The sequence below is a fragment of the Homo sapiens genome, chromosome 2 (assembly GCF_000001405.40).
Source record: "Homo sapiens chromosome 2, GRCh38.p14 Primary Assembly".
NCBI classification, from domain to species: Eukaryota; Metazoa; Chordata; class Mammalia; order Primates; family Hominidae; genus Homo; species Homo sapiens.
The window spans coordinates 8482931-8590395 of NC_000002.12; the positions used below are offsets into that span (position 1 = coordinate 8482931).

Genomic DNA, 107465 nt, shown 5'->3' on the forward strand with positions numbered 1-107465 from the left:
TCTTCCTCAGAACCAAGAAACTCCCATGTACTCTACCCGGCATAGGTCCAGTAGGAATACTACACATAAATTAATCCAAAGCTCTAAGAAGTGAGTGCTGAAAATGACTTTGGATGACATTTATCAGATGGGAAAGCGCACAGAGAGACACACACAACACATGCATACACAAGGTATGCACACACACCAATGACAGGGCATTTACTATATATATGGTACAACACCAAGCTCTTTTCATATGTCATCTCGCTTATAATCCTGTGGGTGGTATTATTATCCCCATTTTACAGGTGAGGAGACCTGCCTCCCAGGTCATTTATGTAGTGGAGCTGGGGCGCCAGTGCAGACTGAGTCTTCTTTCTGCTGTCCACTACCCCCTAGGACACTGGACTAGTCCAGGAAATAAGGCACAGTCCTGAGACAAAGTCAGAGCCTTGGAAGCAGTCAGGGCATCTCACTTTAGGGCCCCAGAGTATGGGGGATGGTGGCTGTCTGGGGCACCAGGCTCCAGACATGGTGTATTAGTCCATTTTTACACTGCTGTAAAGAAATAGCCAAGACTGGGTAATTTGTAAAGGAAAGAGGTGTAATTGACTCACAGTCCCACATGGCTAGGGAGGCCTCAGGAAACTTACAATCGTGGTGGAAGGTGAAGGGAAAGCAATGCACATCTTACATGGCAGCAGGAGTCAGGAGTGGTAACTGCCAAACACTTTTAAACCATCAGATCTCATGAGAACTCATTCACTATCACAAGAGCAGCATAGGGGAAACCACCCCCATGATCCAATCACCTCCCACCACGTCCCTCCCCTGAAACGTGGGGATTAAAATTGGAGATGAGACTTGGGTGGGGACACAGAGTCAAACCATATCACACAGGTCCATCCCATCTCTGCTCTTGGTCTCCAGCTCTTTTTCACCTTGGCAAAGTCTGTGGCACCAAAGAGGGAGAGCAGGCTTGGGAGGTCCCCACACAGGAGGCCTGGAATAGCATACCCTGCTTTCTCAGTTGCAGAATTGTGTACTTGAGATTCTGGTAACTTCTGTTGCATGAATCATTGTAAAGCATTGTTTTAGGTCATACATGGTCATTATAGAGACTTAAGGGAAAACAGAAAGAATATTCTGAAAAAGAAAAAGTAAATTAACTCTAATTGTTCCATTCCCCAGATATAGCCACTCTTCATATCTCAGGGCATTCTTTCTGGTATATGTACGCATACACGCATGCACACATATGTATATACACATGCATATACATAAATATATGCTATGTATAATACATGTTTTATATGTATTATAAATACAAGTATTTTAAATACATATAAAACATGTATTATACATAGCATATGATACATGATGGCACTACACTGTATCTACAATTTTATATCTAATAGTTTAAACCTAACATTACAACATTATCATCTTCCTGGATTATTAACTACTCTTCAATGTGATTTTAATGGCTTTAAAATATTTTATTACATATATGTAAACACCAGATTTATTTATTCCTCTATTATGGACATTAAAGTTGTGAATTTCTAATTTTACATGTGTATTAGTGAGATAAATTTTAAAATAAAAATCCTTGAACATAGATCTTGATGAACCTACCTGAATATTTCCTGAGAATAAATTCCTAAGAGTTAAAACGCTGAGTAAAAGGCTGTGAACATTTTTAAGGCTCTTGATCAACATTGCCAAATTGCTCTCGAGGAAGGCATTACCAAGTTAGGCTATCTTTGGTGGTTGCTTAATGAGCTTGGTTTGAATTATGCGTATGTAACAGGGAGTTTTAGCTGGCAGAGCTAAGGTCTAGACTGCCACACCCTCCCCCAAACACAAACATCAGTACCTGTCTGCACCCAGAGGTGCACAAGGGAGTTATTATTTTGTACTCAGGAGAGTAGAAGGGGTCGTCAGTAAAGGAGAGTCCAGCGGACAACAGAGGGGGCTTATGGTGTGTCTTCCCCAGCTGGTCCCAGGCTTCTCTCCCCAAGTGGAAGAAGAGACAGGGGAGGCCTCTGGAGAGCAGATCTGCTTCAGATCTAGAATCACTGGGAAAAGCTCACTCATTCTGTGTCTGCAGCAAGCCTAGCACCCCTCTGGCCCCCTGAGGTTTGGAAATTTGGGGAACCCTTGAAGGTAACATCATGCCTGGGACGGTGGCCTTCTTGAAGCAGACTGAGACAGCAACAAGATACCTGCTAGTTTATTCACAAGCACCAGTCTTGGATAGAGAGAACGATCCCAATGACCCCAAGTGACCTGGTTTAGGGGGTCTGGGAAGATGCCAGAAATAACTGGGAGTACTTGGGGAGGAAGTTCAGATTATCCCTCTGATGGCAGCTCTGAGCCAACCCATCCTGAGCCAACAGACAAATGAATTAGATATTCATAATTTTCTCCATAATTTTTCAGCATTTGATTGTTTTATCATGGCTAGAATCCACTCATCCATCCGTCCTCGTACTGGAAGGCTGAACAGCCCACATGTGGATCGTGGCCTCCTCAACTCCATCAACCTCGGTTGGGGAGAAAGTGCATGGGCTGCAGCGGCTCAACTACCAGACCTCAAACTCTGACTCCCAGTCCACAGCCCTAGATCCCAAACCAAAGCTCTATCACATTCATATGCGTCTAACAGCTCAAACTGAGGGCTGGCTAAGAGCTTCATAATTTAGCAGTTACAAGAACAGGGAGAGCATCAGAGTAAATTACACAGTTTAGAAGGAGGACAAGTTTAGCAAAATTAAGAATAGTGCTTTAATTTACACTTCCCTAAAAATATAATTGTTTATTTAAGAAAGCTTTTTGCCTTGTTAACAGAAATTACCAAATGAAAATGTATTTTGACTCCATAAATGTACTGGGAGTTCACCAATCTAACGTTACATAATAAAGACAAGGTCTAATCAATATTTTGATTTATGAAGGTCAAAAATCAAGGTGTGAGGTGTTTCCTTGAAGTTCAAGGCTTCAAGAGATATGCTTTAGAAGGGAAGTCCAAATAACCACAAGTCATATATCATCATCTAACTGTTTTTGCCCCTATAAACATCAGTTGGCATTTACCCTATGTTCTTCACCCACTTGGCCAGCAGTCTAATAATAACAATAACAATAAATAACTACCGGTTATCAAATACTTATTACTTGAATGTCTTGGCTCATTGAATGCTTACATGTCTATGATGTGGATCATATTCTTTTTACCATGCAATTAATTTTGTTATTGTGGTAAGAACATTAAACATGAGATTTACCCTCCTGATAAATATTTAAGTGCACGATGCTTTATTGTTGACTATAGGTACAATGCGGTACGGTAGATCTCCAGACCTTATTTATCTCGCTTGACTGAAACTTTATGCCCATTGATTAGTAACTCCCCACTTCCTGCCTCTCCAACCCCTGGTAACCAACTACCATTCACACTCTGCTTCTGTGAATTTCACTATTTTAGAGACCTCATATAAGTGTAATCATGCAGTATTTGTCTTTCTATTACTGGCTTATTTCACTTGCAATAATTGTCCTCAAGTTTCATTCATGTCATTGCATATTGCAGGATTTCCTCCTCTTTAAAGACTGAATAATATTCCATTGTATGGATGGACCACATTTTCTGTATGTACTCATCTATCCACAGACATTGTCTTAGTTGTTTCCACATCTTGGATATGTGGGCAATCTTATCAAGCCCTTTTCACAAATGAGATAACTGAGACTCAGAAAAGGCAACCCACCCACATTCAAATATTTGGTAACTTGCTCAAACCAGATCTTGCCTACCACCGACTCCATATGCCTGATGTCCACCAAGCATTTGCAACCACAGGAATAAAAGTCACTGGGTGCACATTCTACTCCAGGTGCTTTATACATCCTATCTAGAACCGAGCAACCTCACCTGGCAGACAGCTCCCTGACATGAACCTTTATGAAGAAAGCCAAGTTAGTCAAGAGGGAAGCCCCGATCCCAGCCCAAGCAGTCAGATTCCAAAGGCCCGTTTCTGCTGTTCCAAGTTGTTCTTCTCCCCGCCTGCAAATAAAAACACCTAAGGGATTTTTTTTTTTTTTTTTTTTGAGACAGAGCCTCGCTTTGTCGCCCAGGCTGGAGTGCAGTGGCGCGATCTCGGCTCACTGCAAGCTCCGCGTCCTGGGTTCACGCCATTCTCCTGCCTCAGCCTCCTGAGTAGCTGGGACTACAGGCACCCGCCACCGCGCCCGGCTAATTTTTTTGTATTTTTCAGTAGAGACGGGGTTTCACTGTGTTAGCCAGGATAGTCTCTATCTCCTCGGCCTCCCAAAGTGCTGGGATTACAGGCGTGAGCCACCTCGCCCGGCCGGATATTTTTTTTAATGTTGGTTCCCAGGTCTTTTCCTAAGAGTTTCTGATTCCATTGGTCCAGTGTGGGGCCCCAGCTTCTGCGTTTTATTTTAAAACCCCTCAGAAGATTCTAACAGTTCACTGGGCAGCCGGGGCCGACAACGGCTGCATGGCTCCCCTTATTCCTTACAGATCCCAGGCACTCCACGGGGCACATTCTGCCCTCCAGGGGCTGCCAGGTTGCTGAGCAGTGACCAGGAAACCTCACCCAATAAGAGAATTTGTCGGACGGGGGCTTTGGAGAGAGCCAAGTGAGGCCGCGGGAGGGAAGCCTGGGCCAATGCGGTTTGGGAAGAGATGGGAATTGGCAGGAAAGGATTCCTTAGGGGAGGGGACGTTTGTGCTGAGTAAGGTTCACCAAGAGAAAAAGGGGGAGAAAAGTAAACCTGCCATGCTAGCGTCTCCACTTCCCTTTCCTGCTAAACGGCTGTATGGACGTGATCCCCCAGAGGCACGGCGGGCTCCAGCCTGCCCGCTCAGCCCTTCTCTGACTGGAGAGGAAAGCACGTGTGCCCATCAGCCCACGAGCTGCAGCCACCAGCCCCACGGCCTCCTGGATGAACTCCATTAAGCCAACTCAGAGAGTTCAATTTTTGCTTCAGTTCTAAAAAGACAAATGAGGATCTGGGTGAAGAATTGTTAGAGATTTTTCATTCTAATTGAGAAACTCACCCAGAGAGGCTGCCAGAGCCCAGGTAATCAATCTCTTGGGCCGTGTGTGACAGGGCAGCCTTCGCGCCCCTATTCCACGGGGAGAAATCAGAACTTCCGGTGGACCCGCAGGGGTCACAGGAAGTCCCCTTTGCACAGACCGGTCCCCATTGTCGGGAAGAACAGGGTGACATCCAATCAGCTTCTCCAGGTCCAAATCAATCACCTACATTTCAATTCCCTTTTCTCATCAAATGCCAGCTGCGAAAGAGCCCAGCCTCATCAGAATTCTGCTGTGATGAGTGTTGAAACTACAGGAATTAAGAACTAGGTCACCGCAGGGGAAGGCTGCTCTGTGGTTTCATTATCTAGGTTGCTGGAAAGCCCCCATCTCACAGGGATCCCCCTAGTCACCAGAGCACCGTGAGGCGTGGATATTCAGCATCCGAAATGCATTTTTTGTGGGGACAGCAGCACACGTGGGGAAGGAACACAGAATCGGCTGTGGCCAGCGGGTCTATTCATGCCGTGAAGATCCTCCCAGACCCCTCCCGATGCCTACTGGGCTTCAGGCCCCAGGAAACAAAGCTAAGTCATGCTAGCCCCTGCTCTGGAGAAACCGCTTCCCGGTGGCTGGGATGGAAACAAGCACCAGGCCCCGAGGATGCAGAATCAGAGGATTCCCAGGAGCTTCGTGTGAGGCTGGAGGGCCCAGCTGGGATGTGCAGGGAGGGACCCCTCAGGGCTGTGCGCTTTAGCTGAGCTGAGTGCAAAGGATGACAAGGAGGAGAAAAAGAAAAGAGAGCAAGATGGAGCTGGGGCGAGAGCAGAGAGATGCATCAAGGGGAGAAAGCAATGTGTCCAAAGACATGAGACAGAGAGGCCCATTCCCTCTGTGGGAGGTGGAAGAGGGGCGGTGGGCCCTCTTTGAGCCCACCTGCTGTGCTAGGGAGGCAGAACTGTGCCCTAAGACACAAGAGACTTGTTGGATGACTTTCTGGCAAAGACAGAACCTGATCAGATGCATGCGTCTGAAAGGATGGTGCAGGCAGCCTGCAGCCCGGGAGCAGGGTGAGAGGCTGCAGGATCACAGTGGGCAGCTGGGCCACCCTAGGGAAGGCACTGACTGATTGGAGGTTTGCAGGCTAACCAAGCTGGAGGCTGCATGTGAGAAGGAGGGAGGAGAGCTCCAGGACAATCACAGATGATCATGATGGGCTGGGCGCGTGCCGCCTACGCTGTACCCACTAAGCACTTAACTTGCATTATTTTATCATCTTCAAAATCCCTTGCCGCAGGAGCTGTTATAGTCCCCATTTTTCAGAAGAGAAAACAGAGACAAAAAGCAGTTGAGACCACAGAGCCATGACATGCAGTACAAGGCCGTCGGCTTCCAGGGTCCCCTGTTAACCACAGCCTAGCGTGCCCATCCAAGGCCGGCCCATGGTGGCCAGCTTGCACAGCAGGGTGGATGGCAGGGCCAGTCATGGGGAAGGAGGGCACTAACAGAGAAGGTCTAAGCTGAGACACCAGTGGAAGATCTAGGGCAACAGGCAACACTGCCCCGTGGGAATTCTTCTGTGCTATGTTCTAGAATGTTCTGTAATTCTGCCCTGTCTGATACAATAGCCGTGAGTCACATATGTGAAATACAGCTACTGCAAGTGAGGAGCTGAATTTTAAACTTCATTTCATTTTAATTAACGTTCATCACCACATGTGCAACTGGCTACCATGCCAGTTATGGTAGATCTAGGGTTTGCAGACAGCAAGCAATGTACTTTTTGCATCTAAAGCTCAGGAAGGCACCTGGGCTGGTGATGTATGAACAATGGTTTCCGCTTAGCAGCTCCAGGTACTTCTGGCTGGTATCATGCATTCCTATTTGGTAAGAAAACTAAGGCTTACGGATGTTAAGCAAGGCCCCACATTCGTGCATGGATGACCCAGACACAGCACAGGGGAATCCAATTCCGAAGCCCCTTTGTTTATCTACCACGGCCCCTAATACCACCCCCAAGTTTTCCGTAGAGCAGGATAAGAACACAGGCCTCTGGGTTTGGGGACCGCCACTTATAGGTGAAATCACAGGGGTGCATGCGACCACCCAAGGTGTGTGCAGAATCTAAGAAAAGGTGCTAAGGAAAGAGTCCAAGGGGACATGGAGAAGAGAAAAGGCCCCTGAGGGACCTCAGAAAAAATACCCAGAAAAATAGGAGGAAGATCATGCTTTCATTCATTTTACCAAGCACCAAGCATCCACTCTCTCATTTCTAGCAAATGAAAGAGTGATTGCCTGGTCCTCAGTGAGTCCTGTTCACTGAGGGCCACACTACAAGGCAGAAGTCAAACCACCACCTGGGACAGAGGCCCATGCAGGGCCAGTGCCAGGGCAGGAAAGTGAGAGCTCGCCCCTGGCTGATCTGACCCAGGAAGGCTTCCTGGAGGCAAGCAGTATTCTTAGAAGCTAATATCCTGTGCACCAGAGAACTCCCTTGGAATGGAGTGGAATTATTCCCCTGAATAACTTAAGCGAATTCCTAGTGGAGCACAAAGTCAATGTAAATGTAAGCTTCTGGAGGTTGCCTCAGTAAGGCCAATGCACTACTGAGGAATGATAAGAAAAATGCCAGTAAGTGGTTTCCATGAGGTCATTATTTTTATTGAATCATAAAATATTGAGCAGTTCTGTTTTATTTTTAAAAACAGAAACTCAAGAGATGAAGTAGAAACAAGCCAAGTGAAGTTTGTTAGTTCCATTAAAATATTACCTGCCAGAGGAAAGAATGTACTATAATTGTCATCTATGCTCAATGCATACTAAATACCACCTACATGTGACCAGCGGTTTATATTCTTTTCAACTTCTCTGCTGCCATCTTAACCATTTCAGGGAAATAAGCTGTAGAAAGTCAAATTAGGGCTTAAAGAAACGAGACTTGGCCTCAAAGATAAATAGTATCATTGCCCTGATTTCATTGTTTCAAATATAAGATTTTATTTTGAGACGAAAGTTTAATTAGGCAGAGGTGGATCACTAAATTCTTTGACTTCAGAATCATACTTTCTGCAAGATTTCACCTGTGAAATTCACTGCCTTTAATTACTGCCTCACGTTAAAAGAGAGAATCTTTCTTCTGAATGGCTAATAATGTTATTATAAGAGGTAATTACAGAGCAGTTATCTGTGGTCAGTAACACCAACGTATGTAGATGGCAATATTCTGGTTTTTGAACTTTGAAGGCAATTTGTTAGGGAAACACTTTCTTCCCCAAACAATGTTGATGTTTTGGATTTGTTGGTCTTTTCTGATCTTCTTTTTTTTTTCTTTTTAAGAAGGAAAAAAAGAAGCATTTAGAAATCAGTCCTTTACTGGATGAATTTCTTCACTTCCCAGAAAGCAAGAAAACAATTGTTTCCTGTAATTGGACAGTTTGATTGGAGGCAGGTGGTGCTGAGCTGAGGAAACTGGAGCCACAAAGCCAATTTTGGCTTCAAGCACATTCCCTTTAGTTCTAAGTTCCAGCAGTACAACATGTAAATTGGCTTCACAAAAGCCGATTATAAATTTAGTTCCCGTTTCTCTAACAAGCACCTTATCGGCGATGAAGAGTTTTGGCAAATGGGGACAGCGTACAGATCAGACGCGGTTAGAAAGCTGCCCTGAGATACCCCAGCACTAATTCCTTGAACATGTTCTTGCTACCACAAAGCAGAAATTTATGAGCGATCCCGGGAGCCATCGTGTGTCATCGTTTTAAACTATGGTGATTTCTTCTTTTTTCAGGTTAACTGGCCTTTGCGTTGCTCGTGCTGCATTATCTTGAGTTAATATTTGCCCTCCATATTTTCAAGTAACAGGCCAAGTCAACTTGGCGTTGCGGATTGCAAACATCAGCCCTGAGTATGGCCCAAACTTCAAGGTCTGGGAAATAAATGGGAGCCGTTTATTATTCCCTGCTGCCTTCACCCCGTCTCTGAGCCCTCTCCTTTCTCTTCCCATGTGCTGGTTCATGCATTTTTACCCCTTGCAGGGCAGCTGAGAAGCAATATTCCTCTTTTACAGATGGAGAAGCTGAGCCCCACAGAGGTTAACTGCTTTGGCCAATGTCACACAGTCAGTCAGGAGCAGAGAAGTAATGGGCCCAAGTGCCAGCTTCCCAGTCGTGTTCCAACTTCGTGTTGGAACTGCTCCAACTTCGTGTTAATTAATTTCCTCCCTACTGTAAATCCATAAATTAAAATAGCCATTTATAAGAGACATGGGGGTTTCTAATAAATGGAGGCACATTCTTGGAGGAAAGGCAGGGGGAAATTTATCTGGTAATTTCTATCCAGTTATTGTCTTTATATACTCTCTATATTAAATCAGTGACTGTAAAGGTCCAGCATGTTTTATAATTAACTTCTGACCATGCTTAAATTTTTAGAAATGTTAATCTAATGTCTAGGTGAGATTTGAGCTTCTTATTATTGTTAGAACTTGGAAATAACCTTTTCTGATCCCAAATAGATTAATGGCTGAAATGATAACTTTGTTCTCAGATAAATTTCACCGGTCAGTCTGCCTTTCTGTACAGAATTATTTTACAAAAACACATTGCAGAGTTCGCTGAGTGCCTCGGAACTGCAACACTCTTGTTTTTCAAGGCGATTACATCCAAGGAAATGCCACTACATTTTCCTCTCCAAGCCAGTGGATACCTGCAGTTCAAAACGTTGACTTTGCTGAGAGTCCCAGAATCTAAACACTGGAGGTCAGGTGAATTGAGGTCTTCTAGAGTGACGAGGACACTTTTGCTTTTAATCGTTGGCTAAAGATATTCTCTACAGACATGCGAGTCTGAAAGGGAGATGATTTCCTTTTTTTTTTTTTTTGGGGGGACGGAGTCTCACTCTGCCGCCCAGGCTGGAGTGCAGTGGCGCGATCTCGGCTCACTGCAAGCTCCGCCTTCCGGGTTCATGCCATTCTCCTGCCTCAGCCTCCCAAGTAGCTGGGACCACAGGCACCCGCCACCACGCCCAGCTAATTTTTTTGTATTTTTAGTAGAGATGGGGTTTCACCGTGTTAGCCAGGATGGTCTCGATCTCCTGACCTCGTGCCCCTCCTGCCCCTGCCTCCCAAAGTGCTGGGACTGCAGGTGTGAGCCACTGCGCCTGGCCCGAAAGGGAGATGATTTCTCTCCCAACCTGTTGGAGAGAGAATTCTCCTGCCCATCTTCATGTTGTAATTACCCTGTCCTGCCCCAGATGAACAGCTTCACGCAGCTGCCACCCCAGGACTGCTGGGGCACACAGGGAGGAAGAGAAGACAAGCTCGCAAATACTGTGAACGTTTTCTAAAAAGGAATGTGTGCTGATTAAACCTGTCAGAAAGCAGACTGAGTTTGCACAAGGAGTTCTGGTTGATAGATAACTCAGAAATCTTGGCAACAATACAGAACCAATATTTTTATAGAGGTGGCACCATCTTAAACAATGTCCTTAGTGTGCAAGACACAGGCAGCCCTTCTATCAATATCCAGCAAGGGTGACTTTTTCCTCCACCTCCTCTGAACAAACAGGCTGATGAAGGAGCCGGAATGGAGGTGGGAGGGAGACGGGTTGGGCAGGACACAGTGGGAAACAGGAAAGTGATTTTAATGATCTCTTTCAATAACGCAGCCACCTCCCTCAACTAGATGTGACTCTGGCCAAGCTAGGTTAAAACAGGTCGCCATGCTAAGCTGGAACCAGCCCCCCAATTCTGTTTGTTTATCCTAACATGTAGAAGTAGCTACACAAACTTTGGTTTAACTACATGCAGTCAGCAGCACATTGCGTTTCTCCTCAATCAGGCACAAGACTGTCAGAGTCACCACACTGCTATCGACAAGTGCAACGTTAGCAGCATCAATGTCCCTGCCTCCTTCCTCCTCTCTGACCTGAGCACCTCCTCTGGAATATTCCCCCTGTTCACCCACAAGGACTTTCACACTCTGTCCCTTAAAGAAAAAAAAAGAAAAAGAAAGAAACCTCTTTGTATAACAGCATGTCTTCCCAAACCTGTATCTCTTCCCAGAAAAATAAAAAAAGAATTGAAGCTTTTGTCAACCTAATCCACAGGTTATCAGAGGTGGGGGCGTCCATCTGGGCTAAGGTGAAAACAGCAGCCCCCTGATGGTGCAAACATTGGCAGGGGGCAGTGAGCTGAGATGTGGCCCATGCCCACCACTGGGGGCTCGAGGCCAAGCAGAGCACCAGGGGAGAGGGTCATCAGACAGTGGCATCCGTGCGCCCCACCCCCGGGGGATTCACTTCCAGGGGCTGCCATGACAAGGCACCACCAGCTGGGCAGCTTAAAACAAGAGAAACGCATCCTCTCACAGTTCTGGAGGCCAGAAGTGCAACACCAAGCTGTTGGCAGGGCCCTGCCCCCTTTGATCCCTGTGGAAGAGAATCCTGCCTCCCTCTCTGGCCACCACTGTGGCCGACAGGCCCTGCCTTCCCTGGCCTGCAGCTGCGGTGCCTCTGTCCCGGCCTCTGTCCTCACATGGCGTCTCCCTGTTTCTCTATGCCTTCCCCTCCTCTTACAGGGACACTTTACTCCAGTACCTCATCTTAACTAATTACCCCCCAGTCCTATTTCTAAATGAGGCCACATTCTGAGGCCCTGGGGGTTGGGACTGCCACACAGCTTTTGCAGTGGGGTTGGGGAGCATGATTCAGCCCATGACGTCCACTGCCACCTTCCAGTGGCTCCTCTCCTCAGAGAATAAAATCCACATCCCATGGTCTTGCCTTCCATGAGCTGGCGACTTTCCAGGCTCACCTCCTGACATCCTCCTTGTGTTCCAACCCAGGGCCCTCCCTCCCTTTCAAGGCTGCCCCTGCACTTCCTGTTGCTGTTCCTTCCTCCAGGAATGTCCTTCCCTATCCAGCTTCAGTGCCCTCCTCTCCCTGGAGTTTCCTTACGTGTCCTCAGCAACAAAGGAACAGAGCTCCATGTCCCTTGCCTTGATTTTCTCTTAAGGGATTTACCATGTTCTACTTCTTGTCCCAATAGTAAATGATGTGATTTTTCTTTGACCCCTGTGGGCACCTTAGAGCTGAAACTTGCCCTTGCAGTGCCTGTCAAGCAACAGATACTCAATGAGTGTTTCACGCAGCTGGTACATCTGACACAATTGACCTGGCATGGGTGCTGACATTAGGACGTCTGGCCCTTGGAAGGAGGAAGACAGGAGGAGGGATAGGCACGAGGCAAAGGAGGATGATGACTCTGCAACAATCTTACTTTCCTCACGTCTGCATTTACTACTTAGAACCTTGGGCTCCAACAGCACTGGCCGGCGGTGGTGACTGACGGGTGGTGAATTGAGCCATGGAGAGATGGCCCTGAGTGCCAGTGAACAATGCTCCCCTTCTGAATCCTGAGGCCCTGGAGAATTTCTGCAAGCATGAGTCACCACCTTCCAGAAAGAACCCATGGCCACTGAAGAGCTGCTTCCGACCCAGCCCCAGGTACCGTCTTGTGGTGAACTGGCCTCTGAGCTCCCCAAGAGGAGTGGAGGCTGGATGCTAAGCTGCAGAGGGAATGGCTGGAGGAGACCAGCTGCAGCTGCTCCTCGACCCGCCACACGTGAGGAAGAGGATGCTGCTGTGTTAGATGGAGGATAGGCTGGGACATCGCAGTGCTTGGGGTCCACCCCAGAGCTCCTCACTGCCCAGAGACACCAAGCTGTCCACTCAGTTGTTTCCTGTCAGCTTCCTTGGGGGTGGTGGGTGATCACCTGCCTGCCAACGGCTGGCATTACAGCAGGTGGTGTGTGTGAAGTCCCCACACACTTCTTGCTGCACAGCAGGTGCTCAGGGGACAGTCAGTATTGTGGCCTATCTCATTTCTTCCAACAGTCAAATTGTTGGCATCCCCAACCAGCTGAATGTGCCTTCCTGGGCTTCTGAAAAGTGTCAGAAGTAAGGAACTCTCAGTAGGGACTGGCAGGTCCATCCTGCAGCTACCACTCTCCCAGAATCCACCCACTCCCCACACTGAGAAAAGTCAGCCTCCTCTCCAATTTCCCCTTCCTCATCTTCACAGACACACAGTCCCCCCTTGCAATGTCTTTGCATCCTTCCATCCCATTCTTTCCCCCCCAACATAGTAACCTTCCCCGAATGCCTGACCAGCAAACCTTCCAGCATGCCAGTCAATTCACGTTCTCAACTTGTACTGAGCCCCTCCCAGTCTGGTTAGCTTCAGGAGTAAGGAAGCCACACCAGCCCTGCTGTTTGGAGATCACTGTCCAGCTGGGGAGGAGAGCCCGGCAGCCAAGGCCCTGCACAGCCCGGGCCTGACACCACTCTTCTGCCTCTTGTCAATCTCTCTCCCCACCACAGCAAAGAGAGCTGCTGCTAGCCCTGAAATAGACCTGGCAGAGCTTTCCAGCCCCTGGGTTTTCTTCCCATCAGGTTTTCTGCCTGGATTTCTGGCCTTACACCTTTCTAGGTATCCAAATCCCACCCATAATCAAAGCCCTTTGAGCTCATTCATTTTCCAACATTTCCCGGCAACTCTAATGCCAAGTAATCATGCCTCCTTCAACCTCCTCCCTCAGTGCAGCTCAGATTGTTAAGTTGGCTCCTATAGTTATTAACCTTTTGATGTAAATGTCTCTTCCTCTCCAACTAGAATGCAAGGGTGCTGGCCATGGGGCTGCAGCTGAGTCTTGTCCTCTGGTGTCAGCGGTGACTGAAAGACATACCAGGGCTCCCCAGGGCACAATCCCTCCCCTGACCAGGGATCATAACCAAGGACACACCTCCGCAGGAAACAGTCCTACTCCAACCACTGCACTCTTCAGCCCTCTGTTTAGTTTGGATGGATTTCTACCTATGTCCTTCCTTATCAGGCAGGAGGCAGCTGGCCGGGAGGGCTGCTCCTTCCTGCTCCCTGTGAAAGGCCTGGCGAATCCACCAGACCCCTGGGCTCCATCAGATTTGGAAATTCCCAGTGTCAGAATCTCCTCCTTCCACTTTATCCCATCAAGAGGTCATCTAACGTTTTCTTAAATTTTGCCAGTGTTGGACTGTTCCCCAACCATGAAGACAGGTCATTCCCTTCAAAGACAGCCCTAATACAGCCCTAATTGTTGCAGAGGAAATCTCGTTTGTGGAGCTCTTGGTGCACAACGGCTAGTCCAGGTGTCTCTTTAATCCATACAACTACCTTGTGAATTATACACTATGTTACCATCTCCATTAAATAAGAGGAATCCAGGGCTCAGAAAAATTCAGGCAACCTGAGTCTCACATGCATAATGATACAGTTCAAAGTACAGCTGCTCTCAAGACCATTAGTCTTTTCTTAACTTCAAGTTTATTATTGATCTTCTTATTAATAGTAAAGTGCCTCATTTTCATGGTGCCAAATTTTACCATGGTATATTTTCCACCCTCTGACTTGTGTTCTACATCTTGGCCCACGAATGACTATTTTATCCCTTTTTTGTGATCATCCTTCAGACATTGAGAAGTCATCAGTCTGTCCCTCTGACCCATCTGTGTGTTTCTGGAGCAGAAGCAAGCAGTCACCTGCAGGAACAGTGCATGTATAATGGGGACCCTTCTAAGCCTGGCCTCAACAACCCAGCTCCTTGAGAGCATAACTGCCTTTTTTATTTTTTATTTTCTTTTAATTTTAACTTTTATTTTAGATCCGGGGGCACACGTGCAGCTTTCTTACATTGGTATATTGCGTGATACTGAGGTTCCGGGTATGATTGATGCTGTCACCCAGCTGGTGAGCATAGTACCTGGCAGTTTTTCGATCCTGGCCTCCCTCCCTGTCCCCTCTAGTAGTCCCCAGCATCTACTGTTGCCATCTTTATGTACCTGAGTACCCATGGCCCAGCTCCCCCTTATAAGTGAGAACAAGCAGGATTTGGTTTTCTGTTCCTGCATCAATTCGCATACAATAATGGCCTCCAGCTGCATCCGTGTTGCAGCAGAGGACATGACTTCATTCTCTTTTATGGCTGTGTAGTATTCCATGGTGTATATGTACCACATTTTCTTTATCCAGTCTACTGTTGATGGGCACCTGGGTTGATTCCATGTCTTTGCTATTGTGAACAGCACAGCATAATTTCTTGAAAGCCATGGCTAATGTCAGTCTTTCCAGAGGACAGAATAAACAAGTGCATATCAGTGCCCTTAAGATTGGTTTCAGGAAAGAGAAGGTGCTGATTTGATGTCATTTCAGGGCCTCCCTCCCTGCAAGCAACCACAACCCCTGCTGCCACGTGACTCTCTCTTCTCTTATCCCTAAAAAGGAAGAATGAAGTCTTCTACGGGGGAGAAGATCAGAGCACAAAGTCCAGGGAGGGAAATCACAGAGGCCGAGAGCCTCCCAAAGAAGTGAATGTTGATCCGTGTTTCCTTGAGCAGAGCATGTTGGGAGAGGAACCCCATCTGGGCTTGGAGGTGGCAGCCCGGCAGTAAGAAGGGAGAACTGGGGCAGGGGGACATCTGCACGTGTCCCTGAGAGTCTCACTGCTGACACTGTCAGCGACCTGGGATTCTCCAGGCCTGTCCACTGGGATCTGGTTGTCAACCCGAAGCTTCCTTTCTGTATGACTCCAGAGCAGCTCACAGCACATAGACATTGCTGCAAATTCTGGCTCCACCAAACCAGGCCAAGATCATCCAATACACCCAGTCATTCATCAAGACATACATGTCTGTCAAGCTATTGCTTTTTGCCTGTCACTGTGTGAGAACAGTGAGGTGGGTCCGCTACAGGTTAACATAACAGAATGAGCTCGCCCTGGCTTTGCAGCCAGACCTGGTTCCTGTCCAGATTCACTGACTTGCTGCATGACTTTAGGCACCCCCTATAGCCTCATCTGCAAAATGAGGATGAGGATGGAGGCCACATCCCAGAGTGAGGTAAAGGTTAAATGAAGAGGTTGCTCATCCCTGCCACATAGGAAATATTCCAATGCTAGTTCTTTTCCCTCTGATCTCACGCACCTCAGAGACCAGCCAATTACTGGCTGTTCATGACAATCTTTTATTTTCAGTTAATAGTCCTGATACATCATTCAACAGATATTAGGAATCTTGAGGCACGTATATGGTATCCTTGTGAGAGAGCACTTTATCTTTTTAAAGTATTTCCTTTCTTCTGTATGATTGTCACCCCACTTCTATTTAGTTTACTTCCACTTTTAACTTCCTGGTTTTCTTAAATTCCACAATATTTACCATAATTTTATCTACTGACATGTAGAGTGTCAGCCCCACCCAGAGACATACTGGGGCCTCATTCACCTCACCATAGGATGTCCATGTTTTCAACAAGGTTGCTTGGCCCGTTTGACAAATTATATATCACCGTGCCTTCTCCTTCCACTGAGAGGAGTATAGAGAAGTGGTTGATAGTGTGTGTCCTAGAATTGGATCACCTGAAGCAGATTCCAGCTCTGCATTTTGCCAGCTGTGTGCAAGTCACCTAATACCTTCAGGCTTGGGATCCTCATCTGTAAAATGGCAAGTCATGATCGCTAATTTGTGGGCTGCTCCTAGGAACTAAATGTCATCCTGCAAGCCCAGTGCATGGCACATAGTAAGTGATCAATATACTGTAGCTATTGATGCTCTTTTCTGTTGATACTCGTGCGATCTCTGCTGCCTACACATTTGTGTGGAGTGTGAAGTGGAAAGCCAAAAGAACAGGAGAGAGGAAAGCCAACTGGCGTCCTGCGCTTGACAGCACAGACCCCAGTGAGGCAGCCCTTCTTATGCTGGAAGGGGCCCCGGTCACATCACACGCTGCCTTGGGAAAGCATTGTTCCTATCACATGAGCCAGGTGAGAGGGGAGGAGAACACACAGGAGCAGCCACGCAGTTTCCTTCGGGAAATTAACAAGCGCTTCACAGTCTCTGCATAGCCATAAAAGAACCTCTGCAATCCCCTTCGGACCTGTGAGCTGCCAGAGGGGTCTTCTTGAGCCTCGGGGCTCATGGCTGGCCTCAGCCTCCAGAAGTAGAACTTGATGCCCTTGGGCCAGCTGGCTTCTGGTTTCCCCAAGGCACCAGCCCTCTGTACTCCTCAGATCCCGCTGCTGCCATGTGACAGCTTCAGGAGCCAGGCCTCACCTCCCTCCCAATTAGTTCATTGTGGGAAGGCCCCTGACACAAACAGGGATCCCATGCTACTGTCCTTTGCTCAGCACATCCCTTAAATGTGGCCCCCATGTGCCCCGAACCTTTAAGAGAAGCTGGGGCTGGCTGTCTCTGTGCTCCCTAGCGCCCAGCACCCTCTGTCCCAGCCCTCACACAACTACATCATCACCACTCCCTCACTCTGATGTCCCCTCCTAGGCCTAGAAGGCCCTAAGAGCAGGAGTTGCATTTTCTAATCCACGTATTCTAACCAATGTAGATGCTGGATAAATGAGTGAAAGAACACAGGGAGGGAAGGCAAGGAGGGAAGGAGGGAGGGTGAAATGAAATAGAGGTTCCTAGAAGGTGGATCGCCTTTCTGCCTGTGATCTCTGCTCGTCTTGTTCCTGTCTGTTGCTGAGTCCTTGCCAACCAAGCGCTGCAATTCACCACCTGCGTACCCTTCTTTTCCTCTACAACTGAGGGAAGAGACTTGTTAGGATAGTTCTGACCTAGTGTATTTAACCAGAGAAAGAAATTACCTCTCACTTCCAAGTGTTTCTTGACATAATCCTTTGGCAAACAGTTTGTTAGAAGCCACGAGTAACAGAACAGCGAGCCTGTGTACTCAGGCTGTTGAGCAAACCTTGACCTGAGTCACTAGAACTGGAAGACAGTTCCAGTTTTTTGAATGTGAGCAGCTGTAGCTCAAATTTCAGCAGGCTAGAGGAGGTGGGCAGGAACATCAAAACATGGGATTCTTAGGACTAAACTCCTAAGTCCCAGGTACTGAGAACCTGAGCCGCAGGTAGTACACACCTGAGTGCCAGGTAATGCAGGTGACGCACACCTGAGCCCCAGGTAATGCAGGTGACGCACACCTGAGCCCCAGGTAGTACAGATGATAATGCACACTTCAGCCACGGGTAGCAAAGGCAGTTCACAACTGAACCCCAGGATACTGTACACCTGAGTCCCAAGTGTTGTAACCCTGAGTCTCTGGGTGCTGTGCCCCTGGCTGCCAGGGGTCTATACCTCTTGAGTCCTGGGGTGCTGCAGGCTTGATGCCTACCGGATAGTAAGTCATTTCACCAGAGAACCCACACTTCAGAGTCTGACAGTCCGAGACGCACTGTCACAACTCTTGCTCATGTGATTCTCACCACAGTCCTGTGAGCTATTGCCATCACTTCCACTTTACATAAGGGGAAACGGAGGCCCAGGGAACTTAAGCAGCTTACCCAACAGCACCTGTAAGGGGCTGACAGCGCCAGGACATCAGTCCAGGCCTTTGGATTCCAGACCTCACATTCTGCCTGCCTGAGCCACTCACTCATCCTGCTGATGAGAATATAAGTCGGCACACACTTTGAAAAGGCGCTTATAGCCATGTATAGCCAAAGGACTTGAAGTAAATATGTTCAGTACTTTGACCTGTTAAGTACCTTCTGGGAAGCCATCCAAATGAAATACCCCAGAATATGGGGAAAAAAACCTTTCTACACAAAGATGTTCATTGCTTTATTACTTATTGAGAATATACTATATTCTAAAAACTTGCAAATTGTCTAAAATATTCAACAACAGGAAAGTGGCAAGTACATTAAAATATGTACATTAAACTATGCATTTATTTAAAAGACGCTATTTAGAAAAATACAGTAAAAATGTGGGAAAATAGATTAAAACTTTAAATGAGGACAGGAGGCTGCAAACCTGGATGTATACTATTATTCAAATATATATTATTATTCTACAAATTTATTTAAAACCATTTATTGAGCACCATCTGCATACCAAATGCACTCTACAGGTATTAAGGATAAAATGGAAAATGAAAAAAAAAAACTTAGACTCTATCTACTGAAGCCTACAATCAATGGGTAATTACAACTCTGTGAGAAAACTAATCAGTAGGGAAAAACAGACCAAAACAAAATCTACCAAAAAGTAACGGTAGTTAATTTCTGGTTGTGAAAATACAGGTGGTTGCTTTTTCTTCTCTTTTTGTTCTTTTGCATTTTTAACCTTTCAGCAATGAACAAGTGTTGCTTTTTAAAAATAAGACTTTATTTTCATTCATTCTTCTTTTTTTTAGATGGAGTTTCACTCTTGTTGCCCAGGCTGGAATGCAATGGCTTGATCTCAGCTCACTGCAACCTCCATCTCCCGGGTTCAAGCGATTCTCCTCCCTTAGCCTCCGGAGTATCTGGGATTACAGGCATGCACCACCATGCCCAGCTAATTTTGTATTTTTAGTAGAGACAGGGTTTCTACTGTCCACACCCAAGGCTCTTGGACAGATTCCAGATGCCAGGCTGAGAATCTTTGCAAGTCCCTGTTAGCTGGCCCAGTGCCCGCCAGGTCATGGGAATTCAGCAAACGACCCCAGTGGGGGCAGTGTGGCCATCTGAAGAGGCCTCAGCTTTGCACGACACAGAGTGAATGATCCCAGCTCAGCCCCTTCCTGGCTGCAAAACCGTGGGCCCTCCAGTCCTCAAGCCCCTCTGCATTCATCTTGTGGGATGAACTCCCCCACAGAGGGTATGGACAGACGTGGTGTGCACAGTGGGTGCCCTATTAGTGAAGGTTATTATTTGTTGAACTTGGTTGAACCCAGGCCACCTTCGGCAGCTGCCCTAGTCCAATCCTTCTTTTCTTACTTCCACTTGACAAGTGTCATTAAGCCCATGTATCAGACTGTCTCTGAAGAGTAATGCTGGGGTGTTTGATGGTGATGACAATGATGTCCAAGGATCTGTTAAGCCACATCCACATGGCCTGGCAGTGGCTGCGTCTCCCTTCCGAGAAAGACCCCAGAGCAAGTCCCTTAGGAACACTCCCTCTCTAGGAAGGCACTGCCATGGAAAGATCATGGCAGGGGCTGCCAGGTCTAGGAAGTTCTCAGCACACGTGGGCCGGGGAGGCAACTGACCTTCCACGCCCAGCATCTTGTGGAAGGCATGATGCACTGCCAGCCCTGCTTCCCCTCCTCTGCGCTCCTCACCTGGGCAACCTAAAGAAAGTGTGGGTGGAGTTGGCACTGCATCCATGGTGGAACATCAACAATGCCGGTGATGAGGGTAATTTTCAGATGAGTTGAGATAAGCCTGCTGCGTTACTCTCTGACCTTCGCCGTCATTTTCACACAATAGGTGGATGATAATGTTGAGCTGTGTCTAAGAGCTCCTCCAGACAGAGAGGAATGAGCAAAGGCAGCATGAACCCAAACAAACAGAAGCAATTTCAGCTGCAGAAGTCCTTCAGGGCTTAAAAGCATTGTTTGCTACGCATTAGGCATTTCTGAATCTGAAGAGAATCTTTTTTCTCTCCCTTTCCTATTTCTCAAATAAGGATGATCTAGGGAAAAATATCAGGGGAGTGGAGGTCAGGAGAGGAGTGTGTGGATTCAGCTCTGCCTGGGGCAAGGCGCTTTTTCTCTCTGCCCCCCTTCCCCCCATTTCCATCTGTAATAAGGCACAGGCTGGACCAGACATGCCTCCAGTGCCTGCTAGCTCCACCAATAAGGACCGTGAATAACACTTATTCCCATTCCCATTTTACTGGTTTCCGAATATGAGAAGATCATTGCCAATTTTTCTCTTTTCTCTTTCAACACTACTGTGATGGTTAATGGTGAGTGTCAACTTGATTGGATTGAAGGATGCAAAGCATTGGTCCTGGGTGTGTCTGTGTGGGTGCTGCCAAAGGAGATTAACATTTGAGTCAGTGGACTGGGAGAGGCAGACCCACCCTCAGTCTGGGCACCAGCTAATCAGCTGCCAGTGCGGCTAGGATAAAGCAGGCAGAGGAACATGGAAGGACGAGACTGGCTGAGTCTTCCAGCCTCCATCTTTCTCCTGTGCTGGATGCTTCCTGCCCTCGAACATTGGACTCCAAGTTCTTCAGTTTTTGGACTCTTGGACTTCCACCAGTGGCTTGCCAGGGGCTCTCGGGCCTTCGGACACAGACTGAAGGCTGCACTGTTGGCTTCCCTACTTTTGAGATGTTGGGACTCGGACTGCTTCCTTGCTCCTGGGCTAGCCGATGGCCTATTGTGGGACTTCACCTTCTAACCGTGTGAGTCGATTCTCCTTAATAAACTCCCTTTTATATATACATCTGTCCTATAAGTCCTGTCTCTCTAGAGAACCCTGACTAATGCAACTACTTCATAAGCCACTCTGCTCTCCTTCTACCACACTTACCTGCTCACAGGGCAAAACCTGTCAGGGATGTGGAGCTTTGTAGGGCAGACGAACCCACCAGCCTCCCATGCAAGGCACCCGAGAGGGGTTAGAGGTAGTAAGGAAAAGGGCTAACGGAGGTGGCTCCTGGATAGACAAACACCAGTTCCAAGTCCTCAGGCCCCAGAAACCTCTCAGGACCCAATCTCATTTGTTCAACTCCAAGTCAACCATGACCCATGGAAAGCTCATGAATCCGTGGTGGCCAGCAGGCAAGAAACAATGTTGCTATATACTGGTGTTTGCCATCGGTGGAAATTCATACTACGGAATGATCTCATCCGTGTGCATCTGCTCCAGCTGCCCTAACAAAGTAGCACACTGGGGCCTTAAACAACAGAGATGCAATTCCTCACAGTTCCGGAGGCGGGAAGTCCGAGATCACAGTGTTGGCAGGTCTGATTCCTCCCAAGGCCTCTCTCCCTGGACTGCAGAGGCTGATTCCTACCTTTGTCCACACATGGTCGTCCCTTTGTGTGTGTCTGTGTCCTAATCTCTATTCTTACAAGGACACCAGTCACAGCAGATTAGGGCCCACCCTGATGACCTCATTTTAATTTAATGAACCTCTTTTTTTTTAATCGGCATACATTACTTATTTTTATTAATGTAAAATAAAATATATTAACATTCTATTCGCTACATGTCAAAACACAATTTTAATGGCTTAATAATCTTCTATCATATACATGTATCATATTTTTTATCATACTTTAAGTTCTAGGGTGCATGTGCACAACGTGCAGGTTTATTACATATGTATACATTAACTCGGCATTTACATTAGGTATATCTCCTAATGCTATCCCTCCCCCCTCCCCCCACCCCATGACAGGCCCCGGTGTGTGATGTTCCCCTTCCTGTGTCCATGTGTTCTCATTGTTCAATTCCCACCTATGAGTGAGAACATGCGGTGTTTGGTTTTCTGTGCTTGCAATAGTTTGCTGAGAATGATGGTTTCCAGGTACTGAAAGTTAAGACTTCTCATGTGGTTTGAAGGGACACAGCTCAGCTTGTAACATCCAAACTGCCACTTTACAGATTTCAGAGTAAATTGGTGACACAGGCCAGAATGGAGTGCCCACCCCCGATCCCCACGCCTCTGCCTCTCCCGCATCGCTGTGCCCACCCCCGATCCCGCATCGCTCCAGCCATGCTGTGTCCCCCAGCAGCCCTGCAGTCCTAGTCCACCCTGAATGAAGTTTCTATGTGCTCTGTTGCTGAAGAGTGTTGGATTTAAAAATGAAAAGCTCACTTACCAGCTGGGAGGCCTCTGACCACTCCCTTAAAGCTCCCGAGGCCTGAATGTCCTTGTCCACAGAATGGGAAGGTTAATCCTACATTCCTAAAACTTGTAGTCTGAATAGAGTCTGCATGAGCCTGCACCTCGGGGTGAGGACAGGGAGGGAAGGCGCATCCAGTCAAACAAAAGTGTCAACAGCACTCCCAGGCAGTGTGGAAACTTGCTGAGAATACACTTTACACATCTCTGGAAGTTTAATTTTACAACAATAATTAAAATTAAATCATAGATAATCCACACCAGACTCAGCTGGCCTCTTTGGGTTTCTATGTGTGTGTGAGAGAAAATGCTGTGACTCTTCTAGAGGGTTCCAGACTGCAGACCCCCCCATGTGACAGATATACTCCTGAATAGGCCCAGCAGCCAGCTTTCCCTGTCCTCTCTGTGTGGGTCGCTCCCTAACATGGTTCGGATGTGTGTCCCTGCCCAAATCTCTGGTTGAAATGGAATCCCCATTGTTGGAGGTGGGGCCTGGGGGGAGGGCACTGGATCATGCCAGCAGATTTCTCATGAACATTTCAGCAGCACCCCCCTTAGTACGATCCTCACCATAGTGAGTGAGTTCTTGCAAGATCTGGTCATTTAAAAGTGTGTAGCCCCTCCCTCGTCACGCTCTTGCTCCTGTTCTGGCCATGTGAGATGCCTGCTTCCGCTTCACCTTCCTCCACAATTGGAAGCTTCCTGAGAGCTCTCCAGAAGCCAAGCAGATGCCAGCATCATGCTTCCTGTACAGCCTGCAGAACTGTGAGCCAGTTAACCCTCTTTTCTTTATAAATTGCCCAGTCTCAGGTATTTATTTGTATTTCAGAAATACAAGTACAGCCTAATACACTCGCCAAGGAGGGGGCCATGTGAGGCTCCCAGAATTCTAGAAGACGGAGAAGCCCGGAGCTTCCAGATCCTGGTGCCATGTTTGTTCATGGTGTGGAAACCTCCTCTCGGTATTCCTTGTTGCTCACCTACAAAATCAGAGAGAAGAAGGCAAATGTTTGCCATTCTCTGAGGCAGCAGGGAGAGGGAAAAAGGATGTAGCCTCATAGAGAGGTGGATCTGAGGTCTCAGGCTCCTCTGCATCTTAACTGGGTGATCAGGGGCAGGCACCGTAGCTGCTCCAAGCATTTGTGTCTTCACTTGATAAATGAAGATCACGCTGTGATTGTTCATCAGACTGCAATTGTTCAGCTCCTTATGTAAATGAGCATCACAGAGCGTTGAAAGTTCCTCCAAATATTTATGCAAAACTCTGGGAACAGGGTCTGGCACATGGTGAGCATTTAAAATATACATTAGTTTCCTCCACATGTCCTGACAAGCCGACTACATGTGCGAGCCGTCTCCACCCCAGCTGTGGCAGATATTCAAAAACTACCTGAAATGGGCAAAGTGCCTTGTAGTTTAGAAAGTGCTTCACGGTGCTCAATATTTAATAGGTGATCAGTAAGTGTTCTCTGGGTAATGCATCAACTTGCTTAATACTCTGACCTAGAGAGGTAAAGGGGCCTGCCTTCGCTACCCTTCACCTAGGTCTTCAAACTCCAGACCCAGGGCTTTTTCCAGAGCAAACAGATACAACTTTTCTTCTTCCCCTACATAAAGCCCAATGCCATGACCTTTATAAGAACTGCGATAAAATTTTGGAGCCAAGACACTGAATTTGCGGTTTGTGTTTGCCTTCTCACTACTTGGATAACTGGTCCTTCAGTTACCCTCAAAGCCTGGTTCTCTGCTATCACCAGAACGTACAGGCGCACAGCCTCTATAGGTCTTCTGCTCCATTGATGAGGCTTCTCATCAGGTGGAGGCCACCTCCAGCAGGTGCCATCGTTCTTCGCCCTTATTCACTGGGACCTCCCGCACTATGCCAGCCCTCCCCCACCCTCCTCAACCTGCAAGAACAGCCACGTTCAGCTCCCCCAGGCCAGGGACTCAGCATTTGGGCACTGCTGGTGTCTGCTCAAAGGTTCCGTATTTGAGACTCAATGGCTAAATTCAGTAATACCACCACAATTTCACCCAAAAGCATTATAGTAATTACTGAGTTATATTAGGAGCTTATTTAAGATAACATCTTATTTGCACAATGTAGTTCAAATAGAGGGTTAGTGCAGTCAGCGTGATTGTTCAATTCCTAATGTACATGAGCATAATCACTCCGCAAGTGCCGCACCGCTTTCACACATGTGAACAGCTAGAGCCGAAAGCATAAATATATGTCTTTTAAGGTGGTGGCACAGTTAGAATAAGAAGGTTTAGGTTGACATGTAAACAGGAATTTAGTTGTCTCTTTAGCACCGTATTGTAGGATGTAAAAATGCCTCCAAGACAGCTCTCTTAAGGAAGCCAAATCTGCTATCCCAAACCACTGCATGTTATTAGTAATCAGAGTTTCTGTTTATCAAATACCTTCTGTGTCCCAGGCACAGTGCTATGCCCTTTATGTAAATATTTCACGCAATTCTTTCCTCCCTGCACTTCTGTGAGGTCGACATTATTAGCCCCATTGGAGAGAAGAAAAAATGGAGGCTCTCGTGGGTTAAATAACAGGTGAAATGGCTTGGATATTTGTCCCCGCCCAAATCTCATGTTGAAATGTAAACCTTAGCGTTGGAGGCGGGCCTGGTGGGAGGTGTTTGGGTCACGGGGGGTGGATCCCTCAGGGCTTGGTGCTGTCCTCGAAATAGTGAGTGAGTTCTCTGAGATCTGGTTGTTTGAAAGTGTGTGGCACCTCCCCGCTCTCTCTCTTGCTCACACTCTCCCCATGTGATACCTCGGCTCCCCCTTTGCCTTCCACCATGATTGGAAGCTCCCTGAAGCCTCCCCAGAAGCTGACCAGATGTCAGCACCTCACTTCCTGTACAGTCTGCAGAACTGGGAGCCAATTAAACCCCTTTTCTGTACAAATTACCCAGCCTTGGGTATTTCTTTATAGTATGGCAAGACTGGCCGAACACAATGCGTCTGAGGCCACGCAGCCCCAGCTGGGGTTCCGCGTGTCAAACTCCCATATCTGGCCCTCTCCTGGGTCCCATACTCCCTGCCCCTGCAAATTGGGAGCTTAGCTTCGTTCCACACACCCAGGAACCCCGGGGTGGCCTCCAAGCACGCTAAGTGCTCGTCCACTGCTCCTACCAGCCAGACCTTCACCAGCCACCAAATGAGCCAGAAGGAAGCCAGAAGCCAGAGGCTGGGCCAGACAGGGAAGTGCCCATTCCTCGCCATGCCACCCCACAACCCCCACCACCAGATGCACAGAACTGATGTGGAAAGCTCTGGGCAGCAGGGACAGGTGCACAGGGGTCCTTGGCTAATGGAAGTCCCAGGGGTCTGGGTGCATCTTGGAACTTCTGGCGGGTCCCCAAAGTCCCACCCTGCCCATGGCCCACAGTCCCCCATGCATCAAAGCCCCCAAGCTGCTCTCCTCTGCCAAGAGCCGCCACTGCTCCCTGAGCCTCCTTGTGAACCTGGCAGAGGGCTTTCTGTGCTGGGTTATCTTCCTAACAAAGAAACTTGATTTTCCTCACTTTACAAGAAAACACACAACACACAAAACCCCAAGCTGCACGGAAGGCACAGGCAGCCATTTCTGCAAGGCCTCTCAAGCTCAGCACCTCTGCTGGATCTCAGGCTGTGGTGTCAAGACCTTCTCAGTCATTGCAACCCAGCCAGATGCTGATTCCCCCAAGATCAAGACTCACCTAGGACTCCTTCGGACAACTGTAGTTCAGACATCTCCCTTTCTGAACTTAAGAGAAATGCTAACCAGAAGCTACACCGACTAATTTGAGTTCAACCCTGCCCATCTGGTAAGAAAGCTGTAGGGCTGGAAATTAATCAAGAATTATACCATATATAATATAGCTGATTGTGTATTATATTTCACACATAATGTGAATTCATGTAAGGCAACACATTGAATTATATTGCAGAGCAGCAGTAAATCTGCTCAGGTGCTTTTAAAAGTATTTTCTTTTCAGTACACTGAACATGCCACGGTGAGGTCAATTCCACTTTATCTATCATGAGCACTGCCACCATGAGCCTCATGTGGGCTTCTAGAGCAGAGGTTCCCTGTCCTTCACACTGAGGGCTGAGGGCTGAAGCATGTGCCTGGCTGGGGACATACAGGGCGAATAGGGCACTGGAGTCCCTCTATACCACAGCTTCCTTGCCCTCAGTTGGGTAACTGGGGTGTGGTCCACACTGTTTTCCAGAAGTCCCCATGGGACTGAGCCACCCAAGCTGAGACAACACACCCTTTATTAGCTTCCTTCCCTTCTATTATGGGGTGAACTGTGTCCCACCCCAAAGTGGTACATTGGGGTGCTGTGTCCCCCCCAAAGTGGTACATTGGAGTATATTAGTGGTACCTCAGAAGATGATCTCATTTGGAAACAGGGTCTTTACAGAGGTAACCGAATGTATTAGTCTGTTCTCATGCTGCTGATAAAGACATGCCCAAGACTGGGCAATTTACAAAAGAAAGAGGTTTATTGGACTTATAGTTCCACGTGGCTGGGGAAGCCTCCCAATCATGGCGGAAGGCAAGGAGGAGCAAGTCACATCTTACATGGAAGGCAGCAGGCAAAGAGAGAGCTTGTGCAGGGAAACTCCCCCTTATAAAACCATCAGATCTCACAAGACTTATTCACTATCATGAGAACAGCATGGGAAAGACCTGCCCCCATAATTCAATTACCTCCCACTGGGTCCCTCCCACAACACATGGGAATTCAAGATGAGATTTGCGTGGGGACACAGCCAAACCATATCACTAAGTGAAGATGAGGCCATAGGGTAGGCCCTGATCCAATATGACCTGTGTCCTTATAAGAGGGAAATTTGAATCCGGAGACAAACACACAGAGGGAAGGCAGTGTAGGGAGATGTCATGTGGACATGAAAGATGGGAGGGAGGCTTCTATAAGCCAAGGAATGCCTGAGGGCACCAGAAGCCAGGAGAGGGGACAGAACACAGCCTTCCCCAGAGCCTTCAGAGGACGAGGCCCTGCTGACAGCTCTCTGTCAGGAGGCCCTGCTGACAGCTCCCCTCCAGGACCATAGGCCAGAACATTCCCCTGTTGGAAGCCATCCAGCTGGCGGCTTTGTCACAGCAGCCTCAGAAGCACACACTCCTTCCCTGCCTCACTTCACACCAGTGTTTCCACCTGGGGTTGCCTCCCAAACCAAAACCCCCACTAAAATCCTTGTCTCCATGTCTGCTCCCAGGGGAACCCAAACCAAACCAGCCCTGAAATCTCATTTCAGCTTCTAAATCAAAACCATGAAAACTCAATGTGGTTCTTTGGAAGACAGAAACCCCCGTAGGACTAGGATTGGTCTTCCCAGCCATCCAGTAGCTCACAGGTGAGCCAAGCAGGCCCAGTGGGTGCCTACCTGTCTCAAGGCAGGGATGTGGTGAATGGACTTCTTCCAGGGTGAAAAAGGGAGGGGAGCTAAAAGGGCAAGTCTGGGCATCCCTGCCCCCTGCAGCTGTGGGGAGACAGAACCCACACTGGGGCTTCCAGGAACAAGCAGGCACTGCCCAGGAACTGCAGGCACTGAACTCCATGCAGAGAGTGGCTGGCCTGGGCTGTCCTGCTCTGCTCCAGGGCCCAGTATGAGAACCCCTGGGCTACAGACCATGCCAGGTGTCAGAGTTTCTTTTTCCAGAATGGATTGCTAGCTCCTTCCTGCCTGATCAAGGAAACTAATTCCTATAGCCTTCACCCAGTGTTAGCTTGTCTCATATCAAAGCTGAAGAAATGACATGGAATTTGCTAGAAAAAGGAGTGACCCACAGGCACAGCCAGATCCTGTTCCCACCTCTGCCGTGACCTCTGACTTTAGGCTGGCCTCCCCTTCTGTCAGACAGGTGGGCAAGACCAGAAGACATCTAAGGTCCCTGCCAGCTCTTTCAGGCTGCAATCATGGCCCTGAAATACATATGGTTAAAGAACTCCCTAAACCTTCACTTCCCCCTCTGTATAATGAGCACACATCCCTCACAAGAATGGGGTTTGTGTGGAACCAATGAGCTAAAGTCCAAAAAGCCTCTAGCCAGGGTGACCAGCACCTAGTCGGTGTTCTAGCTCAGTTGGTTCCCCCACCTCCTTTTCCCCTGGGCCCCTTCTCTGCCAGGCCAGTCTCAAAGGCTGCACTCACAGGTATGAGTGTGAACTTCCAAAGCACCCCTCTTGCCTGGATGTCTGCACCTAATCTGCCCCCTTTGCTCAAAAGATGCCCCCAGAAGTCTCTGGTGGCTGCAGCAGGAATGAAGTGTTCACTCTTGGTGTCTCCTGGTCTCAGTCTGAGAAGCGGGTGGCCACAGTTGGGGTGGGAGACATGCTGGGCTCTGAGGCTTTCCACACCAGAAGTAGCTGCTACAGAAGCAACAGGCCCCTGTGGCTTCTTACCACTTGGCAGAAATACTGAAGATGGTTACCAAAGGTAGTGAGAAAGCCTTGTTCTTCAGGTATATCCCAGGAGAGTCCCACTCATGAGAGTGTGATGACCAGCAATAGGGCAGCATTCTTGTCCCTTCAGCAGCCTTCACCCACAGAGGAATTATTTTTAGTTTGTCTATCTCAGGATAGCCAATTGGGAGCAATTAGAAATGACCACAGCAGAATCACCACTCTCTGCCTTGGTGAGTCACAGTCAGGAAGGACTCACACAGAGTTGTCCATGGTAACTCCAAGCCACATGGTACTTAGAGAGATCTGCACCCAACACTGAAGTCACAGCTCCCCAGGTGTAAAAAGTGATAGTTGTGTCCCAGCTGCTTATCTGCATGTATTGGTCTATGGGGCTGCCATCACAAAATACCACAGACTGGGTGGCTGAAGCAAGAGGTTTATTTTCTCACAGTTCTGGAGGCTGGAGGTCCAAGATCAAGGTTCTGGCTGATTCCATTTCTAGTGAGGGTGCTCCTCCTGGCTTGCAGGCAGCTGCCTTCCTGCAGTTCTGGCAGGGCCTTTCCTTGGTGTGCATGCATGGAGGGAGAGGGAGCTTTCTGGTGTCTCTTCTTACAAGAATGTGAATCCTATTGGATCAGGGCCCCACCCTATGGCTTCATCTAAGCTCAGTTCCTCCCTTACGGGTCTCATCTCCAAACACAACCACACTGAGTGTTAGGGTTCAACATAGGGATTAAGGGGTACAAGGAGAGATGCACATTCAGTCCACAACACAGCAATGTGGTTTGTGTCACTGTCAACATTACAAAGCCAAGAGGCAAAGACACTGCCGGCCCGAGTATGCATGGTTGAGGTAGGTTTTCTGAAAGTGCCGAGCCTCCACCCTCCCTGCCCTTGCCCTGCTGCTGCTGTGCCCCTGACAATACAGACCCCATTCAAGGAGTCCAGCACAGCACCAGGCACTGCAGACACTACTCACATCATCTTCTCAGTGACTCACAACCACACCAGGAGGCAGGCATTGCTGTTCCCATTCCCCGTGGTGAAAACCAAGGCACAAATAGAATGGGGGACAAGCCGGGCATGGTGGCTCATGCCTGTAATCCCAGCACTCTGGGAGGCCGAGGTGGTCAGATCACCTGAGGTCAGGAGTTGGAGACCAGCCTGGCCAACATGGTGAAACCCTGTCTCTACTAAAAATACAAAAAATGGCCAGGTGTAGTGGCACATGCCTGAAATCCCAGCTACTCGGGAGGTTGAGGCAGGAGAATCATTTAACTCCAGAGATGGAAGTTGCATTGAGCCGAGATTGCACCACTGCACTCCAGCCTGGGCGACAGAGTGAGACTCTGCCTCAGAAAGAAAAAAGAAAGAATGAGGGACAAAGCCTGGCTGGTCAGCTGTCGAATCCAGATTTGATGTGAATCTGTCTTGTTTGTGCATTCCAATGTCAGGTGTCAAGTGTGAGATGTGCGAGGGCACAGAGATGAAAAAAGATGGAAAGAGACTCCCGTGTCATGAGAAAGACCCAGTGGAACCGGGATACCCATAGAGTTTCACGGGAAGTTTGGGAGGAGAGCGTCTGGAAGGGCTTCTTGGAAGAAATGTGCCAGGGCTGAGTCTCACAGCAGGAGCCACCAGGCAAAGGGAAAGGAAGGAGCTGGAGGTGGGGACAGCATGAAGAGGGGAGCTGGCCTGGCCTGAGCAAGACCCTGAACAGCTTCACGGTCCTGGGCACGAAGCAGGGGGCCGGGATCCTTCCAGAGGAGGCTGGAGGGGCAGGCAGGGCCCACTGGGGATGCTGAGGTGGAGACAGACATGTCCCAAGAGTGTGGGAGTAGGGAGGTCCTGAAGGTGGGTACCCTGGAGAGGGACGTGCCACTGCATTTTATAGGGCTCACTGACAGCCACGAAGGCATGGGTTTGAGGAGGAACAGCCAGAAGGAGACCACCTAGGTTGCTCCTGCAGGAGGCCAGGAGACAGAGGGTGAGGCGGGACCCATGTGGGGCAGCGGGGAGGGGATGAGAAGCAGAATTAGGATGGCGCTGAGGGAGGCGGGATAGCTCGGACTCAACATTGCTTGGACATGGTAGCAAGAGAGACCAGGGAACCTAGGATGCCTCCCTCACTGCTGGCATGGGCCAGGGGAGAAGGGTGAGCCCATCCTCTGAGCAGGGAAGCCAGGTGCCAGCACAGGCAGAGCCAACTTCAAGTCACACAGATCTCATTCAAACCCCACTCTGCTGTCTCTTAACTGTCCAACCTTGAGCAAGTATCTTGGCCCCATCTGTAATCTGGAGATGAGGACAGTACCAGCCCCACAGAGCTGCTGTGAAGATCCCATGAGGAGGTACATGCAAACCACTGGGCACGATGTCTAGCACTCAACAGACACTAAATTGATCACGGCTGTCATTTAAATTAGCCACATAAATGTGTTTCATTCTTGGAAGGTCACGTATTCCTCACAGCGTATGGTGCCCCAGTCTTTCCACTACTGCTGCATTTTGGAGTGTCCTCTAGCTTTCAACCATGGATAATGAGACCTGCAGATAAGCCATTTCCAAACTCCCCTAGTAGAGCCAGGCACCCCATCCCCATCCCACAATTCTCACTGCCTGGTCCTCATTTCTGTGCTCACCTCCTTCCCTTCATGGAGGCTCTCAGGCAGAGCTGTGTGACCTCCCTTTCCCTCTCCATCTGTCTGTGCAGAGCTAGCACGGGAGGGCTTGGCAAATGTTTATTTACTGAGCAGGAGTTACCAACTTTTCTCCCAGCTGATGATTTAAGTACAAGTTTCAGTATGATTCCTCCAGTAGCCGACCAAAGGCGGATTTTAAACTAAGAAACACACCTGTATTTAGCACACCAGGGGATTCACCAGTTCCCCTGGGGCTGGTCTTGGCACAGTTTCATCCAGAAAAAAACCACCAGAGGAACCTTCAGCACATTAAACACCCATAGGCAATATGCACTGTGTGGGGGGTCAGGTGCTCATTGTCTCATTTCTTCCTCTGCCCATGAGGTAGGGTGTGTGAGCCCCATTTTACAGATGAGCAAACTGTTGGTAGGCAAGTCTACTTTGCTAAAGGTCATGTCGCTGCCGCATGTTTATCTGCATTTGAGACTAGAAAAGCAATTGATGTCTGTTCTAGGAATTAGGGACACTGGTGCTGAGAACACTTAAAAATAGCCCCGTGCATTTTCCCATTCTTGAAACAGGTTTACTAATCAGGAACGCAGCTGAAAAAATCCAGCAAAATGACTCAGTTCCAAGTAAAATGTCATTTCTCCCCCATCACTTTGGGACAACCCCAGCAAAGCCAGCACAGCATAGAAACAGAAAGAGAGACAGCAGAGAGGCCAAGAGGCAGAGAGGAGAAAAGGGGAAGAGGCCACATGGGTGGCTGCAGGGCCTCTCACAGTGCCCTGCAGCCTCAGTCAATTCCGGGGGTGCTCACAAGGCTAAAACGCTGGCTGTAAAATCAAGGGCAAGCTGGAGGGCTGGTTTCCTGTCTTCTAAATATACTCCTGTTCCGATGGTATCTCGTCCCCTGCGTCACGAAGGAGGGCTGCCCTTGACACTGTGAATGTCTCAGGAACACCTCAACCCAAAGGAAGCTGGGGTGTAGAAAGCTCGAGGTTCCTAATACCTTCAGGAACAGCACACTCAGGTCCTGCTCAGGCACTGGGCATGGCTGCCTCCTGCTCCTCTTTATCCACCCTCCTCCCCCTCCTCCCCCTCCTCCCTCTCCTTCCTCCCTTCCTCTTCCCTATCTTCCTCCTCCTCAAGGTCTTCCTCCTTCTCCCCCTCCTCTTCCTCCTGCTCCTCCCTTTCCCCTCCTCCTCCTCCTCCCCTTCCCCTCCTCCACCTCCCCACACAGAGCACCTCAAGCCCTCCAGGTGGGCAGTAACTGTCCAGCAGAGCTGCTGTCTGTGAATGTTATCAGAGGAAACACTTCAGAACTGAGAAGCAAACAGAAACCATTCTACACCTGCTGTCGCTCCACTTCCTCTGGGCCCCAACCTCCAGCCAGGTGTCCTCATGGGAAGAAAGGGCCCATTCAGGACTGCGGCTAGTGGTTCCCAGTTGAGTTCCTCCAACATGGCAGGAAGAAAGGAAGACACAGTAGGAGGCAGCAGAGCCTTGTGGTGAAGCCTAGGGCTCAGAGTGGAGCCCACCTACTGCCCATGCTGCATGTCCTGGCTCTGTGACCTTCGGGCAGGCTGTGGTTTATCATTACTTGTAATTTGTAACATTGAGTTACAAATACTGTGACTAGTTCAGAGGATTTATGAGGATGAAATGAGTTATCTGCTTAAACCACATAACATAGTGCATGGCCCTACACTTTGGGAGCTGGCGTGCCTGCCCTGAGCCCCACGCATTCACACTGTGTCATTTTTACAGCTGTGCCACCTGCCTCCTCACCTTCACCCTCCACCCCTCACACACCCTTCCAGGGTACCCCGATCCCGCAGGCTGCTTCCCATCTCTCCCTGAAATGCAGCCCGTCCTTTGGAGAGCCTTCCAGGACCTTTTCCCACTCTTGTGCACGCTTGACCATCATCAATTTAGTGATCTTTTCCCTAATAGATTTCACGTTCTCTCAGGCCCAGAGCCATGTCTAAGTAACAGTGACTAGTGGCTATGTGAATCTATTAATTCTCACACCTAAAATAGAACTCCACACAAAGGAGGTGCTCAATAAATGCTCATTGAGCAATCAACAATAACGACCAAGGCTCAGAGAGGTGAAGTAACCTGCTCTGTGTCACAGAGCTTGGAAGTGGCACATCTGGAATTCCAAGGCCAGTCACACCAAGGCAGGTCCAAGTCCTACTGCCCCTCAGCATCCTCCTCCCGTAGACGGTGATGCACCTGGGGGAGCAGAAGCAGTAGTTCCCAAGTCTACAGTGGAGCAAGAGGCTCAGAAATGGAGATCTCGGAGCTGCCCGCGTACAGCCTGGAGTAAAGGACACGCCATGCTGCCATTAAGCACCATTTCAGCCCCTCGTTGCCTGCACAGGTCCAACACGGAGCAGCTTGGCTGGGAGGCAGAACGGCAAGTAAAGCCTCCCTCCAAACAAGCCACCCCGCAAAAGGCTTGAAGGAGCACCCGTATTCAGAGACCACCCACTTTAATACAGATAATACTCTAGTAGCTTATATTTATTGATTTCCACACCTGCTAGGGACTGTTCCCAGCATGTGTGATTAAGAGTATCTATAATCGCAAGGCGCGGTAGCTCAGTCCTATAATCCTAGCACTTGGGAGGCCGAGGCAGGTGGATCACTTGAGCTCAGGAGTTCGAGACCAGCCTGGGCAACAGGGTGAAACCCCATCTCTACAAAAATACAAAAATTAGCTGTGTGTGGTGGCACATGCCTGTAATCCCAGCTATTTGGGGGAGCTGAGGCAGGAGGATCACCTGAACCTGGGAAGTGGAGGTTGCAGTGAGCTGAGATCATGCCCCAGTACTCCAGCCTGGGTGACAGAGCAAGACTCGGTCTAAAAAAAAAAATATATATATATATATATATATATAAAATTATTTGATCCTCGTGGCAACCTTACAAGATGGGCACTGTCAGCCGCCATCATCAGCATCTTACAGATGGGGAAACTGAGGTGGGGGAGAGAAGCAAGTTGCCTAGTGTCCTGAGTATCACACTGCTAGAAATTCCTGCAGCCTGGGTGCAGGCAGTGGGGCTCCAGTATCTGTACTTTTTACCAGTTTGCCACTCTGTTTTGATGTGATTTTTTTTTTTAATGTTAAAGGTGAGGTGGGGATAAGTTCCCAAAGGTGCTCATTGAGTCCCACTGTTGTGGAGTCACTTTCTGTGGAGTCCTCATGACAGGCCCTGGAGGCAGGAGACCCGGAATCACCTACTCCCACAAGCCCATGCCGGCCTGGCTCAGCCATGCTTTTAGAAAGTACTCCCAGGAGGCTATTGCAACACTCCAGGGGCATCCCCTGACATCCCTGCACCTGCCTGGACATCCTGTCCTCTCCTCCTTTCTTCCAGCAACTTCCTGGGTCTCAGGGAGGGGGGTGGGATTCCAGTGGGGTGCGGGAGTGGGAAGCACTCCATCCGGGCCGAGGGAGGAGTCATTTCCCAGCTCCAGTCAGCACCTGTTTCTCCGCCTCTGGCCCATGGTAGGAAGGGAGCTGCCAGGCATCCCGCCCTTGAGGCCTCTGAGCGAACGAGAGCTGGTTCACAAGCTCGGAACCTGGAGGCTCAGAATGCGGCGGCTGCTAGCTGTGTGACAATGGACAGGTCACTGAGGTCCCTGGCAATGGGTGGGAGGTCGTTAGCGCTCCTTGCCAGGATAGCCTCTAAAGCCCTTCCTCGGGGGACCGGTCAGCACATGCAGCCTCAGCCCTCTCCTGCCTCAGAGTGACATCACTGCCTTCGGGGCAGCCCCCTCACCAAGCAGCCTGTGTCCCCTTAGTCTCCGTAATCCTCCAGCCATCAGCCACTCTGCCCTAGCTCTCTCACAAACATTGGGGGGTTTGGCCAACAGGTGTAGTAGCAGAACACCAACATCAGGGTGCCCACCCCACAGCATCATTATTGCTGAGTGGGAGCATCTCTTTCCAGATGTGCACTTATCAGTCTCTCATTGGTAGTTCAGAATCGGGATGGGAGAGAATTAACACCACAGACGTGGGAAAATGCTATAACTTGGGGCTTTTTATTTTTGGTGGGGAAGGGTGTCAGTTGTTAAACATTTACCAGCATTTCCCTGCAGCCCAGGGTAGCAGGCAGAACAGGACCCTAGCTTACACCCGCCATGTCCCTCCCTATCCTCCTCTTCATCCCAGGAGCCCAGCTAGGGACCGGGGGACTTCCAAATAGACAGTGCCCTTTATGATGGTGGGTGGAGTTCACACGTCATGGGGCCAGAGCACTGGGACACATGCGTCTGTATCCCAGCCCTACCATTGTCATGGGGTCTCTAAAACATCATCCCCAAAGTCACAAAGCTGCCCGACCTCAGTTTTCTCATCTGCAAAAGGAGGCTTGCTGGAGATAGCAAACAGAACAGAGCCTGGAAACTATGATGCCAGCCTCATACCAGACACTGCTGTTTGTGCAATAGCCCACTGTTCTAGTGCTTCCCCAACCTTTCCACAAGTTTTTCTTCCTCCTAATTCACTTTGATCTCCACGAGCTCTTAGAAAATCACCCAGTGAAGTGTGCCTAAAATTTGGCAAACCCAAGAACAAAGAATTGCTTTTCACAGAAGTGCTTATAAGACATGCCCAGCTCAAGACCAAACTGTGAGCTAAAAGAGAAATCACCCCTTCAAGCTTGTCACGTCTCCTTTCACAACTGTGGCAACTGAGGCTTGTTCTAGGCCGCAAACCAAAGTACCATAGAGCTGAAACAGAAGGAGCTAGTGTCACACGTTGAAACTGGGAGAAATGGCTGCTTTCCACAATTTACCCACCCGAAGTGTGATGTGTTTCTGACTCAAACATTTCTTGAAGAATTAATTTTGCACAAATTGACTTTAGCCATCCAGCACCTGTTGGTGTCACCTCCTCTGCTGGGCTCTCTGGAAAGGCCCATTTGCCCTCTCCTCTGTCAGATGGAAGAGTTAGAAGGCATTTTCAAAGCTTCCGTGCATCCAGGGGTCTGGATAAAAGTTAGCCTGCACCAAACAGATACCTTTAAAAGGCAGTAGTGAGGTGGGTGCCCTCTTCCTGCAGTACCTGACCGCTGCTGCCACAGCGTAGGCACAGAGACATAGGGCTTTCCAGCAATGACAGCCCAGGGTCCATCCTCCAGTTCCTGGGTGTCTTGGTCTGGCTTCCTAATCCCCAGATGGCAGTTTTGAGTGCTCCTTTTCCATCAGAAGCAGACGCAGCAGCAGCTTCTTGCTTTCAGGTCAGCCCTAGGAGCAGCCTCAGAGGTTACAGCTCTCCCAATGTCCAGTTCTATATTCTTACAGGAATGATTCCAGAAGCCCAGTTTAAAGCCTGTTTCTTTAGGTCTTCCATTCCCTGTATTAAAGCCTTTTCTGTTTAACACACCTAGAGTGGTTTCTGTTTCCTGCAAAGAGGTCTAATACATCTATTCTTAGGTTCCCAGATCTAGGCAATTTTCATGCTTTGTGAATTTAAGGAATGGCTGCCCGAAAAATCTATGAGTCTCTGTAAAGTCCTTCCTGGACCCTACAATCATCTCCAATACATTGTCAGTAAAATACTGAAGCTCCACCTTCCTTGGGCCTTTCTATTAAGAAGCATCTGAACTTACACTATGCTGGGCTTTCTCTTACGCACACAAGACAAATAAAATATACACTGATACAGTTTGATCCCCTATAAGGAAAATTTTAGAGGCTCACACTAAAGTATGCCCCATCCAAGACTTTGAGTGGACAGAACCCCCTGTAGACTGATAAAAAGCTGGAGTATCATTCTCCCTTTGTAAACTCTTATAGCTCTATTTTAAAACCAGGGCAAGGCCAGGGTCTTCCATGCCTGGTCAGCAGAACACAGCTTTGAGTCCAGCCACGACATGTCCCCTCCTGCAGGGTCATTACAGGTCACTCACTAATGGAGAAAGACTTGGGGTGGTATTAGCTGGGACAATTGTCCTCTGCTCCTCTTTAGACTCCATCCACATGTGCAGGGGTACAGATCACCCCCTCAACCACCATAAGTGAGATCACTCTTAGGAAAAGCAAAATCCCATGTTCCTTGGCTCTCTTCCGAATTCATCCCAGTCATCTGATTTAAGAAGTAATTTCAGATCATCTTCCCATTTCTGCTTCATGTTGTATCATCAAAAACACGTGTCCAGTTGGTTAGCAGAATCAGAAACATACATCAGTCTCGATAGTAGAAGAGGCAGGGATTTTCCTGAGGAGTTAGTGTCAACCTCTGAAAGATGAGGCAGCAAGAAAATCACAAACACTAAGAACGTGCTTGCAAAATGGGGGAACTAGGCTTTTCCCAGCTCCCTCCCCCACATCCTCCTCTCCCTATGACTGGCTGGCCCTGGGCCCCTGCAAGCCCCACCCCTACCCTCAGCCCTAGCCCAGACTCTAGGGCAAACCCAGGGAGCAGAGACGGGGTCTCCCTCCCCCACCCCATCATCAGCCCAGACTGCCCAGGCTTGCAGCCCATGTGCCCATGGACTGGGCCAGGGGAGCCCCACAGGTGGCCTTGCTCTCTGCAAACAGGAAGCTCAGGGCTTGCCCTAGACACTGTCTCCTGAATCAACTCTCAGTCTGGCATATTTCACAGCTTTCATTTCATTATGCTTTAGTAGACTTTTAAATAAATTTTTTCATTGAAAGTCATATATACATGATTAAAAAAAAAAAGCCGGAGCACAAAAAGATATATAATTAAACAGGAAGCCACGTTCTGTTGTCAGATCCAATACCCTACGCCCCAGAGGTAATCACTTTCAAGAGTCCTATAGGTTCCCTTCCCAACAAGTCATCACATGCACAGGAGGGGCCATTACATGCACAGGACCAACAGCTGCTAATTTAACAGATTTTTCAGACTCTCCCTCCTTGCTATTATGTTTAGAAAGCCAGATCTTTGCTTTTTCAGCCTTCCTTGCAGCAGGAGATGGGTACGTGACCCTATCCTGGCAATGAGATGCACAGGTGAGTTAGCCTGTGGCAGGGAGACAAGGGGCCAGGTGGCATCCAGGAAGCTCTTACTTTCCAGATTTAAAAAGAAAAAACAATGTGCCTGGCATTGGCCAGCCCCTTCCTCTTTTCTCATGCTTGGGTGTGATATTTGGAGCTGCAGCAGCCATCTTGGGACCATGGGGTAAAGAGTGTCGGGATAAAAAGCCAACACATTTTATGAAGGCACAGCAGAAGAGAAAGAACCCAGATCTCTAAAGACATTGTTCAGTGGATGAACACATACCCCCGGCTGCTAACCTCCATACATGGTGTTCCATGAGAAAAATAAAGCTCAATGTTTTAACCAGTGCTGGTCAGGTTTTCAGTTACTTATAGAAGAACCCATCCTAATTGATACAATATAGAAGCATCATTAGTGAATTTAATTTTCTTCAAATGGGTGCAGACTGGACAGTGCCCTGCACTTTGCTTTCTTCACTCAGCATGCACCTTTGCAATGTTTCCCATACCCATTCACGTAGGCCTAGCTCATTCTCAGCTGCTTCAGTTTTCTGCTGCACAGAACACATTATAAATAAAGCTGACATCCTACCAATGCACATTTTTATTGGTTGCTTCCAATTTTATCCTACTAAAACGAAGGCCACAAGAAGCATCTCTGTATCTACAACTTAGTGCACTTGTTTCTCTCTGTACAGTAATTTGTGGAAGAGGCAGGCCAGAGACCTCGCCCCTGGCCCCTGTCTTTGTCCCCTGCTCACTCCACGGACTGGGCACACTGAACCCTCCTTGGGTCTCCTGGGCCCACCATTGCCAAGGGCTCACATCTTGATTCCCCTTTTTCTCTACTCACTCTGCTGCCCATCCTGAACACTAGGACATCTACTACCTTGGCCAGAGCCTTGGGTTCCCCTAACCTACATCTCAGTTTGGGTAAGTGGCCTTGAGCTTCTTCCTCGGGGACTGAAACTAAGGCTTGCTCTCATCTGGCTCTCCCTGCAGCCCACTGCTGTCACCCAACCTCACCCCAGCACCTGGGTCTGCTCCCCAGCCCTGCACCATCCACCCCTTTCCAGAACCTGCCCCTTCCTGTTCAGATGAACAGGCCCACATCAGGCCGACTGCCAGGCAAGCTCCCACAGGAAACAGAACAAGCAGCCACACCCCACCTATAACCAGGCTCTGGCCCTGGTTTCAGCACCTGCAACCCACCCCAGAAATTCACACCAGAAACCCAACCTCACAGCCCAACCAAAATCCCATTTGCCACCAGAAGCTGACAAATGCCATTGCTGGGTAGAGGGACACACCAAGATGGAGGTCAGATATCTAAGAACACGCAAAACAGGCATGCAGATTTATGTACCAGCGAAAGCAGATGCATGGAACATTCCATCAGATCTGACTGGTTTATGCTCACCAGCCTGTGCCCAGCCAGCCAGGGCATGCTAAGAGCTGAAACACGCAGGGGAATGCTGTCAGCACAGATGTGCAGGTGACATTTTCAGGGTAAAATCCTGTCTTCTAGGGCAAAAAGCCATCTTCTCTGGCTGGCAGATTCGCAAGGCTGCTTGCATCCAGGCCACAGCCTGCAGTTCCCCCTCCAGCTCACTCCTCTTCACTCATCCCCACCAGCCAGCTACACCCAGGTCTTAGGGAACATCCAGAAGGCAGCGTCCTCTGAGACCACCTGGTCCAGTCCTCTGATTTTACAGATAAGAAAACTGAGGTCCAAAGAGGTCAAAAAAGTCACCCAGTTGCTTTGTGACAGGGCCAGGGACACAAACACTAAAGCCACCTTCATTGAGCACCTCCTCCTATGCTCCCAACTCTCCTTTGAGATATGTAGCATCGCTCCCTTTTCATTGATCAGAAATTGGAGGTTGATAGAGGTCAAGGAACTAGCTCCAGATCACACAGCTGGTGAGGAGCAGAGCTTGGGTACAAACCAGCCAGACAACCCTCCATCCAGGACTCCATCTGCCCCAGCTTTACTAAGGAGGCTTACATCCCCATGACACCACTCCTAGGACAAGAATGAAAACTGTGGGTAAGAGAGGAAGAGAGTGTATGCATTCACCAAAGGGAGGGTTATTATTAAGCAATGAAAATGCGAAAATAGTGTCTAAAACAGAATCTTGCAGGTGTTCAGCCATCTCCTTAAGCAAGGAAGTGCTCACAAAACAATGGATGGGAGCACATCAAAGGGACAATGGGGCCAAGCATGAGGCTCACGCCCCGTGGAATCCCAGCACTTTGGGAGGCTGAGGCAGGAAAATCACTTGAGCTCAGGAGTTCAAGACCAGCCTGGGCAACATAGTGAGACTTCTCCTCTACATAAAATCAAAAAAATCAGGCAAGCATGGTAGCACATGCCTATAGTCCCACCTACTAGGGATGCTGAGGTGGGAGGACCACTTGAGCCTGGGAATTCGAGGAGGCTGCAGTGAGCTATGATCTCACCATTATACTCCAACCTGGGCCACAAGAGTAAGACTCTGTCTCAAAAAAAAAAAAAAAAAGGAGGGGGGGCACCCAGATCCCGAAAAAGCTCCCAATGGCCAAAGTTGGAAGAGTATGAGCAACAAACTACTATTGGATTATAACCCAGAGAATACAATAAGTACCTATGAGCCAACATCGATATAAATAAATGATTGAACAAATAACAGGAAGAAGAGACAATCCACCCTTAAAGAAGAATTCCAAATAATTTATGTAGTTACCCACCTCTCGAAGAGGTGGAGCATGACTTTCCCTGCCCTCAGGTGTGGGCTGTGTTTGGTGACTTGCTTCCCAAGGGCAGGTCTGAGAAAGGAGTGGGGGAGGAGAGAACTTTGCTGGGAGAAACCCAACAAACACAGCTCAGCCAGAAGCTCAAGGTCATTGGCTGCGATCAGTCCTGTTGATAGGCACGCACCCTTGATTGCATACGATAAAAATGGCACTTCACCTCTGTGGGCTTCTCCCGAGAACCCGTAACCGCGGTCTAACCATAAGAAAAATATCAGATAGCCCAAACTGAAGGGCATTCTACAAAAATACCTGGCCAATCCTCACGACAGCTGTCAAGGTCATCCAAAACAAGGAAAGTCTGAGAAACTGTCATAGACCAGAGGAGGCCACCAAGATGTGACAACCAAATGCAATGTGGGATCCTAGAGGGGAATCTTGGGACAGAAAAAGGCCTTAGGGAAAAACTAGTGCAATCCACATAAACCGTGGCGCTTAGCTGAAAGAACCAACCAATGTTAGTTCCTTAGTGGTGAGGAACGTGCTAGGGAGATGCAAGCTGTCACAATGGGGAAACCAGTGAGGTGTGTCCAGGAATCCTCTGCGTTATCTTTGCAATGCTTCTGTAAATGCACAGCCGTTCGAAACCAAAGGTTGCTAGTTTATAAATACACCGAGATGAGATGTCCCACTATCTTGCTAGGGGAGTCGTTCCCAACTGACCACCCATGAGACTGGTTGGGGAGATTTTCAAAACTTTTCAAAGGCCCTGCCTGGGATGAAGTGAACAAGCATCCCTAGGCCTGCGGCCTGAGCATCAGGACCTTGACAAGATCCCCTGGTGATTCTACCGTGCATTAGGGTTGAAACCAGTGGCCAGGGTAGGACAGGAGTTAATTGCACAGGGCTTCCATGGAGTAAGATGGAGCTGGGAAAGGATGCTGGAACTCTTCAGGCTGCAGGAGAGCTGCATGGAACGGACTGCCGCCCCTCCCCGCATTACCTCTGAAGGGCTCCTTGTTGGAACCTGGACATCTCTCACTCCCCTGTCCTGGGTCAGCCGCTGCTGGCGGGATCAGGTGGTGGAAGGGTTCAAATTTCCCTTGGGTGTTAAAATGCAAAGTGACCCTAACCAGCCAGGAAAAGAGCAGGTGTCCTCTTTCATCCAGCTGGGGTCACTGTCCCCTAAGGGGCCCCAGGCTGGTCCTTCCTGTCTCACTGAGGTCTCAGACCTCATGCTCATTGGGACTTGGCTGAACTCCAGGCCGTCAGCCCAACAGCGCTAAAGCTACAGCCAAGCCGCAGAGAGCCGTGGCCTCCCACGCCCCACGTTGCTGGGCAGAGAAGGGAAGCATTTCAGACAGGCAGGCTGGCCCCTGGCCAGCAGGTCTCCAGATGCCATGCAACACACACCTGAGCAGGGTAAGAGAATAGGTGTGTGTCAACAGTATTTGAAAAAGAAAATAGCTGCACAAATACAGCACTTGTTAACACAGGTGTTTACAGGTGGAATTATTTTTCCAGGGCTGCTATCTCCCAGCCTTCTTTGTGCTTCTCAGCTCACACCTGCAGGGACTTTCCTACGAAGCCAAGGCACAAAGGGGAAGTGGATAGTCCGTATCGATTTTACCACGGAGGAGGTCAGCGATCAGCTTCAGGCCTGGCTAGTTTTCACAGTTTCCCTTGCTGGACTCACTTCCATGTTTTCAACCTGCTCTAACAGGATCTGGCCTGCGCTCCACTTCCTGCTTGGCTAAGGCAGCTGCTGTGACCACCCCAGGCAGTCACAGCAAGAAGCCATTTCCTGGGGCCAGGGCACGCTGGCTACTCTCGGGACATAATTATCTATCTGGTCCTTGTCTCCTCTCCCCCAGGAGAGGCTCAATGTTTGTATATTACAGATAAGGAAACTGACACACTTGTCTGAAGTCACAGGGCTAATAAGTGGAGGATGTTGTGCCGACATCAAACCAGGGAAGAACCCAAAGAGGCAGCTGCAAAGGGCTCCAGAAGTGTCTCCAAGATGACCCCCCCACCACCACCACCACCGCCCACACCAGGAGCAGCAGTGCTCTCTGTGGGACACCCAGAAGCACAGACATTCAACTTAAAATAGGATCTCATAGAATAAAGCAGTCCGTCAGGTGGTAACAAGTCCCAAGGTATTAAAAATTATAGAAGAGAAACTTAATGCCTCTGAACAGCACACTTACAAATGGTTAAGATGGTCATTTTTATGTTACGTGTGTTTTAACACGATTTTAAATTTTTAATTGACACACTTATGAAAGAGAAACTTAAAATGGAGAACGTTCTATTCCAGAGGGAGACCTAGCCAACTTGCATCACCAATTAGCCTGTTTTTGGTAAATGTACCCACTTTTTGCATTCTGAGAGAGAACTCTGTCCTCTGGAAAGACTTTCTCTTAGATGAGCCTTTTAATTCATGCAGATGTGGGCCGGAGTATTTGAGTATTTCCCGTTATATGGGGGAAGCACTAAAAGGTGAACTGCCCTAAATGCAGATTTCTCAGTGTGAGGTTTTAGGTGCTCTGCTTCACATGTAAAAGGCAAGACAGGGGACAGGAGTGAAGACAAGGTGGGGAGGGAACAGAAGAGCAGGCCCTGCTCCCCACCCCCAAGGCAGTGAGGAAACACCCCCACCAGCACCCTCTAAAAGGTTGGCACAGCAGGCAGGCTCCAGGAGGGGATGTAATCCTCCTCAGTAAAGCTGTTGAAGATGGCTGCCTGGGGACGCAGGGAGGGGCTCAGTCACACTTGGGGAGAGGCCAGACTGAAAGAGCAGGGCCAGCAGAGATGCTGAGATCCTCTCAGCCAGAGGCCACTTGTGGAAAAGTCCAACGGTACAATCTGGGCAGGAGGTGACAAGGGGCAAGCAGGGTGGACTGACTCCCAGGGTGCTCAGAGAAGCCTGGCAAGGTCCGAGTGTGCTGCAGGCCCCCGAGATGGCAAGTGGAGAACATGGAGACATTTGCCATTGGTAGCTTTTGATGTCCTTGTTCCTACAAGCCAGGGGGAAATGTCATGACTTGATTTTGGCAGCGAAACCCTTCAGCCCAACTTGAAGAGCAATGAGGCTTCCAAAAATGTTAAGAAACATTGCTCCATTCCAGCCTTCCTCCTTCACCTCCTCTCGCAGACTAGCACCACCTGTGTTCCAAGTCACAGATGAAGAGTCCGAGGGTCAGAGAGGCGGGGTGTTCACAGGAGGGTCTGTGGTTTGGAGGCTGTCCCGGGTTGAAGCCCAGGTGTCTTGGTTCCTAATGTGAGTCTTCCATCCTCTATAACACTTTTTCCCAGGAAAAGGAGTTTCCCTGAGAGAAGGGGGGAGTCTGGCCGCCTCCAAATCCCTGCTGGCTCCTCCAGAGGCCACCTCCAGCCCTGCCTCTCCCTCTGCCTGGCAGACGAGCCAAGGAGTGCCAGTACACAGGCTGCAAGCCGCTGGAGGCCAGTGACTACAGGGCTGGCAAGGGGAGAGAGAGACTTGAGAGAGGATGAGATTTTCAAAGCTCACCACCAAGAAGTTGAAAGGTTTTCCATTTGAACTATGGCAAGTCTCTAAAAGATGAGATGGTGTCTAATTAGACATTATTTTACATCATTCAAATTAAGATGACCTCATATTATAATTACAGATCTGCTACATTACTTGGAAGTAATCAGCATGACAGGCTATCCTCTCTGCCTACCCTTTTGGAAGCTCCAGGCTTCACACTGACCTTCTCCTGCTCCTCCACCTTCCATCAGAGATTGCCCTTTGGAGGGACAGCATCTACCAGAGTCCACACAGCAGCAAGCAGAAGCCTCCCCAGCACGCATCTCCATCCAAGAGTGGAGATTCGGTGAGCATCTGTGCACCAAGGACATGGGTCACACAAGGAGACGGACCTTTCATCAAAGGACATTATTCCTCTTACTTTCCATCAGTCCAGGGATCCCCTCTAATGGGCAAAATGTCCCCCACACCCATGCTCATACACACACACACACACACACACACACACACACAGGTACACACAAACACGCACAAATACAACACACCCACAGGGGCAGTTCTATGATACAGACTTGTGTCCAGTTTTAAACCTCCACCCACCCACACACAGGGCCCTGTCTTCTGAGCCCTTCTCGCTCCAGGGCCAGCATGTTTCCGGCACATCCTCGGTCCACTCGATGTGTATTCACCTGCCAAAACCTGAAACGTACAGACACATTCTCAGCTGAGCCTTGCACAAATGATCAGCTCTGGTTCCACGGGACTGGCTCTCACTTGAGCACCCAGGTTGAGCAAACTATTTCTGTTCCCTCCGATCCTGCAGTTTCACCTGGGATGACAGCCACCTGGGCCATCACTCAGAGGCACCCCCAATAACAAGCAGGCCGGGCTACCCAGGCAGCAGCCACCTCTCCAATGTCAGGGACATTCTGCAGCTCCCTCTGACTTAGCACTGCTTCATGTCTCCTGGCACCAACTTCCCACTCCATGATGGGTGACATTAGCACCCATAAATAATCTTGAAATAAAGAGAGATAATTAATATTTAGCTTTGCCAGAGGGAAGCACTTAGGTGAAGCCATCTTGTAGTCAGAGGGGCTGATGCTTGTCAGCTGGAGGGCAGGACTAATGAGATGCATCAGGCGGTGGTGACAAGGAGCTAAAAAGCAGCTCCCTGGCTCCAAAGTGACTTCCACAGGACAAACAGACTCCAAGAGTGCAGGCAGATGTGAGCCCGCACACAGGCGGTCTTCCATTTCCCACCCACATCCTGGGTTCTAGGGACCTGTGATCAACTTCAGGCCATCTGACTAGGCTTGAATACCCCCAGGGAGGGGGTGTTCACTTCCAGTCCACTAGCTTTGGGACAGCAGAAAAGAGAATTGGGGCTTTGGTATCTTAAAGGCCTGGATTCAAAGCCCATTTGCCCCTAGACCCACCCCTTCTCCCCCATTCTGTGCCTTCTTTCCTGGGGAGGCGTCTCAATGCACACACAGCATCCTCACCAGAAGCCTGGGTACCATGCCACCTCCCCCTCACCCTCAGCCCCCACAACCAGTCCATTGCCTGGCCCTGGAGAGCCTGCCCCCTTCAGCTCAGGTATACGGGCCCCAGGAAGACCACCTGCCACCACCAGTCGTCATCAGCTTTCTCCTGCTTTTTGCAATGGCCTCCTACCTGGGATCCTTCCTCTGGTCCACCCCTCTACTCCTCCATCCCAAAAGCCATCCTCCAAACTCCTCTCCAGGAAAGGCTTCCAGAATACATTCCTGACCACACACTTTCCTACAGAAAATTGCCACGTGCAGGACAACTGCCCGACTCCTCAGTGCCACCTCCCGAGAGCTCCACACTCAGCCCCAACACCTGTTCCTGCAGCACCTCCAACCCCAGCCCTGCCCCATGCGTGTATACACAGGAGTGCACATCCACATATGTGTGCACCTGCGCACACACACACAAATACCCTCTGGCCTGTCTGCTGCCAGCTGCTTCAACCTCCAACAGCTGTGCCTGCGGTCATGCAGCCAGGCCTAGATCCAACTGTGCCTGGATCATGCAGCCAGGCCACTGGTCAACAAGTCACTATCCACTCCTCAAGTCTCAGTTTGCTCATCTGTAAAATGGGAAAGATAAAATAATACCACACCTCTTGGTGTGGAGGGGTGCTATAACCTCTCAATGAAAAAATGTATCTAAAGCTCTGGGACCATGTCTGGCACATGTAAAGAGTTTGATAAATGTTCTTTGCCTTTCCTCCAAAAATAGCCAGGGCTGCATCTTAACAGACATCAACTGGGGTTGGGCAAGTGGGAAAAGGGAAGGAAGATTGGACAGGGCAGAGGGAGGGGCAGGGCTCTTTCAGAGGGTGCCAGGAGGGTGCAGGTGTCCATCTACACGGGTTGTCCTGCAAAACATCTCTGAGACAAACTGTAATAATTCTTTTTTTTTTCTTTTTTTTGAGATAGAGTTTCACCCTGGTCGCCCAGGCTGAAGTGCAATGGCACAATTTCAGCTCACTGCAACCTCTGCCTCCCAGGCTCAACCGAGTCTCCTGCCTCAGCCTCCTGAGTAGCTAGGATTACAGGCGCCCACCATCACGCTTGGCTAATTTTTGTATTTTTAGTAGAGACAGGGTTTCACCATGTTGGCCAGGCTGGTCTCAAACTCCTGACCTCAGGTGATCTGCCTGCCTCGGCCTCCCAAAGTGCTGGAATTACAGGCATGAGCCACTGCATCCAAACCAAACTGTAACAATTCTGATGATTTGGATGAAAATATTTACACAACAAGCACATCTGAGATAAAAAACATTAGAATCTCTTTAGACTAATTTGTTCAACACAAACACCAAACCCAAGCTGCTTCAAAATGAGAAGGAGCGAGATGGTATTTCTCCCTCTTCCATGGCTCAAAGACACACAGCAGAATAGTATGGCTGGGAGTAGGCAAGGAAGGGCCCTTGGCACTCACAGCACCCGCCAGGTGGCTCCTGAATGCTAGGGGGTCCTGGGCTGGTGAGTTTCTAAAGGAAAAGGATTTCTCTGGACGGAGGGCTGTGTACTGCTCTGCATTTGTAGGGGAGATCTTTTATACCAGTGCCCCCCCCCCCCCAACCCGCCATGGTGCGTGCCATCTGCACACCCACACAGGGTCCCACACACATCCAGGCACCGGGAGAGAGGGCAGGAGGAGGAGGTAGAGGAGACGCGGGGCAACGATCAGGAAAAGAGAAACACAGAGGGAGACAGTTCAAGAAAGTGAGAGACACAAAGGAATGGAGAGACAGAGAGAGGTGTAGGCTGAAAGAATGAGAAAGAATGGGCTAAAAATAAAAAGACAGAGGCACAGACAGACAGATAGAGGAAAGGAGAGAGAGAGAAAAAGAGAGAGAGAGAGCAATGGGAGCATATTGCTTTTCCCCTGTGTCGACATTTGCACACATGGTACAAAAGCAACAGTGCAGGAAACTGCACAAATCAAGGAAACGGGCAGTGGCACCAAACCATATTAACAGTCACTGCAATCTCCCCTGCCACACACATCAGTTTCACTGAAGAATGCACTTGATGAAGCAGGAAAAAGCATTAATTTCATTATGTCTCTATACTTGATGACATATTTTTAATATTCTGTGTGAGGAGATGGGAAGGACACACACACCCTTCTACTATGCTCTGAAGTGAGAAGTTGACTACAGGAAAAGCACTTATGTGAGTTACAAGCTAAACTAGCCACTTTTTTCATGCATCATCATTTTTATTTGACAACTGACAAACTATATTTCTTCAGACTTAGGTATTTGGCAGACATCCTCTTGAAAATAAACAAAGTAGGCCTGTTCATTCAAGGCAAACAACTGACAGCGTTTATTGTCAACAACAATATCTAAGATTTCAAGTGAAAATTAGAATTTTGGGAAGCTTGTACTTGACTGAGAGCACTCCAAGACTTTTCCACAGAGATTGATGCTGATATTAATTATGGCGGCTTCTGGATATTGAACAATGAAATGTGTCAACATTTGGAAGATCTTCATAACTCAGTAAACCGGTAGTTAACATGACAATGTAAAATCATGCATGGACAAAAGATCTATTCAAAGAACAGATAAACCAACAGACATTAAGAGTACTTAGTCCTGAGGACTGGATGCTTCTCTGGAAATGAGAATAATAACCTCCCTTGTAAGAACATGCTAGCAGTGTCTGACATGTCATAGACATGTGATAGCTTCTGTTCTTAGATTACAGAGGTGGTAAATGAAGTATCACCATGGCTCTACCCATCTAACTTTAGTAGGCCCCCTACCACCACACACACAATTACCATAGCATGCTCCCAATACGATATCAGCTCTTTGCACTTGGCTGGGCTGGCCTGCTACACCCCAGTGCAAAGTGGAATTTCTTCAGCACATTGATCATCTTGTAAGCATCTTCACTCACAGCTCAGTAAACAGCCAACATTGTCCCAAAGAGTAGCAGCCCTTCAAGTATCCGGTCATGTGTCTAAAGAGCTCCATATCCATGCATGTGTGTGTATGTTTTTGTTACTGAAAGGGCATGGGGGGGGGCCACGTCTATACCGGACTACAGAGAGTGAAGCTGGCATTTAAAATCTACTATGCTTTAGCAATTGCGAAATATGCAATGCATCTTTTATTTATTATAGTCCCCATTCTGTATAAAAAATAAATTTGTGAAGTGATGGATTTGTTAATTAGCTTGATTTAATCATTTCACAATGTAAACATGTATCAAAACATCACATTGCACCCCATAAATACAGACAATTATTATTTGCCAAGTAAAAATGAAATGGATAAAAATGAGCTTGGTGGAGCGCAGAGCTGGCAGCACTGTGCTCAGCAGCTTAGCAGCTTGCTCACCCCATTCCACGAGGGATCTGGGAAAGGCCCACACTGTGGCTCTTAGAGCTGACTCCCAGCCCAGCAGCCCAATCTGGCCCAAACAGAGGGTATGGCCCTTACCCTAGCGTCAACTAAAGAGAGAAACCAGAGCATTCACCCATCTCTTTCCCCACCTTTCCCCAGAGGTCTGGAATATAGATTGTGCTTGAGCACACAGGACATGGTTCTGTCTCAACGGAGCCAACATCTTGGCCTAGCACAGGCCACTTTGTGACACTCTGTCTTATCCCCCAGGAGCACAGCCACATGGGCAGAAATCAGGAAGAGACAGCCAGCAAAACACCAGGAGCTGGGGCAGACCTGGAACAGTCTCCCTCCCAGGACCAAAAGGAACCGACCCTGCCTGCACCTTGATCTTGGACTCTGGGTCTGCAGAACAATACGTTTCTGTCGTTGACGTCACTCAGTTCAGGGTACCATGCTGTGGCAGCCATGTAAACTCATAAATCCTGCCAGAAGCTATTATCACACCTATTTTACAGGTGAAGAAACTGGAGCTCTGGGAGATTAGGGACTTTGCCCAAGGTCACTTGGCTAAAAACTTACTGAGCTAGAGTTAGCCTCTCTTTTCACAGCCCCTCAACTGTGGGTGTCTCCACCATCTCCCTGGCCCCGCGTGAATAGGCAAATGGTGATTTCTTCACCTGTAAGCTCTGAGGTGAGCAATCGGGTTTTTTTCTAGCCTTAGCACAAAGCAGAGCTTTAAGATGATAAACCTACTTTACCCTTGACAAACCCCAAGTGTGGTCTTGAAGGATGGAGCCGATCACCTACAGGTTTAAGGAGCCACATAGAGAAAGGGCGAGCATGGGGCTCCAGGCCCCAGGTTTAAATCCAGCTCTGCCTTTCTCCAGCCGTGGAAACTCAGCACGTTTCTCTGTATCCCAACGTCTTCATCAGTACTAGGGATGTTAAATTTGTGGGAAGGATTATATCAGAGCGTCCAAGCTTAGGGTGTGCTGTGGCATGCAGTCGATGTTGAATGAATGACTTTGTTACCATCATCATTATTACTGTGCTTTCTCATTACGATACCAAATGTATTCACGATAAAATTAAACTCGAAGCCTCTGCCCCAGGACCCGCTACGGGCCTCTTGGAATCACCTCCCTTATTCATGGAGAGAATGCTCAGGAGGATGAGGAGGGAGACCCAGGGCTGACCTGGAGGGGAGGTGGACAGTGGGACAGCAGTCCTCCCACAGGAGCCAGGCCCCCCTCTTCCACCCACCTCCTCACCACCCCATGTGGCTTCCTTCTCAACACTACCAGCTAGAAATGGGACTTGGCTTTTTAAACTCAGCCCCGATGTGGTCACACTGGAGAAATGCATGTCCGCTCTGTCAGGACAGGACACGCAGGAGGACCAGGAGAGACACTCCCAGGCTAATGGGCATGAGCCCTGGGTCCAAATCTCAGCAAGAGGACCCAAGAGAAGACCCAAGGGAGGCCTTCTTCCCCAGAGTCAGGGCTTCTTCCCTGCAGAGAGGGCTGCAGGTGCTTCCTATCCTGTTGGGTCCATGAGTGGCTGCTCAAAGGGACGAGTTCTCGTGGGGAGGCACTTCTGTCCCTTGTCAGGTTAAGTCCTTCACCGGTTCCCACCCCGGACAGGACAGGGCGCACTAAAGCTCCACTGCGTGCATGACAGCCTTCCTGGCTGTGGACCCTCTCGCCCATTCCCCAGACCCCTCTGCAGAGTTCAGGAGTAAGGAACTCGGCGGCATAGCCCCACTGCAGGCGGGGGTTGGATCCCAGCCACACCACTGGCCATGAGCTCAGGCACACCGCTGGTCACTTGACCTCCCTGAGACTCAGATGTTCGGCCTCTGAGTAGGAAGCATCCAGGGCAGACCAGCGAGGAAATGCAATTGACCCCTGACCAGACTCCCAGCCCCACAGCCACCCGCTGCGGGATCTGCAGGCTGTGGAAGGAGCTGAGTCAGGGGTGCTTGGGGGGATGTGTCGGGAGGGGAACCTGCACCCTCACTGGCGGGGGTGGAAGGGGAGGCAGAGGCCAAGGGCTGCCGTCAGGCACCGTCTCAGCAAGAGAATCAGGAACTAGAGCCCCCAGCTGTGAGGGCCCTGTGAGATTTCTTCAACTTTTGTCACTTCCCCACTTTTTCCCCTTTGGTTACCACCCTTCTGCCCGGCGTGACTGTTAATTAACCCCTTACAGCTGCAAGGGCTGGCCTGCAGGGTCAGCAAAGACAGGAGCCAGAGGACAGCCCCACCCCAGCCCAGGCCAGTCCCGAGATGGGGCCAAGCCAGCAGGGCCTAGGTCCAGGCTGAGCGGGTGAGGGGTGGCCCAGGCCTGGAGCCACTGCAGCCAGAAAGGTCCTGGGCCCCCAGCCACCCTCTGGGTAAGCTCCTGGTGAACGTCCAGGCAGGCCTGGTTGTGCAACAGGCCCCGCTCCCAGTAAGTTGCAGCAGGGGGAGGAGATCTCAGCCTGCAAATGCTGCTTTGCTGGTTATACTCTCACCTCTGGCTGGATCCACCCAGCTGCTTCCATGTCTCCTCCGCTCCCAGGCCTGGGGGAGAAAGCCCAGGAGGGAGGCGTAGAGCGCCAGGCCCTTGTGGCTCCCCTGGCTCCATGCAACTGAACTCAGCCCCAGAGGATCTCTGCTCTGACTCGAGAAAGTCCAGGGAGAGGAAGGGGGCTGAGGAGGGGAGCAGAGCACACCCCAGCACATTCCATGATTCATCTGGACCCAGCGCATCTGCCAGGGTCCATGCGTGTGCACGTGTGTGCATTGAGGGTCGCACGTGTGTGGTACTTTCGATCTGAAAACACACAGTATCTCTCCAATCCTCACAGCAGTCTCATGAGCAGAAACGTTTGTGTCAATACACAGATAGGGACACCAAGGTTTGGACTGACTCAGTGACTGGTGGGGATTCTCACGCAGCCCGGGGGGCTCCCACAGTGGTCCCTGCAGAAATCCTGGAACTCTGCTGCAGGTGGTCACGGCTACCAGGCATCACCAGCCCATCTCTGAGACTTCCACACACGGAGGTTTACTAGTAACTCATTTGCATATCTGCCCCTTGCTGGCAAGATCTCTTCCCTACCCCAGCTCGAAGGCTCGGTGCTGCCATCCAAGCCAGCTTCCTGTGTTCTGTCCAGAGCAGAGGAGAGAGAACCACCCACCCAACACCCTTCGTGTAAAAAGCCGTAATCCTCCTGTGCTTGCAGACTTCACCACCAGCCTGCAGCCTCACCTTCCCCCAAACTTCCCTCCTGGTTCTAATTTTTCAGTCCTTTACTCATCTCTGGGGGAAGCGGCCCAGGGGGCGGGAGGCACGTGGGAGGCTGAGAGCTCAGTGTTGAAGTCGGCGGCAGCCCCGGGCTTGGGCTCACCCAGCAGTACCCGCCCCACTGCTGCCTCGGAGAGACAGAATAAGATCCACATCCTAGCCCAGTGCCAGGCCTGGGGAAGGTATGAGACGAACAGGCCCAAACCAGCCAGGACCTGGGCAAGCCCCTCCGGCCAGTGCCTCTGGCCCTGCAGGGCACTTGACCCCCCTCACCTCAGCCCCGTGAGTCCAGATCCTTCCTCCCTGGGCAGACCCCTTCCCACCCACATTGGATGTCCTCTGCAAAACATCACACATCATCTGTTCTCCATTCCTGGAGATCATGACACCATCACACAGGCCTGGGCCCCCAAGACATCACTCTGAGCCCCTGCTATATGTGATGGCCCGTGGAGGCCCAGGTCCTCCGCCTTGTCATCCAGAGAACAGGACTAATGTTCCCTTTAGCTCCTGGTTTGGGGGTGGGGGAGGTTTGTCACGCAGCGAAGAGCAACGGCCCAACTGAACTCAAGATAGGTAACATCTATCACTCTCTGCAATCTGCAAGCTCGTCACTCTGCCTGGGAAGATTAGATTAGTAAGCACCCGGTCATCGGAAAAATCCAGCTCCAGATACCTAATATCTTGTTTTCTTCCGTCTGTGCCCACAGTGTTTGTGAGGCTAACTTGGCTGGCATTTTTTCAAGTGTAGAAACAAAGCAGGCAGCTTTCTCCTTTCCAGGCAGGGCCTCCCCGACTTCAGTCATCTCCCACCCTTGACTCTTCCCCAGACACCTCCTCCAACCCTCTGAGTTTTCCCAAATGGGGCCCAGGCCAGACTCCAGCTATGTCTTGGGGCCCTGGGCACCAGGCTTCCCCTCCCTCCCCTCGTGTTTGCTGATCATTGTCATCAACCCTGGGTTTTCCTGAAAGAAGCACAGCCCATGTGTCTCAGGGTCCTTCTCCCATCTCCTCTTGGCCTCTTGGCCTCCTGGTAGGCTCCACACAGCAACACCAGCCCCCACACATCCTGACCCCTACTTCCCAGAATCGGTCATTTGGCAGGATTTGAAATCATCACTGCTTCCAGGCCTGTTTGCCTGTCACACTCTTGGGAGAGATTATTAAAAGCATAATTTTTAAACAGACAAGAGCAAAGCAGCCCCTTTGGCTAGGGTCTGATGGCTACATCACACCCTCTGGAGAGAAGTACGGCAGTGAAGTTCTGCAGGCGACTCCTGCCGGTCTTGGACGTGATGGGAACTCAGGAGGTCACAAGGCCCCTCAGCCATTCAACCTGACATCGCCAAAACTGGAGGTCTCCTGGGAAGCTGTCTTTTTCATCTCCGTTCCAGGAGCAGAGTAGGACTTGCTTTCTAAGCTGGGGCTCCTCAGATGGGGCTGAGGCTGCAGAGGGTTGGGAGAGCACGAGTCTGGGCTGGGCTGTCCCTTCCTCCCACCCTGGGCCCTGCCACATCACTGTCAGCTTGCCAACACCCCCTGACCTGTCTGTCCACGTGGCCTAAGCTTTCCTGTCTTTTCAAGCCAGTCTTAACCTAGGATCAAAGGGTCCAACTCAGGCAGAGACTCACCTCTTGTAAGATACTGCCTCAGGGGCGTGACTGCTCTTGGTGAAAGGGGAGAAAGTGAAGGGGGCTCCTGCATGGGTGGCAGGCTAAACTTGCTGATGCCAGGACTCAGCTGCTCTCAGGGAAACACAGGACCCCAGGCTGAACATTTTCAGAAAGATCCAATCCAGCCAGCCAGCCCCTTCTGCTGGCAAGTCAGCTCCCAGGGCCTGGGCTCCCAGGGAGAAAGGAATCCAGAGACCTTAGGCAGAGAGACATCAGGCCAAGGGGGGACCGAAAATTTTACATCTTAAAAATACCTCAGCTCTTTTCTTTCTCTGGTTGAAGTTGTTGAGTCTTCTGCAAGTCAACTGCAAGTGAATGCCTGGACCAATGGAAAATGCTCGGGAGGGCCCCAGCCAGGCTCCCACTGAGCCCAGCTCCTTCTCCCTCAGTCTCCTTCTCTCTGTGTCTCTCTGCCAGCCCCCACCCTCTCTCCTCTCTCCCTGTCCTGGCCTCACTATGCTCCCTGTAGGTGTGTGCATTTCTGTCTTTGCTCTCCTGCTCCATGTCTTTCTATCTCTCTCCTTTCTTTCTACCCTCAACCTCCCCTTCTTAGCCTGGAGGAAGCTGTAATTTAGGGCCTCTTTCCCCAAATGAATCTCTCAATATCTACAAATGTTAACTTCATTAATTTGGGAAGGATTTATCAGCACAGAGGTTAATTGTCTTTCCCTGACATGTTTTTACTGAATACATCTGGGTGACAAAATTAATTTCCTCATTAGCTATTTTTGAAAGTGGAACAAGCTGAGGGGAATCAGTGCAGGGGGAGTTTGTGCCATGTGAGCTGTTCCGGGCTCCCCACGATCTGCCTGGGTGCTCCCTCCCGTCAAAGGTCACGGGGGCCTCCCGGGGGTCTGAGCTCTGCAGGACATCCTGGCTGAGATGGGGTGGAGGCAGGTCTCTCTGGGCCCAAGAGCTCCAGGGATGGGCCTATGCCAAGTGGAGCGACCCAGGCCCATCTGCTTGCCCCAGACCTCTTCCTTTCCCGTGTGGGAAAGCGGCTTCTTGGTGGGACACCCAAACCACTGCTCCTTTGAACAGACTAGGAGACGCAGACAGAAACAGAGATCTCCCAAACAGCCCCAGCTCAAGAGCTGTTCAGCTGGACCCAGGAAGCCAGACCCAGTTATTCTGAGGGCCTTGGGGGTTAGAAGTCTGTGTCCTTCATCGGGCCCTGATTAGCCAGGCCCACAGGTGCTTCCTGGGGTGACTTCCAGCCCAGACGCCCCAGTGTGGAGTGGCCCCAAGACCGCTGCACTTCTCCCTAAGGGAGAGGAGGATGTGGGAGCTGGCCAAGTGCCCAGCCCTGGAATTCAGAGTGGGGACATCTCGAACCACCTACTGGAAAGGTGGCCACGTGCAGGGACCTATATTCTGGTGCAGGTGTCAAGCAGCAAAGAGCCTGGGACCGTGGGCCATGCACTCGGCTTCTCAAGGCTTCGGTTTACTTGACTATGAAGAAAATGGCTGCCCCACTGCCCAGTCCCAGGAACCTCCCAGATCCAGACCCCGAGGCTACCGCTGCCCCTTCTTATCTCGCTGTCACCTGTCTTCCCTCCAGGAGTTGCCCTGCACTTCACTCGGACCATTTCCCCAAGATTGCTCAGGACAAAGTCCAGACCAGGCAGCACCCAGCATCCAGAGCTTCTCCAAGCAGAGCTTCATCCTCCTCTAACCAGACCCTCCCAGGCCAGCAGGCACGAGCTCTTGGCGGCATTCTATTAGAGCAGAGAGGAAAAGAGACCCAGTGGGTCAGGAGACTGCCCTGGACCCAGGCAAGGACAGAGGCCAGAAGCCCATTCCTCTCTGGGCCAAAGCCCCGACCCCACTTGGGGGGTCCCAGCCTCCCATGTCATCCCCAACCACACTGGGGGATCCCAGCCTCCTGTGTCATCCCCAACCCCACTAGGGATCCAGCCTCCTGTCTCATCCCCAACCCCAGTGGGACACCCCAGCCTCCCGTGTCATCCCCGTCCTCGCTGCAGGGCCCCAGCCCCCCATATCATCCCTGGCCCCACTGGGGGACCCCAGCCTCCTGTGTCATCCCTGTCCTCACCCCGGGGCCCCAGCCTCCCGTGTTATGGACCCCTTCCTTTCTAGGAAACAAGGCGTGGGCCGCAGAGTTCGAGTTGGTCCTGAATTTCCTGTTTCTTTAAGCTGAGACATTTTACACACATGGGCACACTCCCCAGCTGCCACTTCTGACCTAGCCCAGAGAATTTCATGCAGCAGCAATTTCAGTAACAGGAAAAACCAGACCCAGGGAGCTATCTGCATGTCACAAGCCAGTCGCCTGGGGCAGGAATAGGACAGGCTGCCAGGCTCTCCCTCCCTGTCTCTATTTCCTTTCTCACGGCCACTGCTCCCTCCTGAAGGTGGCAGCAAGGGCAGGAGGATCCTTGAGACAGCTGGCTTCCCACCCTTCCCTGGGGCCTCCAGGACCACTGTCCCCTCCCCATACCCTCCTACCCACCGTGGAACAACCCTGGCTGCTGTACACACAAGCGGGGACCCTCGCAATTGCCTTCAGTTGGGCTGTGCTGAGCCCTCCTTCCCAGAGACCCTTCTCATCAGCTCCACTCCACTTTCAGCCTGAAATGGTGTCTCTACCATCGCCAAGCTCTGTGGCAGCCCTCCCTGCAGTCAGCCTGCCTCATGCAGGGTTTTCTGAAACAGGAATTCCAGGCTTCTTTGCTGGGGAGGTCAATGGACAGGAGTCTGGCCATGAAGTGGGACCAAGGAGGATGTGCCTCTGCTCCCCAAAAGTGAGAGAGGCACTCTGGCTGGCCTACAGGATGACCAGGAACAGGCCTCAGGGTTCCCCATGACCCTGACTCTGAGCCTGTGGATGAAGGGAATCCGTCATCAGGGGAACAAGGAGGTTGAGGAAGGCCTCCCAGAGAGGCTGATCACAGAGCTGGGTTCTGAAGGATGAAGAGGAGTTTGCAGAGCCAATCAGAGGAAAGGGCATGCAAAGGGAGGCTCTGAGACTTGGGAAGAGCCCAGCCCCACTGGGGAGCCTGAAGCTGCTCTGTGCTGCTGCCACATGCCCTTCAGAAGGGCAAGGGGAGGCAGGTGATGGAAAGAGCCCTGGTGTCTTCCCGTAGGGGCTCTTAGTGGGAATTAGGCAAGACCAGTGGCAGAATCCAACTTGTGGGTTAGGAAAAGACCCTGGGAGGCTGTGCAGAAGCCAGCCCAGGGCTGTGGGAGCCAAGAAAAATTCTACCTTGAAAGTGGGGAGTGCTGGTCATAAGAGACTTTCTTCTAATGTGAGCATTTCCTCTATGAAAGAGAATGGAGGGACATTTACAGACACTGTCAGATGAATTCTCAGAAAACCTTGGGGAGGAAATTGGAAAGCCCTGCCTGCCCCAGGCATGGCAGGCATACCAGGTTCCTGGCTAGTGAAGTGGTTTGCTCAGGAGTTTTTGCAGAACCAGAAAACTTAGATGGAGCCCCATTTTAGAGATGAGGAAACCGAGATAGAGGATGCTTCGGATGACAGTACTTTGGTGCCTGTGCCACGAATAGCACCCGGATCACCCTGGACCACCTGCCTTTGATGTGGCACGGCAGCTGCATACATTTTCCTGTGCAGGCACTTGGGTGGCCTGAGTTGCCTCCAAATTTGGACATCTGGCTGCTTCTTGGTGCCCCCACCTGAAACCCAATCCACCTCTTCCGAAGCCAGCAGATAGTGAATTGCTCAGTAAGAAAAAGGTCTGTGCAAAACAGGAGACTAGAAAGAAACCTCAGTGCCTCCAGGAACCTCACGTGAGCTCCGTTTGACTCTGCAGAAGCAAGTTCCTTGCTTTTAGAGGAGTGACTGTGGCTGGGCATCATCCAGACCTATGTGCAATTATTGGTCGAAGGCGTCTCTCCCGCTAGACGGAAGCGCTCAGAGAACCAGGCAGTGGAAGGTGCATGACTGGGAGGAATGAAGGATGGCCATCCTGAAGTGGAAGGTGTGTGACTGAGAGGAATGAAGGATGGCCGTCCTGAGGCTGCGCTCGAATGGAGGCTTATTTAACATGGAGCCTCGTGCAAAACACCCCGGAGCAGGCCCCTATAGGATTGAGATCGCTCCCTGTGATCTGCTGCTTCCCTCTCCAGTGGTTTTTATCTTTGAACAGAGCAAATCCTGGCTCCACTCAGACCTGCTCCGTGAGAGCCGAATGCAGTCACTGCACCTGGTCGGGGCTGAGGAGCTTCTCAGCCATTCCAACAAGGCCTGGTCATCGAAAAGCCATGATTTTCTTGCATTCTGGGCCTTGTGACTTCTTGAGACGGGAAAAATGAAGCGCTGTTCCACGATTTTGTTCTCAATCTAAAGGACCATTGCTTTGGAAAGTGGTCAGATTCTGCTTTTGGTTGATTTTAGGATCCAAAACTATGGCGATGGGAAAAAGGAAATGCATTTTAGGATTTCAGGTATTGTCTAAAATTTGCACATGATTATATCCTGCAATCTTAATGGTTCATGCGTCTCATGCTCAACCAAGAGCCTCTGCTGGCCTAAATGATCAAAGCATTTCCAGGAATTATTCAAGAAAAAAAAATCTGCTCCCGTCACTCACCGGCTGAAACCCCCTCAGTGGCTCCCACTGCCCTCAGATGCAGTCACCCTCCTTACTGAGCTTAGTGAGGGCTGCACTAAGCACTTTGCATTATTCTCTCATTGAAGTATCACAACAATCACAAAAGGAACTATCATTAAACCCATTGCATGGATGAGAAAACTGATCCTTAGAGAGGTCAGGGACTGGTTCAAGCTGACTGTGCTGTACAGTGTCAGAGCAGGGATGACCCCAAACCCACCAAGGCCATTCTTAGCACCCGCAATCTCCATGACCATCTCCTAACTCTCTCCCTCCCCCTCATCTATTTCCTACCCATGGATGAAACTGTTTGTGTCTCACCTACTACTACAGTGAGCCCCTTCTGCTTACCTCCCTGGGCCCCAGGCTGGCCCCACTGGGTGCTCCTGGCAGCAAAGTCCATGTCTGATTAGGGAACTTCTTATTAGGAGGCTTCCTTGTTTGCTTTACCCACCTTCTCCAGACTGGGACCCCTGGAGACAGAGCCCTTAGCTCCCGAGGCCAGGTGGTCCCTTGCTGTGCCCAGCACAGATCCTGGTGCCTGGGAGGAAGGCAGTAAATCTGTGTGAAGTGGGTCATTTCATTCTGCATTGGAGGATCATTTTCATGCTCCATAACCCACGGCTATCAATAAAATTAATATTAGCTTCCAGTAAAGTCTAGAGAGGTGCTTCTCACACTAGAGTAGGCAACAGGGCCACCCGGAGAGTCAGGTAAAACTCGGAGGCGCTGGCTCCAGAGGCCCAGACAGGTGAGGCTGTGTGGCTGGTCCTGCCCCCGCCTCTGAGGGGCACTGCTCGGCAGCCAGCAGCCCACCCCTGAGTGCAACACTCAGCAACCAAAGGCACCTGGCTGGGCGATGACTGACAGTGAGGCAGCTCCAAAACTCCCTTCCACAGCATTTACAAAACAGACACAAAGTTTTCTATTTGGAGGAGTCATTTGCTGCAATGGGGGTTTTCCCTTCGTTTTTGGAAATGCCATGAAATAAAATGTTAAGTGTGACTCCAGTATCCTAATCTGAGGCACAGACAACTCACCGCAGTTACACCTCAGAGAAAACATGGGGCTCCCCGGGAGAGGGGCCTCACTCAGCCTGGAGTTATGTTCTGACTTCTCAAAACATGAAACCATTTATATTGGCTCTGGCACATTCAAAAAAAAAAAATTCCCTTATGTCACATGCACGCGCGCGTGCACAGAGATCAGCTTTCGGTTCACAATGAGTGTGCCCCTGGGTCTTTTCTGTGTCTCACTCATTGAAGCCTGGGGGACCAGGCCCTGGGGGACCGACGGGGTGCCTCCGTCTGTGCTCCTTGTCCCTGTTGGCCAGAGCTGGTGAATCACCCGGCCCCAGCAGCCTGCGTCCTTTCCCAATTACCGTAGCTGTCAGAGCTGACTAAAAAACCAGTAGCAGCTGGCAGGAAATGGGTAAGAAAACTGACCACAGATAAACTGTAGGACTCTACAGAGCAGTGGCAGATAGACTCGGGGACAGGAAGTGGAGCTGTTAAGACTCGGCCCTCGCCTGCTCCCGGGCACCTCAGGGCCATCGAAGGGCGCGTGCACCTGAGATGCTGCGGTGCTCGCGTCACGCAATGACCCCGCAGCAGGCACCAGCCACGGCCCCCGAAGGGAAAGAAGCAGTCAGGAGTGGCGGAGAAGCACCCCCAAAAGCCCAGGCCTTTGAGACTCCTGCAAAGGCAGTGGTTCTGCTAGTCCAGGGGTGATGGAATCGCAGCCGGCAGAGCCTGCGCTGTTGAGGTCAAATGACCTGCTGGCCGTGCATTGCCTCACCCGGCTCCCTGAAGCCAAAATGACCAGCTCTCAGGCAGGGAGAGGCCACCACACATTGAGAACAGTGCTGGTGTTGAGGTGGGGAGGCGCTTCTCTGTGGAGTTACAGGTCCAGCGTTTTCAATACTCCCACCGCGTTTCAGCCAATGCCAAGGGCGGGCCCTTCAGAATCCCTAGTGAGGAGAAAGTATCAGCCAGGTGGCATGCTGGATCCTTCCATGCATCATCCCACTCCTGTTCACATACCCTAGGAGGCAGCTAAGACTATCCCCATTTTACGGATGTGCAAAGGGAGGCTCAGGATTAAATAGGCCTGGCCCTGGGTTCCACCACCTATCCACCTATGAGGGGCAGAGCCCAGATTCAAAGTCTGACTGGGGTCTCTGCCCCGACGACCTCTGCTCACAGCGTGCCGCTAGGTGCTGAGATGGGAAGAGGAGAGAAGGGGTCAGAGGAGAGAGGGGGAGTGAGCACAGTGGAGGAGGCTTGCCTGGGCCCTGATGCTTCACCCAGAAAGAAAATGGGGTGGTCAGTGTTTAATCGCATCTTCCCAGTGGCCCAAGCTGCATGTCCACCCAGGACACCATCCCAAGCAGCCCAGCAAGGGGGACCCACCCTCTCTGCACCAAGGCAGACCCAAGGTGCTTCCAGGGGCAGCCAGAACAGGGTGGCTTCTGTGTGGCCTGCTGTGGGACAAGCTGCTGTGACAAGAAGCAGCATCTGCTATTGAACTTGTGACCCAGGCCTTGGTCCCTCACAGGGAGCAGGGCACAGCTGGGACAGAGGGTGAGGGTCCCCTTCCCATCTCTCGGAGGTGGCAGAGTGCACCTGCTCCACGGAGCGTGCGCAGCCCCCTCTGCTGGCGCCCGGTCCAGCTCTCGGGTGAGCTAGACGGGAGTTCAGCTGGGCGTGACTCACCCCTGTTCCTGGAACTGTCTGAAGGCGGGGAGGATGCTGTGGGTAGGCTCTAACTGTATCATCTGGGCTGGGGCCGGTAGCAGATGGTCCTTATAAAAAAAAAAAAAAAGTACTTCCATGTGGGCTTAAAATAGCGCAGCACTCACCATCAGCTGAATGGGGAAATGTACGAGCCAGTCTTTCACGTGGGAGTGGGCACTGCAGGCTGGAGGTTGGGACAAGGGGCCCAGACACCAGCCACAGCGGCCAAGCCCAGGAGGTGGAGAGGAGACGCCTCAGCACCCACGTCGTGCCTGGCCTAGACCAGGCAGGTGGCAGATACGGGCCCAAGCAGGCCCTGCCACGATGATGAAGATGACAATGAAGCCACAGAACCCTCCCGGTTGCCGCATGGGAGCCGGCTGGGAAACCGAGATGCCAGAACACCAGCCGTCCACCACCCTGTCAGCCTCTCAGTCAGTCCAGGAAAAGCCTTTCTTCATCCTGGAAGTCGGGAAATGTGGCTCCCTAACAGGGGGCGGAAACAACTTTTGGTTCTGAGTCAATCTCTCTCTCTCCCCGGGCCCTACAGGAACACAAGAGTGAGTCCTGGAGCCTCTGGAGTCCGCCCCTCACCGATGTGTGTTCTGGGGCAGGTCACTTCCTCTTTCTGTGCCTCAGTTTCCTTATCTGTAAAATGGACGGAAAGCCCCACCTTCTCTAGGGCAAAGCCGAGCACCCGGAGGTGCTCTGTGAAGGAAGCCCACAGCCCTGCCTGGGTTGTCCCTGAGGCCCGAGAGAGCCCTTGGCCCCTTCTTCCCTTTTTAATACGTCCCTTCATCTTCCTTTAAACCATGCTGCACTTTGACATGTAGAGGTGATCACTCTGAAAGTCGGGGTCTGGAGCGTCGCCTCTTGCTGCTGCTGCGTTGATGTGGAGGGAAGGGGGTGACAGGAGGGAAGCCGGGGCAGGGACAGCAGGTGGGGAGTCTCACTCCGTCCAGCCCAGCAGCCAGGGCTCCCAGGCATGGCAGGCCACCTTCCCGCCCTCCTGCCGCCCGCCCTGCCGGGGATCAGCAAATCGGAGGCCAGGTCACTGTGGCCTTTGAGGGGTGGAGACTCTCCCAACTGCAGGGCAGGGTGAGGGAGCTCTAAGGGAGCCACGGGTCCTCAGTGGCTCGCCCAAGGCAGAAGGTTTGTCAGAGGTGGAGGGTTTGCACTGAGCCCACCTTGGTGTTCTGTATGGACAAGCGTGTGGTGTGCTGGTAACTGTCTAACAACCAGCTCCACTGGGGCCTGGGGAGGGGATTAAAAATAGCTCTGATCTGTAGCGGCTGCCAATTTCGGCGGTATAATCACTCCCGCTGAAGCCGGTTTCATCCCCGCTTGTGGAGTTGGGAAGAGACCACAAATGGGCTGCCATGAGCTCCAACACCCAGCACAGGGCTGGTGGATACGCGGTAACATGACCACCCTTCCCATACAGGCTGGCGTCCATCAGGGGCACAGACACGTGATAATGACCCAGGCTCAACTGAAAGGCAGCAGAGCAAAAGAGTCAAAGAGTTAAGACCCGGACCCTTGAGTTAGGCTCAGGTTAACTGTGTCTGATTCATCCCGGCTCTAGTTAGCAGCTGTGTGGCTTTGGGCAAGTTGCATAACCACTTTGGGCCTCGTATGTAAAGCGAAGATGATAATAGCATCTGTCCTTTCACAAGGATGTCTATTGTGCAGTAATGACCTGCAGTCACAAGCTCTTCTTTTTAAGGGATGGAATGGAGGGACAACACATCTGTCAGGAGAATGCTGAAACCTCTCCCTCCCGAAATTAAATGACGAAGTCTTCCCTCCACCCCGCAGCCTCCCCAGCTACTCCTTCACCTCTCTTCCCTCACAGGCGTCTTCTAAGGGTTTCCAGGCCTCCCCCACTTCCTCTCCTCCACCCACTCACCCCACGCTGCCAAGCAGCCTCTGCCCCACTTCTCCAAGGCGACTCTTGCCAATGTCACCAACAACCCCATTTTCTAAATCCAAGAGACATTTCTGTCATCCTCGTACTCTACGTCCCACCAGCCTTAAGCCCTGCTGCCCAAGCAACTTTCGAAACAACCGTGTCCCCAGTGTCTGTGATGGGTCCATTCCTTCTGCCTTCCCTCTGTCCGTTCTCTGTCTCTTTGACTGGGCCAGAGTCCTCTACCTGGCTGTTAAAACTAAGGTGCCTCAAGTCATAGGGGGAGCTGTGTCTTCTCCTGCTGAACCCCCTCTCTAGGCTGGCCCCCGACTCCAGCGGCCTCTACTGCTATCTGCACCAGCCTCTCCCAGTGGTACCTCCAGCCCTGACCTCATCTCTGACCCCTGGACAGCACGGCCAGAGGTCTATTCCACACCGCCCCCTCACATACATGATGGCTCAGAGGTCCCCAGGTTCACCGTGCCCGAAACTGTGCTCACCACCCATTCCCAGGCCCGTGGTGATAACACCACTGTCCGCCACTCATCTTCCCACCTTTCTCTCTGTTGCCCCCAGGTCTGCCCCACCCCAAGTCGCACCTCCCCGTCAAGGCCTGCACAGCCTTCCCTTTTTGTCTTCTGTCTTCATCCTGGTGCCCTCCTCCAACACCCATCCAAGCAAGAGCCATCTCTCTGGGTGCCAGGGCCGTGGCCCTTGGGCTGGGCCCTCCGCCCCCACACTTGCCCTCCCCTCTGTCTTCCACATCCTTCCAGGGCGATCTTCCCAAAAATCTGAGATATGGTCAGGTCACCCGTGTGCCGAAAACTCCTGGGGTGCACACCAGGACCCCGGCGCAGCTTCTCAGGGCCTGTGTGCCTGGCCGTGGCCTCTCTCTCCGGATTCCTCTCCCACCATCCCCCTGGCTGTCTGCAGTCCTCATATGGGCCACATCCTCCCTCCCAGGGTTTAGGGGATGTCATTGTCTCTGCCTGGAACAATCTTCATCTTATCCTCACCTCCACCCCACCCCTTCAACCCAGTGGTTCCGAGTTCAGCTACTCATGGCTTCCCCGAGGAAGCCCTCCTCCTTCCTCCATGTCCCCTCCCCGCCAGACGGTGCTGTGCTGTTCCCCCTCTGAACACCCTGGGCCCTGTCTTCACAGCAATTCACAGGGCTGGTAACTGTTCACTTATTTGTGTGGCTAATTAACTAATGCTTGCCTCTCCCAGGAGACTCTTCATCCCCGAAGGTGTAACTGACTGGCATTTCTAGTGGTGGAATTCTTCACTGTGTGGTGCTATCTGTGAATGGCAGGAGGGTCCCCAGCCCCCACCCACTCGATGCCAGTGGCTCTCTCAGGCATTGTGACAAGCCTCAAAGGCACTCAGGCCTTCCCACAGCCCCAGGAGGCTGGACTGCCCCAGGGAGCCCTGCCCCACTAGGTGCAAACAGCCGCAGGGACAGGAGCTGTGTCTGGGTTTGCTCAACCCCAGTGCTTTAAGGTCCCGGCACAGAGTGGACACTCAGAAAATGCGTGTTAAATGTGTGAATGGGCAGCTCCTACCTGCAAGCTTCCACACAGCTGCTCTGCCTGCCTTTGTGGGTGCTACAAGGATTTCGCCTCTGGGGGTGCAGGAAGCCATCATGCCTGTAAGCAGTGGTCCCCAGCCCCCTGGAGTGAGATCATGGCATGGCATCTGCCCAGAGCTCAATCAGGCAGGACCGAAAGCCAGCACCTCCCTCATCTCACCTGAATTTCAGCAGTTCAGGCACAGGTGATCAAATAGACTCTCCCTGGGCCACATGGACAGGGGCAGGTGCTGCTGGTTTCTCTCTCTGATGGTCAGGATCTCAGCTCTCCCTACCTGCTGCCAACCTTCTACATAGGCCCACCCAGGGAGCTGGCTGCCATAGAAAATACAAACTCGGAAGCATGCGCCAGGCCATCAGCACAGAGCAGGCACAGCTGCAGGGAGGGTGTGTGTGGCCCGAGGTGCCAGCACCGAGCTCAGGTTCCTGCTTCAAAACCCTTTCCTGTGACTTTCAGCTTTCCTCTTCCTTTCACAGTGATCAGCCTCTTTTCCCATCATCCAAATTCCAACCACTTCAGGGGACCTTCACCAAACTGGCAAGAATGAACATTTGGCTCCATTCAACAAACATTCATGCACCAAACATTTACCAAGCACTCACTTTGCATTAAGGGAGCCACCCTAGAACCTGTCTTCACGTCCCCTTCATGGCTTTGTGCATCTTCTCGAGGCCTCTGAGTATGTCATTTCTGTTCACTCTATCCAGATTAACAAGACGGCTCTGCACTTCTTCTGTGCCTGGACAGTCTAGGCCCTCACAAGCAGCAAGCAGTATCTCCACCTGGCCCTGGCCTCCGTGGGCTCACAGCTAATGATGTCTCTCTCATCATCTGCCCACTTTAACTCCACCCTCTCATTCTGCGTCAAACACTCTGCCGAGCCTTCCTGGAGACCCTTCAGAGCTGGTGATATGGTTTGGATGTGTGTCCCTTCCAAATCTCATGTTGAAATGTGATCCCCAGTGCTGGAGGTGGGGCCTGGAGGGGGGTGTTTGTGTCATGGGGGCCCTCATGAATGGCTTGGTACCCTTCCGGTGGTAATGAGTTACCGCAAGATCTGCTGGTTAAAGTCTAGCTAGGGCCTTCCCCGCTCTCTTGTTCCCTGTCTCACCATGTGACGCACCTGCTCCCCTTCACCTTCTGCCATGAGTGGCAGCTTCCTGATGTTCTTGCCTAAAGCAGATATGCCAGCTCCCATGCTTGTACAGCCAGCAGAACGGTAAGCCAAATACACCTCTTTTCTTTGTAAATTACCCAGCATCAGGTCTTCCCTTACAGCAATGCAAAATGGACTAACACAGTTGGGAAGAGAAGAGGTGACACATCTGAGACCCTCAGAGAACAAATTCAAGAGTTTTTAATGGAGAACCAGAGTGTACAGTGCCAAGGAGAGGCCAGCAGGTGCTGGGGCAGTAAGAAGAAGCTATAGGTGGGATGGGCCCTTGGCTGGCCTTCAAGGGTAGACAATAGTAATCGTGGGGATGGGAGCTGATACTGACTGAGTGCTAACACGATGCCAAGCGATGTGCAGGGGCTACCTTATTTAATCCTCACAGTCACCTCATGACACAGGCGTTATTCTTATTCCCATTTTACAGGTGAAGGGACTGAGGCACATAGAACCAACTAATTTACTTAAGGTTGTGCAGCTTGTAAATGGCAGAGCCAGGATTTGCACACAGGCATCTGGCTTCGGGGCCAGTGCTCTTCAACACCACCAGGAGAGTTTGGATGTGTCGGCTATCTATAGCTGTGCAATGAATTTCCCCAAGTTCAGCAGCCTAACGCAACACAAGTAGATTATGTCATAGTCCCTGTGGGCCGGGGACCTGGGAGTGGCCAGCTGGTCCCCCTGGCTCCGGGCATCTCACAAGCTGCAATCAAGCTGACAACCTGTGGTCATCTCGGGGCCTGCTTGGGGTAGGATTTGGTTCCAAGCTCACTCACATAGCTGTTGGCTGGAGACCTCGATTCCTTACATGGGGGCCTGTCCCGAGGCCAGTGACTTCCTTCAGGGTGAGTGACCAAGCAAAGGCATGAGTGACAGTGAGCAAGACATGTGGCCTCATCACGGAAGCGGCATATTGTCACCTTTGCTGTAGTCTGTGGTCTATCCACGAGAAGCAAGTCCTGAGATCCAGCCCACGCTCCAGGGATGGGCACGATGAGAGGCTGTGACAACAGCAGTGGGGGTCACCAGGCAGTCCTAGAGGCTGCCGGCCACACGGGCCCATGGAGGAGCCCAGGTCACAGACACCACTGTCCTTAGTTTGATTCTTCACCCAGGAGCCTGACTGTGTTCCTTAGGTAATAATAATAGCCCCAAGGGGAGCTAAAACTTGATTCCCAGTCTGAGAGATTTCTTCCTCCTGTTCCTCCCAGAATCCAAGTGCCAAATCAGACGAGCACGTCTTAAAGATCATCTGCGCGCTCGGCTATGTAAAGAAACACAAGCGTATTTGTATTTCGCTGGTGTCAGGCCGAAAACTTGGCACCATCCCTCACTCCTCCGCTCCCTTGCCATACGATTCCAGTCAGCCCCCAATTCCTCTAAAGCAGTGATTTTTTTCATCTCTCCTTTTCTCTTTGACTGCCCTCAATGAAGAGAAACCCTAATGGTCCTGGCGTTTCCACTGCTCCTTCAGTCACTCCCAGGTGTCATGATAAGGGCCCTGTCATACAGTCCTAATTGCTGTTCAAAGACCATCCGTGGCTCCCACAGCCAACAGGCAAGGACCATGCTTGAGTCTGGCCTGCAGGGCCTTCAGCTTCACAGCCCGGCCCACTCCCCACACCACCCCCTGGCTCCAGTCCCCCGGTCCACATGCCTGGCACCTTCCCACTTCTAAGCCTTCATCTACCCCTTTCCTAACCCTCAAATGCTTTTCCCATTCTTCTTACCCAAATCCTGGTGGCCCTTCAAGGTCAAGTTCATGCCCTCCCTTAATTATGAATTTTTCCAGATGACTCCAACTCTTCAAGGCTGGACTTGGCAAGAGGCAGTGTGTGTTCAGCGGGATCAGTGAAATCAAAACACTCATGACCACAAGCCAACTGCTCAGAAAATCATCTGGGTTTGCCTCCCCATGCCTGCACCCTGCTCTTGTCTTCACTACCTGGTGACTCCGTATGGGTCACCTGGACTTAGCCTTCCAGCTCTCCTGGGGAGCAGTTCTCAATTCCCTTCCCTCTGAACACCTGCTTCTATGCAGCCCCATGTGACTACTTTCTCCCTCCCCCAAATCTCCTTCTCCCCGGATCCGTTCTCACTACCCCACCACACCACCGTCAGGGCACAGCCCTCTCTAGACGCCCACTGCAGTCACTGTCTGGAAGATGACTCATCACATCCCCTCAGACCCCTGTGTAGTTTTCGATCTTTCTATCTAGTTCCCAACGAGACTTTGAGCACTTTCTTGACAAGTCCAATTCATCTCTGAATCCAGAACAGGGTGGGGACAGAGGGCATATACACATAATCCCAGGAAAGACAAAGGTGAAAATTGTCCATGGATATACCTTTGCGGGAAAAAAAAAAGAATACACTGAAGTGGCTTTACTCTATCTTCTTAACATTCAGAAATACAAAGCTGTCTTTCCACCCACAATCCCGGACTATAAACTCAGCAGCACACGCACAGAGGGTGTAGAGAACAATGGGGGCGAGCACAGGGAGGGTGCAGCCGAGTCCCCCTTTTCCACACTCGGGGGTGAGACAGCGGGGCCTCAGATGCAGATGTGAGAAGCGGATGTGAAGCAGATCTGGGAGGGCCTCAGCAGCCTCACACAAGACCTCCTGACATCAGCATACACCCCGTCTTCCCGACAAGTTTCCCTTTTCCTGGTCCCCATTAGAGAACACCCACATTACTCATTGCACAGTTACCGTTGAACTTTCTATTCTGACGTTCTCTTTTCACACTCGTTCAGAAATACACGCTGGTACCATTTCATTTGCTTTTAAATAGCACGCCGAAGAGGAGACATGCCCAGTGGTCTCCGAGTCATGCCCCACAGGATCCAGGTCATTTGCCTAAAAGGCAGAAGTCAGACCTGGTGAAAGCTCACAGGTAACAGCCGGGGGGCCGCCCTTGCACCTGGCATAGGCCTCACCAACCAGGTGCCTGTGCAGAGGTCTCTTAACTGTTTAAACTAAGGTAGGTTTTTCTGAAAAGCAGCCTCTCTCAGATTTTTTGGCCTCAGGACCACTTTGCCCTCTTAAAAATTATTCAGCATCCTCAAAAGCTTTTGTTCATGTGAGTTTAGATTTGATGGCATTTGCTGTTTTACAAATTAAAACTGAGAAAATTTTAAAATATGTATCAACTTGTATCAAAAATAACAATAATTCATGACATGTAAACATAAATTTCATATTTTAAGAAAAATAACTACATTTTCTTTCTTTCTTTTTTTTTTTTTTTTTTTTTTTTTGAGACAGAGTCTTGCTCTGTCACCCAGGCTGGAGTGGCAGTGGCCCAATGTCAGCTCACTGCAACCTCTGCCTCACGGTTTCAAGCGATTCTCCTGCCTCAGCCTCTCCAGTAGCTGGGGTTACAGGCGCCCACAACCATGCCCAGCTAATTTTTGTGTTTTTAGTAAAGACAGGGTTTCATCATGTTGGCCAGGCTGGTCTCGAACTACTGACCTCAAGTAATCCATCTGCCTCGGCCTCCCAAAGTGCTGGGATTACAAGCGTGAGCCACCGTGCCCCAGCCACTATACTTTTCAAAACAAAAATATCAGTGAGAAGAATGGCAATAATTTATGCCTGTTCAAAGCTCCTGGGTGTCTGACTTAGAAAACAGCCAGGTTGTCAGATCTGCTTCTGCCCTCAGCCTGGGCCATTAGATCACTTTAGCTGAGGCATGTGAAGAAAATTCAGCCCGAAACAAATATGTAGCTAGAAAAGAGGGACATGTCTGTAATAGACTTTTCAGACAATTGTGGCTATTCCTCTTCCATACTATACCAAAATTCAAATCATGATAGTTTCTCATAGGTTAGCTGCACTGTTGAATGAGAACCCATCTCACCTATTTTTTTTATATGACTACATTAAAATCTATTAGCTATCCTGCACTTTGAATAGATCATTTGTTTACCCACTCATGATTTTGCAATAAATGTATTGGTCATTTGGCAAATATTGATTCACTGACGTGTGATCTATCAAACGTCAACACATTTCATTACACAGCCAGTGCATTAATATGATCATGAATTCCATCAGAAAAGTCCGGAGGTGTTAGGAAGCTATCAAGCTCACAGCAATGGATACAAGTTTTCTAAAATTTTAATTTTCACACGAAAGGTCTAATTGTATGGCAACAGATACTATCAGTTATTTTTCCTGAAGCCACAGGCTTACTTCATTTATTTTCAAGAAAATGTCTGCCAAATATCCAAGTCTGGTTAACCTAGTTTAGGTTACAGAAGTCCCTCTCAGCTCTAAAAGGCCAGCCTCTTACAGAAAGTTCTGAGGGTCTTAAAGTTCAGGGCAAAGCAAAAAAGAGACCTCCAGGGAGATATTCCCTGCAAGCAGCTCCCAACAGCCCAGGGAATGACGATTAATTTGAACCGCATTTTCCCAGGGCATTGGTAAGAGGTCAGCCTACTCCACAGCTGATCTCTAAATCCCAAACCCAGCATCCAGTGTAGAAATGATGAAAATGGCCAATACATTCTTCTGGCAGTTGGTGCAGTGCTCAGTGCATGAAGGTTGAAGTAACCGTGCAGTGTGGGGCACCAGCCAAGACGCCGTTTCTACCTGGGGGCTGTCTCACCGTGCAGGAGGCGCGTTTGCTCCACAGTTTACTGTCAGCATCATACATACAGGTAACCAAAACCCTTGTCAACGGCCACAGGCAACCATCAATAGTGAGCACAATGTAACCAACGAAGGCTGGGGTGTGAAGAATCCAGCCAGCCTGATAGGCAGGGCACCATGCTGCAGTCAGGAGACCTGGGTTCCGGGGCCAGCCCTGCCTCCAACATGCTAGGGACCATGGCCAAACCACTTAATGTCTTTGCATGGGCTTCTTTGCCCTATAAAATGGTCAGGGGTGAGGTAGATGAACTCAACAGGTGCTGAAATTCTCCTCTAAGAAGTAGAGATATAATTACAAGATGTCAGCGCATAATATCATGTGTACCCACCCTAAAAACTCCATGAACCCCCAATGGACACACAAAAAAAATCATTGCTTACAGGTAATATTACTTTCTAACCAAAGTTTTATTTTAGAAATTTTAAAATATTGTCATAACCGAGAAGAAAAGTCTGTAGGATGGCAGGTGATGTTGGAGCGGGGTTAAACAAATAGACCACTGGGACATGTTAGAGTCTAGAAACAGATCCATTATAAATGGAAATTTAATATGTGATAAGGGAGGCTGAAGCAGCTTTAAAACATATCCACAAATTATTTGACATTTCTCCCATTGAGAAGTGAGGTTTATGTCCCCTCTGTTTGAATCTGGGTGGACATGTGACCGTCCACCAATGGAAGTGACATGTCTGACTTCCATGGTGAGGTCACAAAAGGCCATGCAGGTTCTTCCCTGTTCTGTTGCAACACTAGCTCTTGGTGTCCTAAGCTTTCATGAACAATTCAGACCACCCTGAGGCCTCCATACTGTGAGGAAGCCCAAGCCATATAGATGCCAAGTTAGGCACTCCAAGGACTGTTCCCAGCTGAGCCCAACTTTTGAGTCATCCCAGCCCAGGTACCCAAACACGTCAGTGAAAAACCCTTAGATGATCCCAGTCCCCCACTGTTCACACCACCCCAGCCACTCAAGTCTTCCTAGCTGAGGCCCCAGACATGGTAGAGCAGAGCCAGATAATCCCCATTCTGCCTAAATTCCCAGACTTCAGAGTTCACGAGCAGAATCAAGTTGTGATTGTTCTGTGCCACTAAGTCTAGCGGTATATGTTCTGCAGCAATAGATAACCAGAACAGTAAATGTTTCTAATCACTGAAAAAATACCAACCTTTCAAAAAGTGATAGAAAGACTTAGAAATTATTTTTAAAATAATTTAAATTATAATAAATATTATACAATATATAAACAGTATAAAGTATAAAATATTTTAAATAATTTTAAAATATTATTGTAAATATTTTAAATTATAATTTTAAAATATTTAAAAATAAATTTTAAATGGATTCATGAAATTTTATTATAAAATTATTGAAATAAATATATAAGAAGCATTTTTTAAATCTAGGGATGGAAAAGTGCTTCATAAGTGTTACTCTCCCTTCACCAGCAAAAAAAAAAAAAAACCCAGATGAAATAAGAAAAAGATTGACAAGTTTGGTCACATAAATATAAAAATGTTATGACCAAAGGCACCATAAACAAAGTTTAAAGCTAACTTGCAGAAAGGCAGAAAGGATACACAGCATGGATAACATCTACAGTATGGAAGAGCACCGACACATTCTAAAGGACCAACAATTCAAAAGAAAATAAAGCAATGAATATCAGCAGATAATTCACAGAGAAGATATATAAATAAAACAGTAATCATATAAAAAAAGATGTCAAACTTTATTAGCAATGAAGCACATCCATATCAAAAAAAATTCAAAAAACCCAAAAATATATTTTACCCATTATATTGCTGAAAAGTTATACCGATAGGAACATATAAAAGATGTACTATTATATGATTGATAGGAGTGTAAATTATGGTAGTCTTTTCAAAGGACAACATTAAATCTATCAAAATTTTAATCTTCACACTTTTTTACCTAGTGAGAAATTTCCAGTTGTCTATGTCATGGAAATATCCCCATATGCCCATATGTGCAGAAAAATGTAGGTAAAACGATGGTAACTGCCGCCATGTAAAAGCAACCGACTGAAATAAACCTGAATACTTATCAGTAAGTGTTTGTCCAAATAAACTTCGAGCAGACATATTATAGATTATTGTGCATCATTTTAAAATAATGAGGCAAATGTACACATACATATTTAGAGGTTAAGAAAAATGCCTGGGAGAGACACCCTGAATTGTTCATAGGGATTATTTATGGGAGAAAGCAGGTCGGGCGATCATGATTAGAAGAGCATTTCCCCTTTCGCTCTATGCTCTTCTGCATTGTTTCTTCATTTATATGTATGAGAGCATGTGCATGAATTATCTGTGTAAGTGTTATCAATTAGAGACTTTTAAGTTTAGGCATAAGAACCTTTTAAGTCTTCTTTGTGAGAGTCCATGATCCATAATCCTGGGTCCTCCGGAGCCCAAACCCACCCCACCTTGCCAGCAGCCAAGTTTCTCTGTACTTCAGGAAGCTAAGCTTCGGGCCCCTCACTGACCTAGGCCCTTTCTAAATAGATATTCATTTTATACCTAATTTTGTATTTAAAATTTCATATTTTCATGTTAAAAAAAATGAGCCTAAAAGTACATCAGTTCCAGGACCTGCGAATTTGCACCCTAAAATCACTCATGCTGGTGTCACAGCCCCTTTCTAGAGCAGAACAGCAAAATCTCCAGCTAAGGCCTTTTGTAGTGCCTTCCTACAGACTGAGCAGCATATGAGATGCTAGGGGAAAAAAAAGGGGGGTGGGCGGGGAAACCAAAAACCAATCCCCAGAAAAGGAAAAGCTACCAATAAGTAGACATGAATTCAATGAAACCCCAAAGAGTCCTTCACGGGGTGCTGAGAAGCTGGAACAATTGTACAGGAAACACCATTTACCTAGGACCAGACTGTCTACAGATAAATGTGAAATATGAAGAAAGTAAAGGCAGCCCCTCTGAAATTAGCATAAATAAGTAGAAACTCTTTTGTTTAGAATGGGAAAAGGACACCCATGGAAACCCATAGGAATCTAGAAGAAAATCAGATCTGTCTGAGGATGAATTGTAATTCTCCAGTCTCAGTGGCAGGCTCACCTCACTATGGAGATAGGAGATAAGTGCACCAGTGCCTGAAGTTAGTAAGCATTCAAACCAAATCACCTGCTCTCTGGCTCTGATTCCACACTCACTAGGCAGCCGAAGAGGTCTGCCAGGTACACTTCCCCAAACAGAATAGGGAAACCAGAGGATTCAGCTCTCCAAACCCTCTGACAGATGGATTTCTCCTTATAAAGAAGAGTGACAACAGCAAGATACCAGAATAAGAGGTCCTGGCCCTTGTCTCCTCACAGACACATGGATTTAACAAGCATCCACGGGTAAAAATATTTTTAGGAGAGTTCCAGAATCCAGTTGAAAGGTCCCAGCACCCTGGTGAAGCACAAAATACAAGAACAGTCCCAATGGAAAGGGTAAGAAGAGTAGTTTCACTTCACCCACAACACCCCTTCCCCAAGCTGGCACAGCTAAGCACTGAAAGATGCTCTTGGCCTACAATTTTTCCCATGAGGGAAAGAGAGAGCAAAGTGAGCATCCAGCTTCCCCAGCCTTTCAGGACGCATCCCAGGAGGCCCATTTCTCCTCTCTAGCACCTCGCCCAGAACATTGAGGAAATTGGCATGGCTCGATTGCCTGGGGTCAACTAAGAATAAAGAAAAGGGGCTGGTGCTCACAGCAACTGGCATGCATATGCCAACAACCAGCCCAAAGACCCCACAAGCTGGCCTGCCAGCTGTCCCAGCTGTGGACCCCTCCACACACCAGCCAGCCTATCTGTAGACCACACCAGCCAACTGGCCTACCCACAGACCCCAGAAGTCAGCCCACATGCACCTCTGCAGTCACTACCTCACAAGCCCCTACAGATGACACCCCATACTCCCCTGCAGGCAAAACACAGATCTCAGCACCTGGAGTGGATCTCAGCAGCCAGCTCAACTCTGCAGGATTGGAAGAGCATCAAGGGCAGACTAGACTAAGTAAAAGAAAGAATCAGCAAACTCAAAGACAGGTCATTTTAAGTTAACAATCAGAGGAGAAAACAAACAGAAGAATTCAAAAGAGTGAAGAAAGCCAGCCTGTGGGACTTACTGGACACCCTCAAGCAGGAAATTCTCGCATACATATTTATAAAGCCTAAAGGGTGCCAAATATGTTGACCCTAAAGAGGTCTGTACTGAGACACATTATACAGATGCTCCTCAACTTATGATGGGCTTATGTCCCAGGAACCCCGTGGTAAGTTGAAAATATGATAAGTCAAAACTGCAGGGTATTGGCTGTTTGCTCTCATGACTGAGTGCCTAGCTGGGAGCTGCAGCTTGTTGCCACTGCCCAGCATCAGGAGTGTGTATCCCACCACATATCACTAGCCCAGGAAAAAATCAAATTTCAAAATTTGAAGTATTGTTTCCACTAAATGCATAGCATATTGCTTTTGCACCATCTAAAGTTAAAACATTATAAGTAAAACCATTATAAGTCAGGGACTATCTGTATGTAAATTGTCAAAAGTCAAAGATAAAGAGAATTTTGAAAACAGTAAGAGAAAACCGACTCTTCACATACAGGTCAACCTCTGTAAGACTGTCAGCAGACTTTCAGCAGAAACTGTGGGCTAGGAGAGAAAGTGGGATGACATTTTCAAAGTGCTGAAAGTAAAACAAAAACAAACAAACAAAAAAACTGTCCTTTAAAAATGAAGGCAAGATAAACGCTTTCTTTCCCAAACAAAACTGAGAGAGAGTTTGTCACCACTAGACCTGCCTTACAGTAAATCCTACAGACAGTTCTTCAAATTGAAATGAAAGGACACTAAATAGCAACACAAAAGCTTATGGAAGTATAAATCTCACTGGTAAAGGTAAATAAATACAGAATAATACAATACTGTAATTGTGGTGCTTAATCTTTGTTTGTTTGTTTGTTTGTTTGTTTGTTTCTGAGATGGAGTCTCACTCTGTCACTCAGGCTAGAGTGCAGTGGCACAATCTCCGCTCACTCCAACCTCTCCCTCCGGGATTCAAGCAATTCTTCTGCCTCAGCCTCCCAAGTAGCTGGGACTACAGGGGTGTGCCACCTCACCCAGCTCATTTTTGTATTTTTAGTAGAGACAGGGTTTCATCATATTGGCCAGGCTGGTCTCTAACTCCTGACCTCATGATCTGCCTGCCTCGGCCTCCCAAAGTGCTGGGATTACAGGCATGAGCCACCATGCCTGGCCTGCTTAATCATTTTTAATCCAAGTCTAAAAGTTAACAGACAAAAGTCTAAAGAATAGCTATAACCATAAACATTTATTAATGAATGCACAATATAAATTAAATTTTGACATCAATAGCATAAAGTGAAGGAGGGGAGCAGTAAAAGTGTACAGCGTTTGTATGTAATTGAAGTTGTTATCAGCTTAAAACAGACTATTATAACTATAAAAAATGTTATGCAAACCTCATGATAACCACAAGAAAAAAACCTGTGGTAGATACCATAAAGATAATATAATCATTGAGTATATCATGACCAAAAAAATCATCAAATCACCAAGATATACAAGAGAGGAAGAAAGAATCAAAAGTACTACAAAACAGAAAACAATTTTTAAAATGGTCATAGTAAGTACTTAGCTATAAATAATTACTTTAATATAAATGGATTAAATTCACTAACCAGAAGATATAGCCTGGATATATATATAAAAAACAAGATCCAACTATATACTATCTATAGGAGATTCATTTTAGATTTAAGGACATACAGAAGCTGAAAGTGAAGGGATGGAAAAAAGATATTCCATGTAAATGGTAAGCAAAAGAAAGCAGGGTAGCTATAATTATATCACAGAAAATGGACATTAAGTCAAAAACTGTCATAAGGGACAGAGAAGGTCATTACATAATGATAAAAGGGTCAATTCAACAAGAAGATATAGCAATTATAAATGTATATGCACCCAACATCATAGCAGCTAAAGTTATAAAGTAAACATGTACAAATTTTTTTTTTCGAGATGAAGTCTCACTATTGCCCCCAGGCTGGAGTGCAATGGTGAGATCTTGGCTCACTGCAACCTCCACCTCCCAGGTTCAAGTGATTCTCCTGCCTCAGCCTCCCAAGTAGCTGGGATTAAAGGTGCCTGCCACCACACCCAGCTAATTTTTGTATTTTCAGTAGAGACGGGGTTTCACCATGTTGGCCAGGCTGGTCTTAAGACAGAAACAGAAAATAATGCAATAATAGCATAATTCAATACTATCAATAATAGATGGATCATTCAGACAGAAAATCAGTGAGGAAACAACAGACTTAAACAACACTACAGACCAACAAAAATAGAGCAAGACTTAAAATTAGACAAGTGGGATTGTGTCAAACTGAAAGGCTTCTGCACCACAAAGGAAGCCATAACCAAGATGAAAAAGCAACCTAAAAAACGGGAGAAAATATTTGCAAACCATATATTTGATAATGGGGGTTAATATCTAAAATATATAAGGAACGCCTACAGCTCAATAGCAAAATAAATAACCCAGTTTATTATACTTTAAGTTTTAGGGTACATGTGCACAACGTGCAGGTTTTTTACATATGTATACATGTGCCATGTTGCTGTGCTGCACCCAGTAACTCGTCATTTAACATCAGGTATATCTCCTAATGCTATCCCTCCCCACTACTCCCACCCCACAACAGGCCCCAGTGTGTGATGTTCCCCTTCCTGTGTCCAAGTGTTCTCATTGTTCAATTCCCACCTATGAGTGAGAACATGCAGTGTTTGGTTTTTTGACCTTGCGATAGTTTGCTGAGAATGATGGTTTCCAGCTTCATCCATGTCCCTACAAAGGACACGAACTCATCATTTTTTATGGCTGCATAGTGTTCCATGGCGTATATGTGCCACATTTTCTTAATCCAGTCTATCATTGTTGGACATTTGGGTTGGTTCCAAGTCTTTGCTATTGTGAATAGTGCCGCAATAAACATACGTGTGCATGTGTCTTTATAGCAGCATGATTTATAATCCTTTGGGTATATACCCAGTAATGGGATTGCTGGGTCAAATGGTATTTCTAGTTCTAGATCCCTGAGGAATTGCCACACTGACTTCCACAATGGTTGAACTAGTTTACAGTCCCACCAACAGTGTAAAAGTGTTCCTATTTCTCCACATCCTCTCCAGCACCTGTTGTTTCCTGACTTTTAATGATCACCATTCTAACTGGTGTGAGATGGTATCTCATTGTGGTTTTGATTTGCATTTCTCTGATGGCCAGTGATGATGAGCATTTTTTCATGTGTCTTTTGGCTGCATAAATGTCTTCTTTTGAGAAGTGTCTGTTCATATCCTTCGCCCATTTTTTGATAGGGTTGTTTGTTTTTTTCTTGTAAATTTGTTTGAGTTCATTGTAGATTCTGGATATTAGCCCTTTGTCAGATGAGTAGATTGCAAAAATAACCCAATTTAAAAATAGGCAAGTTATCTGAGTAGACATTTCTCCAAAGACGATATACAAATGACCAACAGGTATATGAGAGTGCCCACCATCACCAATAATCAAGGAAATGCAAAGCTACAGTGAGATATCACCTCACACCTGTTAAGATGGCAATTACCAAAAAAAAAAAAAAGGTTGTATTGGCAAGGATATGGAAAAGAAAGAGCCCTTGTTACTGTAGGCAGGAAGGCAAATTGGTGTAGCCTCTGTGGAAAACAGTATGGCGGTTCCTCAAAAAGTTAAAAATAGAAATACCACAGGATCCACTTATCCCACTTGTGGATATACATTCAAAGGATTTGAAATCAGGGTCTTGAAGAGATATGTGTACTCCCATGTTCACTATAGCATTATTCACGATGGCAGAGACATGGAAACAACCTCAGTGTCCACAGATGGATGAGTGGATAAGGAAGAGTTGATAGACACACATATGCACAGCAGGGAATGTTATTCATCCTTACAAAGGAAGGAAATCCTATCATTTGGGACAACATGGATGAACCTGAAGGATATTATGCTAAGTGCAATAAGCCAGAAATGAAGCAGAGAGTGGGATGGTGGTTACCAGGGGCTGGAAGGAGAGGGAAATGGGGAGATGTTGGCCAAAGCATGCAAAGTTTCAGTTATGCAGAATGAATAAGTTCTAGAGAGCTGATGTACAGCATGGTGATTAGAGTTAATGTATTGTATACGTGAGATTTGCTAAGATAGTAAGTAGACCCTAAGTTGTCTCCACATACACACACAAGTTAACTATATAAGGTGATGGATAAGTAAATTAGATTGTGGTAACCCTTGCACAATGTATACATGTATCAAACATCATGTTGTGCACCTGAAATTTATACAATATTTGTCAATGATAACTCAGTAAGCGGAAAAAATCTATGAATGAAATAGTCCAACTCATAGAAGCAGAAAGTAGCATGGTGGTTGCCAGGGACCGGGGGACAGGGAAACAGGGAGGGGTTGGTCAAAGGGCACCAAGTTTCAGTTATGTGTGGCGGATAAGACCTAGAGGTCTACTGTACAGTCTAGTGCCTGTCATTATCAATATCGTTCAGTATCTCATATTGTTCAGTATTGCATTATCAACATCGTTCAGTACTGTCTATTTAAATGTTCACTAAAAATATAGATCTATGTTAAGTGTTCTTGTCACAAAATTTATTTTTTTTTTTGAGATGGAGTCTTGCACTGTTGCCCAGGCTGGAGCGCAGTGGCACGATCTCGGCTCATTGCAAGCTCCGCCTCCTGGGTTCATGCCATTCTCCTGCCTCAACCTCCTGAGTAGCTGGGACTACAGGTGCCCACCACCACGCCTGGTTAATTTTTTATACTTTTAGTAGAGATGGGGTTTCACCGTGTTAGCCAGGATGGTCTCGATCTCCTGACCTCGTGATCCACGCACCTCGGCCTCCCAAAGTGCTGGGATTACAGGCGTGAGCCATACCTTGCCCAGCCTTGTCACAAAAAAATATTTAACATGATACAATAAGCAAAGAAGGGAGGAGAACACTCTTGGAAACAGTGGAAATGTTTACAGTGTAGATTGTGGTTATGGTTTGACAGAGGTATGCTTAGCTCCAAACTCATCAAGTTGTATACATTAAATATGGACAGCCTTCATATGTCAGTCAGGCCTCAATAAAATGGTAGAATACTAACAGTAATAATAAGCTGACATCTGCCATATATATCAGTACTGTGCACAGGGTTAATGGGAGTCTGCTCCAGAGAGCGGGATTTGGGATTTTGCTGAACCTGCATAGCCAGTCCGGCCCGTGGACTAGAGAAGTTTGCCTGCTGGCCTCATGCAGCTGGCTGTGTGATGGTTCCCACCATTGTCATCCAAACCAAGTCTGTCTGAGCTGAGTTGTGTGCTGGGTGACTTGCCTCCCAAACCTGTTGGAGGGGGCTGCTGGGTCTAGATCTGTGGGTTAGAAATTGCTGACACATCATCCTATGGTCCACCTGACACATCTCTGACCGCAGTGTGACAAGGCAGCCCGAATCTGAGGGCAGGTGAGTGCCCAGGCCAGGACCTAGGTCCTAACAGATATCAAGTGAACAGTGGTTCCTGTTCCTTCCCTCTGCCTGGTGGGGACACTCTCAGGGGAAGACTCAAGGCTGCCCCTCAAAGGCACCAGCATGCACCCTACAATTCTGCTTCATGGAGTCCTGAATGCTGGGCAGGAAATGGCATTGCCGGGGTGGGGCCATCTTCAGGGAGGGCCTCCACCCTCCAGGGGTGGGTCTTTGCATCTGTGACCAGCAAATCAGTGGCTAGGAGGACACCTGCGCTGGGGAATAGATAGAACCACAGTGGGAGGCAAGCCCTGGAAGACGAGCTCAGTGCTGGCGCAGGAGAAGAAAGCATCACAGGACAAAGGCGGGGACAACCCATGGCTTGGCCCAGGTTAAAAACCATCCAGCTTCACGATCAGCTCACGGACAGCAAGCGAAGTGGCCATTCACTGGTGCACCAGGAAATTCGGGGCCTGTCACTTGGTTCTCTCTGTTCTCAGAAGCAGGGGCACCTTTTTTCACATTTAAGACAGAAGAGACACAGAAAAATCAAAGCAAAGACACAGAGCGCGGAAAATGCCAGGACAAAGACCAGCACGTGCTCAGCATGAAGCATGGGTGGGCCGGGCCTGAGGCGACAGGGAGACCTGGGCATGCATTTCCCTAGAATGAAGACTCTGCCTACACTAAGATATCTCCTATTACAACTGTACAGTTCAAAAGGCAGAGGTACACAGCAAAACCAGTCATTGCACTACTGCTCACAGTAGAGACAATTTGGAAGCAACCTAAAGGAGCATTGAAGACACCCAGTGAACAAAATGTGGGACCCATACATAGGATGAAATTACAGGCAATCATAAATGATGTTACATCCGAAGGTTTGATAAGAAAACATGTTTCTAAGGTGTTGTTAAATGGAAAAGAAATGTTTTCAAAGCTGTTCATGAACTATGATCCTATTTGGACCAAAGGAAATAAAAGGTAGAAATGTGTGTCTACACACAGAGAAAAGAATGGCAGTTAATATTACAAAATATGAACAGCGTTTGCATCTGAGCACTGGCATAATGGGTTGTTCTATCTTCTCTTTTTTGTGTGTATTTTCCAAATTGTATGCTGAAAACATGTATCAGTTTTATGTTCTGGAACAAAATAAATGTTTTTGTTTCATCCTTCAAATCCCATGGAGTGGAATCCTAGTTAGAGCTTTCAAATCTTTTGCATTAAATCACCCCCTGGGTGAACTGAGGCAGCCCAAGCAGGTACGATTTATCTCTACTTTATGGCTGGGGAAGGCGGGGAGCAAGCTGAGACCATGCCCTGCCCAGAACAGATGGGTGCTCCGTGGCTCTCCAGGGCTCGCTGTCCACTGGTGCAGCCAAGTGCAGATGGGCAGGAAGCAGAGGAGGGTGCAGAATCCACGGCGAGAAGAGCCCCTCTGGCCCGGCCTCCCGTGCGGTCTCATCTGTGTCCTCCTTAGACAGGGCTGAGGATCCACAGCTCAGGTGCCCATCTGGCTCCCTGCCCTGTTCTGGGGTTCAGCTTGTGTCTAGTCACGTGGCTGTTGCACCAGAGGTTGCCAGGTGCTGCAGCAGAGCTTCCAGGGGGCTCCTGTGGATGACGGCTCTTTCCAGCAGGCTCTGGACACATCCTCCTCTGTTCCTACTCCTGGCTCTCCTATCTCAGTCCAATAAGGCTTACATCCCTGGGGTTCATCCACGGGCCATGCTGGGTCTCTGGGCAGTGGCTCCAGGCGAGGATGGGCCAGCCTGGTTAGAGAGCAAGGCCTGGGAATCTGATCCTGGCCAGAGCTGACTGGGGTCCAGGAACCCACCAGGAGAAGAATGTCTGGGATGAGAAAGGTGCCCGGCAGATGCACAAGAGGGCTCTGGCCCAGAACTCGGGACCCAGGCACTTCACCAATGGCCTTCCCCTCTGGCTAAGATTGGAAGCCCTCTGGGGGGATTGCAGAGAACCACCTCTCCACCCTGACCCAGGCCTAGAAGAGACAGCAAACTCCCAGGACTTTGGGGAACCAGCAGAGCCCAGGCTGTTAGCTGGGACCTGGACAGTCTTGGCATGCAGGACTGAGGACTGGTGCCCATCCGTCACCTTTTGCCCTGACAGAGTCCTCCAGCCCCCTGCCTGTCCTCTCCCTCCCATGCTGCCCTCACCTGCTAACCACGATGGGCCTGGCTGACCACATCTCATTCCCAGAAGAAAAGTCTCCAGAGGGAGAGAGTTCAGACTCCTCAACCCCACACTGAGGATGCTCCATGATCCCCAGCCAAGTTTTCCAAATTCATCCACTACACCCCAGCTATACGTTCATAGCAGCTTAAGCCTCTCCACAATCGGCCTATGTCCATCTGTCTCTCCCACCTTGACTTCTGAAGGGCAGAGCCCAGGTCTTATTCATCTTCATATCCTGCCATGCCACCTTGGTCCCCTCCCCAGCACATGACCTTCAATGTACCCAGGAGGCACTCATTGAAGACTTGTTCTATGGAAAGAATAAAGTTGTGGCCAACTACAGATTCTACTCCTAACTCTGCAAAATTGCAGTGCTGTTTGCTACAAAGAAATTTGCAGGCTGGTGAAATGTTCTCGGAGGATCTTAGACCATCGAATTTTTCAAGGCTCTTTTTTAATCTCCTTCAATTCTTGAAAAGACTCTGACCCTTTGACCATCTGCTGCGCACGGAGTCTGCTCTGAATCCACACAAAGGCTTCCCCATCCTGCCCAGTCTCCCAAGGCACAAAATAAAACCAGCTTCGGAAAATGTAAACCCAGAGCAAGGTGATCCGTCACTAAAATTTCCTGGGAGGAAGCTCACCTTCCGTGACCATAAATTGTTGGTGAGCCATCTCACCTATTGTGCGGTGCTCTCCAAACAGACACCTGTTGCCATAGCAACCCTCACATCTGTCGCTACCTTAGAAGAGAACACCTTTTAAAAAGAAATCTACTTAGCAACATGGCACATTAACTTCTGCACCTTCTTACGGACTCTCAGAAATCTAGGCCTGAGTACGCTAAGGTGAATGGTGCCTCTTTGAACAATCTAGAAGACACTGCTTCAGCCAACAGTGGTCCCTTCCTCCACCTGCCCCCACCTGTCTCTGGGTATGAGTCAAGGGCTGGCACTGCACACAGGGCAGTTACACAAGCCGATTGTTATAAAAATAACGCTACGGTTCAGGGTGTTTTGCTCACAGAATTTCACTTAGTCCTAGGGACAGTCTGTGCAGCAAGCACTGTCCCTGCGTTGGTGATAAGGGGCCCAGCCCCAAAGCTCCAGCTTCCTCCAGCGCAGCCTTCTGCCTGTCATGAGGGTGCAGCCACACCTGGCTCAGGGCAGGCCCTCCACACGCTGTGGATCTGCTTGTGTTCCCAACAACCCAGAAAGAAAGATTTTTTTTTATTATCCCTGTTTTACAGAGGAGAAAGCAATCTTGGAGGAGTGACGTATCTCCCCGAGATGCCTCCAGAAGTCAGCGGAGGCACAGAGGCTCACACTCCCAGCTCACATTTCACCAGTGGCTTCCAGGCTGCCTCCCATAAGCCTGAGAAGAGGCTTCCCCGTGTGGCTTAGGAATAAATTCCAATCTCGCAAGAACAGCCCTGTGGCCAGGCTGTCAACTCTTCTGGAATTCTCCATGGAAACATTTCTGCATATTGCAGGGGATGAAGACCAGGGAAGCAGGTAGCAGACGTACACGTGCAGGAATCACCTGCTGGATTTGGTGAAAATGCAGATTTGACTCATGGGTCTGGGCGGGGCCTGAGCAGCTGCATTCTAACCAGCTGCCGGGTGATGCCGATGCTCTGCTCCTCGGCCGCAATTTGACAAAAGGGACACGGCGCCTCTGTACAGAAGAACAGGTACATCAGGTACAAAGATGTGGTGTTGTCCCCAGGACAACCCAGGACTGTTGTGGACTGTGTGTTAAGACCTAGCATTGCTAAGGAAGCTCAGAGAGGGGAAAGGAGGCTGCTGGCCCCAACCTTCCGTGGACTGACTTCTGCACCTGCAGCCCTCCTGGCCTCTGGGCTCACTGTTAGTAGTGGATGTGTCTTCTCCATTTCTGATTGCCTAGTGCTTGGCCTGGTGCCTGGAATATGCTAGATGCCCAATAATATGGACTGAATCACAGCAAAAAGGGAGGGAGGGAGGAAGTAGGTGGATAGGTTTGATGGAAAAATGAGCACTCACATCAAGCAAGATGCTGAGGTGTGATCTATGTTGGTAACATTATATAAGGCTTGCACTTGCCTATGATGGACACAAAATGGATACTCTATGCCAAATGATTGACAGAAAGAACAGGCCCACTCACGTGGCTTTATGCATTTCTGTAGCTCCACAGGGTCGAGACCCCTACCTTGCCTATGGCGGTCTTCTAGAACCAGAGAAACCTCTGGATATTTGAAAGACATAAGGGGCTGTGTTGGTAAATTTTATGTGTCAACTTGGCTGAGTCACCATGCCCAGATATTTGGTCAAACATTATTCTCGATGTTTCTGTGAGGGTGCCTTTGACTGAGATTGATATTTAAATCAGTGGACTTTGAGTAAAGCAGGTGACCTTCCATCGTGTGTGTGGGTCTCACCCAATCAGGTTAAGGCCTGAAGAGGCTAAAGAGTGACCTTCCCCGAGCAAGAAGGAATCCTGCCAGGCCTCTGGGCTTGAACCACAGCCCCAAACTTTCCCAATCTGCATCCTGCTGGCCAGCCTGCAGATTTTCTGGAATTTACACAATTCCGTAATTTTGTAAGCCAAATCCTTAAAATAAATCTCTCTATATACACACACATGTTGTTGGTTCTGTTCTCTGGAGAACCCTGGCTAATACAGGGCAAGAAGGTGCTACACTCTGCAGCAGACAATACACTGCTCATCCCACAGGACACTAACGTGTAACACGTGGCCTTCAACAGAGACTGGGGAGTCACGGTACATCTCTAACCCAGGGGAAGAGGCCGCTGTGCCTTCAAACGGTGGCTGTCACACTCCAGTGTCAGCAGAGGTGCTATTAACAGGGCACCCATGAGGAACACTTCCCGGGATCCCAATTCAGAAAGTCCACAGGATCATATTTCACCCTGCACACCCAGTCCCAGATGAGTCCAGCATCCGGGACCCTCAGATCACATTTTGAGGGTGAAAGGGAAAGAGAAGGAGGGAGGTCAAAAGGGAGACAGCGAGGAGGGAGGTGGGGAGAGAGGAAGGAAAGAAGGGAAGGAGAGGGGCCGGGAGGAAGGAAGAGCTTTGTTCCTAGTGCAGTTTCCCACTCACCACTCCCTCTGGAGCACCCACCAATCTGGGTCAGTGCAGCAGCCAACCCCCGAGGGCATGGCTGTGATGCCAACTCCTCTCCCACGTGGGTGCCACCTCCCATCAATCTCCCATCACCCCTTCCCAGCACCACAGCCAGGCCACAGCCATCAACCCAAACCCCACTCCTCTGACCACCACACCCCACCCATTGCCAGCTGGAAAACTAGCCCCAGTGCTCACCTGGGAGCACCCTTGCTTTTCAACTGCCATACCTGTCTCTCTGTTCAATCCACGGCCCTGAGCTGGATGGAGGGTCCCGCAACAGACAGAATGGAATGGCCCTGCCATGCACCTGCCACATCTGCCACGCCCTTCCCGAGATGCTGCACAACACCCGTGTCCCCTCTGCAGTGCATGGGCAGCTGCAACTCCACTCTGTCCTCCTCAGGGTGCTCCCGGCAGCCCACAGGCCCCCAGGAAATGAGCCACCGGGATAGTGAGCCCTTGGTCATCCACCCAAAACACAGCACTCGTCCCTTTTCTAGCAGAGCAGGGTGACTTCACCACCCTATGGTCACCAAGCACAGGGCATTCCCGACCCTGCGATGGGAGCGAAACATGAAAGCCCTGGAAAAATCGAGTTAGGAGAGAGGAGGAGGAGGGAAGGGCATTGAAGACCATTTCCCATGCGAGAAACCACCCTCTGGACAAGGCAGGAACCAATTGGAAGACTCAAGCAACTCCCCAGACTCACTGGAACTCAGAATCCTGCACTTTGCAACCTCCATTACTGATTGTAAAAGTGGTGATATTTGTAAACAGCATCCTCACAGAAGGTTTCCCTTTGGTTTGTTTAATAATTACTGTTTAAAGAAAGTCATGACTTCATCAAAAAACAAAAACAAAACCCCAGATGCGGCATTTGAATAGTTCCTGGGGAAATTTAAGTCATGGAGAAAAGAAAGATCACGGGAAAAGAATCAACTGCATTATTTTTTTTAAAAATGGCCTAAATTAGAACAGATCTCAGGAATGGCTTCCTAAGATAGATTTCTGACAAATGAAAACACAACATGGGCTCACCCTCCTGGGAGAGATGGGGGCTCTGCGGTCGTGGTTGATGCGTTTAGTTTGTTTTGCTTTCGCGAAGTAGGAGCTCATTCACTCTTGATTCAATCCATCAGGAACACGAAAGCAGATTGTGTGCAGGGAGAGATCTACAAAACAGAGATTCCAGAACCTCAGCTGCCTCCCTTCCAATGGAGTCCACTGCTTTGAAGCTCTTCTTGAAGCACACATCTCTCTCCACCAAGGACCACACACAATGTGGTTGAGTCCCCTTCCACCAAACACCCTAAAACATGGGGGCCTCTGGGCCCCCTTAGGCTCCTGGAAAACCCCTTCTGAGATGACTTGGCAACTGGGGGCCCCGGGGCCTGGGAACCTTGGGTCAGGCACAGAGGCCAAGTGGCCCTGCAGCCGGTGCGGACCATTCAGGGCTGGCTTAGCGAGCGAGCGCAGGGCCCGCATTCACAGGCACAAAACCTCGCTGGTGGCACTGGGCACGCAGCCCTTCCTGTCGCCAGACGAGACTTCCTCGACATTGCTCCCATACTAAGAAGCACCGCGTTTCATTCAACAAACCAAGTGTGGATTTGATAGCTGTAGTTACTATAGAGATGCGAGGTTTTCTGCAGGGGAAGGAGCCCTGGCGGCTTGACCCCGAATCCTTCACACAGCCCACAAAGTAGCCAGATGCTCCGAAAGAAATGATGGGAGCTGGACAGGAAATGACGGCCAAGGCAACAGCCTTGCTTTCCCATCTGCGTCGAGCCCGCCTTTGTTTTGCCATCTTTTCACCCCATTTTTAATCTATGCCATGTTCATATATTGTGATATCTTTATAAGCCATCAGAAACTCTTTTCTTGAATGAGGAGAGAGGTGATGAAATACAAGAAATGGAGTGACCTGAAAGGAAATAAGCGGGTGGCTGCAGACTGACGAAGGTGGGAACTCTGGGTTCGCGGTGATGCTCCTGCATGCCTCTTACCTGGGGCCTCTGCGTTCTAGGCAGAGGCAACAGCGTCATGGACTTTAAAGAATTTCTAGCTTTGATGCCTGAAGTGCTTCTAGAGAGGTGTTCCTTTTTTTTGAGACAGAGTTTCGCTCTTGTTGCCCAGGCTACTAAGCAAAGAACTAACGTCAGAATTCCCTAGGGTGCCAAAAACACACCCACAAAACTAAAATCCACATCCCCAGGCCCCCACTGACTCTGTCTCAGGGGAGTAGGACCCCGAATCTGCACTTTCCCCAGGTAACTTGAGCTCAATGCAGCATGAGCACCGCTGCCCTAAAAGGCAAGTGCCCAGCCCCTGCCATCTGCCAGCAGCTGCCCCACGCTGACCGACTCTCTCCTCCCCACATCGAGGCCCCATAGGTTGGGCTCATGGCCTCCCTCGCCTCTCCCAACAACACCTGTGTAGCCTGGAAGCCACAGCTGTGTGATGCCCTCTTTCCTGACCCCTTGTGCATGGCCCTCCTTCTCCCATTCCCCCTCCCCGCTCAGGGCCCCCAGGGCCTTGCAGAAGTCCCACCCCAGCACGGGGACACTGTGGGGGCCCCAAGTGGCTCCAGGGTTAGTCACCTCCACTAGTCTGCCAGCTCCATCAACAGCCTCATCCTGGTCTTCACTGAGCTGCAGACTAGGCCGGGTGCATAGCGAGTAAATGTTTGTTGAACAAACAGATGGGTCTTTATTACTTTCCTCCAGGAACTCACTCACCCTGTGCTGCTCCCAACCCCAACACACAGCCTGTGACAAAACAAGGCCCCATGGAACCCTGGCTAGACTGCAGTTCGGGAGCCGTCTGCCTCTGGCTAGGTATTTCCATGTCTTTGAGTCTGGCTCCTACAGCAGCCTCTCTCTTTCTGTAATCAAAACGGGACTCATGCCGTGAGCCTCAGCTTAAATGCCACCTCCTCTAGGAAGCCTCCTTTGATTTCCTCCTATTCATTCCAAACATTTCCTGAGTGTCTGCACTCAAGGACTGCTGGGAAGCGCCTTGCTGCTTCCCTCCTCTGGCCTTTGTGGATGGCTCTTATTTTACTCCTGTGTCTTTGGAATTACATATCACACACATGCAACACATAAGCACACAAATACATGCACACACATGCACTCACACACACCCTTCAACAGACGAGTGAGGACTGAGTCTTGCTCATTAGTCCAGAGATTTACAGGGAAAAGCTTCCCAGAAAGGTTTGTTGAATGAAGAAAGCATAGAAGGAAACCAGGCTCACAGAAGGGGAACCTGGGTAAGTCCAAGGAAGGGAAGCTAACAGCCTAAGCCTAGTGGCTTCTCTTGACTGTACCCTTACTAGTGACAAAATCAAAATCCACAGTTGTAAATGCCACAGCTGGGAAGCACAGCCAGGTGCATCTGGCTTGGGAGCCCACACCCTCCCCACAACCTCTCCTGCCCCAGCCCACCTGCAAATGGAGCAGCAGGGTCTAGAGCTGGCCTCCCCAGGGCTCTATGCTAACCACAGCGAGGCTCTGCGTGCGGGTCATGCCAGCTGCCTGGGACCCACAGGGGCGTCCGGGGCCACTGAGGGAGCAGAGTGAGAGGAACAGCTCCAGCACAGTGCTGGAATTCAGCCCGCCCAGAGTCCATCAGCACAGTGCTGGAAGTCAGCACGCCTAGATGCCAACGTCGGGTTCTACCGCTGACTAGCTGCGTCTTGGCCATGTTATTTCACTTCTTTGTGCCTCAGTTTCCTCACTGGTAAAATGGAAAGAACAAGAAGAATAATGTCTACATTATGAGAGCGTTATGCCATTTCAGTGAGGTGATACTTGTGCCAGCTCCGCGAAGCCAGAGGCAGACAGCCTGCACTGAACGCTGGGGTGATGATTACATCAGCCACCACGTATCAAGCACCACCGTTCCGGCCCCTCTCTTATCCTTTGCTTATTTAATCCCCACCACTAGCCTCTAAGGAAGTATTCACATCCCCATGTGCAGAGGAGAAATCGGAGGTGGTTTGACTTGCCCAGGGCCACCCAGGTAATGAGGGGTTTGGACCGAGGATCCCGGCCTCCACAGTTGTCACATGGCTGTCTGCCTTTTGCAGGTCAAAATTCCCCAGCCAGAGCCAGGTCCCCCGCAGAAGCTGTGTGTCCTGTCTGCAGCGGGAGGCCAGGCCTGCCTGGTGCTCACATTCCCCAGGTGGACTGTCTGGGAAGAACCGCCACCCCCTGGGCTTGTGGGAGTGAAGGCCTGTGCAAGGTGGTGGGGGAAGGGCGAGCCGGACAGAAAAGCCCCAGGTAATGTAAATGGAAACTCTAACCGACAGCCCTGCACCTGGTGTTTTTGCATTTCCCAATCCAGCTGAAGGGATTGTGTGTGCAGCTTTGAGCTCACTCCTAGGCCGAGGTCAGGTGTGGCCTGGAGGAAGCAAGCAGTGGCCCACGTCGCGAGACAGCCGGTCTGCACCGCAAAGCCACTTCACGTCCCAGCCTGGGAATTCTGGGATGGTGCTTGTTTCAACCCTGTCCCTTGGGTGACCTGGAAAACACCTGGGTGTCACCCCCACCTCAGCTCTAAGCCGGTCATTCCCGGCCAAAGCAGGAGAACTCTCTCAGCTCCAGGGAGGAAGGAGTGACGCCTGCTCACCCTACAGACACGTGAGGGATTACAGGGAGGCCCAAAGCCACTTGTCCAGCTGCAAACTGCAAAGGTCACCCTCCGCACACTCTCTTCCCTGAAGCCCCTGCACGCCGCTGGGGACCGGAGCATGTGGTTCTCTCTAATGACAAATATGCGTGTCATCTACCCCCAAAATACAGCAATCGCCAGGAAAGCGAGGTTCCTGGAGCTGAAAGAATTTGCCCAAGGTCACACACAACCGGCAGAACCGGGACTTGCCAGGTCTGAACCCAAGGCTCCGGCACTTTCGCTGAGCCTATCTGTACAGGAACTGCAGCTGCCGCAGTTTAGGGAAACCAGTCCGAATACGTGACCCAGCATCGGCCACCCGCTAGGGCCGCCAGAGTGAAAGCTAGGCCCTGGGGAAACCCCAGACACACAGGAGGCAGGGTCCCTGGCCTTGAACTACAATAAGTAGGTGAGCTGGGCAAACTGTGTGCAGCTGACTGGAGCCGGCCCCAGCTGCGTGCAGACGGACAGGTACATGCTGAGTGTCAGGGACACAGAAGAAGGAGGGGGCATGCAGCCAGCCGGTGCCAGTCTGAGAATGCTGATGCCCACCTCAGGTTCTGGAGAGGACCTGTGTCCAAGGAGGAAGGCGGGCAGCCAGTCTTGCCCACAGCTAAGACAAGGCTCTAAAACACAGCTATGGGTGGGGACATCGGCCTGGAGGCCTCCTAGCCCCCATCGGGCAAAGAGCACCTTTCACAGACACAAATGCATGACTGTGCTGGGCAGAAAGAAGGCCTGTGACTCACAGGCTTCTGCATCCCTGCAGACATAGTGTGCGGGGAGGCGTTTGGAGGCAGCCTCCCCCGCCAGCGGGCTGGTCTGTGGTGCCCTGAACTGCATTCACTCCCCACGGTAGTCTGAGCCCCCTCCCCACCACCAGAAAAGGTATAGCAAGCAGTGCAATGGGTTGGCTCATCCATCTACCACTTCCCCAAAATAGATTCCTGCCCGAGGGCTGTTCCAATGCAGGAGGCTGCTGGATTGAGCTGGCCTTGGTCCATGCACCCTCCTATCAGTTAGAACCCTTTCTCAGAGGTGCCTCCGGGAACCAGATCATGTCACTGACAACTCTTCCCAGTAGCAGAAAGCTCAGGAGCTAAAAAGGCAAATATAGGCCAGATGTTGGCCAAGGGGCTTAGTGGTTGTTAAGAAACGATCTCTGATTCAACTCCCAGCTAAGCTCGGCCAGACGGTCATCTGAGTGCCTCTTCCAACCTGTCCCCGAATTACGTGTTCCACAGGCCCCATTCTCTTGGGGTCTGAGGGGTGCCCTCACCCTGAGCGTCGGGTCCCTGCAGTCCAGGTTCCAGTCTCCTATGGATCCCGAGTCCAAATGAGGGACTCGGTTCCCAAAAGAGGAGGCTCTTTGCTTGGAGAGCAGCCCTCAGCCTGCGCTGACAGCACCTCCTCCGTTATCCGGCGCACTGCCAGGAGCTGCACCCACAGAGGAAATGGGCCCGTGACATGAAAGCCCCAACAAAACCAACATCGGGTGGGTTATTTTTATCCTCCTAAAGATTTTTAGCCAAGACCCCGGCAGCTAAAGGGCATCCCGGGCTTTGAGGAGACTTCTCTGCAGCTCTCACTCCCACGCTCGGTGCCCTCCCTCCCCTAGCCCCCCCACCCCCGCCCCCGGGAACTGAGAAAGTGGATCAGGTCAGAGCAGAGCATTCCTCATTCTGCCATCTCCACGGGAAAACTAATTAGTTGCCAAATATTCAGAATGGGTAATTGCTACCTGAATTAATAAGGGCAAACAGCCGGCAAGAAAACAGTGGTTTACTATTTCTGAGCGCTTACCTCTCTTAACCCAGAGTCCAGACTCCGCGGGAATGGACCCACGTGTGGCATGAGGCAGAACTCCGGCTGGGGCTGCCGAAAAGGGGGACACAGATGGTGAGGGCAGCTCCTGCACTGGGGTCAGCTAAACAATGCTGTAGCGAAGTCACCATCTGTTTCCTCTTGCACACACGTATACACACACATAAACACACGTGCATGCACGGGCACACACAGGCATACCCCACACAAGTACACACATGCATGAACACATGTGCACATATACGCACATCACAAACAAGTGAGCACACACCAGCTACACCCTGCACACGTGCAGATACACATACCACACATTCACACTACACACACATGCACACTCTACACATGCCTGCACATACACCATACACACTCATTGTGCACACACTCCATACATCACACCACACATGTGCATGCACACACATTCACGTACCACAGGCACCAAACCACACACACAAAGCACACACACAACACACTCACACCATACACACACACTTACACCCCAGGAACAGCCAAGGGTTCCAAGAAGAATGCATCAAGCCAGGATCCTCACCCAGGGTCTTCAGCAAGTCACCCCAAGTTCCTCAACTCTGACAAGGGGGCATTTAGAACAAACTAAGAGTGTTGTAGGCAGAGGAGGAAGAAACGGAGGGAAAGGAAAGTTGAGATGACACTGAAGAGGAGAGAGACGCCTAGAAAGGCTGGGAAGAGCCTGGCCACAGCCCCAATCTCCACTCCTCCTGCTTCCCTGAGGCACAGAGACTTCAGATGCACCCCCAGAGAGGCCCTCAGACCTAGCCCAATCACTACCGTGCTGTGTGACCTCAGACAAGTCACTTCACCTCTCTGAACCTAGGCTTCTGCTGATGTAAAAACGAGATGATTCCGTGCAGTCATTTAAACAGTTCGAATACAATGCCCTTCCAGAGGTTTCAGTTCAAGTTTGGGGTCATCGCAGTTACTCCCGACCTTTCAGCCCCTCCCCCATCCCTGCCAAAGTACTTACCTTATTTGAATTAATGCTGACGACTCCACTGCCACAGGACTTCCCCTTGAGCAGTCAGCCACAAGTCACTTCCTCCAGGGGTGGCCATGACTCTCTGGAGCACCTCCAACCCCATGTCACAGGCAGCTTGGCCGAGAGAACTCCAGCTGGGAAACTCCCGTCCAGTCCACGCAGGGAATCTGGCTCTGCATCTGGGTGGGTGGCCTGTGTGGCATCTGCCTCTCTGTGAAGCTGTGATGGAAAATTAAGTGGGTTGATGATGTGCATACAATGTTTTATTTAACAATGTGTTGTAAGGAGTTCTCATATCTGTACAGAGAGCTGCCTCTTTTTTTTAATGACCAAACAATAATTCTATTAAATGTCTGCATCATAATCTATTCCACTGAATCCCTTTTGAGGGACGTGTTTGGTATTTCCAGTCTTTGACCTTTACAAAAGTTGCTGTGACATATATGCTTATATGTGCTCATTTTGTATCAATAAAAAGTCACATGTGTATAGATATCTCTATATATCTTTAAAGATTCCTATTTGCATGGAAGAACACTATACACCAAGTTATTAACCGTGGTTACTTCTGAGAGATGATTAGGGAAGAAAACTCCTTAAACTTTTTGTAAGCAAGTATTGCTTTATAATTTTAAAAAAGGAATGAGTAAGGGAGAAAAATAAAATGAAGTCACTCTTGTTAAACCTCTTAGAAGTGGTTTTATGAGCTGGAGTGGAGCTGGTAGAAGCAGCCCACATCAACACAGTGAGGAGAGCAAGGTCCCAGTGTTGGTCGGAGGGACCGAGAGCCACTGCCTGTCCTGGAGGTCGGCTCCCCGCAGGCTTCCAATCCTGGCTCTCTGTACTGACGGGAGTGCCCTGGCTGGTGCCCCATCTTGAAGGATTCAGTTTCCCCTTGTATAAAATGGGAAGGATAGGAACACCAGCCGGCAGGGCTGCTGTGAGATCGAGTGAACTAAAGCATGGGAATTGCAGATGAGCTGTCGTCAGCACACCTGTTCTTCCCTGCTTCCTGGTACATGGCACAGAACACTCTTCTCTCCAAAGAGAAAAAGAAAAATCAAATTAATTGCTCCTCTCCAGCCTCCTACACCTTGAGGAGCAGGTAGCGGGGGAGGAGGGGTGGCCATTTACACATCCAGCAGCCTTTCTCCCTGCTGAGGGCATTCCTGACGACACCAGGGCTGGCAAACATGTCTAGAAATCTCAAGATGGTTAATCATTGAGACCATTCCCTTGGTGATCAATAAAATGGCAATAAACCCATCAGCCAATATTATTTTCAAGAGAGACTCAACAAGCCCAACACAGAAACACAGCAACTCCAGGGTCCTACGAGCAGGAGGATTTTCAATCATCTCAATGGTGTTGATAAAGAGATGTGTCCCTTTGCATGGATGGGTCCTAGGTTTGGGTGAGGACTCCTGGGGACCCCAAGGGAGATCCAGAAGGGCCAGCGAATGCAACATGCAGCGAGCCTCACACATGTGCCCCACAGGGGTCCCCAAACCCAGACTATTCTGCACAGTCCTCACTACCCAGCAGGCCACTGAGTTCTTGTCCCAACTCACCCACTGCTGTGGGACTCTGGCAAATCAACAACTTTAGCCAAACGCCCCAGTTTCCTCATCTGTAAAGAAACCTCACCTTCCTTGTGGGTTGCTGGGAGGATCGATGAGATGGAGCCGACAGAGGCTCGCGACAAGAGTTCAGGAAACACCTGTAATGGCTGCTGTTGTGAACACATGGCCACAGGTCCCAGAGGGTTGTTAGGGTGATCCGGTAGCACCTGTCAGTGAGATGATGCGTATACCATGAAAAGCTGTGCTGATGTACATGCGCATGACTAAGGACTTTTGTACCCTCGCCAGAGCCAGCCCTGTGATCCTATCCAGAGGAATCCCTAAGGCCGGGATGGAAGTCACCCAGAATCACTGTCGGTCACCAGATGACTCGCAACTCCGTTTCCTCCTGCCCTTGACTGGCTCCCTCCTTCCATCTCCCAGCAGACCCTGAGCCAGGTACTCACCTGCCCTCTTCCTGCCCCAGAGTACATGTCTCTTGGACTCCCAGGCCACCCAGGGAACACCCTTTGGCCGTCTCTCAGGAAGCACTTTGAACATCTCAAGTGCCCCGCTCTGGAAAACACCAAAGACAGTGCTTCCCATCCCACCCTTAAACCCAGTGACCTGTAGAAGTCCAACTCCAGCCCGCACAGTGCCTGGTGGACACAGCCACCGCCTGGAAGCCAAGCTTTGATCAGTGACTTCCTGGCCCACCAGGCCCCTGGGCCCCAAATTCATTTCTCAGGCAGGTGAGATGGCTCTCCCAATGCAGGTGGCTGAGACAAATTATGCCAGGAATTTGCACATTTATCCTACTCAGTAAAGAGTTGCACCTCTATAGCTCTCCCCCCATTTTATTATGGGTTAATGTGGTTAAACATTTTAATTTTAGAAATAATTGCCAACAATTCAATAGCACACACTGGCTCCATGTCGCACAGTTCATGATTTCTCCATGCACTGGGACAGGAATATTTTTAGGCCCTGTTCAAGTTACCCACCCTGGCTGCAGATGAAATATTAATTAAAGGTTACACTTTCAGCCTTCAGAAAATGATTACTCAAGATAGCAATTATATTTTCCCCTTTTTGTATAATAACACTGCACCTTGCTGTGCAGAGGAATTAATAATTCTAAACCCTGTTGTTATAGAGGCAGCATCAAAGCTGAAGGAGGAGGCACATGCCCAAGAGGGGAAAACACAAACACGTTTAGACCCACAAAGAAAGTGGCTGACTTCAAAAGAGCAGGATTCTGCATTCAGCGCTGGGATCATTTCTCAAGGTCATTAATTGCTCTAGCTGTCTAAGAGCGTGGCCCAATTACAAAGAATACAGAGACACAGAAATTAGAACAGAACATAGTTGCAGCTCAGACTCCAGGTCACTAGGAAGCTCGGCAGATCCACAGCCTGGCATGCACCTGGAGCCCATCAGCCAACTCCTCCAGGTTCCTTCCAAGGGATTCAGACATCCGGGGCAGCCAACTGATTCAAGAACCAACAGTTCATAGCTTTCCAGGCAATTTCCACAGCGAGAAGAAAAAAGGAAGCTCAAGGCCTGGAAAATAGTAAAAAGAATAGCTGCCATTTATTGAGTGTCAACTATGTACCAGGAAAACTCAGTGAGGCAAGAATTCCAATCTTCACTTTATAGATAAAAGCACTAAAGTTCAGAAAGATTAAATGACTTGCCCAGGGTTACAGAGCGAATGGCAGAATTAGGACTCAAACCAACGGACCCACAATTGCATGAGGACTGGGCTGTGCCAGTCTCATTTACTGTTGTACCCCACAGCCTATCTTGCATTGCACCTGGTGCATAGTAGGTGCTCAATAAATTTGACTTATTTAATGAATGAACAACTGAACTTCTGAATCGATCATCCACGCTTGGAAGGCGAAACTCTGCTACTCAGCAAAGGAGACTTAAAAAAAATTGCGACTTTAAATGAGTCTCAACATTCAGGGAAGTGGGGTAGGTGGGGGAAAGGGTGAGCATGCAGCTTCGCACAGATCACTCCAGCAGGCACTCACCAGCACCACCCCCAGTGCACACTCGAATGTTCCCCTAGAGGCATTGTCAAATATTTTCCATACGACAAAATAGGAAATTAGTACATGAAATGAGTGGTATATGGTACGATAGCATTATGGCTTATGTTGTTCTGTGACCATGTGACAATCAGGCATTTTTCACGAAGCTCCCTCGGGGAGCCCTTTGGTGACTGTGTCCAATCAGGCCCTGACCCTGAGGGGAGGTCCCACGGTCCTTCCTGCCCTTTAAGCATGAGAATGGAGCAGATGAGAACATCCTTACAGCCTTTCTTTCTGGGACAAGATTGCAGGTGACACAGGAGTAGATACGTGGGCAGCTGTGCCTGCCACTGCTGGAGCGAAAGGCCAGACCAGCAAGGGAGAATCTGCTGACGGACTGGAGGTGGGCAGAGCTGCTGAGGCAGGAAACACTGAGCTGCCCCAGGGTCACCGACATGGGGCTTGAGGGCTTCCTCCTAGGGAAGGGAGAAGGAAAGTCTCCCAAGGGCCATGACAGTGAGGAAAAGGGCCCCAGGAGGCCAGCTCCAGAGAGGACAGGGACTCTCAGCAGGGTGGGAGGGGCAGATGCCTGGGCAGATAGATTCTTCAGGTCTGAGGTTTCTTCTGGAAATTGCAGTGCCACTGCGTACAAGTCAGCAGCTGGGGGCATCCTCCATGATCTGGAAGCTGGGAGGAGCAGGGCAGGATGTGCGGAGAGACTGTTAGGAGGCCCCACCTCCCACAGGGAGCTCACTAGCTCTTCAAGCAAAGGGTGCACTGGCATCAGGACTTCCTGCAAGCAGGCAGGCAGCACACCAGGAGTGCGGGCACCACCCAGCACCCAGGCTGGTGAGACAGCGGCGGAGGCAGCCAGCAGGAGGGAACTCACCTTTCTTGAGTGTCCAGCAAGGCCGGCACTGTGCTAGGTGTGGAAGCTGAAGCCCCTGCACTGAGGATGGTGCAGCCCATGGGGAGGGCAAACACAGAAACAAACTTCCTACAGCCTGAGTGCAGCCTGGGCCCCTCCGCCTGCCACCTCCTGCAGGGGTTGGTGTTTTCACAGAGGGCTCAGCTGAAGTGTCCCTGAGGCACCTTCCAACCCTGCATCCTATGAGACTGCCTTATCAGCTCACCCTCTAGGATGAGGACATCCTGGCAGAGACACTGATAAGCCAAGGCCAAGGCCACAAAGGAAAGGGAGGGGCCGATGGAGGCCAGACCTGGAGATGTGGGAGCCAGGGCACAGGGCCCCAGCGCTAACTTTTGACCACTGTGGACACACACTTCAAGTGCATCACCTCAGCAGCACTGGTCCTGAGAACTCTGGGGAGATGGCAGGCAGTCCTCTGGCTTCCAGGGTCTACTCATACGCTAAGCTCAAGATTGCTGGAGCTCTGAAGGGGCTCTGTGCCACACTGCGGGCTCCTTCCACTGTTTCGGGCATAGCACTGAACCCCGAAGAAAGTTCCAGGCCTAGTTCTGGAACCTCTAGCACATCCCTGAATTTCTCAGAGCTTCAGTTTCTTCCACTGCTCTGCCAAGGGAAGGGAGTCACCTCGTCACCAAGGCATCGTCCAGGTCTGACACTCCATGACTGTGATTCCATTTGGTTTCTTTAAATCCCATTTTTACTTCTTGCTTTAGCACTAAAGCAAACTCCAGGCACTAAACTCAGGAGATGGGCCCATCTCTTTTGCCCCAAGTCCTAACACTCCAGAAAAGGCATCTGGAGCAGTCTGTTCCTTCTGATGCAAAATAAATCCACTGACACTCATCCTCCCTGGGCACCCAGGCCCAGAGCCCAGAGAACAGGCGGCTGCCTAGAGGCATCAAGGCCACCAGCCTCTTTCCCCCTCCACTGCCCTTTAAGTCCTTCCCTGGGCTTGGCTGAGGAGGCAGCAGGGAAAAGAGGCACAACTGCAGGAGAAAGGAGGAGGGCGGGTGGACGTGGCCAGACCCAGGAGGCTGCAGGGAGCTGGGACTCAGCACAGCAGCCTGGGAACTCCACTTTCAGCCTCGGCTAAAACCCCATGCCCAGAGTTCCTCAAAAAGCCCCTCAAGTCCCTCAAAGGCCCCAAAACATGCTGGGTGCTGAAGACAATGGCCTGCAAGCTTCACATGAGAAACTGAGACCCTCTGTCCCCACTCTTCCAGCAAGTTGAGGCCATTTTCTAGGAATGGTGAAGTCAAAGAAGCTGCTCTTTTCACATTACTCAGAAACACGCACTACCCCCAATCACAGATGCCAGCCATGCACAGGGGCCCGTTCTGAAGGCAGGGGCAGGTGCACCAGCCCAGGAGCCCAGAGAAACTACAGCCAGCGCTGCCTCGGCTTAGGGAACCTGCGGCCGGCTTCCTGGGTACAGCCATCGTAGGAAAGAGGGCCTTTCCTCAGCCAGCATCCCTGCCCCTTCCTCCACCACCTTCCCTCTGTGGGACTGCTCCCAGGCAGACCTGGGGCCTCAGCCAGCATGGGCAGGAACTCCCAGAGGACACGGGAAGGACTCCTGAGGTGCGGACTGGAGGTATGGGCGCCTTGCAGCACAGGGCCTAAGAGGAGAGAAGCAGCTCAGCCTCCCCAGGTGGAAGGAGGCACCCCTTTCCTTCCAGGACAGCAACCTGTTGGTTTGTCCCAGGCCTGGTCAGGTGGGGCGAGGCTGCTCCTGGCGAACTAGGGACTCCTCTGCCCAAGCCCCTTCTCAGGGGAGGAGACCGGCATCCTACACACCCATGTCCACCATCCATGAACATTTACTGATCTCTCAGTAAGTCCCAGACCCTGTGCTAGGGTCCCTGCGATCACGAGCTCATAGACCAGATAAGCGCAGAGAAAGTTGTAATTAAACTACCCAATGCAGAACAATGACCAGCCCAGGTCAGGATACAGACCCAGGGCCATGGCTTAAGCAGCAGAGGGCCTGGGGCGTGGGCGGGGGTGCAGGGGAGGGAAAGGTCCAGAGAGAGGGTGTGACCCTGCAGGTCCGGCATAGCCAGGCATGAGGGCACTCCAGGTGGGAATGTGCCGCCCCAACCCCGGGCACCCCCCGGGGAATCCGGCGCCCGGTGACACAGGCCGCCCTCTTTGAGGGCCTGGATTGAGGAAGTTGGGGTCAGAGCTCCAGACTGGAGTCCCTCTTGCTGAATTCCCCTTCCAGACATCAGAGGCAAAGAGGAACCCTCATTCAGAGACCACCTGCACCAGCGCTTCCGGGCTGGGTCAGAAAAACAGGTCGTCCTCGCCGCCCGCGCCGGCGCCTGCAGCAGGTTCCTCTTCTGGGAGCCAGCACGCAGCCAGAGCTCCAGGGAGGGGGGTGCACCCCGGGGGTGGGACCCACGGGGCGGGGCCAGGCGACACCTCGCCCACTGCCGTGACTATGCCCAGCCCCAGCCAAAGCCCGCCCACTGCCGCAGCATGCCACGCCCCCTCCCGGCCCGCCTCGCAGGGTCATGTTCAAGGTCCTGCCCACCGCTCCTCCCACAATCCAGCCTCAGGGAGGGCCTCCAGGCTCACCTTCCCAGCCTCATTCCGCACAGCTTGCTACTCTCCACACGCACCGCCTCCCGTCTCCAGGCATACCAGCCGACCTGTTGGTCGCCTCTTTTCAAGTCCCCCTCATTGCTTAAGACCTTTCATCATTCCTAGGCCTGTGTATAATCTTTCTCTCTTTTACACCCCCCGCCCCTACCCTGGCAATCAGGGCACACATCGAATCCTGCCGGCTACTTTAACAGCTTCAGGCAGACCCCCATGGTTTCCTCCCGGCGAGGCACTTTGAAGTCCTGAAGAAATAAGTGTGAGGTGGTATGAGAGGGGCTCCTCGGTGACTTCCACAGGCCTCCATATCAGGCCTTCCCCTGCAGAATTCCATGGACCTCTCGGGGGTCCAGGACTCCTTCACAGCAGGGAGGCCCCGAACAGGAACCTCGGGCCCTGCCTCGGGATCAGCGGGATCAGCGTTCCTCCGGGGCTGACTGGAGAACTTTCCTTTATCTGCAGGACCCGCTGGGGTCTCCCGGGCCTAGGCTTCCCTCGGAACTGCATCTCGAAGGGCAGCTCAGCTCGCACTCCGCGCACCTACTGTGTGCTCTCTAAGCTGGACACCAGGAAAGCTCTGCGACTCTGCTGTGAACTCTGGGGTCAGTGAGACCCCGGGGTCAAAAGCTGGCTCTGCCGCTCACCATGGCTGTGACCCTGAGAAAGTTGTCTAACTTCCCTGAGCTTCGGTTTCCTAAGCTGCAAAATGGGAACAGCAATCGTTGTCTGTCTTGCAGCCTTGTTACAATGGCCGAAGGAAAGAGCATGGCACGGAATGGGTTCTCAGTTAGAGGCTACAGAATACCCAGCTCCTCCTGCAGGTGAAGAGCACCAGCTCTGAGCCAAATGACCTGAGCTCACACACGGGCTCTGCCAGACACTGGTTGCATAACCTTGAACAAGTTTCCTCATCTTTCTGTGCCTCGGTTTTCTCATCTGTAGAATGGGCATAACATGGTGCAGTGTTTCTACTTGGGAGGGATAAAAATGGTCTGGAAGTTGATAGTGGTGACGGCTGCACAACCCTATGAATATAATTCACATCGCCAGGTTCTGATATGAATTATAAAATATAAATTATAAAAATGATAAGCTTTATATATTTTTCCACAATTTTTAAAAATATGCCAAGAAGCAATGGATTGTACACTTTCAATGGGTAAATTGTATAGTACGTTAATTTCTCTCACTATAACTGTTTTTAGAAAATGTTAAGAATGGAGATAATAATAATGTTACCTACCTCTAAGGGTCATTAGAGGAGAATGAATGAGTTCACACAGTGCTTAGAAGAGCTTACAATAGTGACCAGCACAGGATAAACCCTTAACTGGTGTTGACTGTCATATCAAATATACCTCATATGTCACTTCGTTTCATCTCTGAAACAACTCTACGGGTTAAAATGTATTTTTCCTTATTTTATGGGCAAGAAAATTGACAATCAGAAAAGTTAAGTCACTTTTTTTTTTTTTTTTTTTGAGACGGAGTCTCACTCTGTCGCCCAGGCTGGAGTGCAGTGGCGCGATCTCAGCTCACTGCAAGCTCCGCTTCCCGGGTTCACACCATTCTCCTGCCTCAGCCTCCTGAGTAGCTGGGACTACAGGCACCCCCCTCCACCACGCCCGGCTAATTTTGTTTTTGTAGTTTTAGTAGAGACGGGATTTCACCGTGTTAGCCAGGATGGTCTCGATCTCCTGACCTCGTGATCCACCCGCCTAAATGCTGGGATTACAGGTGTGAGCCACTGCGCCTGGCCAAGTTAAGCCACCCATGTGGAAGTTGCAGAGCCAGGATTCAAACCCCAATTACGTCTGATGCCACAGTTAGTCCAGGTCTTGGGGAAGATGTTGAGAAGATGGTATGTCGCTGTCTTACCTGGCTGAGTAGCCACAAGCAACAAGCCAAAGGGCACCCTGAGGGGAGAACACTGTGGCTCTCAGTGGCCGCCTCGGGAGAAACAGCAGCAGCTACACCTGCAGGTGGGGGGTGGGGAAAGAGGCTGCGGTAGGCAAGCGAGTGGTGGAGATGGGGGAGGATGCAACTTCCCTGATCCATTTAGAACTGAAACGTCCCACTCACTAGTGCCACCAGCTCCCACTATAGCCAGTGCACCTGACATGCAACAAGAGCTTGAAACCGCGTCACCTTCCTGAGGAAACAGAAGCATGACGGGGTTTGGGGATCGGTGAGAGTCTGGGTTTTCTGGGGCCTTTTTCATTTTGTTTGAGGATCCTTTTTAAATTGTTATTATTCGACCCACTCAGAAATGCCTGAACTTTCCGCTTCCAAGTTGGCTGGAAATCACCTCACAGGGACGTTGCTAAGTGAAAATTAAAGTTCTTGACATTTGAGATGTCATCCTGCTCAGACACGAAAGAAAAGGTCACCAGTGTAAAGGGTAACCCATGAGTGGTGAGGTTCCCACAGCAACACCCAAGTAACACCAGATACCTCTGAGATTGCTGCTATCAAGCCACAGCCCCCAGGAGCTCCCAAGCAGGGGGCCTCCCCCTTGGCTGGAAGAGCAGGAGAAGATTCTGGGCTCCATGAGAGGGCTGGCAGCTGTAGAGGCTGCCTGGCCTGGGATGCTCCATTCCCCTTCAGGATGTCCAGCTGGGCTGGACCGGCCTCTTCCAAAAGTGGAACTCGCATTTGACCCCTGGGGGAGGCCATGGTAGATCTGAGGGAGCCAAAGAGGTCCCCAAGCCAGTCCAGGAGGCAGGACAGGGGCCTGGAGCCAGGAGACAGAGCAGTGGATTCAAAGCCAAAGGGGCTGGGTTGATTCACTTTCTTCTCACGGCAGCCATCCGAAGCGAGGGCTGCTGTGATTCATGGTGGGGGAACAGCTAGAGCCATGGGGCGGCCGGTGGGACCAAATCAAAGGGTGATGGCCAGGCACGAGCGCTGCCAGAGGTGGCCCGTGCCGGCCTCACAGGGCAGCGAACGGGGTCCGGGTCAGGTCACGCCTCAGGAGCCAGAACAGCTCATGTCAAACCAAGACAAGGTGTGAACCAGGTCAAGATAGCTCACCTTCAAATCTGAAAACAGCCCCACGTTGAGGACAGGTTTGCAGCAAACCTAAAACCTGGAATTTGAGAGGTCAAACACAGTCCCAGTCTAAACACATTTGCTTTAAAGTAAGAAAAAGTGAGGTCTGGAGCACATCTGGAGTTTCACATCTGGAGTGCAAGTGGCACCGTTCAAAACGGGACTTCGCGTTTGAGCCCAAGGCCCCCTCGGCTCCCTGGTCACCTCCCCGACCGGGGGCAGAGCAGATGAGCTCCAGACAGCCAAGGGGGCAGCACTCCAGCTTCCTCCCCTCCCTCCTCCCAGGCCTGCAGGGGAGAGGAACTTTCACCCACGTGGGGGCCCCTCCTCCACTGCAGCTCTTCATCTTAGAAAGATGCCAGGTAGGATGTAACCTGTGGCCACCGCGGCAGCACGGCCACCCCATCCTCCTGTCCCGACGGCACAAAATGGCTGCTGGGTCCTTCTTCCACTCTGCAAAGTAGTTGGATCTCCTTCAGCAGTGGTCCTCAGACCATGGCTGTCCCCTCGGTCTCCAACTTATTCTCTCCCTCCGGCCATCTTCCAACAGCCTCCTAGCTGGCTCGCAGTGACATGCAGCGTGAGCTACCAGCCCTCCATATCAGGGACCCCCCAATGTGAGGGCCGCAGAGCTGTGCCCAGGGCTTTACCCGAAACCTGAATGCTTCAGGGACCAGGCACAACCAGGTGAAGCCCTCCAGGGCCTCTCGCCTTCTCACGTAAGTAGTGCTTCAGTCCTGAGCTCCGCCCTAGCAGCCCTTGTATATGGGTCCCAAGCTCTAGTCTAAATACCCAGTGTCTGTCTCAGTGGTGAACACGAGTTGAAGGCTTTATGCTGTGGTATAAAGTCATCCCCATTCTACAGATTGGGAAACCAGGATCCAGTGGGGCAGGTGGGAACCTGGTAAATGGCAGAGCCCAGTTTGAAGCCAGGCCTGCCTGGTGGAACCCTGTGCCACCAACCCTGGAGAAACCCACCTGGCCTCCTCTGCTCAGGCCCCTGTGCCACCAACCCTGGAGAAACCCACCTGGCCTCCTCTGCTCAGGCCCCGCACTGACCCTGCTGGCTTCTCCACAGCCCCATCAAGCCCCACAGGTCCTCAGAAGGTCAAAAGCCTCGGAAACAGTTCAGCCAGAACAATTTTGCCACCCAAATGGTGACTCAAGGAGGGAGGCAGAAGAATGCGTAAGTCTCCCCCCAGCTTCTGCAGCCTCATTCATCTCTAAGTCTGGTCCCTGCTTCTACTTATTCAACAACATCTTAGTGCATGCTGGGTGCTGCTGGGAGCCCCCTGCCTGTACTAACACACTGGGCCACCTCACGGATATCATTCCCATTTCACAGATGGAAAAACTAAGGCAAAGGGTGGCTGCATGGACCATCTTACCAGCGCTAAGTAGGGAAGTTGGAATCTGAACCCAGACCATGCGGCTCTAGGGTCTCTCTCCAAGGAGGGGACTACCTGGTGAGACTGATCTCAGTCACCCTCCCTGCCCCAGAGCAGCCCTTACTTTCCCTCCTCCAAGCTATACACCATCCTGACCATGCTGCTGCTCATACAGGAGGGGAAGGAAGGTTGATGGTGTGAGATACCAAAGGGCTGTGATGCCTTTTTCATTTTAAGAAGCCACATCCTTTCCCACCTTACAAGAATAGTCATTGGAGGGCAAAAATAGATGGCTCATTAGCTATTGATTCATATTGCTCTGGAAGATGATTTTGAAATATGCACCAGCCACAGCCTCGTAGGATCATTAGGATACACCTATAGCCCGTTTCCTGCATCCCAAGAAGAAGTTTATACAGAGCTGTCAGGTCAGTTGGGTACAGTAGAAATCTCAGCTAAAACAGTCTCACCTGACAACACCAGTGCACTCCCGGGGCACCAGGGGACATCAGAGGCATTGTTACCCCTGGAGGACTGCAGTCAGAGGGGCTGGGCACTCAAAGCAGACACTGTTTAATGGAATAGCCGAATATTATGACATCTTACAACATCTGCAAGCCAAGAACTCACAGCAGGGATGAGTAAAAGAACTAAAGTGGTGGCTGGGTGCGGTGGCTCACATCCGTAATCCCAGCACTTTGGGAGGCCGAGGTGGGCAGATCACAAGGTCAAGAGATCGCGACCATCCTGGCTAACACGGTGAAACCACATCTCTACTAAAAATATAAAAATTAGCCAGGCGTGGTGGCAGGTGCCTGTAGTCCCAGCTACTCAGGAGGCTGAGGCAGGAGAATCACTTGAATCTGGGAGATGGAGGTTGCAGTGAGCCGAGATCACGCCGCTGCACTCCAGCCTGGCAACAAAGCAAGACTGTCTCAAAAAAAAAAAAAAAAAAAAACTAAAGTGGTATAAATCCTCTCTCTCTCTCTCTGTATATATATGTGTTTGTATGTATACATAATATATATCTCACATGCAAATATCATATACATATGTGTATATATAGAGAGAGAGAGGGAGGAGGGGAGGGGAGGAAAAGGGAGAGGGAAGGGGAGGGGAGGAAAAGGGAGAGGGGAGGGGAGGAAAAGGGAGAGGGGAGGGGAGAGGAGAGGGGAGGGCAGGGGAGGGGAAGGGAGAGGGGAGGGGAGGAAAGGGGAGAGGGGAGGGAAGGAAAGGGGAGAGGGGAGGGGAGGAAAGGGGAGAGGGGAGGGGAGGAAAGGGGAGAGGGGAGGGGAGGAAAGGGGAGAGGGGAGGGGAGGAAAGGGGAGAGGGGAGGGGAGGAAAGGGGAGAGGAGAGGGGAGGGGAGGACAGGGGAAGAAAGGGGAGAGGACAGGAGAGGAGAGATATTACATACTATCACAGGTCTTGTGATATATAGTGATCTATCCCCGGTCTTGAACTATCTTCACACCCCTTTTTGGCTTTCTGGAAGGATTTGGGGGCAGTTGTTATGTGTCTGCTTTTTCAAGTTATAGGGTGATTCTGTATTGTTGAAATCTAGCACCTTGATAAAATAACAGTGACTGTTCTTGCAATGAATCTTGCTGTTTGGGAGGGCTCTGTCGTATAAATGGAAGCTGGCTCTTATAAATATTTGGTTAATTGGCTGTACTATCTCAAATAAATGCTTTGCTCTCGGTGTTTCTGGTGGTTAACAGTTTGGGAAGCAGTTTTTATATGCATTAGCCAGTGGCTGAAATGTAATCAGCGCTAAATAAAAGTTGATTGAATTGAATTGAGTTATCCAATTTGATTTTCACATGGCCTATGAAGGGTTAGGTTTTTGTCAGAGGGAAAAGTTGCCTTTTAAAAATAAAACTCGGCCAGACGCGGTGGC

At 50.0% G+C, this 107465-nt stretch overlaps 1 long non-coding RNA gene across 1 annotated transcript, besides 32 other annotated features; it reads right to left on the minus strand.

Moving 5' to 3' along the window:
- Window positions 5150–5539: an enhancer, noted in NCBI's record as "active region_15258". NCBI's record gives its function as "activates an Ori minimal core promoter by ATAC-STARR-seq in GM12878 lymphoblastoid cells {active_cell/tissue: GM12878}" and the evidence as "EXISTENCE:reporter gene assay evidence [ECO:0000049][PMID:35858748]".
- Window positions 12615–13115: an enhancer, noted in NCBI's record as "H3K4me1 hESC enhancer chr2:8635675-8636175 (GRCh37/hg19 assembly coordinates)". NCBI's record gives its function as "activates a minimal SCP1, AML or CMV promoter by ChIP-STARR-seq in primed H9 embryonic stem cells {active_cell/tissue: H9 hESC(primed)}" and the evidence as "EXISTENCE:reporter gene assay evidence [ECO:0000049][PMID:30033119]".
- Window positions 32168–32277: an enhancer, noted in NCBI's record as "active region_15259". NCBI's record gives its function as "activates an Ori minimal core promoter by ATAC-STARR-seq in GM12878 lymphoblastoid cells {active_cell/tissue: GM12878}" and the evidence as "EXISTENCE:reporter gene assay evidence [ECO:0000049][PMID:35858748]".
- Window positions 32478–32527: an enhancer, noted in NCBI's record as "active region_15260". NCBI's record gives its function as "activates an Ori minimal core promoter by ATAC-STARR-seq in GM12878 lymphoblastoid cells {active_cell/tissue: GM12878}" and the evidence as "EXISTENCE:reporter gene assay evidence [ECO:0000049][PMID:35858748]".
- Window positions 38115–38174: a silencer, noted in NCBI's record as "silent region_11124". NCBI's record gives its function as "represses an Ori minimal core promoter by ATAC-STARR-seq in GM12878 lymphoblastoid cells {active_cell/tissue: GM12878}" and the evidence as "EXISTENCE:reporter gene assay evidence [ECO:0000049][PMID:35858748]".
- Window positions 42100–43821: a transcriptional cis regulatory region, noted in NCBI's record as "candidate enhancer chr2.183 targeted for multiplex CRISPR interference". NCBI's record gives its function as "positively regulates ID2 gene expression with high confidence in K562 cells {active_cell/tissue: K562}" and the evidence as "EXISTENCE:mutant phenotype evidence [ECO:0000015][PMID:30612741]".
- Window positions 42304–42373: an enhancer, noted in NCBI's record as "active region_15261". NCBI's record gives its function as "activates an Ori minimal core promoter by ATAC-STARR-seq in GM12878 lymphoblastoid cells {active_cell/tissue: GM12878}" and the evidence as "EXISTENCE:reporter gene assay evidence [ECO:0000049][PMID:35858748]".
- Window positions 42424–42533: an enhancer, noted in NCBI's record as "active region_15262". NCBI's record gives its function as "activates an Ori minimal core promoter by ATAC-STARR-seq in GM12878 lymphoblastoid cells {active_cell/tissue: GM12878}" and the evidence as "EXISTENCE:reporter gene assay evidence [ECO:0000049][PMID:35858748]".
- Window positions 43275–43464: a silencer, noted in NCBI's record as "fragment chr2:8666335-8666524 (GRCh37/hg19 assembly coordinates)". NCBI's record gives its function as "represses an EF-1alpha promoter that drives an FKBP-Casp9 reporter gene in an ReSE screen in HepG2 liver carcinoma cells {active_cell/tissue: HepG2}" and the evidence as "EXISTENCE:reporter gene assay evidence [ECO:0000049][PMID:32094911]".
- Window positions 43414–43473: an enhancer, noted in NCBI's record as "active region_15263". NCBI's record gives its function as "activates an Ori minimal core promoter by ATAC-STARR-seq in GM12878 lymphoblastoid cells {active_cell/tissue: GM12878}" and the evidence as "EXISTENCE:reporter gene assay evidence [ECO:0000049][PMID:35858748]".
- Window positions 43484–43553: an enhancer, noted in NCBI's record as "active region_15264". NCBI's record gives its function as "activates an Ori minimal core promoter by ATAC-STARR-seq in GM12878 lymphoblastoid cells {active_cell/tissue: GM12878}" and the evidence as "EXISTENCE:reporter gene assay evidence [ECO:0000049][PMID:35858748]".
- Window positions 51721–52723: a transcriptional cis regulatory region, noted in NCBI's record as "candidate enhancer chr2.184 targeted for multiplex CRISPR interference". NCBI's record gives its function as "positively regulates ID2 gene expression with high confidence in K562 cells {active_cell/tissue: K562}" and the evidence as "EXISTENCE:mutant phenotype evidence [ECO:0000015][PMID:30612741]".
- Window positions 52746–54938: a transcriptional cis regulatory region, noted in NCBI's record as "candidate enhancer chr2.185 targeted for multiplex CRISPR interference". NCBI's record gives its function as "positively regulates expression of the ID2 gene with high confidence and the MBOAT2 gene with lower confidence in K562 cells {active_cell/tissue: K562}" and the evidence as "EXISTENCE:mutant phenotype evidence [ECO:0000015][PMID:30612741]".
- Window positions 60464–60513: an enhancer, noted in NCBI's record as "active region_15265". NCBI's record gives its function as "activates an Ori minimal core promoter by ATAC-STARR-seq in GM12878 lymphoblastoid cells {active_cell/tissue: GM12878}" and the evidence as "EXISTENCE:reporter gene assay evidence [ECO:0000049][PMID:35858748]".
- Window positions 60524–60813: an enhancer, noted in NCBI's record as "active region_15266". NCBI's record gives its function as "activates an Ori minimal core promoter by ATAC-STARR-seq in GM12878 lymphoblastoid cells {active_cell/tissue: GM12878}" and the evidence as "EXISTENCE:reporter gene assay evidence [ECO:0000049][PMID:35858748]".
- Window positions 60788–61294: an enhancer, noted in NCBI's record as "H3K27ac-H3K4me1 hESC enhancer chr2:8683848-8684354 (GRCh37/hg19 assembly coordinates)". NCBI's record gives its function as "activates a minimal SCP1, AML or CMV promoter by ChIP-STARR-seq in naive H9 embryonic stem cells {active_cell/tissue: H9 hESC(naive)}" and the evidence as "EXISTENCE:reporter gene assay evidence [ECO:0000049][PMID:30033119]".
- Window positions 61295–61801: an enhancer, noted in NCBI's record as "H3K27ac-H3K4me1 hESC enhancer chr2:8684355-8684861 (GRCh37/hg19 assembly coordinates)". NCBI's record gives its function as "activates a minimal SCP1, AML or CMV promoter by ChIP-STARR-seq in naive H9 embryonic stem cells {active_cell/tissue: H9 hESC(naive)}" and the evidence as "EXISTENCE:reporter gene assay evidence [ECO:0000049][PMID:30033119]".
- Window positions 61464–61523: an enhancer, noted in NCBI's record as "active region_15267". NCBI's record gives its function as "activates an Ori minimal core promoter by ATAC-STARR-seq in GM12878 lymphoblastoid cells {active_cell/tissue: GM12878}" and the evidence as "EXISTENCE:reporter gene assay evidence [ECO:0000049][PMID:35858748]".
- Window positions 61884–61963: an enhancer, noted in NCBI's record as "active region_15268". NCBI's record gives its function as "activates an Ori minimal core promoter by ATAC-STARR-seq in GM12878 lymphoblastoid cells {active_cell/tissue: GM12878}" and the evidence as "EXISTENCE:reporter gene assay evidence [ECO:0000049][PMID:35858748]".
- Window positions 62029–62323: an enhancer, noted in NCBI's record as "tiled region #11674; K562 Activating DNase unmatched - State 8:EnhW". NCBI's record gives its function as "activates a minimal TATA promoter and a strong SV40 promoter by Sharpr-MPRA in K562 cells {active_cell/tissue: K562}" and the evidence as "EXISTENCE:reporter gene assay evidence [ECO:0000049][PMID:27701403]".
- Window positions 62029–62323: a silencer, noted in NCBI's record as "tiled region #11674; HepG2 Repressive DNase matched - State 20:ReprD". NCBI's record gives its function as "weakly represses a minimal TATA promoter and a strong SV40 promoter by Sharpr-MPRA in HepG2 cells {active_cell/tissue: HepG2}" and the evidence as "EXISTENCE:reporter gene assay evidence [ECO:0000049][PMID:27701403]".
- Window positions 62029–62353: a biological region, named in NCBI's record as "Sharpr-MPRA regulatory region 11674".
- Window positions 62294–62353: an enhancer, noted in NCBI's record as "active region_15269". NCBI's record gives its function as "activates an Ori minimal core promoter by ATAC-STARR-seq in GM12878 lymphoblastoid cells {active_cell/tissue: GM12878}" and the evidence as "EXISTENCE:reporter gene assay evidence [ECO:0000049][PMID:35858748]".
- LINC01814 (long intergenic non-protein coding RNA 1814) lies at window positions 76903–100862 on the minus strand. Its single transcript, NR_110257.1, has 6 exons — window positions 100787–100862; window positions 96981–97117; window positions 95640–95781; window positions 93981–94211; window positions 87518–87651; window positions 76903–85021 (listed from the first exon to the last, which is right to left on the minus strand). It is a non-coding gene; the product is annotated as a long intergenic non-protein coding RNA 1814 (long non-coding RNA).
- Window positions 88991–89570: an enhancer, noted in NCBI's record as "H3K27ac-H3K4me1 hESC enhancer chr2:8712051-8712630 (GRCh37/hg19 assembly coordinates)". NCBI's record gives its function as "activates a minimal SCP1, AML or CMV promoter by ChIP-STARR-seq in naive H9 embryonic stem cells {active_cell/tissue: H9 hESC(naive)}" and the evidence as "EXISTENCE:reporter gene assay evidence [ECO:0000049][PMID:30033119]".
- Window positions 91723–91922: an enhancer, noted in NCBI's record as "active region_15270". NCBI's record gives its function as "activates an Ori minimal core promoter by ATAC-STARR-seq in GM12878 lymphoblastoid cells {active_cell/tissue: GM12878}" and the evidence as "EXISTENCE:reporter gene assay evidence [ECO:0000049][PMID:35858748]".
- Window positions 91943–91992: an enhancer, noted in NCBI's record as "active region_15271". NCBI's record gives its function as "activates an Ori minimal core promoter by ATAC-STARR-seq in GM12878 lymphoblastoid cells {active_cell/tissue: GM12878}" and the evidence as "EXISTENCE:reporter gene assay evidence [ECO:0000049][PMID:35858748]".
- Window positions 92013–92062: an enhancer, noted in NCBI's record as "active region_15272". NCBI's record gives its function as "activates an Ori minimal core promoter by ATAC-STARR-seq in GM12878 lymphoblastoid cells {active_cell/tissue: GM12878}" and the evidence as "EXISTENCE:reporter gene assay evidence [ECO:0000049][PMID:35858748]".
- Window positions 100753–101122: a silencer, noted in NCBI's record as "silent region_11125". NCBI's record gives its function as "represses an Ori minimal core promoter by ATAC-STARR-seq in GM12878 lymphoblastoid cells {active_cell/tissue: GM12878}" and the evidence as "EXISTENCE:reporter gene assay evidence [ECO:0000049][PMID:35858748]".
- Window positions 100753–101479: a biological region, named in NCBI's record as "NANOG-H3K27ac-H3K4me1 hESC enhancer GRCh37_chr2:8723860-8724539".
- Window positions 100800–101479: an enhancer, noted in NCBI's record as "NANOG-H3K27ac-H3K4me1 hESC enhancer chr2:8723860-8724539 (GRCh37/hg19 assembly coordinates)". NCBI's record gives its function as "activates a minimal SCP1, AML or CMV promoter by ChIP-STARR-seq in naive and primed H9 embryonic stem cells {active_cell/tissue: H9 hESC(naive and primed)}" and the evidence as "EXISTENCE:reporter gene assay evidence [ECO:0000049][PMID:30033119]".
- Window positions 101480–102158: an enhancer, noted in NCBI's record as "NANOG-H3K27ac-H3K4me1 hESC enhancer chr2:8724540-8725218 (GRCh37/hg19 assembly coordinates)". NCBI's record gives its function as "activates a minimal SCP1, AML or CMV promoter by ChIP-STARR-seq in naive H9 embryonic stem cells {active_cell/tissue: H9 hESC(naive)}" and the evidence as "EXISTENCE:reporter gene assay evidence [ECO:0000049][PMID:30033119]".
- Window positions 104402–105054: an enhancer, noted in NCBI's record as "H3K4me1 hESC enhancer chr2:8727462-8728114 (GRCh37/hg19 assembly coordinates)". NCBI's record gives its function as "activates a minimal SCP1, AML or CMV promoter by ChIP-STARR-seq in naive H9 embryonic stem cells {active_cell/tissue: H9 hESC(naive)}" and the evidence as "EXISTENCE:reporter gene assay evidence [ECO:0000049][PMID:30033119]".